Below are 143,199 nucleotides of genomic sequence, written 5' to 3' on the forward strand. Positions count from 1 at the left end.
GGCCTTGCTAAGTTGCTGAGGCTCACCTTGAACCTGCAGTCCTCCTGCCTCAGCCTCCCGAGTTGCTGGGATTACAGGGGTGGGCCACTGTCCCCAGCTGGAGGCTGAATTTTTAAGCGACAAACAGGAAATCATTTATGGAAGTTACCTTCTGTGTTCAATCCTCTGACATCCATCCATGGGACTGGCCATGCCACCGTGGCTCACTGTTTTGGGGATTTCTCTGACATCTTTCCCACTTTGGCCACCTCCTCTGAATGCTATTGCTCCCACAGCATCGGCTGAATCTCCTTTTGCAAATGTAACTGTTTGTACTTAGGCTTATGGCTTTTGTGCCCTGTTCCATCTCCTATACCAGATTTCAACCCCTTTCCAACAGCCAGGGTGCCTCATGGGATCCTGGATTCTCCAGCCCTGGCGCAGTTGATGCTCTATGAACACCGACCTGGTTGCTGAATCGTGTTGAGCTTGATTTGGGGATGTTACTTCAGAGCCCCTGAGGCCTTCTTCTGAACAACCCCAGAGTGGCCCATCTGTGTCCTTGGGGGATGGGTGTGATTCAGGAAAATACATAAAACAATTCTAAGCCAAATTTATTGAATGAATTGAGCAATGCCAACTCGGTCCTATAAATAAATTTGCAAGACTGGTTTCCTTGTGTGGCTCATAAGCCAGATCTAGCTGCAATCCTTCTAGAAGCTGTCCAAAAAGTATTTTGAGCCGGTTCTTCAGGCGCTGGAGTCCCAAGGCCAAAGCTGGCTTCTCAGCTGTGGTCGGCTGGCGCAGTCCTGTGAGGGGCTGTAATGTTGGGAGTGGCCACAAGAGGGGGTGCGTGTTCCAGATCCCGCCAGCAGAGCCTCCTTAGTTGCAGCAAAAACTTTTTATAAAGACGCGCGGCTGGAGCAGCTCAGTTCCCACTTGGTCAGTACCTAGCAGAGCTGCCGGTGCCTCCTCAGAACATCTCTGGATTGCTGCTTGAGGCTGACGCAGGCGACGCACCAAGACAGAGAGCCCCAGGTGCAGACCCCCTCTCCCTCCGCCACCAGGTTGAGTCTTGCCTCCTGACCTGGTGGTCCTGCAGAAGTGACCCTGTGGCCCTTGTCCTGAGACAAGTCACAGAAGTGACCCTGTGGCCTTGCACCCTCTTTCTATGACTCCGTCTGGATTTGGCTGGCTGCGGAGACAAGCTCGGAGGGGCTGCCTGGGTCTCAGTGGGGCGTCAGCCAGCTCTCTGACCACCAAGGTGAATGCCAGGAACTGAGAGGACAGGCTCTCCAGCCTCAGCAGGGGGACTCAGGTGAGTCTTGACACTAACCTGGTGCCTACCAGGGCATGGTGTCCCAAAGGCAGCTGGAGGAGACCCGATGAGCTGGATGGAGCAGAGCACTGTGTTTGGAAGTCTTTGGGAGGCAAAGCCCCGAGGTGCCTACCCCAGGTGGGAGGGTCCCAGCCAAGGAGCCTGTGGACATCCGCTGGGCCCTTATCCAGCTACCTGGGCTGGAGAGTATCAGCCCACATCGGGGTGTTAGAGGGAAGCTATTGCCTTGGTAGCAACTCTGCCTGGCTCATGTCACAGCTGGAGACCCCATTCAGGGAGCAGATGGATCGGTGGACAGCCCCTCTCCCTGTGCTCTGTTTGTGTATGTGTTCACGTGTGCCCAGTGAGGGGACATATGATACAACAGGCTATTTATCAAACATCTGCACCTCTCCAGCTGTGGGTTGTGCTTTGGGTTAGCTGAATACAGTTAAAGGAAGAAAGAGTTTAAAACCTATGTAGCATTTTTTTTTTCTCTAGGGCCACATTTAGAGTTTAAAATGAGACAGTCCTAAGCAAAGCTGTGAGCTCTGCAGGGTCAGAGGCTGGAAGCCACAGGAACCATCTTCAGAAGAGCAGGCAAAGCTCCCACCACCCCCTGCTCCTGATCTCAGCAGGAAGAGTTCATTCTGTCCTTCTGATGCCCAAAGAGGGGCTTTGAGAGTCAGTCCGTCTATGCTGCATCCCCGGCTAGAGGGTGTTTGTTCTCACCTGACTCTGCCACCAGCTGCCCTGGGTGACCTCGTTCACAGAGCCCTCCATGTTCGTTGTCTCCTATCAGTCTCACAGTTCCCCTGGTGGCAGCAGGACAGACCCCCATGGTAGAGGTGATGTTTCTGGGATCTGGGGCTGGATGAGGTCAAGTTCTCCAATTATAGATGAGAAGACTAGCCAGGACAGGATCCTCTGAACTCTCCATACACCGCCCACCTCTTGTCTGCATGGAGGGGTGCAGGTGGCCGAGGGCTTTCTCTGTTCTCAGATGCAGTTTGGAAGCAAATCCTTGGCCTCTAACCTGTGCTTTTAAGTGCCTTGGGTAAAACTGCCTGGGAGTAAATCCTCCCCTCCCTATTCACCGGGTGACCTCACTCTGACTTGAAATGCCGGAGTCCGGGCTCTACAGGGTTTGTCCACAGTCCCTGTGGCTTTGGCATCCTGCATGGGTGTCCCTCTCCGGCTTTGAGTCTCTCTCCACCCAGCCCCCACCTCCTGGGGCGCACTGACTCTGCGCTGCCTGGTCTGGGACCCTGAAGGCAGGCACCATGCATTCTGGACACAGCAACCCGGTGGCTGAGCCAGTGCCCTGTGTGGGAAGCCCCTGTCCAGCCGGCACCTCTTCCACTCTGACATATATCAGCTCTTGCCTCTGTGGTCTTGGTTGGCTTGTCTTTAAAATGGGAAAGATGGGATAAAAAGGCACAGTGCTCCCCAAAGGAGCTCACAGGGAGACCCTGGAGGGTCTGCGGTCTGCACCCTGTGGGGCGTGTTTGTGTGTGAGCCAGCACTTTGCACTGCCACACCTCACCAGTCAGCCCGTCCTGCCTGAGAGCACAAACAGCCCGAGGGTGATAAGACTCAAGATCTAAGGGTCCAAATGCCCCCACTCCCCAAGAACGAAAAAGCAGCCCCTAATAAAACCGGGGCCGGCAGAACGGGCGTGTGTTTCATTTCCAAGTAACGAACAGCTGAGGTTTCCAAACGCATCTCACTCACATCTGGCCCTAGCCCCTCTCCCAGAAGGGTCCCCTGGGCTGCTGCACTGACCAGCCGAGGGGCGGGGAGGAGGCAGAGGAGGGGCCGCCCGGCAGATACATTCCAGATAACGGGCCTCCGCTGGCGGGAGCTGACCAGGAGAGGAGGACAGTGGAATGAAGCTGGGGCTCTGCACCCCATCCGCAGGGGCCGTGTCCTGTCCACTCTGGCTGCGGGCTCTGTTGCCTTTGGCAGAGTGAGGGTTAGCGCGGCAGAGGAGATGCTGGCCCCTGCTTGCAGCTCCCCAGGAGCGGGGCCAGAGGGAGGGGTGCCGCACACTGAGCTCGTGAAACAAGGGAGGCTCCCCTGCAGCTGAGCAGTGACAGAGCACCCTGGCCCCACCTAGAGGCCCTCACTGGGTGGAGGCCTTGGACAGAGGGCGTGTACTAGGAGGCCAGCAGACTAGATACTCCGGAGGGAAGGCTCAGAGAAGCTGGGTGGGAGCCCGTTGGGCAGGAGGGATCCTGGTGGACGGTGGACCTCCCCCCCTCTTCTGTCCCTCCCACGGATTGCAGGGAAGGCTACAGAGACTGGGCGCACATGATTTTGTGTGTGCCTGTGTGTACACAGCGTGTGTGTGTGTGTGTGTGTGTGCGTGTGAGCCCACGTGCAAGGGTTGTGGAGTCTCATTACTTCTGAGATAAGAGCAGAAGGTCCCATCTTCCTGGGTCATCTGAAGGACAGTTGAGCAGTAAATGGTCAGTTCTGGCCTCTTCTCAATCTCAAAGGCAGAGGTCTCTGGAGTCCAAAACGCATTGGCGTTTTGCTTGAGGCCCACCTCCCCCTCATGACCCCTGATGATGGAGCTCGGACAATGCCTCCTTTGGCCTCTGCCTCTGAAGAGGAGCCCACTGGTCCTGTGATCAATGGCCTTGCTCCCTCTAACCCCCGACAGGCCCCCGCCTCTCCTGGCCCAGAGACGCTGCTCAGCTCCTCTGGCTTCCAGTTGAGTATGCTCCTTTCTAGAGCTGGGACCCCACACTCCTGGGGGCAGGTTAAATATCTAGAAGTCAAAAAGCCTCAGAAACAAGGTTGACGTAAACTTCTGACTGGCTGAAACTGTGATAAGAATGAAGCACAATTTGTTAGCTCAACTGAGCACATATGTGAGAAAAGGAATATGAAGTATTTTATGTAAATAATTTGTAAATTGGCTTTAAGAAAGGATTTTTTGCATTACACAAAGAATGTAAATGCATCATAGAAAACTCAGAAAATCTACAAACAAAAAGAAGTACCCGATCCCCACAGTCCCTCCCAAAGTCCTGCCACGCCAGAGCCCACCAGAGCCCACCAGCCGCCTCTGAGCACATCCGCTGTTGCCCAGGTGCATTACCAAATGCACACACTGTTGTGCAAATCGATTTGTTCACCATAAGTGACAGAGGATTTCCCAAGTCAGTGGGGACATCCCTGGAACACTATGGGATACATCCAAGGACATCGAGGCAGGAGCCCTGCCTTGGTCTAAGGCTGCTCCATCTCTATGCCTCTGGGGTCTCCAGTGAGGCCCTGACGTGCTCCCCCAGGGATTTGGAGTAGTTCTTTCTTCCTGTTGTGTTAGCTGATGGCCTTGTATCCTGGACACCCCTGTGTGTCCCTCATTCCCAACTCACAATCCAGCCCAGGTCTCTCTGACACACCCAGGCTTCCGGACGTCTCAGACCTGCTCCCTGGTCACCTTGTGGGTAGCCAGTTCAGCTCCCTCAGGGCTTACCAGGTGGCCAAGGTGCCCCCAGCCCAGGGCTCCAGCCCCACCGAGAGCTGTTGATGGAAGTGTCAGGCTCCACGAGCAGAAAGACCCAGTGCCTTGGTCTTCCCGAGCACCGAGCACTCCGGGAGTGGGGTTGGAGTCCCGAGGACCTGGGGGTGGCAGCTGGCTCCTATTGATTGGGAGATGGTCCCTGGGTTCTGGTCCAGGGCCACTTAGGTGGCCCCTTGGTCTGTCCCTTTGTTCCTGTTCCCACGTGTAGTTGACTGTGTCTCTCTCCCCTGCCCCCCCCCACCCTGCTCCGCCTGCCATCCCTGTGGCTGCAGGACGTGATGGAGAACAAGGCCATGTATCTGCACACCGTGAGCGACAGGGACACCGGCTCCATCTTTGAGGAGCCCTTCGATGGCAGGAGCCTGTCCAAGCTGAACCTGTGTGAGGATGGTAAGTGCTCCTAGCTGCGTCTTGGGGTGCATCGTCTTCTCTGGGTTGGGGAAGGAGCCCTGCCCCCCACCTGACCTTGGCATTGCCCAGGGCACTGGTGATCTCTGGTCTAATTCTGCTTACGTTGAGTTTCATGGGTTGAAAGATCTTTACATGTGTTTTCTCATTCATTCATCTCAGCAAACCTGTGTGCTTAGCAAGATGGGTACCCACTTTACAGATGGGCTAGCTGAGGCTGAGAACAACTTGATCCCACACTTGATGCCATCATGGAGAGGTTCCTCGCTCCCGGCCCAATCCTTCTGCCTCTCACAGAGTAAGGCTGGGGTCAGACCAGGATATCTGAGCCAGCCGGCCCTCACCCTTTCAGGATGAGGAGGAGCCTCCTTTCCATTTCCTGACACATTTGTGAAGGGAGAAGGCTCCGGTCATGCTGAAAGGCACTGCATCTTGAGGTTGGGTATTTGCTAAAATTCTGGAGGTTCAGTGGGTACAGCTTATCCAAGGGGGTCCCTGAGCTCCTTCCCAGCACCTGGTCCTGGTGCACCAGCATGGAGCTGGATACTAAAGGTGTTTAATAAATGCTGACTGCATGGGCGAATCCATCCTCACTAAAGCATGTGCAGGAGGACAGCATCCACTTCAAAGAGGATGGAGTGAGTGTTGCAGACCACCAGGGAGAGCCAGCCCTTCATGTGCAGGGTCTTCCTGAGACCCCCACGATTGCTCTTTGATTGGCATGACTCTGACAACTGCCTTTATCCTGAAATTACTCAAAAGAAATGACTTCCTCTTTGCTCCCGTAAGGTGGTGATGTGGGAGGGAAGTGGGGTGGCTCAGCGAGGCAGGGAGTGGGGACAGTCCCAGCAGGAAGAGGGGACAAGGACCCTGGGGCTTCTGATCAACCACTTTCTCAGCCTACCCTTGTGAAGAACTGTCCACTCTTGCACGTAGCTGTTCCTCTGGAATGCAGTGCTCACACATATTTTGAGGACCTTTGATGTGTCGGGTGATGTGCTAGGTATCAGGGAGGCTCCGAAGAGAAATCAGAGAAGCTGTCATGGGAACGATTCCCCCAAAGGTGAACTGGGTCGAAATATATGGACTTGAAGACGGAAAAAGATTTTATGAGACATTGGAAAAAGGCCTACCAGCTTGTTCCTGGGCTGAACTAGAGCTTCTAGAGTCCTTGTGCCTGGGAAGAGAGGAAAGGCCCTGGGGGCCTGGCCCTGCTCTGCACATCAGCAAAGGTGATGCTTGATCCTCCTCTGTCCCCACGGGCACCTAGGAAAGAGGCCTGGTTTAGCTGGAAGGAACTAGGGTACAGCACAGTGGGGTGATTGGAAGCAATGATCAGCGCCGGGTTGGGGTGCCTGGGGGCCACAGCAGTGTGAGAGGCATGGGGTGGGGCGATGTCACCAGGACCATCCTATCCTCTCTCCCTTACCTCTTCCCACCCTTGGCTTTTCTGGTCCAGATGAAGAAAGCTCATTTGGACCAGAAGGGGTGAATGTTGTGCTAGCTGTTGTGCTGGCCAGGTCCCCAGCTGTGGGCAGGTTTGTCAGAGGGCAGCTTTAGAGCCAAGCTGAGAGGGTCCTGTGCACACAGGGTCCCCAGAGGCCTGGCTCCTGGTGAGGTGCAGACAGTGGAGGCTGGAAGCTGTGAGGCCCAGACTGCCTCCATCACATCTGTGGAACTCAGTGCCCTCATCTGCCAATAGGGTTGCAGGGGATATTTCAGGTCCCCTCCAGTTCCAAAATTCCATGCCTAAAAACAGAGGTGGGTGGTGGGTGGTGGGTGGTGGTGTGAGAAGCCAAATAGAGCCATGTTGGGGTGAAACCAGCTTCTGAAAACTCCTGGGATCCTGGCTGATTCCTCCTCCCCTTCATCTCCCTAAGAGGAAGATGGAGAGCCTGAGGGAATTCAAGCCAGGTTGGGTCTGTTTCTGAAGAATTTCATTGCTTCTGGATCAACTCTGGAAAGCAGAACAGAGAGGGAGAGGAAGGGGTGGGGCCAGGCCGGGAAGAAAGGGAAGGTGGAAAGAGAAGGGAAACGGAAGGGAGGCCTGGGCCAGGGCCACCTCCATGGGCCTTCAGTGAATCAAAATGGTGTCTTTGAGAGGGAGGAGGAGTGGGCACTACTTCCTCCTGTTGGAAGCGGGCTCTGGGGTCTTGGCACCGGGAAAGAAGGTCCTCAAAGTGGGGGCCAGCTATTAGGTGTGACTCAGACCTCAGTGGCCACGGACCTTCAAGCTGGCCAGGTGTAAGCACATCCTGTCAGGTAGAGTTGCTCCCTGGTGGCCCCCTCTCTAACCAGCAAGGTTTCCAGGCTCTATCTTGGCCCCTTGGTCCCCAGGTCTGCTCTTCCCACTCGCAACATGTCACCCTCAATATGAATCTATGGGGTCTGTCTGTCCTTCCTGCTCTGGGCCTTGGTGCCATCCTGCTGGGAAGCCTGTTTCCCCACCCTGCTGGGAGCCATCAGCCAAGTGGGTATGACAAATTCCTTGCCAGCTTACTCCCATGCTGTCTAGTGGAAGGACTTCTGAAAGGTGACCTTGCTCAAGGACCAGGGCAGGATCCGTGTTTAGGGTGTTCCCCCTTTAGAATAGGGCGGTTTAGCATAATAGGAGATTAGGGTGTTCCCCCTTTAGAATAGGGCGTATCCTGCTGCTGAGTTCCTCTTGAGTGCTTAGGGTCAGACAGTATATTTTGGGAGACAGAAGCCCATGCGGTGTGGATTTGGGCAGAGAACGTGGATTCCCCCAGAGCGTGTTTGTAGATCGCCGGTGTGAGTTCGGGAATAAAGAATTGCTGTTTGAATCTACAAGCTGTGTGGAGACTTGTGATTTGTGCCCAGCCAGAGACTGCGGCACCACCCCATATTCTCTACCTGTTAGAACCCTCCCAAGTTTCACACCAGACCCTGTGGATCACAGTCCCCAGCACGTCCCTGCTCAGGGCCCAGAGTTCTAACATCCAAGATGCCTGAAACTCTGTGTTGCTGCTGTGTTTTGGGGAGCTTTCCTGCTCTGTGTGGTCCTACTGTAGGGGGTTGGTTGTTCATCCTCGATAGACTCTTGAATCCAGGGAAGGGGATTTTTGGCTGTCTCTGCAGTCTCTGCATCAGGAGATCTTGGAGACTAACTATAGGACTTGTCCAAGGTCACCAAGGGGTTAATGGCAGGGCTGAAACCTGACTGGGATTTTCTTTCCAGGAAAGGAATTCAGAGGCATGGGCTGATGCTCCTGAGAGGCAGCTCACTGCTGGGTTCAGACCCTGCCGGGGAGCAGACTTGGAGCCCAGGGCAATTAAAGCACTATCTGCCCATGCTCAGCTCCTAAGCTCAGGGGTGTGGCCGGGACCTGCAGCTGGCTAGCTCCCCTCTGTCCCTGTGAAGTCCTGGGCAGGAGTTCTCTGGAGGACACATTCCCAGGCAGGACCAGCCAGACCCCACTGATCCTTACCTGGTCACCTCACCAGGTGGCTCCCAAGGGAGGAGGCAGCACTTCCTGGGGAGCTGAAGGGCTGGGAAATGCTTGTTTTAGGATCTGGAGCAGAAACCCCAGAGAGTGAAAAAAGTTCCCCCAAGCAACCAGGAGTGGGGGCAGGAAAGAGGGGAGAGGAGGTCCTGGGGAGCAGCCTCCTGCTGCAGGCTGGGCTGGCTCCCTCAGGGCACAGGAAGGGGCCCTCCCCCAGGGAGTGGCTCCCGCTGTCACCCAGGGAGTGGCTCCTGCTGTCACCTGGACTTCTTCAGTGCGCTGACCTCTGCATTCCTCCCCCTCTTCCCGCCCCCCCCCCACCTCTTCCCCTCCTCTCTTCCGCCTCCCTGCCTTCATCCCATCCCTTTTGTTCACTAACCAGGTTAGAAGGGAAGGGAGGTCTGTGGCCTGTCAAGGGATGACCTCCATGAGGTCTCCATGCCCAGCTCTGGCTCCCTGGCCTCCTCCTTGGAGCCCACTGCTCATGCAGAGGCCTAACAGGCACAACCAACAATAAAAATTAAAAAAAAAAAAAAAAAAAAAAAAAGGCCTAACAGGCAAGGACAGTCCCTCTTACCTGGTAGCTCCCAGGCAATGCCAGAGGGCCACCTGTGGTGCCAGGCCTGCTTGGCAGGGCCAGTCCCAGAGGGTGTCTTGAAGGCGCTTCACCCCTGACCTCTCTGGCTGGAGCTCCTACCTCTCCCTCTGACCGGAAACCCAGCGGATGGACACGGGGGCCAGTGTGGCCTGCTTCCTCTCCCCTCTCTTCCTGCTCCTCCTCTCCCTCCCCTCACCTTCCCCTTCATGCCTCCGTGTCCCCCTCCCCCCTGCTGTAACAACTGGGGACTGGGGACCTCTTCAGTCTGGCGCCTTGAAGCAGAGGAAGCCTGGCCTGGGAGTGGGTGGTGCCTGGCTGGGCCTGGCTTCTCAGAGGCACTTTCCAAGGGCCAGAGAGAGGTGTTAGTGTCAGAAAAATATTGCAGTCCTGCTCGCCACGGCCTCTGCCCCTCCTCCACTCCCGTGGCGTCATCGCGGCCGCAGATGGGAAGCTGGCGGAGGTAATGAGTTGCACATGCTCCTGGCGGCGGCTGGACGCCTGCAGCCGGGCTGCTTGCTGGGCCCAGGGGCTCCCCGTTCCTGTGTTCCTTCCCCATAAAATTAAACTGTTCTCCTAGGGGAGCCCGGCGTCCACCTCCCCATCCATCAAATCTCCCTGCCTCATTTGGCCTGGCAGACGCTGCGGGCGGAGGCCCAAGGGTGGGAGTGGATTTCCTGGGAGGGTCTGCCTGGGGCCTCCTCAGAGGCCACCGCCCTCTGCAGGTTGGAGAATTGGGCCCTGGAGCAGGAGCAGGGGAGGGGGTTAACTTGTTGAGCACTGCAGCGCTCTCAGGACGGCTTTGCTAAGCACCAGCGGAGAGCCAATCCCTGGCAGAGGAGGCTGCAGGCTGCGGGTGAGCGGGTGGCCAGGCGGCCTCCTGGCCTCTGCTGCCTGATGGGCCACCCCCACACAATGGGAGCAGCATGGTGAGGAGAGAAGAGCCCGGCTTCCCATGAGGGCTTGTTGCTCAGGAAATTAAGCACATACTTTTGTCCTTTTTCCAATAAATACTAGTGTTTTAATCAGCTTTTTTATCGTTGTGACCAAACTACCGGACAACAACTTAAAGGAGGCAAGTTTACTGGGGGTTCCGGTTTCAGAGACTCGGTCCATAGACAGCTGACTATTGCTCTGGGCATTACATGAGGCAGAACATCATGGCAGAAGGGCCCGGTGGAAGGAAACTGCTCCCTCATGCCAGCCAGAAAGCAGGAGCCACAGGAGGAGGCACCCTTTCAGGGACAGTCACCCCCAGTGACCCATCTCTTCCAGCCATACCCTCCGCTACAGTTATCACCCCACAGTCCATTCAAACGACGATGGACTGATTGGGTTAGAGCTCTCATAATCTAGTTATTCCATCTCTGAATATTCCAGCATTAACGGCAGCCTTTGGGGACACCTCATATCCAGACCATAACGAGGAGGTTCTGGGTCCAGAGGGCTCCATGGTGTGGGTCTCTTCTCTGACTGGAGGTCATTTGCTATGAGGTTCCTTCTCAAGGTCTGCTCCCTGAAAGGCTGAGGGTTGGGTTTCATTGTCCCCACGTGGAGGCTGGGGTCTCCCAGAGGTGTCAGGGAAGAGGAGAGGATCGTAAGTCTCCCAGGGCCTTCTTCCCACAGATGGACACAGGCAGGAGCCTCTCCTCTCTGCCTTTGCCCGGACCTGGAGCCCCTAACCTACACCGTCCTCCGTGTGGTATTACCGGGCAGTGGGGGCAGCGGGGCTGGTGTGAGAGGATGCTCAGCTTGTCCCGTTAGCTTGGTGTGCTCTGGAGTGGGCAATCTTGGAGGACACCCAAGTGGGCCACAGGTGGGCGTTAGATGCCTGGGAAGAGGGGAGGTGGTTTGGGATCTTGGTTATTCTTGATCACATCACCATTTCTGCCCTAGTCTCTCTCTCATGCTTCCCACCCTCCATTCCCTTGCTTGTTCATTCATTCATTCATTTCTCCATCTTCATTTTTTCAACAGAATGTTTCCAGGTCCCAGGTGCCACCCACTGGCTATGTAGTCAGGGATGCCAGGTGGCCCAAGACAAGCTCCCGATGTCTATCATTTCACTAGGTCCTGCTCCTTCTCCTCCGTCCCGCTGCAGACCTACACAAAGTTGGCTTAGGTGCAAGGCTACTGACAGGTGACCCAGTGGGAAGGATTTCAGTGTGGTGCCGTGTCCTTGGTGCAGACCCCAGGCAGCCTCACTGGCCTCAAGCACCTGACTGCTATCGGTCTTGCTGTCTCCATTGCGGGTGATATCGCATGGGAGCAAAAAGCCCAGTCCTTGGAGATGGACAGCTGGGCTAGGCTCTGGTAAGCTGTGAAGCCTCGATGAAGCTCCCAGCCCCCGCTTCTGTAGATCAGGCTGTCAACGCACCAACTCTGGCTTATTGTGAGGACGACATGGATAATTCCACAGCAAGTCCTTCCAACGTGGAATACATGTGGCCCTTTGTCCAGGGAAGATCTCCCTTCAGTCTGTTTCCTTTTACTCCAGGGCCTGCCCATGGGGCCCCTGTTCCACCCTAGTCTCTGTTCTTGGTCCCTAGAACAGTGAGCTTTGTTCCTACCTCGTTCCCAGGTGTCTGTGTTGACCCCAGGTTTCAGATAATGAGCAGCATGGCTGATCCCCTCCTGGCTTCTCACTGCCTCTTTCCTGGGCCTGTGGCCTCTCCCATCCCATAATACCCACATTCACAGATTTGCTACTACTAGGTGCATCTTGGTTCCCCTCTGACTCCTTAATGGCAAGTACTTACTGACTGCCTTTGATTCATCTTAACGTGCCCAGGATCTAGCATTGTGACTCCCACATGGCAGGCACCTTAGATTCTTTTTTTTTTTTTTTTTTTTAAGAGAGAGAGAGAGAGGCAGAGAGAGAGAGGGAGAGAGAGAGAACTTTAACATTTATTTTTTAGTTATTGGCGGACACAACATCTTTGTTTTGTATGTGGTGCTGAGGATCGAACCCGGGCCGCATGCCTGCCGGGCGAGCGCGCTACCGCTTGAGCCACATCCCCAGCCCACACCTTAGATTCTGGATTGAATGAACACATCACCGAATCCATGAGGACCCAGACGAAGGAAGGTTGAGAAGAGAGTTTAAAAGGAAGAAAAGAAACTGAGACTTGGTTCATCCCACGCGTGGGTGTCATGTGCTGCCAGGAGGCAGAAAGGAAAGGTTGCTTCCTGCCCTCAGGGGGCTTAGCATCCCCCAGTGATACAGGCATGTGAATGGACCTGGCTTGTGATGTGACAGATACCCCAGTGGGAGTCCTGCACCCTGGAGTACAGCGGGGGGGACCATGTGTCTGGGGAGGAGGGCAGGCCTCCAGTGGGATAGACAGTGGAGGAAGATGGAAGGACCAGCAGGATGTGCTGTGGGAAGGGGCAGGGAAGAGCTTTCCAGGCGTTCGAGGGAAGTGGCACAGAGCTCAGCTGAGGAGGGGCCTCTCCTCGTTGCTTCTGTACGCTCAGTCAAGTAGACACCGAGATGCAGGAGGAGGCACCTCTGGGAAGCAGTGTCCAGGAGAGGGGGAACAAGAGGGGACAGCTGCGAGGACCCTCTTGGACATGGAGTTGAAGTCAGCCCAGTCGGTGTGGGGCATGGGCTCCTGTTGTCCAGCTTCGCTCAGTGTCTTAGTTCCTTTTCTGTTGTGACAACATTATACCCCAAACTGGGTGAAGAAGGCCTGGAGGTTGGGAAGTCCAAGGGCATGGAAGTCCAGGGATGGCACCTATCAAGGGCTTTCATGCCGCATCATAGCATTTCCTTGTGCATGTTGAGCCTGCGTCTGTGGGGCCAGCCCGTTTCCAGGGCTCATGGTGAATGGCTAAGGCTTGGGGAGGTGGACTGGGAGCAAGAAGAGTTTAACTGGAGACCCTGAGAGGGAGGACAAGGCCACTCTTAGTCATGAGAAGTGTGCAGTCTTGTGACAAGGAAGGAAGGAGAGAGAAAGTTCTGGAAGCAGTGACAGAGTGAAGAGAAATTCCTACCACACTCAGGTGGGTTGTATGTGGCGCTCAGGAAGGAAAAGTCCTCACCTGGCTTTGGCGGGAGGCGAGGGGAGCACAGAGGAGGGTAGGGTTTCGTTCAGAGGAAGAGTACCAGGAGCCCGGAGCAGAGACGGAGGGGATGTGCGATTACGTGGGTGCCTGGCTGGGAAGGTTTGAGAAGCTGGCCAGGAAGCTGGGGCCACAGGAGGAGGAACAGAGCTGTTGGTGATGATGGGGGGTGAGGGGCTTCTGGGAGTGGGATTAGGTCCTTGGTGAAAGGGCCCCCAGAGACCCCCTGGCTCTCTTTCTACCATGTGTGGACCCAGTGAGAGGCTGCAGTGTGGCCTGCAGGAGTCTCTCCAGAACCTCCCCTGATCTCCCAACTTCCAGCCTCCAGAGCTGTGAGAAGTCAATCTCAGGGGTCTCCAAGTCACCTCCTCTATAGCAGGTGGTCTCAGCAGCCCCGTCTAAGACAGTGGGGTTGAAGACTCAGTGAGGGCGGTGGTCCTGCTGGTTATCTCAGGGCAGAAACTGATGGTGGGGCTGGGAGGTCTGCAGGGGAGGAGTCTGCCCATGACCACCCAAGGTCCCGAGCCACCCTCCCCTGCCCTGCCACAGTGGTGTGTGGGTCAGGGTCAGGGTGGCCTTGTCCTGGAGCCCTGGGAGACCAGCTCATTTTGACTCTTAGGGAGGTGAGGAGGCCCGTAGAGGCTAGAGGAGGCCAGTGGAGGCTGGTGGAGGCCCAGAGAGACTGAAGAAGACCGAGGAAAGGGTGGGCAGGGGTCCATTAAGAAATGATAGTGCAGGGGGCCCCCCTCGACTGAGCACAACATAGGCAGGAGCTGTGCTCAGGGTGCTCCGAGCCAGAGGGTGGGGAGAGGCTGTGGGAGCTGGAGAGTCTCTGCGGTGGCCAGAGAACAGAGTCCCCCTACTCAGGGTTGAGGTGGAGCCCTTTGGGGCCCAGACGAGGCTGGAGCATAGTCATGGGAATAAATGGCGAGAGCAGGGAGCAGATGGGATGAGATATCCACGGGGGGCTGCTCCAGGAAAGAGAAATGCGAGTGGTTTTGATGGCGAACACCACGATGGGCCTGGGTGGCTTCTGAGGAAAGCCTGGATGCTGACTTTCTGGAGTCTCATGACCATGTGGGATGATTCCACTGAAGGTCTTGGAGAGATAAACGTATTTGTGAATGGGGCATGGCAGCCTGGGCTGGCCCAGCCCCATCCTGCAGACGTGGCACCTGGGTGACACTACAGCTTAGGTCCAGAGCTGCCTGGGGCCCAGGGAGCCTCAGGACCAGGGTGCTTCAGGAGATTCAGTTCAAGTCAAGATACCCAGGGGGTCCCAGTGGGCGGGGGCTTTGCCTGTACAGTGTGAGGACAAAAGGGGCTTGTTCCTGGCCTTCCCTCCTGACCCTGCATTCCCCCAAGGTGGCCTTGGCCTGCACAGGGAATCTCCCTGGTGGAGGAGGGACCGCGAAGGTAGGACATGCCAGAGTCCAGAAGGGGGCAGCACTCAGTTGGGGAGGGGAGTGACCTACTGAGGGTGGGGGGAACTGAGGACAACCTGCCTGATGACTGTCAGGCCTCCTGATTTGCAGGAGACACCCAGGTTTACCCCTGGCTCCCTCCTATGGATGGCCTACAATTCTCTGTTTGAGAGGGATGATGCGATTCGTCCTTAAGTGAGCTTGACCTTGGTCCCCGGGCCCATGGTTTTTCCCTGGCGTCTAGGTTCCCCAGTCCTGTTGGAGTCTCCGTGAACCCTGCCAAATGTAGGCAGGAATACCATAGTCCCGCCAAAGTTACCAGGACCCCCAGCCCAGATCTAAGGGTGTGTGTTACAATGTAAATGTGACCTCATGAGGATCTGAAGCGTTTCCAGGGTGCTCAAGGAGAGTGTCTTCAGTTTGTAGGATAGTATTAAGGATCCCAGAGGGCGGCTGATGGGCGGAAGGCTGGAGAGTCCTTTCTGGTCAGCCAGTGGTTGTGAGAAGAGTGTGCTGACCTCTGGATGCCCCTGGAGTCTCAGAGGCTGGTCTTCCTTTCCTTGGGCCCTTTCCTTGCCCTTCTTTGACTGTCTCTAGTAAAGGAGGTGCGCTTTGTGGTCAGGAATATAAAAATGGTTGTTCATGCTGCTGTTTCCAGATAGGTTTTCAAAGCTCCCAAGTCTTATTTGTAGCTGATGTAAGTCCTGTTTGGGGGAAGAGAACATCTCTAGTCCCAAAGGAAACTCAGAAACAGAACAGCCCCTGGATACCGGGGTAAATAAGTGATGGAGAGGAGGGCATTTCTAATCTCTTGACCCCTGTCTGGGGGTAGCCAGTACAGATCAAGCCAGCAGCCATGGAGCGCTCACCTGGGGGTGCCCAAAGTAGCATTCCCTCCAGAATTGGGGAGTCCATGGGTTTGAGACTGGCGGCCTGAAGGACCCAGAGCTCCTGTCTCCTGGCTGATCTAGGCAGTGGAGGTGGAGCCTGGGCTTAGAGGTCCTAGCCGCCACCCTTGACTCAAGAAAGCTCAAGTAATGGGTGCTGCAAGAATGAACAGGGGTGGGGATGCAGCTCAGTTGGTAGAGTGCTTACCTTGAATGCTCAAGGTCCTGGGTTCAATCCCCAGCACCACACACATACACACACACACACGAAAGAATAAACCAACTCTCCTTCCAGGTTCCTTGCCCTGACTCCCACTGCCACACCATGGTCCCTTCTCCGGGGTCTCATGTTTCCCCCTTTCTTCAGGGCTAAACCCTCCCAGCTCTGCCTCTTGCTTCGGGCAAGTCACCTAACCTCTGAGCTCAGTTTTCTCATCTGCAGAAGCAGAGCAATAATACCATCTCTGCGACTGTCGTTGTGTTTAGAATTAAAGTATCTAATGTTTGGCCCAGAGCCAGTGGTGGGGAACTGACAGCTATGACCCTGAGTGTCACCCCGTGGCAGGCTCCAAATCTGTTGTAAAATGCAGAGCTTATTGTTATCCAACATGGTGAGCCCAGCAGAGCAGGAGATGACTGCCACTGACAAGGCGACTGTTACTCACAGTTCACACCACTCCGTGAGGTCACATGGGCAGCACCAGGGCCGGTCAGGAGGCAGAGGGATCCAGCAGGGGAGGCTGGGAGCCTTTGCTGTGGTTTCTGTGTGACCGGAGGAGGCAGTCAGGTAGCTCCGCATTGACTGGTGTGAGTAATTCCAGTGGGCTTTGGGACATAGAGACCCTCGTTGTACGGCACCTGGCCGTGGGGTGATGGTGGCAGGTGGCTAGTGACCTGGAGGGTAAGACCCCAATCATGCAGTGGTTGAGGTTGGGCTCTGGACTGGTTGCTTTGCATCTGAAATGTCTGCTCACGGGTGAGTCCTTTATTATCTCTAACAATCCTCTCTCCAGGGTCAGGGTCAGCAAGGGCCCAGATGTCAAAGCATCAAATATGGAAACCAGGAACTATGATCACCACAAAAGCCAAAACAGAGTCCACACAGATAAACTCAATGGCTTGTGGCGCCCATTGAATTTGTCTAGTGCATTCGTCTCATTGACTAAGCGAAGACATGCTGACTGAGCACTTGCTGTATACCAGGACCTATGGGATGACAGGGATCAATCAAACACAGACTCTGCCCTCCTGGACTGAACCCTTGAAAGTCTCTATTATTTGTTAATTGGTTAATGGGCGTGGCTGTGTTTACCTGGGCCACCATTGGCTGTAATCTCCCAGCAGAATCTATATGGGATAGTTGCTGGTGCCAGGACTCCCGCAGTGACAAGGCCCACCTTGTCTGCCCACACCTGCTGCTTCCCTCTGTGGCACAGCCTGCCCTGCTTTTTGTGCAGAGGTGGCAGAGCTGCTGGCTTCAGAGACCTGGCTTACTGAGTCGCATACTGGTGGCCTGGGCTGAGATCTCAACTTTCCTGTCTTGAAAGCTGGACACTCACAAGAGCCTTCCAACATCATTGAGGTGGGAGTGGGAGAGTGAGACAGGTTCCATTCCTGCCCCAAGGGGAGATCTGTTCAAAAAACCAGCAGGGAAGGAGGTGCAAGGGCGGGTGCATTAGCAGTTAGCACCCCAGAAAGAGTAGTGCCCTAAACACGGAAGCGCAGAGCCCGACTTCCACCTTACAAACATCTTCCAGTGAACTACTGCCTTTGACAAAGGACCAGTAGAGGAGTTGGGGATCTTTTAGACTAGGGTCCAGGGCCTCTCTGCAGGGGGAGAGACTTACTATCTGAATTTGGGCAGAACCATGAGCCAGCAGCTCTTTGAGTCTCTCTGCATCAGGTAACATTTCTTCCATCCATGCACTGTCCATCTTGAGGAAGAACAGGGGCATCTTCCACCAGTCCCACCACCCGCTTGTTCTTCCTGGGGCTGCTCTCGGCTCTCTCCCTTCTGCCCAAGTCTCAGTGACCAGCCCGCTCACCTTGCCTGCCCTCCCCTCCCTGCCCTCTGGTTTTTTTCTCTCTCTCTTAGCCTCAGCTGCAAAGGGGACTGCATACCAGCCAGTGGCCCGTCCTCCTTGTGCTCGCTTTCTGTGAAAAAGAAGCACGATCCCTTGGTTGTTTTCAAGAATTTTTACTTGGAAAATAAGGAGTTGGAAAAAAATAGATTTCATGGGGAAGTGACAAAATTATAAGACGTCTCTGAAAGTACAAGGAGAAACTGTCTTCAGTTAGCATGAAACCTACATGGAATTAGCTTTGACTGTCCCTTCTTCTACCCACTCTCCCTTTCTTAGAAATGGATGTGAGAGACTCACTTGACCATGTAGAAAACCATATCTTCCCTGGTTCCTGCTCTAAGCTTTCTTCCCTGAGGTCTGGGGTTCCACCCATCAGAGATAATTGGTGCTCATTACATCCCAACTGGTTGTTCTGGAGACAGGAAAAAAGTTAAGCCCAGTGTTTTTTCCATTCTCTCACTTGACAATCAACAGAATATGTCATCTTGGGTGGCCAAAATGTGTGGGACTGCCTCCCACCAATTACCAACTCTGCAGCTGAGTCTCCAGTGGACACCAGCTGGTATCCTGTCTACCTGGCGGTGACATCAGATCCCACAGGTAGAGGGCTCCATCCCTCCACTGTAGATGTCAACTGTAAGTCCAATTTTGCAACCTGTGCTGACCAATTGGCTATAAATCAGGGTTCCCACAACCTCCGCCTTGGGTTCAGTTAATTTGCTGGAGTGGCTCATAAAGCTCAGGAAAGCACCTGACTTGCATTGGCCCCTTCATCCTAGAGGATATTAACAAAGTCTACGAATGAAGGGCCAGAGGGAGGAGAGGCATAGGGCATGGAGGAACGGGGGAGCTTCTGGGCCCTCTTGAGGCTCACCATCTCCAGAAACCTCCCGTCTTCAGCTCTCTGGAAGTCCCCTGAACCCGATCCCTCTGAGGTTTTGGGAAGCTTCTTTGTGCATCCATGGTTGAGTAAAGCACTGGCCACTGGTGATCAACTCAACCTCCGTCCCTTCCCCTTCCCAGTGGTTGAGGTGGGGCTCCAAGGGGCAGCCCTGTGATCATGCCTTCATCTTTCCAGTGACCTGCCTCATCCAGGGACCTTCAGCCACCAGCCACCTCATTAGCATACAAACCCCACCCAGCATTCCCAGCATTACTCCTGGCTTTTTAGGGGTGTGGGAGCTTTTCTGCCAGGACACAGGGTGAAGACCAAACACCTACATCACACCAGTTGTTCAGGGCCCTCCCAGGCTCAGGTGAGGCTTGTTACCTGGGTCCACTCTTTCTTCTGGTGGTGGCTTTCCTTGGCAGTGTCCCCGTCTCACGTCTTTCTCCCTCCCTCTTCTGGGGGAGGCAAAAGGAGGTCCCTATGAAAGCCGGAGATGGTGGCAATTCAAAGAGAGAGGTCAACCGGGGCTGCCTCCTACCAGGCGGACTGGACAAGGAAAACAATGTGTGAGTCAGCGCGGGGGATGGGCAGGCTGCTCCCGTGAAGTCAGACTTGGGCCGGTTGAATGGAGATCCTTCTGAGGTCCCTCCCAACAATAAAACCCGTCTCCACCTGCCTTTTACGAACAGCAGGACCAAAGAGAACAAAAAGAAATGACAGAGTGTGTGTTGTTAAAACTTAATTAGGTGATTAGTGAATCATTGCGGCCTGTTTTGGCTTTTATTTTTATTTTTATCATTTTTTTTTTTTAATGCTGTTTAGACCTAGTTTCTGTGGAGATAAAGAAACACCCACTTTTATCCGGTCCAATCTGTGAGTATTCTTGTAAATGGGAGGAAAATAAATTTAAACAGATAACTCCCCAAATGCTCTATGATTATGATGAAGAAGTTGAATATTATTTTTCAAGAAATTGAAAGTTGGGGCTGGGGTTGTGGCTCAGCGGTAGAGCGCTTGCCTAGCATGTGCAAGGCCCTGGGTTCGATCCTCGGCACCACATAAAAATAAATAAATAAAATAAAAGCATTGACAATTACAACTAAAAAATAAATATTAAAAAAAATAAATTGAAAGTTGAGTTTTTGAGGAACGGTTATGTAGATGAAGGGGGGCAGCTCAGAGTGCTTTCTCATGGCCCCCCAGTCACTAGGTGCCAGGGCAGGACTTAACTCTGCCTCCACGGAGCACCAAGCCCCTGTCTGTCCCTAGGGGTGCTAGGATGCCCACTTGCCTGACTCAGGGAGGCCGGGATCCCCAAGGCTCCCACTGCAGGGTGGCCTTGACACTGGGGGACCTCTCCCTACTCAGCTCAGCTCAGCTCCCTGAGACTGAGGGGGTTTTATAGAAAATTTCTTTTGTTTTCTTTAATCCCTATTACCAAACACCTCACCATCCTCAGCCTACAATATTTTAGCAAAAGCTCTTTGGGCATATTCTGGTTCCCATTATTTTGAGGAACCATTCACAGCTCTAACCTCTGGGAATAATAAAATAGTTTGATACAACCTCATTTTGAATGTGTCCCATTAAAAAAGAAGTCAATTTTTTTTTCCCAATAAATTGAGCTCTTATAATAGTAAGACTTTTCATTCACTTTCCAAGAATGTGTCTTCACATCTCTTTTGATATGATAAATGCTTTACTCTTGAACCAAGGGCCTTCATGCCCTGATCTCAGATGTCATCACCGAGTCAGAATGGGATTCAGGACCAGGGCTCAGGCCTCACAATGTCTAAGAAGCTCCACATGATTCCAATACCCTGCCATAGTGAGGTGTCCATTCGGCTCCAAGGAACTGTTCACACAGTTTACCTACCTGGGCCCTAAGTGGCAACTGGAAGTCCTGAATATGCAAGGGAAGCTGAGCTTTTGTTTATCTCTTAAAAAAAAAAAAAAGTTTTGCTCAAAATTATGTTTTTATATTCAACTAGAATTTGTCAAATTGTTTGCTTAAGACAAATGCTAAGAGATGATCTTTGTAGCAAAAATACATGTTGTGCACATTTGTTCTTGCAAAGAACCATATTAGGCTCTACTCTTCGTTGGGCAGTGCTGGTGATGGAGAGGTGATGGAGAGGCACGCAAGTGCCTCAGAAGACCTTGCAGAGGAGTGGGGAGATGGGGAGACAGAGACATAGACGATCACACCTGAGGAGGACGGTGCTAGAGAAGCATGCAAAGTTCTGACATGGTATTTTTGGCGATAGTTAGCAATCCATGATGTACTACCTTCCAGAACATTCTTAATCTTGAAGGTCTAAAACGTTTGGTTTTGCTTCTTTCTAAGTGAGACCTCTATGGTGTGCATCAGCTCTCTTCTTGCAACTTGTCATTGAACCATGACTGACTGACTTTTTACGGATGTCACCCTTCCCCAGAATGGGACAATATGCATGACCCAGTGGTTATGGAGACAACTTTGAGCCATATACCGGTGTGAATGTGCCATGTTAATAATGAGGTTTTTATCAATTTAGAATAGTAAGATACTAGTGTTTCACATGTGATGTTGTCTTTGTAAAATAAATTTAGCTTAAAAAAAACAACAATAGTGGGGTGATGTCAAAAAATCAATAGCCCAGGGATGCCCAACTGTGAGCAGGTGGGACAGTCTATGCAGATGAGATGCCTAGAGACCACTGCTGCCTCCCTGCAGCAGGCATCAGGAAGCCACATGCTCCTCGCCAGTATCATCACCCTCTCCCAGCCTAGCATTCCGGCATTCTGGGCTCGCTCTTCAAGTTGCTTAGCATTTATTTTTTAGGTTCTGTTTGCTCACTTAGAGCCACTGACCCTCTCCAGATCCGCCCCCCCCCCTCTCTTTTTGATACTATGGATGGAACCCAGGGCTTTGTTAGGCAAACGCTCTCCCCAGCCCGTCCCCACCCCTCTGGAGAGCCCTTCCTTTGGCCCCCTGATCTCCTACAGGCCACCCTCACTTCTGGAGGCCACAGCAAGATGGGAAAACTTCACCCGAGATCCTCCTAGAGCTTGGAAGCATTTTCCCCTGTCTTCTCCACCGCTCTGGTCTGGAGTGTGCCCGCGCCTGTGAACAACAAGGTTTAATCACTAGCAGCTCCGTCAGAATCTGCCCCCAGAACTGCTCTCACATGGAGGAACAAAGTTTTCCTCTTAAAGCCATAGTTCTAAAATTAATAACTGCACATGGGATGATAAGGCACAAGACGGAGAGGAAGGACTTCAGCTTCCCCAAAGGCCTGACCCTCAAGCCTCTGGCTTGTGGTTTCCTCTGCATGGACCCTGGGCTCCCCCCACAGATGCGATCCCCACCTCTGTACGTGGGAGGCACTTGCTCTGCCCATCTCTGCTGCTTCTTCCCTGGTCACACGCCTTCCTCCCCTCCCATGGGAGCTTCCAGAGGACAGCAACCACGGCTGAACCTCTCTTCAACAGACGCTCGCTGAGTGTCTGCAGGTGCCAGGCTCTGGCCTGGGAACTGGGAAGGAGGGGTGAAGGACTCCCTCAAGCAGCCTCCTGGGTTTGTATTCCCCAGTGTCTGTCTTAAGTGCCTTTTGATCTGCTGCCACACAACAAAATTACTCCCAAACTAACAGCATAAAACAGAAACTTACTCCTCACACGTCTTCTGCAGAATTCATGGGTATGCAAGGAAAGCCAAAATCGTGTTGATTTTTTTTCAGATAAAGTTTTTGCTCAAAAATATGCTTAGGTAGAATATGATGTGAGAGGAATCCCAGAGCAGCTTGGCTGGGTAGTTCCAGTTCAGGGTCCCTCATGAGGTTGAGCTGGGGCACAGTCACATGAGGGCCGGCCGGGCTGGAGCATCCAGGCTCACCCGCGTGGCTGTTGGCTGAAGGTCTCAGTTTCCATGACAGGGGCCTCTCCCTGGGGTGTTGGTGACATGGCAGCTGGCCTTCCCCCAAATGCATGTCCAGAGAGAGAGGAGTGAGCAAGAAGGAAGCAGCAGTCTCTTCTGTCTCATCTTGGAAGGGACACATCAAATTCTATTCTCTTGGTCACACAAACCAACCCTGGAGGTTACACAAGGGCAGGGACCCATCTTGAGGTCTGACCATCACGGTAGGGCAAGTGACAGTGGACACAGAATGGATGTCTTATTTTTACCTCTACAAAGCTAAGTCAAAACTTCTACTTTTATTTTTTAATAGACTTTTAAAATTTTTTTATTTTTAAATTTTATTTGTTCTAATTAGTTACGCATGACAGTAGAATGCATTTTGACACATCCTATATAAATGGAGTATAACTCCTCATTCAACTGGTTGTATATGATGTGGAGTTACAGGTCATGTAATCTTATATGCACATAGGGTAATAATGTCTGATTTATTCTACCGTCATTCCTACCCCCATGGCACCTCCCCCACTTCACTCCCCTCTGTCTAGTCCAAAGTACCTCTATTCTTCCCCTGCCCCTTATTGTGAATTAGTATCTGCATATCCAAGAAAACAGTCGGCCTTTGGTTCTTTGGGATTGGCTTATTTCGCTTAGAACAATATTCTCCAGTTCCACCCATTTACCGGCAAATGCCATAATTTTGTTTTTCTTTTAGTTGAGTAATATATACCACAATTTTTTTTTTATCCATTCATCTGTTGAAGGGCACCTAGGTCGGTTTCATAGTTTAGCAATTGTGGGATAAACCTTACTTATTTATTTTTTTTAGCAAACTGTATTTTATTTTAGGTTTACAGAAAAAAATAAATGAAAAGTGTAGAGAGTTCCCATACATCCCCTGCCTGTTCCTCATGCACGGTCTCCCTCAGTGCCAATTTCCCCACCAGAGTGGTACATTTGCTATGATTGAAAAACCTCCACCAACATATTATCACCCAATGTTCCTAGTTAACATTAGGGTTCACTGTTGGTGGTGGACATTCTGTGAGTTTCAACAGATGTATAATAATATATTTTAAAATTGTACACAGATGCAATCTGTATGTCAATATGGAAAGGCTGATGCCATTGAATGAAGAATCTACTCTTCAGATTTCTTGAGAGAGGAAGACACACATAGTGCATCATGTGTGGGCACAGAGGAAAAGCCAGGTTTGGGCAGGGGGAGGCGTAAGGCGAAGGCCAGAGGCTGTGTTGGGGTGTCCTGGGGATGTTGGCAGGGCTCAGCCAATATGTGAGGGTGGGCTAGTGTGAATGGTGCAGGCCAGCTCTGGGCTATCATGCTATTCTGGGCTGGCTTGTACCTGAACCTGGCTGAGCCTGGGTGATTTAGGGTAAAATATGTGCGTGGTGTGTCAGAGTCGGATACGCAGGTGAATGGACCCGCTCTTCTGGCCAGTAGTTTGGCCCTGTGATTCCTGGATGCTACACAGACACATGGAATCTAGGAAAACATGCTGAGAACATGTGCACCCACTGTGACAGTATCACACAGAGCAGGTCCACTGCCCGGCAGATCCCCATGCTCTGCCTCCTCACCCCTCCCCCAGCCCCTGCACTTGCCAATCTTCCATCACCTCCACACGAAAGCTGTGTGGTTGGAATTACAGGGTGCACAGCTTTTTTCAGATTGACTTCTTTTACTAAGTAATATGCATTTAAGGTTCCCGCGGGTCTTCTCATGACTTATAGCTCATTCATTTCACTTTTTTCAAAACAAAAAAGCATGATTTTTGCCCTGGCTTTGCTGATTGTATCAGTTTTGTGTTTTTAATCCCCCACTAAAGCTTAAATAATATGAATGGTTTACCCAGCTAACATTTTGCTGAAGGAAAAAAAAAAAATACAACTCCATAGCGTTTGGGGAAGAATAGGACTCATCTTGCTCTTAATTTCTATCTTTTTCCCCTTCAATCATGTTCTGGCATCTTGCCAGTACATGCTTGTTCAGCTTATCTATTTGTGGAAAGCCGCTCTCTGAAAGCCTTATTGTGTTCTATTTAAAATAGACTTTATTTAATATACAAAATAATCGAGTCTTACTGAAAGGACGAAGTTTTCTCCGAGGAAGGTCTGTGTTCTCTGCGTTGGTTGATGAAGGGACCCGTCCCAAGAGGCTATTCACCGTTAGAGAGCACAGGCAGAGGGCAAGAGCACTATTCTCTTTTCATGGGGGAAAAAATAGAGCAAGATCATTGCAGTATGACCCATTCCCCCAGTGAGCTAGCAACACACATGCAAATGACAAGGTTAACAGTATAGATGGCTGTGTGGCTTTCTTCCCCTCACTCCACAGTGAGGCTCAGTCACGGGAGGGTCCCAGGCAGGAGAGCTGAACTACCATTGGGATAACAAGAGCCAATATTCGTATAACACTGCACAACTCTGTGCCACCATTCTGGCTCTTGAGGGAGAAAGACTTTTCTCTGAGAAGGTGGGTGGCGGCTTTCACCCAAAGCAAAACACACAAGCAAAAACCAGGAAATGCTATCAGATGCCTGTGTACTTAGGAGAAAACCAGCCACGGGCCCCAGTGAATGGAGAGGGATAGAAAGCCCTAGGAAAGGAGATGTGGAATGAGTTAGAATGTTAGCTTGTTCAAGTCTTAGTGGACAATCAAGGGGACTCTTTAAAAATCTGTCAGCATTTAAGGATGATGAAAATGCTATTTGAATTTGTATCTATAGACTGTTTGCTCCGTGCTGCACCCAGTGCTCTGTGGATGTGTGAGGTCATTGTTCTGCTCGGTGGTTTTAACAGAAATATTTGTAACAAAATGTAGTAAACAAGTGAAAATGTTCCTCGGGCCACAGCACCTTTGGAGGTCCAGGGCTGTTTGGATCCTGAGGCATTGTGTTAGCCAGTTTTCCGTCACTGTGACGAATACCTAAGATAATCTACTCAAAAAGAGAAAAGGTTTATTTTGGCTCACAATTTTGAAAGTTCCAGCCCAATCAATCCACCCCGTTGGTTTTGGGGCCTGTGGCGAGGCAGCACGTCGTGGCAAGAAGCAGGAGGCAGAGCCAAAACAACTCACCTCGCGACCAGGGAGCAAAAGGCGGTGAGGAGGCTGCGGAGGGGGACCCACGTCTCCTCCAAGGCTTTCATCTAAAGACCTCTCAGTAGGGCCACCTCTTAAAGGATCTACCTGTTCCTAATAGCACTACCTTGGGGACCAAGCCTTAAGTGCATGGGCCTCTGGGTTATTTAAGATCCCTATGACAGCAGCCATCAATAGTCACCACCCTCTCCCTCATGGTAGCAAAACCTCCTGAGGCCAAAGAATACCTGGGAAGTAAAACATTCCTCCAAGAACCTCCTTAAAAATAGAACCCTACCAAGGGAGTGTAAACGCCACTCCATCTTTCAAGACTCTTCTCTTGTCTCCCGTCCTTCTTTTCTTTTCTCTTTCCTTCCGTCCTTCCAAATGGGGTCTTGATAGTTGCCCACACTGGCCTTGAACTTGCGATCCTCCCGTCTTAGCCTTTCTGAGAAGATGGGCTACGGGCATGTGCCGCTGCGCCTTGCTGAAGATGCTGTCTCCTAATCTGATGATGCTGGGATCAGACTTTTTTTTTTTTCCCCAGAGATGAGGTCTTGCTATGCTACCAGCCCAGCCTTGATGTCTCCTGCTTCAGTCTCCCAGTTAGCTGGGGTTCCAGGCATAGCCACCACCTGGCCTAAGACACATTCTAACTATCAATGACCTGTCAACACACGTCGGTTTCCTCACCTTCCTTACATGCAATGCGCCTTGGTTAGCAGCACTCCAGCGTGGGGACAGTCCCTCCACAGGGGCCGGTGGGAGTAGGTAATAGGGGGCATGTGTGCGTTGAGAAACGTCCTGCAGTGATTCTCACGAGCAAGGCAGGACTCAGGATGGGACGGCATCCCTTCCCTTCCAGTTTCAGTTGATGTAGCAGGAAGAGGTGAGTCCGTTTCCTGGCCTCTGCATGGGCCATCTGAGAAGCTCACCTCAAGGGACAAATTCAACTCAAAGATCTCCGGGATCCTGAAGTGGGGTTGCCAATAATTAACAGTTGACATTTTGCGGGGCTGGAGGCACTGAGGATTGAACTCAGGGGTCCTTTACCCCTGAGCCTCATTCCCAGCCCTTTTTCATATTTTATCTAGAGGCACGGTCTCACTAAGTTGCTCAGGGCCTCACTAAGTTGCTGAGGCTGGCTTTGAACTTGTGATCCTCCTGTCTCAGCCTCCCTTATCTACAGTTGACATTCTTCATCTGTGAGTCAAAGATCAGGGTTGGACACATGGTCTATAAGATCTACTACAGCAACGATATTTTACTGTTCCATTTGGGGAACAGGGTGAGGTTCCTAAGCTTTCCATCCAGTAAATCAAATCCAGTTGGTGGTGGTCAGGTCTGGCTTGCCAATGTGTTTATTTAACTTCCCAGTGTTATTGGCTTTTAATTAGTTGCCAATATTTTTTAAATATGGGGATGTCTCCTATTTGTTTCTAGCTCATCTTGGAAATTCTGGATCTGGCAACACGCAAGCCCTCAGTCCTGGACGACAACCTTTTACAGAGCGGGGCATGCTTGTTCACAGCCCCACTGGCCCGTTTTCCTCATTCTCATCCCTTCCTGGTCACTATGGAGTTGAGTTTGCGAGTCCTGTTTTAAATTCTCTCCATATTCCCTGGACCACAAGAGACAGTGACACTCGATAGAGGGTCCATATTCAAGCCTCTTTCCATGTTTTTCTGCTGCTTACAATGACTCAAGGGAGGTGTATTCTGTGAGCACATGGGCTGTGGCCATGCCTGACTGTTTGTCCGTGACCACAGAGGGTGGGAGGAGAGCTAGAAGCTGAACGTCTTGTGATGGTTCCAGAAAGCTCCCCACCAATGACGGCATGACAGATGGGCAGAAAGAGCAGAAGGGATGCTACGTAAACATCTGTTTGCATGGGTGAGAAATGAGATCCACAGAGAAAAAAACATATGGGGTTTTCACGTGTCTTTTCCCCTTCCTCCTCTTATCCTTATTGTCCAGGTCCATGCCATAAACGGCGGGCAGGAGGCTGCTGTACCCAGCTGGGCTCTCTGTCAGCCCTGAAGCATGCTGTCCTGGGGCTGTACCTGCTGGTCTTCCTGATTCTCGTGGGCATCTTTATCTTAGCAGGTAAGAGCAGCTATTTTCAATTCTGGACTTTAGGATGAGAAAGGGAGATGTGGAGCCTCTGTCCCTCATTCCTACAGTCATGAGCCCAAACGCTGTCCGTGTCACCCTAGAAACCACAGAGGGAGAAGCCAGCTGGTCTCTCCACCCAGGCAGAATCCTTCCATAACTTTGCTTGCTTCATGTGAGAGCAACTGGCGGGTGTCCCATGAGCTTGTGGAATCTCTGTGTCTAGCAGGGGAGGTCTGGTGGCTCAGTGTGGCTTCCGACACTTGCTGCACTGTCATGAGACCTTACTTTACACTGGGTCTCCTAGACCTCTGGAGTGTGGTCTGCACTGAGCAGGCTGAGCATCTTCTCAGCCCCTTGTCCTGGAGTGTCGTGGAAATAGTCACAAGCCCCTTGGGTGTTGAGGCTAATTGAGATCATGGTCAACCCACTGTTCTTTGCAGCTCCTGGGGGTGAGATAAGTTTGTCCCAATTCAGCCAGGCTCTCCTCCTCAATTTCTATTTGCAAGATGGGCAGCTGATGGGCTAGGGTTTGGAGCCATTCTCTAGCCAGGGAGAAGCAGAGCTCATGGACTTAGGAAGGGTCCACATGGTAGCGCTGGTGGTGGCACCGAGCAGGGTCTGTTGATCTTGTGCTGTGAGCAGCCAGGTTCATCACCTACAGGATGTCCCACCATGATGGAGACAGGAAAGCAGTAAAGCTGTGGTGGTCTCCTCTGGTTCCCTTCCAGAGAAGGGCTACTGAGTTCCCATCTTTCTCATTGGAGAAGCTTGATGAAGTAGAGACACAGAGCCACTTTATTTCAATCCAACCTGACTCTCATGGCTGTGCCAGGCTCTGTGCTAGGATTGGGGACACAGCTCAATAAGACCCAGAGGCTTCTCTCAAGGAGTTTCAAGTCTGGAGGCTGAGGCAGGGCAGATAGAGTCCTCTCTCGAGGTGGAACACAACAAACCCTCTGGTGGGGCATAAGTAGCACGAGGTGAAGCCAGGAGGCATGCACTCTGGGAAGGAGGCTGTTGCGTGGAGGAGGGTGGGGTTGGTCCCCGTGAGGCTCCTGGCCAGGAAGAGCTGACTTGCAGTGCCGAGGGTGGGGTCCTTGAGTTAACTCCAGGGCAGGAATCTGGAGGTCCAGCCCTTATAGGTCACCCTTTGTTGGAGAACTGAGGGTAGATGCCCAGGATCTCTCTGGTCTTGGCGCACTACCCAGCAAGCGGGACTACTCACTTGGGCTTGGTGACGGGATGCCCAGTGCTACCTGTGCCTTCAGACCTCCATGCTCAGGGCATCAGGGGTGATGTCTGTCTCACCAGCCAGTGACCTGGGGGGCAGCCAACAGCAACAACAAGAGAAACTCATGATTCATCCCAGGGACCAAAGGATGGTGTCCAGCAAGACCTCTCATGGGCCAAGCCAGCCAGAGGATGATTTGAACATGTTCTTGGGCTGCTCAGTGGGAGCTTGGGATCTGGGTTTTGTGGGTTTGGCTGCCAGGACCATAACAAATTTCTGGAATGTTTGGAGAGTGTTTCAACCCAGCAGGAAAGCCAGACTGTGGTGTTAGAACTGCCCTGCAGAACAGGAACTTTTAGGTGACAGCAGGGAATATAGAGGAAAGGCACAATGATGGTGGGGCCAGGGATGGGTCTTGGACGCCTGGAGGGCTCATAGGGAATCATCTCCTGGGGAGAAAAAGACTTGCAGGGGAGGAACGTTCCCTTCTGTTGCCTGAAGGGCTGCCATGTGGAAAAGGGTGGACACTGTTCTGTACGACCCAAGGGCAGAACTAGGACCAGTGGGTGGGTATGGTGAGCAGGCAGATTTCCATTCACAACAGAGGAACTTTGCTAAGCAGTTGTTCTGTCCAGCTTGACGCAGAAAGGCTTTCCCCTGGCTTGGAAGTCGAATGGGGTTTATGAGGACATCTTGGAATCTTCAGAAAGGAGGGTGGAATAGGTCTTCCTGGTCCCACGAAAATGTTGCCACGCTTCCTTAGTTGTTCCAGGTGGAAACCTGGGAGGATCTTCTGATCATCACGGTCACCTTTAAACCTGAAGATCTAGGGCTCCATGTGGCCCGTGTGGAATGAGAATGTTGAGGGGGTTGGACTGAAGAAGCAGAGTGTCACGCTTCATCTCCTTGCTCTGGGTGTGGGCCTCTGTCACCTCCCCAGGTTCCTGTCTGAAAAATCCTCTGGGAGAGGCCTGGGGAAGGTGCCAATGAAGAGTAAGGTCCATGGCTCCCTCTGTCATAGGGAGGGGAACGCAGTGGCCAAGTCTGTTCCTTCAGGAGGCTCTGCCTGATCTAGGGGGGCTTCTTCAGATGACCCGACTGAAGGCCTTCAGTGATACGCCCTTTCCAGCAAATGCTAATAGGGCGGAGAGGGTCACATGGGTCAGTGTGGATCAGAGCTTGCTTGGTCTTCTGTTGGGGTCTTGCTATGGGACTTCTGCTTCTTGGGTAAATCCTTGCCCAGGACATCTGTTTGAACCACTCTTAATCTTCAAAACCTCCTTGTCGACACAAATCTCATACACCCTCCAACCGGATGAAAGAATTATCCCCTGTAACAAGTGCCATGTTGGAATACCTGGCTGGCCGTACCTCACTGGAGTGCCAATACTTGTATTCAATATTACAAAACCATAATCTCATTATGCCAAAATATTACTCTTATGAACCCCCCATAGACTTCTCACAAGTCATACCCTTGCTCAAATATTCAAAATAAAAGGCAAATAGTATTCCTTGTGTTTATGCAACAGTCAGAGATTAATCCAGCCATCACCCAGGTGCGCTCCCAGTTGAATCTTCTGCTTTCTATCCAACCACCCATTCCTGACCAGCATCTTCCCAGGAATTACCCTCTGATATTCCCAAATACTGGGTGCCATTGCCTCAATTCACAGCCTTCCAGGATCTCTGAGGACACTACTGTGGTTGATTCTTCTACCTCCAAATTCCCTTTTTAAAGAAATCTCTGCAATGCATTTTGTCAAACATCTGGCTGGTAGTCCCCTATTGTGTTACTGTTCTGTTCCAGATTCACTGTAGACAAAGTAGACCATTGGGTTCAAGTTCCTGAACAAGAGAATCGAGACTGGCAGGTCAAGTGGTCAGGAGGTTCCCAATGAGCACCTCAGGCAAGACATTCTCAGTGAGAGAGTAAAGGGTTAGGGAAGACTCCGTCTCGCCCACAAACATTGTGGGACAACACTATGGTGACTAACTGTGGTCATCTGGAATCACCTCTTCCTCCTCTTCCCAGTGGCAACTCCATTGACAGATTTGGAGGCAGAAAGGGAAGGTGCCAACACCTGGGGAGCTGATTTGGGGGATGTTACAGCATCAGAGCAACAAAGAGGACCTGGTCCAGGGAGAGCTCCTGCTGAGACAGGGTCCTCTCCCACCTGAAGCCAACCTTCTGAACAGCAAGCACCCATCATTGCCATCTCCTTTTGTCAATGCTTTCTTCCTGTGCACTTGGTGGGTAAAGGGTGAGGGAAAACCCTAGGAATAAAAAGTCATGAGATACGATAGATGTACTGGGTGGGTTAAAATAATAAACACACACACACACACACACACACACACACACACACACACGGGTGATATGATGTCACTTGTGCTATGTGCTAAATTATGCCAAGGAGAGCCTGATTCCTGAGGTTGGCAGGTGGGGGAAGGCCTCAGCCTGGGGAAGACTTGCCCAGATATTTGAATTAAGTGACCTTTTTTTTTTTTTTTTTTTGGATCACCTTGTTTCAAGCAGGTGGGTCCCTGGACTCCACAGAGTGCTCTGAGCCCACTTTATTTATATGGTAGATCTGACTCCAGCGTGCATCTTAGGAATAAGAGCATGGTGCCCCCAGCCTATCGGGACACTCTGATCAGAAACAACCCCCTGAGGGTTCATCCCTGCTCGTCCTCAGGATGCTGCTGGGGATGTTGTCCATGACATCCCAGAATGTTGACTTCAGAGGACTCAGGAGGAACTATTTTCTGTCTCAGTTGCAGAAGGAGGAAGGCTTTCTTTAAGCAATTAGTTTGTTTTCACTTTGAGGAGGCTGCGACTCTGAAGTCATTAAAATTACTTCCAAGGGGACAATTAACACAGACGGAGGCAGCTGCCATCCCATCCTCACATTCAAAGATAATTAAAATGAGAACCAGGAGACGGATGGGTGGTCCACCTGTAGCCAGCGCCCGGACTGTAGGGAAAACATTTTTGCGAGAGGCTCATTGCTGGTGCCAGCAGTGTTTCCCGACTCGTCCCCCCTTGTCCCCCTCTGCTTCTACCTTGGTGTATGCGACATATCCTTATAAACCGCCTTGATCCCTTTTGGAACAAGGAAGGGTGTTGTGAAGTTTTGTCTTTAAAAAAAACAAAACAAAATAAAAAACAAAACAAAACAAAAAACAAAACAAAACAAAAAAACCCCTCCCTGTTCTATTTGATTCTTCAAGTGCTTGGTGTCTTTAAATATGTGAATGGATGAATAAATGAGTGATGGAGATGAGGAAGCTTGGAAAAGTACCTGGGATTATTTCAATTTAACCAGGCATCTCGAGGACATGAACAGTGAATCATCATGCTAGGACTTAAGTAGGCGTGCAATTAATTAAGTGAACACACTTACCATAGTGTGTGCCGGGCTGGCTCCAAAACCCGGATGGGTCCCAGTGGAAAGTACTACCTGATCCTCCCTGTCTCCATGTTCTGAGTGTTGTGGTGGCATTAAACCCTGGCTTCTCCGTTACCAGCTAGGTGACATTGGCCAGGTTACCTGACCTTTCTGGACCTGAGTCCCCCCATGCTGCAGCCCGGCTGGCTGGGCAAAATATCCGGGGGTGACGAATGACTTGTGTACCTTGATACAGCAGGAATGGAAGCCGTTTATTGTAGGATCTGAGTGATATTATACATTTTACACAGCTTATCTAATTAGCATAAAATAAATACAGCAGTCAACCAATAAGGAATCTCCACACTTAATGGCTTGCTTTTGTTACTTCACAAACCACTCCCTCTGGCATTTGGCCAGGCGCCATCCAGACTTGTTTACAGACTCTAACATTTCTCTGGCAAAATAACAGGTGCCAATCTGACTTGTTTACAGACCTTAACACCCCCATCTGAAAATGGAAGGAATTGGTGCTCCTACCCACCTCACTGGGTTGCTCTGAGGGTTAAAGGAGTTGGCATGTCTAAAGCAACCAGAGCAGCGGCTGCCCACAGTAGCCTGGAGGAAGCAGGAGCCTGTGAGTGCTGTCATTACCCCAGTCATGCCTATTATTGGTATTGATGCTCTTTCTTTTTCTTGGTTTCCTCTGCGGCCAGTTAAGCCTGATAATAAACTGAAATTCAATCCCAGCTCATCTGCTAATACTCTGTACTCTTGGGAACATCACTTTTTCCATCTGAATATTAGTACATTCGTTTGTAAAATAAGCAAGTTGACCAGGATCTAGACACATTTTACACCCTGAACAACACACACATGGAATCGTAACTCAAATAACTCAGTTACGATGACCACTGATGATTTTCTACTCTATTTTTTTTAAATGATCACAACCCATCCATTTATTTCACAATCCATGAATGGGTCACAAGTGGTAGTATACAAAACAACAGGCTAAATGATTGTTTTACTTTTCTCTGTGTCTTTCAAAAATTTTACGAGAATAGCTTTATTCCCTTCAGAATGTGGGCTTTGAGGTCAAATATCTGGGTTCAAACCCAGGCTGTGTCTCAGAGGCTCTATCATTTTGGGGCAAGTGAGGTAGCCTCTAAGACCTCTGGTTTGCTCATCTGTAACATGGGGGTGCACCCCAGAGCACTGATGTGAAGACTAAATGGATTAATCCGTGAAGACTCTAAGTCCTTGGCACACAAAAGGAGCTCAACATGTATGTTATTATTATTAACATGTTCAGAGGGATTTTGTTTCAGGTAGCTCTGTTTGGCCAGAGGACTGTGCCACTGTGACGGGTGACGAACTCATCTTCCTTATCCCCCTTCACTCCTGGCACAGCTTCCAGTTCCTGTTCCAGGAACAACTCAGCAAGGCCTTCCCCCAATCCTCACGGTGCTGGTCATTGAGTTGACATCCCCAGAGTCGGCCCTCCCCCCACAGTAGTCACCCCTGAGACCGGGTCTGGAGACCTCTGTGTGTGGAGGCCTTGCGTTTCACTTCCACATTGTATTGAAACAGCCAGTTTTGGTGGCCGCACTCCTTCCAGTCTGCTAGAGCTTTCATGATGAGGCATCCATCTCCTTCATCCTCATACCCCTCACTGTCCAGCACAATGCCTGCGTTGTGGGCTAAGCAATGGCCATCTTGTCCCCACCCTGTGACAGGTTTGAGTAGGAAACACAATTGGACATCACTCGTGGTGTGTCTAGATCCTGGTCAACCTGCTTATTTTACAAACAAATGAACTAATATTCAGAGGGCAGAGGGCAGAGGGCAGAGGGCTGTGGCCGAGTGGGATCTACCCATGTTGCTGCAGCCTAAATTAGCCTGAGGCCCTCCAGAGGTGATGCACAGTACTGCACTTCACCGCATCCACAGCAGGAATCCCACGCAACCCATAAAGGTCATATCCATCCCCTTCCTCCCCAGCCCCAGGTCTCTTTCTGAGGACACTGAGGGGTGCCCATTCCAGGCCAGTGCAATCAATCGGCTTTTTGGGTTTTATTGTTGCTTCAGCTTAAATGCAGATGTTGTCAGTCCTCCCAGCGGAATGTCATCACGCTGGCTCCTGCCAAATGTTGCAGGCGATTGGATCCACTTGATTCTGGAGGCTGACATTTGTCATTTAGTTTTCCCTTTCAGCCTGGTGCCATCAGCCATCAGTCATGTCTGAGCCAGAGCCTCAACCCAGTCCCCATCCCTAGCCTGCTGCCACGTGTCCAGTTCCCAGGAGGACGTGACCCGGGGTTCACGAATGCATGCTTGTCCTTTACCCTGCGAGGGCCAAGTCCTAGGAGGTGAGGCGGGGTCACATCTGGGATCCTTACAACCTCTTCCTTCAACTGAGACTCACTGCCTGTGTCCCCCTGACTCTACGGACTCCCTACACTGACTGAGCTCCTAGCAGAAGGTACCCCACTCTCACCTTAGGGCGTGGGAGAAGAAGGGCCAGGAGAACTCTGCCACCTTGGCTTTCCCCCCAAAAGATTCCTGCACCGGGTTGATGCTCCTGAAGTCCCCCACGGTGAGAAAAGCAGAGGATAGAGGCAGCCGACATGCTGCCTATGAATGTAGTTATTGAATTACCCTCTGGTCTCAGCCACATTGGTACTTACAGTCATTAGAGAGGAAAAGGCAGAGGACAGGTCTTAGCCACATCCTGCTGGAGTCCTTCTGCCAGACAAAGGGCCAACTTGGACCTCCACGTTTGTAAATAAAGTTTTATTGGAACACAGCCACACTCATTCATTTACATAGTCTCTACGGCTGCTTTCGAGCCACTGCGGTGCTCAGTGATGATAGTCAACAAGGCCTGCAGAACCTAAGATAGCGACCACCTGCCCCTTTACAGAAAAAGTTGGCCAACCCTGTGCTTGGCTCGGCTGATCCCTGCATTTTGAGCTTCATAGTGTGCAAAGATTTTTGACATTCTGCCATCTAATCCTTATAATAATCTAAGAAATTCAGAAAATAGTTCATTTTCTAAGGGAGGAAACAGACCCTTGAGGAGCTGGTGAGTTTTTGCCTGTGCTCCCACAGCTGCGGGTTGGGTCTTGTGGTTACATGAACGTGGATCTTCTCTCACCCGAATCTCCTGGTCTGAGGCCGGATCTGCTGCCCAGTGCTGAAGTGCACAGGTGCTGGAGTCAGACTACCAGGGTACAAACCTCGGCTTTGCCACTGACTGTGTGACCTTGGACAGGTTATTCTAGCTGTCTAATCCTCAATGTCCTCATCTACAAAGTGGATGGGATTGCCTACCCACTCGCAGGGGCGGGGCAGGATGCCACTGATCACCATGTAATTGCCTGGAATATGCTTGGTGTGCGCTGGTGTCTGTCGGGTGAGTATAGCCAGGGACAATCCAGCCCTCACTTCACCTTGCTCCACTGGACTGTCCAGGGAGACTTGTCAGTGCTCTGATTTCTGTCCCAGGAGCCCTGATAGGAACATGCTGGAGAGCCCTGCACAGCACACGGACCCGGCGAGGACGAGGAACCCTCCTCCCTAAGCAAAGGGAGAGGGTGGGGGGCTGGGGAGCACCTTCTCCTTTCCCAGCTTTGCCCTCCACCTTCATGGCGCAGCTTCTGTACCTTCTCAACCCACTTTCCTTCTACCGCCTTCTGCTGGGCATGCCCAGGGCTGTGAGGAGACTTTGCCAACCACCGTGGCTCTGCATTTGGACCTCAATGGAAGCAGATCAACCAGCATGCCCTTGTTTTCCACCCTTTCAGAGAGAAGGAGGAAGAAAGTCTTGGAATTTCTATGACAATCCTGCAGGCATCATGCCTGGCTGACCCCGCCCAAGGGCACGGAGCCCTCTCCCACCAAATTCAAAACATTACTGACAGAGCACCAATGATGTGCTTGGCACCGTGTGAGACACTAGGAGGTCTGAAGAGGAATAGGAGAGGCCCTGGCCATAAAGGTCAGGCCAACTGGTAGAGCAGATAGGCATGGAGTAAACAAGACACAGCAAGGGATGAACATTTGGAAACAGGAAAGCCTGAGTTCAGATCTCAGCTCAATCGTCTGTGAGCTGTGATTTGGGGAAATTACTTCAGCCTCTCTGAGCCTTATCTTTAAAGACTGTTAAAATGGGACTAAGAATAATCCCTTAAGGGTACTGAGACTCAGTGAGATGACTCGTAAAGTGTCTTTGCACACTGCCCACTTGCAACAAAGGGTCAATAAATGCTTCCCTGTAAACCTCAAGTTAGAGGTACTGAGGCCTCTGGGCAGCTCCCATCTAACTCCCTGGGTGTCCTTGGTTGCCCCACCTACCTCACTTGACATCTCAAGTGACTAGGAGCTCACCTTGTGCTGCACCCTCCTCACAGTCTCCAGCTGGTCTCTTCCCAGTGACCATCATGGAGTCCCATCTGTCTTATCCCTAAATTTTGCCCTGGATCCCAGACTAACACGTTCCATTACCTCCTGTGACATCCCCACTTGGCTATTTAGGAAGCGTCTCAAACTCAGCAGAGCTGTTGATGTTTCCTTCCAGACCCGTTTCTCCTCCATCTCTGTAAGTGACACTCTGATCTACCCAGTGGTATGAATCCAAAACCAAGCCATGCCTCTAGATTTTCCTCACCTCCTTTCCACGTCCACTGCACCAGCAAGCCCTGACGGCCCTCCTCATCTCTTGCCTGGGCTCCCTTGGTTATCTCCCATGTAGGTCGCCAGAATTAGCCAAGAAAAATATAGGAAGCCCAGTTACATTTGAGTTTCAGGTAATTCTAGTATAAATACGTCTTGGTATTTGGTGGGAGGACCCAGGAAAGAGGAGAGGGAAGCAGAAGATTTCTCATATAACCCATAGTCTCAGGCCTGAAGGGCTGTTTTTGTTATTGGTGTTGATAGCATTGGTGGTGGTAGTGATGATGGTGGTGATGGTGGTGGTGGTGGTGGTGGTGATGGCGGTGATGGCGTTGTTGTTATTGGTGGTGGTGGTGTCGAAAATGGTGGGATCGTGGTGGTGGTGATGATGCTTTTGTTGGTGGTGGTGTTTATGCTGTGGAATTGGTCATGCTGTCGGCACTGGTAGTGGTGGTGAGGGATGTGCTAGTGATGGTGTTGGTGTTGGTATTGTTAGTGTTGGTAGTGTTGTTGATGATGGTGTTGTTGCTGGTGTTGACATTGTTGTTGATGTTGTTGGTGATGCTGGTGTTGATGCTGGTGCTAATTGTGGTGGTGTTATTTGTGTTATTGTTGGTGGTGGTGGTATTTGTATTGTTGGTGGTGATGGAGTTAGTGGTTGTGTTAGTCGTGGTGATGACATGGTTGTTGTTGGTAGTGGTGGCATTAGTGGGTGGTGGTGTTAGTGTTGGTGGTGGTGGTTTTGGTAGTAGTGGTGGGCAGTAACTCTTCCTAGTCTCTCTCTGGTTCCAGAAGAGACTAGTGGCCCGTAGCTGTGGCCTCCAGGGAGATGGCATGTTTGGTTTTGTAAGGACAATGTCCAGATCCATCCCACACCTTCCATCTCTGAGAAGCCCTTGAGACAAGAGGGACTCTTCCTTTGCCCCAGTTGCCCTCTCAGTGGGCAGGCCAGCATGGTCTGAAGGCTCTTAGGCTTCCCTGGACTCCTGCTGCTGTCAAAACCCGTGAGAGCTGGCCAAACCGCTGCCCAACCTTTCCAGTACAGTGTCTGCCAGAGTTTTTTAAAGCTGCATCTTTCCTGGAGGGCTCAAGGAAAAGCCTTCTTATAAACCCATCAGCACCTGCTCCTGACCGCCCGCCACGGCCGGGGAGCAAGGACCAAAGGGCGATCCCCTGCAGGAGTCGGTGTGCTTTCAGGGTCTCTGGAAGCAGTTTATTCCCTTTGGCTGTGAAATCCCAGTCTACTTGTCTCAAGGAAACAATGACAAAGAAGGCCAATGGCATATGTACAGAGCTCTTTGGAACATTATTCATAATCACTGAAAACTGGAAAAACCCTAAATGTCCAGCCTTTGGGGATTTTAAAAACTAGATTAACACAAAAAGAATATTACACAGCCAGTTCAGATGATAAGTAGGAGCACCACAGGAGAGCTCATGTTAAGGGCAAAAGAGACCTCTTGGGTGCATACACCATGAGGCCATCATGCAGAAATGCATACAAAAGGCCAAAGAGGGGATGAGAACTTGGAGAAGTGAAAACAACCGTGGCCAGCTGGGTGGGAGGCTTGCGGGATATATTTTTCTCTTTCAAGTTCCTCTAATGTTGGTGTTATTAATAGCCACAGGACTCATTCTCCAACTCAGAGGAGTTTCCGCTGTCCTGGGGGAGGGCAGCCTGGCAGCCCCCGAGTGGGCAGGCGGGTCTCTTCTAGCCTCTGTCCAGGTGCTGCCCCCACCTGGCTAAAGGTCTTTGGCCAGCAGAGGCTCCTGGAAAGAGCCACAGCCTGAGAGGGCAGGGGAGGGCAGAGGCAAGGAAGAGGAGCAGTGTAAATAGAAGCCTGGTCCTGAGGGCTGTCGTCCCTCTGTACATGGGGCCGAGGCCAGGGGCATGGAGCTCCAGGCTCCAGGACCCCAGCAGCGCACCTCTTCCTCGAGGGTCCCCAGACACAGGCTTCCTGGAGCCCCGAGGTGCTAAAGTCTATGGCTTTGCTAATTTTTAAAAATCTCTCTATCTTCTCTGGGAGCCTGATTCCCAGGTCCCAGTTTCCCTCTCAGCTGCTTTTCTAAGGCGTCTCCTCCCACCTGAGAGGCACACCCCAGCGGTCTCCTAATGTGAATCTGCTGCCACAGTCTGACACCTCCCGCATTTTCTTTCTGTGCAGGCAACACCTTCTAAAGAGCTGCCCATGACGGCTCCAGGGACTTCCCTCCCCAGGCCCCAACCTAGACTCGCCGTCCCCATGCCCGCCTCCCTCATTCCTCATCGCAGCTGATGGCACGACCATCGAGAGCCTGGAATCGACCTCGTTTCTATTGTTGGGCTCTAAGTTTTCCAACTCAGCACCTGAGGGACAGGACAGAGCCGGGGTGAGGGGGGCGGGCAGTGAATGAGTTCTCCAGTGGCCAGGTCCAGGAGGAGGCCGCGTTGGGCCCAGGCTTTCATGGCAAGGTAGAGCAGAGGCTCCTGTAGCCTGCTCGCCCCCCCCCCCCCAGCTCTGGACTCTCCGACCCCACACAGGGCAGCCTTTCTTGACCCGAGGGAGGCTCCCAGCTGATCCTGGCCCCTGAGTACCTTTCCTCCCCCCTCCTACCTCTTCCTCTTAGCCTTTGGCCCCAGTTGTCAGCCTGGAGCCATTAGTCGCCCCCGGATTCCACTGTAGAGAGAGAAGGAGGTGAAGAAGATCAGTGCTGGTTCTGCTTCCGGGTCAGGCATCCAAGTACATCGGACTTCATCCTGCAAATGTGACCTGCTGCCACCCGAATGAGATGACATATTTAAGCCCCTGTGCTCTACTTACACTCTGTGTTGAAGGGTTCCTGTCCCCTTTCTTTCTCTTTATGGCTTATTACAGGGTCCCCACCTGTTATTCTAGCCGGGACTGTGTCTGGTCCCAAAAGGAGTCGGTGTGTGTCTTGCCTAAAAAAGGGCAAAGGGACAAGGAGGAAAAAAAATCCATTCCATTCCTCAGTGTTTTGCTGCACTTTATATGGAACAGCAGAATTTTTTTATTATTTTTTCTGAATATGTGCACATGGCCCATAAGAAAGGTCTTGTTCCCTGTGGGAAGTAGGGTAGGTAGCAGTATTTCTCAGGGACATGGGAAAAGATGCATCCTTGGCCTTAGACGGTGGCAGCAGAAGCAGAGAGGGCCCTGTCCATGACTTTTGCAGGGACCTGACCCACAGAAACGCACATCTCTACCCAAACGCTCGTGCTCCAAATGGGAGTTGATCAGAAACGACTCCCAGGCATGTCAGTCTCCAAGGGCTGCTATAATCGCGTGTCATGATCTGGGTGCTTTAACAAAAGTTCATTTTCTCATGGCTCTGAGGCCAAAAGTTCAAGATCGAGGTGCTGGGAAAGCCACCTTCCCTCTGGAGTTTCCAGGGAAGAATCCTTTGTGTTTTCCAGCTCCTGGTGGGACTGACTGTCCCCAACATGTCTTGGCTTGTAGCAGCCTCATCATAATCTCTACTTCCATATTCGTGTGGTCCTCTTCCTTGTCTGTGTCTCTGTCCACTTACCCTCTTCCTGTAAGGACACTGGTCACGTGGGATTTAGGGCCCACCCTAAGGTAGGACGATCTCATCTTGATCACATTCACAAAGACCCTATTTTCAAGTACCGTCGTGACATTCAGGGTTCTGGGTGGACATGAACTTGGAGGTGTGTCACCATTTGACCTGGCACACCAGGGCATGGAAGTCCACTTGAAGTCACTCCTCCTTGTCAAGAGCTGAAAGACCCCTTTCTTCCAGCTGAGTCTGGGGAGCCTCCCTGCTGTGAGAGAGAAGGACTCGGCTCCCTCCCATGGCTGCAGGGGACACTTCCCCAGCTCTGCCGACTTTCCAGCCCTCCAGGGGGTCTGGAGGGGCACCCTTCTGTTCTAGAGTGGGCTCCACCTTCTGCCTTCCCATGTGGCTGTGGGCAAATCCATGACTGCACCAGGGGGACAGGTCTCCAGGCTGGTGGACCAGGCTTTGCCCCTTTCCCACTGTTCCCCTTGGTGGACGTTCAGTGGCTCCTGCCCTGCATTGTGTGGAGGCCAGGTGTTCTAGGTCTGACCCCGCTAAGCTGGGACCCCACGAAGACCTCGTACCAGCCACATGAACTAGCTTTGGGAGTCCCGCCGACACGGGTTCTGATCCCATTCTGTTCCTATTTTACTGTGACTCTGGGCAAACGACCGAAGCTCTGGGAGCTTCAGTTTCCCTATCACAAAGGGGATCCTGATGCTCCTAGGAGTCCTGTGGCAATCCCTGAAGGAGACTCTGTATTTAAGCACCTTCCATCCCCCTCAGAAAGGAGTGAGTCCCAATATATTTAATGGCAATTCTTGGCGCGGTGTTTATAAAAAACTGCTGACTGCACAATCACCTATTTTTTTTATTTTTATTTTTTTTTGCTCATAGAGCTGATAGGCATTTTATAACAGCTTATGTGGATTGACTGAGAGGGCATAGACAATGTCTGTGAACACATATTCCAGGTGTAACATGGCATTGGGTTCCTGGGCATTGCTGAGGATGGACAAGGTCAGCATCACTCTGAGACCAGGCCCTTGGACTAGAGTCCCCCACCCTGGTCCCCCACACATTAGAGGGCCCTTTCTGTTTTTTATCTGGCCAAAGTCCAACTCACAAGGTGAGGCTAGAACATGCCTGCCTGGAGCCCATGTCCCCTTCTCCTAGAGCACGCTCCAGGGACCTGGGACGATGCAATTTCCTTCCCTGAAGGTCAGCTTTCTTCCAGGGCCTCTGGTCCGCTGAGGGTGAACCACATGGCCGGCTGGAGGGTGGTGAAGGGGGAGCCTTTTCAGTAGAACTTGGGGGTAGAAGTTGGACATGTAGGCGGGGATGTCCCTGGGCGTGAGTTTAGGGCCCACGGTGTTGCGGGTCTGCACAGGGGCAGGGAGGTACTCCCCACGAGGCAGGGCCTGGACCAGTTTCTGGGTAGGAGTCTGTGTTCCTGGCACCTATGAGGCCTGGCTCTGCTCCAAGCCCAGGCACGGGAGATTTAATGACGGTGAATATGCTGGTGTCACTGCCTCAGCCCCTGGGGCTGCTCTCCAGTTGGCAGAGAGGATGTGCTAAGCCCTTTCCTCTCGTTGGTTATTTTGGACCTCCGCTGGCCACAACATTCAGCTCCAAGGTGGCCACTGAGTGACACTGCTCTGGCTGCTTCAGGGCTCTCAGCTCAGTGCCCAAGGGAGGAATGATGATATCTGGAACACGTTCACCACCTCCCAGCCTCTCTGCTCAGGACCTGCGGGCACTGCCAGAGACCAGCCCGCCCGCGCTCTCCTGGTGCTTGCTCTCTCCTATGCTCCTGCTCCTGCAGCCCCCAGGCCCTCTTCAGAGCCAGACTCCAGGGCACGTTATTTCCACATGCAGACAGACTCTATGGGGGTCTCAGCCCCCAAACACTGTCAGGGTTTCCACCTGGCTCCAGTCGCCACGGTCATAATGGTTTCCACTGGAAAATCCCTGACATCTGGTTATGGGGGGAGGAGGTCGGGTGGAGGTGAAGGATGTGCTACTGCTAATCCCTACTCCTCTTGCCTTCCTTGGAGAAGCTATTTGGCAACGTTGGCCTGATGTCCAAGCTGCCCAATTTATAGCACCGCAAACACCCCGACCTTCCACATTTGGCAGCTGCCCAACCAGCACCAACTCTGCCACTGTGTCATGGTAGTAATTATATTTCACATAAAATAACTCACTTTGTCCTCCCAATACCATGAGACCTGCAACTATGAGGCCATTATCCCCATTTACAGATGAAAACACTGAGGTCCAGTGAGGTTTCTAGTTCTCAGAGTACAAAATATGTAGGTGCTTATGAAATTTAAATGGTAGTTAGGGTCAGGGCTGGGGTTCACTGTTTTCCTAGTCAAGAGCTTGTCCCACAAACCTTTGCCCCACATGATTTCCACCTGGCCCCCCAGAGGGAATGCAGGTCAGCTAACCTGGAGCCTGAGCCAGGCACACAATCACCCACTGGGCTGTCCACCACCCCACTGGCTTCTTGGCAAGAAGTAGACAGGGAAACTGAGGCACCCAGAAGTGAGGAACCAGAGGGCAATTTTCTCCAAGGAAGGTCAGTCCCAAGCCAATTCGTGTTCGATCCTTTAGGGCTCAGCTCACACAGCCTGGCTGGCAGGGTTTTTATAAGGTCTGCGTTAGGCACAGGCTGGGGCATCGCATTGCAAATCACGAAGCAAAATGCATGAACTCTCAAGGACGGATTTTTAAATTTCCTTGATAAAACGGGCTTATGGAAGAGTTCCCATCCCTCCTGTAGCCCATTGCTTTCAATTTAACTAGGCTTTGGGGGCTGGAATTGTTCTTTTCCCCCTTTCGGTCTTGGAAGGCATCCCACAGCTGCAGCGGCCTGCTCTCAGCTGTTTGTTTTTCTTCCTAGGAGAGGGATCGGGAATGTACCCACCAGGCCCCATGGGAATGGCCAGTCTGAGGCGCTCTCCAGTCCCCAGCCACACAAACCCCCAACACGTGGGGGCCGATGCTGTGCCCTTCATCCCATCCCTGTGGGCTAGTGGGCAGAGGCTAGCCCGCAGCCCAGACCTGCCCACAGAGCATGCCCAGCTCTCTCCCCTCCACCTTTTTATTTAATGGTAGAGAAGATGAGGGGGGAGGAGAAAGAAGACTCCAGTCCCCCGGGCTCCAGGCCAGGTCCTGAGACTTCAATTGTGAAAGTTGAGCTGGGGCTGCTCTGTCCCTCCCAGTTGGAGCAGCCATCCTCTAGGCCTGGGTGGGACTGGGCTGAGTCTGAGTAATTGCTTGCCTGGAGTGCTTGCCTGTTTGGATCCAGACAGACCCTCCCCTAAGTCGCCACCAACCCCCCTGGGGTGAAGCTGGAGACCCAGCCCAGGCTGAGTCCATCTTCCCACCCCCACCCCACCCACACTGCTGCCCTCTTAAATTACCCTTTGGAATGGTTTTATTGTGTTAAAATGCACAACATAAACTTTACCACTTTAACCACTGTCAGTGTGCAGTTCAGTAGCACTAAGCACATTCACACGGGGCTGCCAACATTGCCACCCCCAGCTCCCAACCCCGGCCATCTTCCCTAAGGTGAAGCTCTCACCCATTCAGCACAAAGTTCCCATTCCCCCCTTCTCCAGTCCCTGACTACCCCTATTCTACTTTCTGTTTCTTTGAGAAATGTGACCGTTTTAGGTACCTGATCATGAGTGGCATAGCACAGTATTTGTGCTTGTGTAACTGGCTGATTTCATTTGGAGTTTCAACTTTGGGGTCTGTGTTGTAGCATGTGCCAGAATGTCCTTCCCTGCATGTCGACTCATCTGTCCATGGACACTTGGGTTGCTTCTACCTTCTGGTTGCTGTGAGTAATGGCTACTGCTGTGAACATGGTTGAACAATGATCTGTTCAAGTTTCTGCTATTAATTCTCAGTATATGCCTAAAAGTGGAATTGCTAGTCCTGTGGATTTTTAAACTAGTTTGCCCTTGAAAGTCCAATAGGGCTTTCTGGCCACTAGGACCTCTGTCTGCTGGGAGAGACAGAATGTTATGCCAGATTCGTGGGACCCCCAGTAGAGCTCCAGGAGCCGAATCCGATGCAATCACACAAGAGTCTTTATTGCAAGCTGGAGCCTGGACTCACAACCCTTCCCGACGCGGTCCCAGGGAGTGAGTCCTGGTCCTTTGTTCAGTGAGATTTTATAGGTTTTGGGGGGATACTCTATGCGCCACAACATCACACCGCAAATCGTTCCATACCACGGGAAAATCAAACAACAACTCTTAACATTGATTAGCACATCACTGGTGGGAACAAGTTGGGTAGGGGTGATTGGTTAGTACCAGAGGGGGATTCCTTTGAATTGATTGGTTTAGGCCACGAGGGGTGTACATGCTAAACTACATGGTTTCCCAACATGTTATCAACCACCATAAACTACTGGGGGGTCATCTGGCATTCCAGGTATTTTTCCTGTCTAATGCTGATTGGAGATTGCTAGGGGGGTTGCTATGGGTCCTCACCAAGCCTAACTGAGTCAGGGACACCTGGCACCTCAGACCTCTCCTGTTATTTATTTATTTATTATTTATTTTTAAAAAGAGAGAATTTTTTAATATCTATTTTTTAGTTTTCGGCAGACACAACATCTTTCTTTGTATGTGGTGCTGAGGATCGAACCTGGGCCGCACGCATGCCAGGTGAGCATGCTACTGCTTGAGCCACATCCCCAGCCCCTCTCCTGTTGTTTATAGACAAACAACTCAGCAGGGTGGGTATGTGCTTAGGAGTGCTCTGTGGGTTTTTCCAAGGACAAGGGTCACGCCCCCTTCCTTGGACAGGCTTTGCTCTGAGGTAGAGTCTGGTTTCTCAAAAATGGAGTCACATTAGTTTCTCAAGAGGTTAAAGAAGATAGAGAAGAAAACCAAGAGCTATGAGGATACTGAATGTCAACCATCCTACAGGATCTCAGCCCAGCTAGGCCACTAAATGGGACAGGAAGGGGGTTGTTAATAGAAATGCAGATTCCACCCATTCCTGAGTCAGAAAGCTGGACATTCTACTTACCGGCTGAAGATGGGAAAAGGGGTCTTAATCAGAGTCTCTCTGACCTTCAGCACACATGGGGATATCAATAATGACCATGTAGCCACCATACCCATTCTTCTGATTGGACCCTTACACATGTATGGCAGTTAGCCACACCTGGCTGGCTTGTCTGTGATGGTCTGTATTAGTGTGTGAGAGCTGCCACAACAAAATACCACAGACTGGGTGGTTTAAGCAACAGACATTTATATTTCACTGTTCTGGAGGCTGGTAGTCCAAGATCAAGGTGTAGGCAGGTCTCTCTTCTTGGCCTACAGATGGCCACCTTCTCCCTGGTTGTCGCTCCCTACACATAGGCCCAGGCTCCCGGTGTTTCTTCCTCTTTTTATAAGGACATGAGTCAGATTGGATTTGTTATGCTCGAATTCGGGACCCCCAAAAGACCACCAGAGACCCAAGATCGGTGTAAGCAGCAAAGAGGCATTTATTGTGAGCTAGCTCGGTCCTCCGCACGCACACACAGCAACTGGTGACGCTGAGAGGCCCCGAGCCCAGGGTTTGCAGCAGTTTTATACATTTTTTGGAGAAGGCAGGGACCCCCACATTCATCATAGCATCTCTTAGCAAATCATCACACACCGCCTGAAAATCATACAACAACTCTAAAACATGATTAGCACATTCACTGGTGGGAACAAGTTGGGTAGGGGTGATTGGTCAGTACAAAAGGGGTATTTATTTGAACTGATTGGTTTAAGCCAAGAGGGGTGTAGTGCTGAACTACATGGTTTCCCAACATGTTATCAACCACCATAAACTACTGGGAGGGTCATCTGGCATCCCAGGTATTTCTCTGTCTCGTGCTGATTGGTGGCTGCTAGGGGGTTGCTATGGGGCCCACCTAGCCTGACTGAGTCAGGGACACCTGGTGCAGCAGATCTCTCCTGTTATTTGTAGATAAACCACTTAGCAGGGTGGGAATGTGCCTAGGAGTGCTCTGTGGGTTTTTCCAAGGACAAAGGTGATGTCCCTTCCTTGGACAGGCTTTGCTCTGAGGTAGAGGCTGTTTTTTTCAGATTGGGGTATACTCTACCAGCCTCATTTTACCTTAGTCACGTCTTTAAAATCTTTTCTCCAAATCTTTGCCTTTTGAGGTGTCAGGGCTGGGGATTTCAACATATGAATTTTAGAGAGGTACCGTTAAGCCCATGACATGCTTCTTGCCTCCATCAGTCAATGGATGATTATTTCAGATTCTTTATATTGCCCAACAGAAGAGTACCATCAGGATACTGGTGATTTACATTTTTTCCCATAATTCCATTGCTCTTAGGGCAGTTACCTTCAATAAGGCCAGTTTTCATTGAGTCCTTGTGTTTGTGCGTGTGTGAGCATTTGCTTCCTATTAAAGCATACACATTTCCTGCGTTGTTACCCAACAGGCCTCGTGGCTGTCATTTTGGGGGCTTTAATAAGTCCATCCAATTGATATGCCCTGATCTAATTGCTCATTCACGACTTCCCCAGGTTTTCACGCTACAAATCAGAGGGCAATGAATTTCTTTGCGCTATAGCATTTCCCATCTTTTGGATTATTCCTTAGGGTAAATTCCCAGGAATGGGATTATTTTACAAAGGATCCGAGTATTTTTATGGCTTTTGATACATTCTGCCAGAGTGCTCTCCAAAAGAATTTTGCGCAGTCATCAGCAATACATAAACACACTCCTGTTCCCCAGTCTCTCCAGCATGATGAAACATTGTCGCAGGATTTTTCAAGAGAATTACTTCCCCCCCCCACCCGCTTTCTTTCTTTTTAAAAACTTTTTGGAATTTTTTTTTTTGATAGCTGATGATCTCACAACGTTCTCCATCCATTTGATTATTAATTGCATCATCTCTTAAGGGGACTCACTTGTGAAGCCTTTCGCTTCTGGACTATGGAAGGTCCCAACGGGTATCTATGAAGTGTCTGCCGCATGCTGACCACTATGGGGTGCTGTGGGATGAACAAGGAGGCAGGAGGCCTCCTTCTTATCTTGCGGAAAGCTCTAATCAGCAATCACATCTTGTTTATTTGTTGTTGATTTCTCTGTACCCGACCCACTGCTTTGCACTTTGTGCATGCTGAGTGAATTTTTGTTGTATATAGTTCCATCCCAGATGGCATGTTTATCTTCTCTGTGGTTCGCAGGGATCTGCACAGAATTCAGAGGAATGCAGAATCAGAATCCAATCTGAGCCTGAAACCCGGAGACAGAGCTCAGATCTGGCAATTCCATATGATGAACATGCGGTCGTGCGTGACGGAACTGGAGAAGATGAGGCTCCACAATAACTTTATTTTTTACCTTAAGTTGACACATGATAATCGAACATTTTTATGGAGTACAGTGTGAAATTTCAACTCATGTTTGACAACAATTAAAGTAAGGTTTGGAGTTTGAGGTTGGCAGTCTGCTCCATATGAGTAAATGTGTGATAGAGCTGCCCTCCAAAAGCTATTGTGACCAGTTACATTGATAGAGATGGAGTGTGTAGAATAAGGGAGGTGATGGTCCTATTCAGCTTCATGAAGGTTAAAGAATTGCTTCATATTTGACTTTTTTTCTTTTCAATTGTTTTTTAATTTGAAAAACATTTGAACCTGTATAGAAGCTGGAAACTCTATTGAGCACCCCTATAACCTTCACTTTGGTCCATCAGTTGGGAACATTTTGCTATATTTGTGCTCTTTCTCGTCTTCTCTTTCTCTCTCTCTCTCTCTCTCTCTCTCTCTCTCTCTCTCCCCCTCTCTCTCTCTCCTTGTTATAGCCTTATAAAAAAAAATTTTGTGAAACCATTTGAGAGTAAGGCACAAAACTTACCCCTAAATACTTTAGTATGTATTTATAGGAACAAAGATGTTCCCTTATATCCCAACAATATTATTGAATGGGATTATCTAATTTAGGAAATTTAACATCCATATAATATGATTCTAAATATATAGTCCATATTTAACTTTCTCCAATTGCTCCAATAATGGCCTTTAGAGGGTTATTTTTACCCTGATCAGGATTCAGCCCAGAATCACACACGTAGTTGATACGTCTCTTTCACCATCCTCTGTCTTCTATATTTCATTTTATTTTTATGTTCGTTGGCACATTCTAGTTACACGTACTAGCTGCGGTCATTTGACATAATCATACTCTTTGGTCTTCTTTTATCTAGAATGGCTCCTAGCCTTTCTCTGCATTTTATGACACTGATATTTTTGAGAATACGGGCCAGTCAGTTGGTATATTGTCCCTCAAATTGGGTTTGTGTGATTGTTTCCCCATGACTGAATGATGTCGGTTACACATTCTTGGCGGTAACTATAAATCCTGCGTAGGAAGTAAATTGTGTCAGCTTGTTCCTCTTTGGTGGTGGTAAATGGCATCCTCCAGGTTTATCTACTGAGAGGCATCTTTTATTCTCTTCATAGTTTAGAAGTGATCTGTGGGAAACACTCTGAATCTGCACAGCTGTACTTCTCCCCTTCACTCAGTGATTTTAGCATCTACAGATAATTCTTGCCTTAATTAGTTACAGCTTGAGTATCCCTTAACCAAAGTGCTTAGGACCAGAGGTATTTTATATTTCAAGTTTTTCTGAATTGGGGGATATTTGCCTATACATAATCAGATATCTTGGGAATGGGGCCCACGTCTAGACACAAAATTCATTTGCTTCAACTACTCCTTATACACACAGACTGAAGGTAATTTCATGCAATATTTACAGTGTACTTGTGCTTTGACTGTGACCTGTCTCATGATGTCAGAGATCAAACTTTCCACTTGTAGCTTCAGGTTGGTACTCAAAAAGCTTCATATTTGAAAGCATTTTTGGACTCTGATCTAGAATCAGTGGAGTTCATGCAAAATGACTTTTATATTCTTAGTAAGGCCAGTACAGTGTTGCTTGAAAGAAAGAGACAGCAAGGCAGGCTTGAGCATTAGGGAACACGAAGGTGTTGGATAGCCTTGAGTCCAGGTTAGCTGGTCCTGCCTTTCTAATCTATGTCCAAGGATCACTCTAATGCTATGCAATTCTAAAATCCATTTCCTCTGTACAACTTTGTACACTTCACACAAAGCTGCCAGTTTTTTGAAAAATTGTAAAGAAGAGATGCATGTGGTGTTTTTTTATTACAAGATGTTAAACGTTGTCATCAAAATTTTTCTCTTTTGTAGAAAAGGCTCTGGATCTATCTAATGCCATGTTGTGATTGATGATTGTTGTCTGGAACAATTTCATATGACTCTTTTGCAATACTAAATGTTTTTACAATAGTGGAAATATCCAACCAACTTAACAATGCAAAGTACTCTGGGGACCAATCAATCCTCAGTAACTCTTACTCTTAGCATTAATAAGTTTTTAATTGAAAAAACTCTGCCTATTTGCGTAGAAATGCCTTTGCATTATTGTCAGAGATGATTCACATGGATGGATGGATGGATGGATGGATGGATGGATGGATGGAAGTGTGGATGGATGGGTGGGTGGATGAATGGATGGATGGGTGGGTGGATACCTAGTTCTGGTTTCCTCAACAGCAGTGAGGTATAGTAGAAAGAATATAAACAAGGTTTCAAGAAATATGAGTACTAGCCCTGGTTCTGCCTCCAATGGTCTAGGCAAATTGAGACTTTTCAGATCATTTTTTGTCCGCTTCTTCATCTGAAAATGAGAAGTAAGGGGTTACTGAGATCACTTTAGGCTTGAGGGTGTATGATCTTCCTGTTCTGTGACACTTCTCTTTGGAAAATAGTGATATGAGAAATTTGAGGCTCCAAACCCCATGTTCTGAGTGAGGAGACCCAATAGAGTCTGACCCAGATTCCTTACATACTATTAGTGAGAATAATTTCCAACCTCCTTAAAATACTTTATGACAAGCTCAACAAGTGGAGAAAGACTGATCTGAGAAAATCAGCCAACATTGCTCCAACCAAGGGCCGCGTGGAGCCCCTGGGGGAGCAACGTTGAGCTGTTGGAAAACAAGCACTTATGGAACAAATTGTCCAGAAAGATAGAAACAGAGAAACACGCTGGCCGCCCTCGCTGATTTCAGACTCCAGCCTCATGGGACTGTGGCCAGGAGGCAGCCTGGAGAAACTCGGGAGGGGCTCTGCCCAGCCTCGGTGGGCTCCTACTGGAACGAGAGGGTGAGATTGTGCTGGGTGGAGCAAAATTGAGGTGCAGAATCTGGGCTTCGATTTTGCATTTGCCATTCACAAGGGTGTTATCCTGAACGAGCCACTGGATCTCTCTAAGCCTCATGTGTAATCTGGGTATGTGAACAATGACCTCGGAGGATCACCTGAGATAGAAGACTTGCTGCCCCCGCCCACCACCTGGCACTAGGTAGAACTCCTTAGTATGACCTTCTTTTCTTCTTCTGTCCAATCAGGTGGATGGACTGTTGGGTTCCTTGTCCCCCGTACCTCTACTGAACTGCACGGTCTGGACTAAGAGGGTTCTTCTGTCCAGGGCTCCCTGTCCTTACCTGTAAAACAGGGAGGGACGTCCAGGTGGTCATAGGCAATCCTCAGGCCTGACAGTGCTGTTGTGTGGCCCGATTCCTGTAACACCAGCAGTGCACTGTCGTGGGCTGAATGGGCCGTGTGTCAGTCAGCTATTTCGTCACTATAACCAAAAGACCCAGTAAGAACACTGTTAGAGGAGGCAAAGTTTATTTGGCGCCACGGTTTCAGAGGTCTCAGTCCACAGATGGCTGACTCCATACCTCTGTGCGCGAGAGGAGGCAGACCATCAGGGCAGAAGCGCGTGCTGGAGGAAGGCAGCTCAGGATATGGTGATCAGGAAGCAGAGAGAGACTCCCTCCCACAGACAAAGTGTAAACCCCAAAGGCACATCCCTGTGACCCACCTCCTCCAGTCCCACCCCACCTGCCCACAGTTACTGCCCAGTTCATCCCTATCCGGGGATTAATGCACTGACTGGTTTAAGGCTCTCATGACCCAATCTCTTCACCTCTGGACTTTCTTGCATTGTCTCACGCATGGGCTCTTGGGGACACCTCATACACAAATCATAATAGGCAGGGATAAGAGGCCCTGTTGGGAGGCATGGGAAAGGCAGAGCACGTTTGTTGGCTTGGGATTGAAAGATGCTGGATGGACAGAGAGCTGTTCATGCCACAGATCCCAGCTCCGACACGGTCGCCTGCATGAGGGTCTCTAGGGCTGAGTGGTTCTCTCCCCTGTGCCTGACCTCACCCATCCTTTTGAGGGGTGGGAAGAAGGGATAGGGTATTTGAGCCAATGAAGCACAAAAAGTCTTTGTTCCACCACATTTAATTTAATTCTCCCCATCATTTGGATATCTTGCCTGCACATTCAAAATGCTAGGCTTCCCACAGCATCTATCTCTGAGAATGCTATAAAAATGAGCAGATCTGGGTGGGTCTGATATTCTATATACTTTAAAGCATCCAGCGTAGTGCCTGGCAATCGGTAAGTGCTGAAGTAATGAAAGTGTTCCCTCCAGGAAATATCAGAAACCCATCATCACATAAACAGAAAGAATATCTCTGCAATAAGTGTTGAAAGAATCCCATGTTTGTTTCTTAACAAAGTTTAAAGTACTCATTTATGTCTTCAAAATACGTGCTTGGTCAATTTGCTAGGTCAGTGATGCAATGGATTCCAGAAAAGAGTCTCTGTTTCATGACAAGCAGGTGCTCTGTGTGGGTAAAAAGCTGTGTATTAAGAAAGTCCAGTAAGTTAGGATTTTTCTTTTTTTCTTTTTTCTTTTCCTTTTCCAATGGAATGAAAACTTCTGGAGATAATATAACCCTGTGCTCTAAAAGCGCAGCGCTCATGTCCATCTTTCTTGACATTATTTCATTATAGGAGGAGGCTCTGTTTTATTGCAAATCAATGGGGATTTATGCTTAAATGCAGAGGAGTGCCTGGGAAAGTCAGGGAGCTGCTACTGTGGGACAGGTTCTCTTTCTCTGGTGGACTCCCCTTTCCATGTGGGTTTGAGAACACACTAAACGCGCCAGGAGAGGTTTGAATTTCTTTATGGTTTTAGTGCTCAGTTAGAAGGTTATTGAGGGTCCCTTTCTAGAAACAGCTTCAAGAAAGCACCAGCGGCTCCCAAGACAGTATAGAGAAGAGTCCCCAGAAGAGATTAAAAACATATGTGGTGCAAGCACACACTGTTAAGTTTACCTTCTTAAACATTTTACGTGGACAGTTCATTTGCGGTAAGTATATTTACATTGCTGTGTCCCACTAGAAGATCTGAAGTTTCTAAACTGTGAATAATCGGATTTCTGCAAGTCATTGTCCAAGGGCAGCCCCAGCGATTTGAAGACATGCTTGGTCCTGGGAGCACCAGATGGTCTGGCTCCATGGGATTCAGAATAGCCACCTCCTAGGCTCTTGTGAGTTGGCTGCATCCATTAGCCTGATGGTATGACCATAGCTTGCAAATTGGCACCCACCTTTACTGTGCACCCCAACTTCTTTCCAGTCCAATAAGAGCCATCATTAGCCACTTATTTTGGGCGGAATTTTGTCTCCCCAAAATTTATTTATTAAACTCCTAATTCTCAGTTGCACAGAATGTGATATATTTGGAGAAAGGGTCTTTGTTTTTGCCATACCAAGGATTGAACTCAGGGCCTGGCATATGATAGGCAAGTGCTCTACCACTAAGCTACATCCCCAGCCCTGGTGATAGGGTCTTTAAAAGGATGATTAGACTAAAATGAGGCCATTAAGGTGAGCCCTAATCCAATGTGACTGATGTCCTTATAAAAAGAGGAAGTTTGGACATACAGAGAGATCCTAGGCTCACAAGTGCGCAGAAGGAACACCACGTGAGGACCCAGAGAAGGCCATCTTTGAGCCACTGAGTGGAGCCCAGAAGAAGCAAGTCTAACAATACCTCGATCTTGACGTCTAGCCTTCAGCGCTGTGAGAACATAGATGTCTGCTGCTGAAACCACCCAGGCTGTGGCACCCTGTCGTGGTGGCTCTAGCAGACTAAAACCCCACTTACTTGGCATTTTAAAATATATACCCACGTGTAGGATGGTTTTAGACCTGCCTCTTCCTGAATAACTCATCTGAGGTGAATTCACTGTGCCACGGAGTACCCCGAGCAGTAATCTTGTGACAACTCCGGACCAGGACGTCACACCACTTGGTTTCTGTGATGTGGTTTTGGTTTCCCCAACCTCCACCCTGGGAAGCCACATGGGGGCCAGTGGGAAAGTTCTGGGGAAGCTGCATCAGACCTCCTGGCCCCGGAGCATCTAGGGCATATTTTGTCCCTTCCTAATTATAAAATCTGACATAACTTCATGGAATTTCCATTCTCCGCTCTTCAGAGTGGGGACAGTAATGCCTACCTCCTGGGCGTCTGAGGGTTTCAGGGGATGAAGTGTACAGAGTATCTGAGGAGCAGAAGGGAGTTCAATCAGTGGGAGCTGACGGAGGATGGACCCAGCACTCTCTTTCAGTCTGCTTATGTATGCAAAATGCCGCATTTGTCCCCTTTAGTTGAAGTGGCCCCCTACCTTCAGCCAGGACTTCGCATCTGCTAAGGACATGTTGATTTTTGATTTTGTCATGTACAGTGTTACTCTTGCCAGCTTTGCAGCTGCTGTTGGTCATCCATAGGCATAGTGACCCTGCAGAGCTGAGGAATGGCACAGGGTGCACTGTCATTCAATAGTCCTCAAGTCTTCCTCTTTCTCACCTCTAACGCCAAGAGGCCACTGAGTCCTGTCCATTTTATTTCTGTCCTGTCTTGTGTCCGAACACCCTCTTCATCTTAGGCCTGGGCACAGTTCAGGGCCCTCTCTCTCACTGGGACCATGGCCGCCTCACCCACTTCTCATCCCCAAGTTCTTGTTCCTTTCCAGTACATTCTCCACACCTCTGATGGAAGCATCTTATGAAAATGCAGAAAGCACCCACCCTCGCAGACCCATGAAGGTCTACTAACTGTGCCAGTAGTGTTCGACTTCTTTACGTCATCTCAAAGTTGGATCTTGCTTTTGCTTTTACCCAATGAACATTTTTAAACAAAATAATAGGGAAGCTACATGTGGTGGTGCACGCCTCTAATCCCTGCGGCTCAGGAAGCCAAGGCAGGAGGATCCCGAGTTCAAAGCCAGCCTTAGCGAGTGAGGCGCTAAGCAACTCAGTGAGACTCTGTCTCTAAATAAAATACAACCCAGGGCTGGGGATGGGGCTCGGTGGTTGAGTGCTCTTGAGTTCAATCCTGGTACCAAAAAAACAAAAACAAAACAATGGGTAGATTCTTTCTTTTGGCGTAAATTTCCCCCAAATAAACTACATGAATGAAAGAATTTGTATTTTGAACTTCTCCATATTCATCAACTGCCAGACCCGTAGAGTGAGTTGGGTCCCCACATACACAGATCAAATGCCTTAATGAGCAGCCCAAGTTCATACTCTCTGTGGTTTCTTGGGACAATGGGGAATCAAGACGTGAAGAAGCCAAGAGCAAGAAAGACAGGCAGCAGCCGGCCAGGTTCTGTGGAGGGAGGAAGGAAGGCCTCTCCTCTCAGCCTGGGAAGTCCGTGGACATCAGAGCCTGAGCCAGGGTGATTGTGGTAGGGAGCTGTAGGAGGTACCTGAGCCAGGCAGCTGATTGTGAGGAGATGGTGAGGAGCAGAACGAGGGATCCAAGGATCGGGAAATTGGGAAGGAGGAAGGCCAGGCAAACACGTGGCCTTGAGTTGGTCTCCGTTGAGTAAATGGGGCTCCCTCCCCTGCCAGCAAGGGAGCCGGTCAAGAGCCTCCATTGGTCTTCCAGGCAGTGCTTGTCCTCCAGCTCCTGCCTCCATTGGTCAGGGTTTCCCCAAGGGTCAAGACCACGCATGTGTGAGTCTCAGTTCATTCCTGTGACTCTGGGAGGTCGTGCGCCATATGCAGAAAGTAAGAAATGGCAGTGCGGCTGGGCTGATGCTGCCAGGTTGCTCCTATGGGTCGTGGTTGCCACGGCCACCAGCCACGGATGGAGCAAGAGGCAGCTGAGAGGACCCCAGGCACAGCCCAAGACCTGCCAACACACCTCCTGCAGCCCACCCCTGTCTTTTTCCAGGAGGAGACAAAGCTACTTCTGAGATTTGTGACACTGCATTTTCCCTCCCTTAGGCATTTGGCAACTATTTACTGAGGTCTGGGGTCGTGTGTCAGGCACTAGGTAATCTAGATAGAAAGCCCTATTGAATTGCACTTAGGAATTTGCAGAGAATCACTTGCTTTCCTATTGGATGCATGCATCTTCTGAAACCCTGGGTTTCTGGCCGTTGCTGGTCATGGTGTGAGACCTTAGAGCTGCCCACATGGGAATCTGGGGATAATCTCTTCGGGAGGGTTTTGATTTATAATTCATCTCAGATCCCACTTTCACAGTAATCAGCGGGAGGTTATCAGAGATTCTGTGTGCTTAGACCACCAGTGGGGAACCTTGGTGCCAAGTCACAGAGTGTCCAGCCCCACCCCAGGGACGGTAATAAACACACTGGTGGAGTTTTCCTCCTTTGAAGTTCTGACAGGCCATCCTCACGTGGGTATCTGTGACTGCCAGCATGTGTGTCGGGCTTCCTTCAGTTCCTGCTCATGCTCACCATTGTGCCAGGGACAGTCTCCATCTGTAGATGATGGCCGTCTGGAATGAGGCCAACCTACCACTCCAGTGAGGCAGATGCCTTCCTTCTTTGCTCATTTGTTGGACCTGAAATTGACCGTCTTTTCTTGCTCACTTAGAGCCCCACCAGTTTTTGAATGGACAAAGGCCAGCACAGGTAGGACACTGAGCCGACGCAGACTACCTGTGGCCATCCAGGTGCCACTGCATCAAAGTGCATGGGCCAACTGTGCAAAGACAGAGCCTGCCTGGCTTCTTTGCCAAAGGGGCTGCCTTAGCTCTGAGTGTAGCAGAAGCTCCACGCTCCATCCTATTTCATGCAGGGGCTGGTGGGGCCCAGGCAGGAAGGAGAATTTGACCTCTAGCTTGTAAATATTTACCCTGTGTATCCTGCTGAGCTAGAAACCAGGCATGTGGTAGTTAAAATAATAAAAATAGGTTCACCCCCAAATTACTAATCTGCTGCCTTTCTCCTGGGTCCTAATGACTGTAGACACTGCTGCTGAGCATGGGCCACCCACTGAGACCGTCATTCTCTTCTCTTAGTAAGCCTCCTCTTATCATTTCTCCATCACCACTGAGCAGCCTGGTTTGGGGTGCTGTGGCTTCTTCTACTTTAATGACACTAGTGTCCTCCTCAGGCCTGTGTTTGATGCCAAGGAAACTTCTAAGCCCTGGATATTGCATTGGTTTCCTGGGGGCTGTCACCAATAACTGTATACACTCCAATGGGTCACATGGTTCTGCCTGGACAAAAGGTGGTTCTCCAAGGTGTAGACAGACTGGCAGAAAGATCTTCCCCCTCCTTCTGTCAGGAGACTTCCATGAGATGCCCACTGGGCCCTGGTCAGCTTCATCAGGGCTTGCAGAGAAGCCATGGGGAGGGGCTATGCAGCCTCTAGTGAACTGGACATTTCAGAAGAACAGGTTGACTGAGGCCAGGAGGTGTGAGTGACCCACCTAAGGCACACCTCCTGGCCTTGCTCCTGGGGCTCACACCACTGCCTTCCTCCGGAAGTTTCACTAAGGAATTGCCAATTCAAGGAGAGCTTCCAGAGAAAATGAATCCATGACCCCACCACAGCCAGGTGACCTCAGGAATCCTCTGCTGAAGAATTCATCTCAGGCCAGGATTCCATTCTACAATCAGTGTGTCTCACCGTGTCCACCCACACCGGGGACACATACTGTGCAGGGCTGGTGGAGAGCAGACAACCTGCTCTCTACCTGCCAGTCCTGCTCAGGATGCCCCAGCGCTCAGAGGCACGGGGCAGCACATCACAAGTGGGGAAGAGGCTCTGAGTTGGGCCCATTCTGGTTCTGAACTGGCATTGTGAGTGGCTAAGAGAAGCAGAGCCAGCTCCCCTGGTGGAAACCAGAGCTCCCTGGGTGGACTTGGGCCACCTTTGCCTAGAGAACAGCCCATGAGGTGGGCTACTCCCTTCCCTCCTGCTGTGCCCCAGTCCCCCACTTACCCCTCCCTCCCCCTCAGGAGGTCCCTGGGCCACCTGGTCCTCTGAGCCCTTGGAGGCCCCAGGCCCTGCCCAGCAGCCAGCTCCTCTCAGCACCTGCAGCCCTGGGTCCTCCTCCCTGTCCAGGAGCCTGCACTCAGCCTGTCCATATGGGCACAGCTGAGGATCAGTGCCCCTGCCCAGAGAGCCCCTGAGGGTCCTCCATTGTTGGTTGTACATTCCACAACTGATATTAACATCAACTCAAACAAAAGAAAGGAAACTTCTCCAACAGCCCACATCCTCCAACAGAGCACACTGGTTTTCTTTCTCTAGCTCCATCCATTTGCAGGCTCCGGCTTTTCAGTTTGACTCTGGGTGTTTTTTTTCCCCACCTAATGTTATAATTATTTCACAAGTGTTTTCCACTCTTCTCTCTGTCTTTCATGTTAATTATGATTTTGCATAAGAGTCCCTGAAGGGAACACACTGTAATCTGCCCATTTTGTTTCTGGGTAATCTTTTTTTCAATCATGGTAAATAAATGCTGAATGTTTTCTGTTTTTTGTTTTTTTTTTTAATTTTCCTAGCAACAAATCCCCAGAAATTGGTCAAAAGGCATGGATATTTATTTTTATGACTTAAAAATCACAGCCAAATGACTTCCCCAAATTATACGAATTGATATGTATATTTTAGACTTTTAAGTGTGTCAACTTCACTGCACAGTGTATTACAATTTTCAAATTGTAAATTTCATAGATATAAAATGGGACCTTGTTGTTAGTACAAATTGAATTTTAGAAGTGATCTTGTCCAGGCGATGCCTTCCCTCCTAGGAAGGATGCACACAGTTCAGGGGCCAAGGCTAATGGGACATCCTGTAGGAGGTGAATACCCTTTGGGCATCTGCTCGTGCTGTCTAAGCCTGGCCTGGCCTCACACTCCAGAGTGAATTATCTCCTTCCAACAGTCTCCGAGTGTTCTCTGCTCACACTCCACCACCACCCACCCTCTTCCCCCCGTAATTCCTTCCAGATGTTTGCCGTCCTCAACAGAGAACAATTCTTACTTGAGTGTGACTCTTTTAATTCGTGTTTATGCAAACAGTTCATTTATCTCTGTGCCTGGTGTATCTACTTTTAATGTGTTTTAAATATTCTTCAACTTTTATACTTTCACAAATAGGAAAATCAATCATCGACTACAATAATAGCTGGCATTTCCAGATCATTTACTGTATGCCAAGCACTGTTCTCAGGGCTTTCCACATTAGCACACTACCTCTCCAAACAACCCTGTGAGATAAGTATGAAGCCTCCGAGTATGTTTAGCATCCTCTATTCCAAAGAAGGACATTGAAGCATGCAGAGGTTAAGTAACTCACTAAGCCACATGGCTAGGAGAGACAGGGGAGACTGACTTAGGGTCCTGGAAGTTCAGTTCCAGAATCCCCAGCCTGAAGGACTTTGCCATACTCCTGAAAACATGGAGAGTAGAGAAGACTTGGTACCAGTCAGAGACCCAGATGTGGAACATGTTTTGAAGGTAGTGAGCTCCCCCCTCATATGCCCAGGCTGGACTCTGGCTGCTTGATAGGAATCACATAGAGATTCAATTTCAGTTTCTGGCTCAGTTTTGATTGCTGGATCCTAATGATGTATGATCAGTGTCTGAATGACTACCTCAGGCCTCTGCCTGGGCTAGGTGGCTTGCGCATGCATGTCTCCTGCAGTCTTCTTGCTGGCTCTGCCTCGCTTTGCTGTCCACACCCCAACACTCTGCCCCCTCTTCACAATTGTCCTTCGTGTTCATAAAAAGTCATTTTCAGGCTAAGTCAGGGGGCTCCAGATGTGAGCTGACCAGCCCGCTGTTTTCCCCAAACTCACCAGGCACACCCTCATTCCAGCTAGGCACGTCTGTGTGTGGTGGGAAGAAGGCCAAGCTTTCTCTCTGATGTTTAGTGACTTAACCTTGGGCACTGGTGTTAACAACCATGGGTCACTGTATAGAACTCCACATCCATTTGATTCCAACCTAACTACTCTTGGAAAGTAGGGAGGGAGAAGATTCGTAATCTCATTGAAGGACCAGAAAATGGAGGCCCAGAACAATAAGAGGTTGCCTGAAGCGTAAAGTAAGGATGGATTCAGGCCATCTGTCCCATATTCTAGTGCTCTGTCCTTTGAACCTGCAGCAGAGGGAGTCAGTCACATGTATGCTGAACTCCAGCAGGGGAAGCCGGAAAGGAGATTCTATTAAACATCTACTGTATGCCAAACTGAGTCCCTATTTCTTAAAAGAAGTTGCTTCCTTTATCCTTCCTAGCAACCTCAGGAAGTAGAATTAGCACAGGAAGCAGCTCCCGAATAGCAGGGGCAGCTCAGCTACTGGGGCTCCACAGTCCCTGCTGCCCACGGCCTTCCTCCCTTGCTCACAACAGCATCAGATCTCCCCTTCTCAAGTGCACACTGCCAAATGCCCTGTGATCCTTCAGTGGCCTCCCACCCCTGGGACAGATAGTGTCACCATTTTACAGACAAAAACCCAAACTAGGGTGATTTGGTCACCCATTCAAGGCCATCCCACCAGTAGGAAGTGGCTCCAAGTCCATACATCCTCCAAGGCCCCAGGGCAAGTCCTGCTTCATCTTCAGGCCCATGACACAGAAGGAAGAAAGGAGGGTATCAAAATTCACAGAGCATTGTATTAAGGACCAGGGGCTGAAATGCATCTGCAAAGCCGGCCTGTCAATAGGAGGGTCAAGGAATGAAAAGGGACCTGCTTTCAAGATCTGCAAAACTGGGTTGAGTTACTTGAGGCCTGGATCCCTGAGACCTGAACGGAAAATTCATTTAAATGCAGAACATAATATTGTTTTAGACTTGGTAACAAAATGGTTATCAGTAGTACTCTGGCACCTAACATGATGAACATTTCAATTAGGACCCTCCTGATTCAAGAGGTAGGAGAAAACCCAGGCTAGCACTCCTGGTGTGTGTCCAGCCCCTCTCCCAGAACTGGTCATCGATTGATCTTTGAATTTGTGTTTTCCCAGGGGATGATAGATCCTTAGCTCATGAGCAGACCCCCGACCCCTCACCCTTGGGAATGGGTCTTGCCTTCCCACCTCCACCTGCTCCCTCCACTCTGCCTCCACTGGAGACAGTCACGTGATGAGGCACAGGTGGGGGCCCAGGTCCCACGAGGGTCTGCACTGGCTCACAAGTCCCTGTGTCTGTGGATGCCCAACACAAACAGCAAATAAAACCACTGTGACAGTGGAGAGAGCACAGCAGCACAGGACAGCTTTCTCTTGCTTTTTGGAGAAAGAACCCTGCATTTTTGTTATATATTGGGCCATGCAAATTATGAAGCTGGAAAACTAGCCAGTGTCACTCTGGGGCCCAGACTGCGGCTGTGACTAGGAGGATCCTGCAGGACTGTAGAAGTCAGCTCTGGCTGCGTAACAGAAGACCCCAGAATGGGCAGCCTAAACTGGTATCTGGACATCCAAGATCCAGGGTGCCATCAGGGTTGGTTTCTCTGAGGCCTCTCCTCTTGGCTTGCAGAAGGACATCATCTTGTTGTGTCCTCACATGGCCTTTTCTCTTGATGTCTCTTCCATATTTTTTTTTTTTTTTTGTAAGGACACTGATCCTATGGGACTGGGCCACCCTTATTAGTTCATTTAACCTTAAATATCTCCTTAAAGGCTCAGACTCCAAATATATTGCGTTAAGGGTTAGGGCTTCAACATTTGAATTTTCATGGGTGGTAGTGGGGCACAAACTTTCAGTCACAACAGGGTCCTTTAACATCCCCAGTTAGCTGGAGCTGTAGGAACATGGGTTTCTGCTGCCCACTGCGGGTACAGAGAACAATCCTTCCATCAGCAGATGTATTCCACCCTTCCAAGAGGGTAGGTGGTGAGAAGTGGTCAGAACAGGCAGATTCCTGAGTGTGGGAAACATCTTAAAATCCATAACGTAAATATAAATTAGTGTAACTTTGGAGAAGCAATTTGGCTGGAATTTTTAAGAGTCATAAAAAATGTCCACACCTTTTGACCTACTAATCCAACTTCTGGGAATTTATTGCTAGGAAAACTTTCAAAAGATGGGGAAAGCTTTGTGCATTTATTTACTATGGTTGAAAAGAGATTCACCAGCAAAAAGAATGGGTAAATTACAGTGTGTCCCTGTGGTATTGTGAAATACGTATTTGATCTTCACCCTGTTTCCTGGCATTGAACGGAGAAATCCTTGCAGTTTCCAAGGTGATAAACATCTTCTTGTGTGCTACCAAGATGGGCTTGGTCACTGGAAAGACCAAGACAGGGTTAGAGGTTTGTGACTTTCAGGCCCAGTCCCCAAACTCCCCCTTGGTGATCAACTGGAGGTTAAGTTGATCATCAATGGTCAATGACTTATTGATCATGCCTACATCATGAAGCTTTCCCAAGAACCCCAAAAGACCAGATTCGGGTTACCTCTGGAGAGCTGAACACATGGAGGCTCCAAGGGGAATGTACCCGAAGGCCTGTGAGCTCTGAGCCACCTGCCACCTTCGTCACCTTGAGCATCCCTCATCTCTACCTTGGTTATATTCCTCATAATAAACCAGCAAACTTAGTATTTCTCTGGTTTTATGAATGACTCCAGAAAATTCTTTGCACCAAAGGTGGGGGTTCATGGGAACCCTAACTTACTGCTGATTAGTTAGAAACAATGAAACCCACTAGGCCCTGAGGCTGACAAAGAATGTAGGGTTTTTCTGGAGGACTGAGCCCTCCACCTGTGTGGTCTCGGGCTCCAGGCTGATGGGGTCAGAATTGAAGTAGTGAGCACACCACTGCTGTCCACTGCAGAACTGACAGTTGTTTGGTCTGTGTGTGGAGGAGCCCCACTGCCGCCCATGGTCACATGAGTCTTCTGTATGGACTGCGGAGTGAAGTCAGAGGAAGAATTGTCTTTTCTCAGAGCTCCCCTGAGAAACTCTGATGCAGTCATCAAAATCATAATTACACAAAAGACAGGGAGAAGGGTGGAAAACACTTGTGAAATAATAACATTAGATGGGGAGATAAGACAGAATCAAACTGCAAAGCCTGGGCCTGCAAATGGATGGAGCTGGAGAGAGAAAATGAAAAGCAAACCAGTGTGCTCTGTTGGAGGTTGTGGGCTGTTGGAGAAGTTTCCTTTCTTTTGTTTGAGTTGATGTTAATATCAGTTGTGGAATGTACAACCAACAATGGAGGACCCTCAGGGGCTCTCTGGGCAGGGGCACTGATCCTCAGCTGTGCCCATATGGACAGGCTGAGTGCAGGCTCCTGGACAAGGAGGAGGACCCAGGGCTGCAGGTGCTGAGAGGAGCTGGCTGCTGGGCAGGGCCTGGGGCCTCCAAGGGCTCAGAGGACCAGGTGGCCCAGGGACCTCCTGAGGGGGAGGGAGGGGTAAGTGGGGGACTGGGGCACAGCAGGAGGGAAGGGAGTAGCCCACCTCATGGGCTGTTCTCTAGGCAAAGGTGGCCCAAGTCCACCCAGGGAGCTCTGGTTTCCACCAGGGGAGCTGGCTCTGCTTCTCTTAGCCACTCACAATGCCAGTTCAGAACCAGAATGGGCCCAACTCAGAGCCTCTTCCCCACTTGTGATGTGCTGCCCCGTGCCTCTGAGCGCTGGGGCATCCTGAGCAGGACTGGCAGGTAGAGAGCAGGTTGTCTGCTCTCCACCAGCCCTGCACAGTATGTGTCCCCGGTGTGGATGGACATGGTGAGACACACTGATTGTAGAATGGAATCCTGGCCTGAGATGAATTCTTCAGCAGAGGATTCCTGAGGTCACCTGGCTGTGGTGGGGTCATGGATTCATTTTCTCTGGAAGCTTTCCTTGAATTGGCAATTCCTTAGTGAAACTTCCGGAGGAGGGCAGTGGTGTGAGCCCCAGGAGCAAGGCCAGGAGGTGTGCCTTAGGTGGGTCACTCACACCTCCTGGCCTCAGTCAACCTGTTCTTCTGAAATGTCCAGTTCACTAGAGGCTGCATAGCCCCTCCCCATGGCTTCTCTGCAAACCCTGATGGAGCTGACCATGGCCCAGTGGGCATCTCATGGAAGTCTCCTGACAGAAGGAGGGGGAAGATCTTTCTGCCAGTCTGTCTACACCTTGGAGAACCACCTTTTGATCGAGCAGCACCTTCTAGGGGATGCTAACAAACTAAACTGTGTACAGAAGAGGGCAGCCCAGATGTTTGGAGGCTAGAACTAGACTTGAGCGAATAAAGAAACTGTGGACTTTAAACCAGAAAAGTTACCATGTAGCAAGGATACAAGTATCTTTGAAATCCTGAAGTGCTGTCTTGTGAGAAAATAAAAAAAAAATTTTCCCCAGTCCTATACTCCACCAAAGAGCAGGATCAGTGGATAGAAACTCCAGGGAGGCAAAAAATCAAGTCTGAACAGAATGCAAAATGTTCTAAGAGAACTAGCTGAAAGTCAAGAGACAAGTATAAGCAAAGGTTGGGTGACCACTTGGCTCTCTGACCTTCTTGGGTGAAAGTGCTGGGCTGGGGGAATTTGAGACAGACTCCAACTTCTCCAGCCTTCTGCACCTCTGAACTTAATCTGAGGTGACATACCTCCTCCAGGGTGGCCACCACACAGTGTGCTTCCAGAAGCATCACTGAAGGATTGCAGTAGCAGATGTTCACGTGGTTCAAGAACCCTCGCACATATTTCCCCCTTCCCAGTGTGAAGTTCTGGAAGGGAACTTACTTTGAATTTTCTCATTGTTTGAACAAGATTTGTATCAAGTTCAGGGTTCTCTCATTTCCAAGATTTACAAGGCAGAATTCTCCTTGTGCCTCATCTTCTCCCACCTCCTACTCTGTCTCTCCCTTGCTACTGGTTTCCTTTTCCTCCCGTGCAGAGCAGAGCGGGGAGACAAGCATCTCTAGACACCCCAGGCAGCAGCACACCTGGCTCAGTGCAGTCCATGGACCCCCAAGAGACACAAAGATGCCAGAGTCTAGCAATAAGGTCCCTTCTCTCCGTATCACCAAAGAGTTGTTTATAACCAAGAAAAGGGACCCCAAGGAAAGGATGAGGAGTTCCCAGGATGGCTTGTTTGCTAACAAGAGAAAGAGGACACCTACAGGAAGGACAGAGGAGGCAGAGAGGGACGGTATAGAGATGGAAGAGCAGGTTTCCCTGGCCCAGAGGGGCCATTGCTGCAGCAGGAGGAAATGGGACCTTGAACTAAGGAGGCCATAAAATAAACACTGTCCCTGTTGTCAGATGGTGTTCCTTTAGGCAGTTTGGGAGGCGACTTGGGGGAAAGCCCAGGCTCCAGAGAGACCCTCTTGGTTAGGATTTGCTTTACTTCCGCGGGCAGCCTTCACTGGTCTCACCGTGAAAGAGATAAGTGCACTGGTTGGGTCCACTTTAGGCTGCTGTCTTAGAGTGGGTACTTCACAAACAACAGAACTGTGGTGCTCACAGACCTGGAGGCTGGGAAGTACCAGATCAGGGCACCAGCAGATTCAGGGTCTGGTGAGGCCCTGTTTCACCAGGTGTCATAGATGACACCTCCCATGTGTCCTACATGACAGAAACAGCAAACCGTTCCCTTGCACCTCTTTTACAAGGTCGTCATCTCTTTCCTGAGGGCTCTGACCGCAGGGCTTAGCTGCCTGCTCAAGACCCCACCTCTTAATATTATCACTTTGGCAATTAAGTGATTTGGGGGCGGGGCAAAGTGGGGTTCACACCTTTGGAGATTTTTGCCTCCTAAAGTTAAGGGGATCACAACGCCCAATATTAAATGGAACTGCACAAAACTACTGGTACACAATCACTTTTCAATGCACAACAGCAGTTTCTTATGGGTCATCTTGACGCAGGATGTTTAGCTCAGCGGGACAGTTCACCTGCACCCCTAAGCTACTCAGGATCCTTTAAGTTGCAGAGCCCAGGTCATGTCCCAGACCAATTAAATTGCAGTCTCTTCAGTTGGGACACTTAGTTGGGTGAGTCTACAGTGTGAGCTCATTTGGGACCATTGAGCTTCGTTAGCCCAGTGCTCCGCTTTTCCTTCTCCTGTCTCTTACTGAGCATCTACGGTGGCATGCCAGGCTTGCCTCCTGTTGCCTGAACTTCCTCCCCAGCAGCGCTCACCTCTCCTCTCCTCCTCCGCAGTGTCCAGGCCCCGCAGCTCCCCGGACGACCTCAAGGCGCTGACTCGCAATGTGAACCGGCTGAATGAGACCTTCCGGGACTTGCAGTTGCGGCTGCTGCAGGCTCCGCTGCAAGCAGACCTGACGGAGCAGGTGTGGAAGGTGCAGGACGCGCTGCAGAACCACTCGGACTCGCTGCTGGCGCTGGCGGGCGCGGTGCAGAGGCTGGAGGGCGCGCTCTGGGGCCTGCACGCGCAGGCGGCTCAGACAGAGCAGGCGGTGGCCCTGCTGCGGGACCGCACGGGCCAGCAGAGCGACGCGGCGCAGCTGGAGCTGTACCAGCTGCAGGTGGAGAGCAACCGCAGCCAGCTGCTGCTGCGGCGCCACGCGGGCCTGCTGGACGGTCTGGCCCGAAGGGTGGGCGTCCTGGGCGAAGAGCTGGCCGACATGGGCGGCGCAGTGCGTGGCCTCAATCACAGCCTGTCCTATGACGTGGCCCTCCACCACACGCGGCTGCAGGACCTGCAGGTCCTGGTGAGCAACGCCAGCGAGGACACGCGCCGCATGAGGCTGGTGCACATGGACCTGGAGCTGCAGCTCAAACAGGAGCTGGCCACGCTCAACACGGTGACCGAGGACCTGCGCCTCAAGGACTGGGAGCACTCCATTGCGCTGAGAAACATCTCCCTCGCCAAAGGTACCCTCTGACCCCACCCCAGCCCACAGAGCCTCCTGGGGTCCCCCCTGCTCAGGCCTCCCTCCTGCATGTCGCTCCCCAAGGGCCCCCAGTGCATTCCTCAGTCCAAGCTCAACTCCTTCTTTTAAGTCTTGCCCTGTGAGACTCTGGAATTTTCTGTGGGAATGCTCTAACTATGCCTACTTCTAAGGACTTGCCCAGGTCTCTCCTCTGGGTAAACCTTCCTAGGACAGAGTGGACTCAGCCTCTACGTCTGTAGGCAGGAGAATGGCCACAGGGGACTAACGCGGGTCTGGGTAGCTAGAGCTTGGATGTGCTGGCTGTAGCTCCAGGTCTCGGGGCTGCCGGAAGAAGATCTGGCTGCAACCTCAGGTTCAAGTAGGGCAATGGTGAAGTTCCAAGGAATGGAAAATTCCAAACTAAGCTTTCTAGGCAGTTAGAAGGTGTATTCGTACAGAGGAAAACATATTTCATTTAACCATTAATTAGTTTCATTTGTAACTCAAATGCAACAGCAAAAATGTGTAGGGCCTCCATTAACCTCCTGCCCTGGGACCCAGAGCCCAGGGACCCGACTTCCCACTCTTCACTTCTGGCTAATCAGCCCCTCCCCAACCCTTCCTTCCCCAATTCCTTCCTGAAGCACATGCTGTCAGAGGTGCCTCTCATGCCACGTTGCCCGGTGCTCACACCCCACAGCTCCCCAGGGGCTGTCAGAGTCATTAGACTCCCCTCAGCCTGCCAGTCAGCTCCAACAATGCCATACTGACTACCTGCTGTCAGTTGGGTACTGCGCAAAGTGTATCTCATATCAGGCATCTTTCAAACCAGCACCTATCTGAAGAAGCACCATGGTCCCCACTGGATTGCTGAGGGAAGCTTAAATAGCTAGTCAGGGTTATAGGACAGGGAGGGAGAGGATGGAGTGGGATTTGAACCTGGCCATTCTGATTCTGGCACCAGTGTGTTCTCTGTCACATTCCCCTCTGTCCTGCCTGCCTTCCACCTCCATTAGGGGAGCACAAACAGCTATCTGCAGGCACCCAGGCACCTCCTCCTAGGACTACTCATGAGCTCTCCCTGCCTCTGAGCTTCCACACTCGGAACAGCGAGTTTCATCCTGGAGCCTTCCATTTGTAAAGTCCTTTGCTCTCGTGTGTGCATTTTAAAAACTTGAAATGACAAGTCAAACTGTGAGGCTGGTTTCAGGCGGGTGTCTTGATGAAGGAGGGGTAGGATTTGGGCTCAAAACAACCAAGGCTCAGGCAGAAGTGCCTGATTACTCAGGGCCACGTGGCTGGTAATGATCCAAACTAGGATTTTTTTTTTTTTTATTTCAACAGCTTTAATAAGATATAATTTACATGCCACAGAATTCACTCCTTGTAAATAAGTGTGCAATTCAATGTCCAAGAGTTTTAGTCCCAGCACCCAGAGTGCATTCTGCTGCCCTCAGTCCGTCGGTATGCTTCTGTGTTCCCAACCCTAACAATGCATACACAGAAGTGGGGCTCAGTGAACGCTCAACAACCGTTGGATCTCGAGGCCAGGCAATCAGAGACTCCCCTGCTCCATCTGTCATCTGTTCCTGATCACTTTGAGCTCAGGGTCAAAGGAAGGTAAGCTATAGAATTTCCTCTTTCAAATTCATGCCCCTGCTTTTCTGATCTTCTCTGTTTCTTGACCTCCCCTTTCTGTAGAAGTCCACGTAGGCACCTCCTAATAACAGTAGCCACACTGCATTATGATGTATGATGAACGAGGCACTTTACAGATGTTCATTCCCCTAATAGATGCTCAAGACCGCTAAGTCTCACATCCTGGGAGAAGTCTTATCTTCCTCCCTTTGTAGATAAGAAACCCAAATAACATTCCCACTGCTTCTTATGCAGTTGGCAAGTGGCAAAGACAAGGTCTAAATGTGGGTCGGTGGGGCTCAGAAACCCATCTGCTCCACAGCTGCAGGCAACAATGGCGGTTGGAGTGCTGAGGCCGCTCTCTGGGGCTTCTTTTACAATGTCACTCAGAAGAGCTTCACGTCATGACCTAGTCACTCCTGAGCCACCACCTCGGTGATTAGGGTTCAACATATGGATTGGGGAGGGGGCACATGACATTCAGACCACAGCCCTGGGATGCCTGGCTCTTCACCACTGGACACCACTGGGCCCCTCCAGCTCTCAGAGTCACCCTTCATCTGCTGTGTCCACCCTTTCCCATGTCCCTCTCTCACTGTTGCCAGGTACCCAGTCGTTTTTAGAAAGTCTTGTATTTGGTTTATCTGGTGTAATTTCCCTTCTGCTTTACTGAGTCAGAACTCCACGCTGGCTTTGGATGGTGGATGCTGTACCACCTAAGCTCCCCGGCATTTCCTACTTCTGTTTGGAGTGACCTCAGTTCCTCCTAAAGGTCTTTAAACGCACATACAAACACTCACACACACCTGTGTACACGAATCCTACACATACACCTATACACATGTACGTGTGACACATGGACACACATGTGCACGCCCACAGGTGTAATCACAGTGACACACATGTGCGCATGCACGCCATACCTATAGCTGCATTTTGCCCTTTTCTGGCTCAGATTCCACAAGTGACTCAGATATGTGCATTTTCAAATATATGAGCTTATTTTCATTATTCTTGAGTTCGGCTCAAATGTTTTTCATTCTCTCTCTTTGTTATGCGGTTTTCTATGAGTTTGGTCTGCAGTTTGTCTTTTGCAGATATTCACAGTGGGGCTTTATGTTTTCTGCTTTGCTTTGGCAGCATTGATTAGGTCTGTTGAAATCTGTGTGTGGATTTCAACGAATTAGAGAATTTAAGAATATCCGAGAGAAGAGGAATCAAGTAGGCAGAAAGATAACCAGAGGTGGGAGGACTGGGCACTGCCTGGAGGCAGACTTCCCAGGCTCCTTCAAATGGTTATTTGCTAGAATCAAAGTTTTCTAAAATCACAGAACTTCCCAGTGGAAACAGATCTCAGAAATGATATAGTCCTGTTTTACAGTGGAGGACTCTGAGGCCCCTTGAGGAAAAATCATTTGCCCAAGTCAAATGCCAAGCCTATGGTCCAGTTATGGCTAAAAATTACATCTCTTTATGTACAAAAACAAGTTTTTTAAGCAGAAATATCTGGGAGCTTCTTTTTCAAGAAAAAACACCATGTAGGAATCAGGGAGTCCAGCTGAACACAGATTTTTAAGGGATGCGGAAAGGAGTCCAGGCACTGAAGCTGGGACTTGGGCCTCTAGTTAATAGGGATCTGTTGGAGGGGTTGGCATCCCTGTGGACAGCGCCACATGTGAACTAGTGGTCCCACTCCATGGAGGCTCAGATGTGTGGATGGGGAGGAGATCCCCGGGCAGGGTGTGTGGCCCTGCTGCATCTGACTCTGCTGGAGGAGGGCACGCTGTGGAAATGACAGTTGCACCCAGCTGGTCCCCACCTGCTTTGCCCCTGAGACTCAGAAGACCACTGCCAGGGCGGCCCCTGCACCTTTTAGAGCTCAAGTCTCCCTGGCTCTGAATAGGACTGGTGGACCCTGTGCTGTAGAGAGATGCCTGAGTGACGAGGGCACAAGAACAAAGTGCACAGGGACAGGTGCCCCAGCTCCAGTGCTGGTGACTCCGGGAGCCCAGAGCAGAGCACTCAGTGGAAAGGCTCTGGGGTTGGTGTCCATCACTGTACTGCGGCTTCAGCCCAGGTCGTCTTGGTTCTGGGCAGGTTGTTCCCCCAATTCCAGCATTCACAGGTCCCCCCACAGGACTCAGGGAGTGGAGGAGGGTTTGCTTCCTTCTCTGTTGCCTGGCCCCCAGGACAACCCTGGTGCGTCTCCCGAAGGCTCAATCACTGGTCCTCATCTGGTGGGAAGATGCACTTAGGGAGTGTCTCCCGACAGCCAGGCAGGGCAGGACTGCAGAGGGACGTGTGGGCAGGCTGGTGGATAGGCCCCGAGCAGGGCGGGATCCTCCTCCCTGCCCAGCCTCCTCCTCAGTAAGGCCTGCCTGGCTGATGGAGAGGATACAGAGAGGATATAACAGGGGACAGCGTAAGCATTGAGAATTGACAGAGCCCATGTGGACACCACAGGGAGCAACTGATCCGCCAGGGCTTCTTACTGACCAGAAGGACTGTCATTCTTAGAATCCCAACCAGGGCTGCGTGAGGCACGAAGCCATAGAGAGAGGGAGCCCCGATCCACACATCACCTATCCATGTTGGGGACCACAGTCTGAGGGCGGTGACTGTACCCAGGGGGAAGGCAGGGGCTCAGGGACACTCCAACAAGGGCACTGCCATCTCCCTGCCCAAGGAGCCTGAGGGGTCAGAGCTGTGGGCATGAAGGTGACCTCAGGGCTCAGGGGTAAGGAATTCTGAGAAAGGAAAGGATTTAGCCACCGTCTGGGGACATCATGAGGAGCAGAACTTGCTGAGAAGGAGGGGAGTGTGTGTTTGAAACATCCCCCACCAGCTGGCGCAGAAGATTCAGATGCCAGTCTTGTGCGGAGTCTCCCACGGGCTGTGGCCCGGTGCTGCCGGGGGCTTCCACGGCCCCTGAGTGCACTTGGCTGTTTTCAGGAGAGACGAATCAGGCAGCAGCGTACACAGCAGGCTGGAGGCGGGGAGCAGAGACCAGGGAGACTTTAAAGAGGCCGGAGAGAAGCCAAGGACCCATGTAGGAGGTAGAGACATGGGGCCCTCCTCCAGGACAAGCCTGAATGATCCTGGGGGAGGGGACGGAAGGGACAAAGGAAAAGAGGACTGAAAGCGGGCCCCCGGTTCCTGAGAAGACAGCAGGTCCTGGGAAGGCATTGCTAGACAGCAGCTGTGGTCCAAAGAGCTCAGGGTACCAGAGGACCAAGCCCCAAGAGGCTCTGGCCAACTCTAGGCTCTTCTGGGTCAGGCTGGCCAGAGTGGCCTGAGGATGGGACCAGATATGGAAATGAGTGCCCACCTTCACTGACCAGCTTCTTCCAGTTAACCTCTGCCAAGGCCCTCACTAGCCCTACCTGTGTTTCCATCCGTCTCCATCTACATTCCTGTTTGGGCAGTTTGGGATCTACCTCCCCCCGGTGAGCTGCCCAAGGCTGTCGGGGTGATCTCAGGGGCACCTCAGAATAGCACGACGCAGTGATCTTGTAACAGAAGCACTATGAAAAGACATTTATTGGTCAGGGCTGGCCTGGCCCTTCAAGCTTCCGAAGCCTTCAACATCCGGCGTGTCATGGAGTCCGCACTCCTGCCACAACTGCATGAGAAAGGGCTTCTTACCCCCCCTGTAACAGAACCAGGACCTGGACCCATGTTCAACTGTCTCCATGTTCAACTCCCATTTTCCTGATTACCTCCACTCCCTGCTTCCCACCTTCTGGGTTTGTTCCAATGGGAAGTCCTTTCTCTCTTAGCCAGTGACGCTCTTGGGAAGTTCTGTGCCCTGTATTTGTGTTGGTCAGCTTTCTCTCCCCATGACAAAATGCCTGAAATATCACCTTATAAAGAGGAAAGGATTTCAGCTCACAGTCCATGGTCAAGTGGCCCAGTTGGTTTTAGGCCAGTGACAGGACAGTACATCATGGCAGGAAGTGCACGGTGGAGGAAGCCACTCACTTCATGGCAGCCAGGAAGCCAAGAAAGAGAAGAAGCCCAGGGTCCCAGTGTCTCCTTCAAGCCATGCTCCCGTGACACAACTTCCTCCTATTAAGCCCCACCTCTTAAAGGATCCACTGCCCAATAATGTCAGAGGCTGGATCTAGCCTTTAACACCTGGGCCTACAGGGGGCGTTTTAGACTCAAACTGTGGTAGGGTCACACCTGCACCAGCTCAATTCCTGAAGTCCTGGGCTCCTGAAGAGCAGAGAAGAGTGAGAGGACGTGAGTGTATGGGGTAGGGTCCAGCCTCAGAGATCCATCAGGTTAACTCTCTCTCCTCAACCTGGAGGGGAGGTTGTCGCATGGAGTCCGGAGCTCATGTGTCTCTTAGCTTCTCTTTTCAATGGCTGCATGATCTTAAACCTGTTCCAGATTGGTTCTGTGACTCAGTCCTGTGCTCTAAAAACTGGGATGGATATGGCCAGTATTATTTTGCTTTTCTTCACAGACAAGAGGACGATGGCTCAGACCCCAGCCCTCCTCAAATGTTTCGTACAACTCATGATTTTTTTTTTTTTTAATGTTGATTGCTTTTTCCCTGTGCATGTGCCATTGAACTATTAAACAGCTGTCGACTTTGGTTAGGGTCTGAGGATAGTGCCAACTTTTGGAATGTATCAGTACATCTCGATCTTGGCAGTCTGGTTGTTTTGTGTGTATTAACACCCTCTGATCTCATAGGCTCATTAATTCATCAAACATTTATTGTGCAAGACTTCACCGCTACACTGTGAGTGCGTGTGTTGTAGTTTCCTAGGGCTGCCATAACAAAGCCCCACAAACTGGGTGGCTTAGAATAATAGAAACGTATTCCCTTATAGCTCTGGAGGCTGGAGTCTGAAATCAAGATGTGCCCAGGGCTGTATCCCCTCTGAAAACTCTGAGGGAGGGTCCCCCTTTGCCTCTTCCTGTGTCCTGGTGGCAGGGGATCCTGGGTCCTTGGCTGGCAGACATGTCCCTCCAGGTCTATCTCTTATCACGTGGTATTCTCCTAATGTCTCTCTGTTTTCTTTTCTTATGAGGATGCTAGTGATTGGGCCCCACCCCACTTCAGTGTGACCTCATCTGGCTAATCCCATTCCTCACAAGGGTGAGGAGGTTCAGAGTGGGCATGGATTTGGAGGGGCACTACTCCACCCGGTTCAATAGGTGTGAGTTTTACTGGAGAGCCTGAAGGCTGGGCTTCCATAGCAGGGGTGGGATATAAAGGACAGAGTCCTGCCACAGGGGGGCTGGACTGTGCCCACAGGACAAGGCCATGTGAGGAGCATGTCAAATGACCCCAGGTTCTGTGCCAGGTGGGTTGTTCCCAGCAGGAATGATGGGTGAGGGATGGTTTCACCAGGAAGGTGGCAGCAAACAGCCACTGGGCTGGTGGCTCTCGGAGGTCAATAGGGAGTAGCCCGAGGCTGGGCACCTGGGAAAGGCAGGTGCAGCCGTGGGTGGCAGGGAGGTTCTAGGAAGGGAGAAGCGTCTGGCCCTGTGGGTGTGGCAGAATGGACAGTTGCCCTACAGACCTGGATTGAAACCACAGCTCTTCACTGGCCAGCTGGCTGGGTGGCCTCAGACCAGTAACTTCAACAGGCAGCAAGTTGGACTGAAGCCAACCACGTAGCCAGGATCCCTGCCATGCCAGAGCCTCGCCCCAGGAGGCAGCCCACTCAGGAGCAGTTAGAATCCCGGCTTCCACTGAGGGCCCAGCCAGAAACCCGAGCCTGCTCTCCATCCTCCTGTCCCCCTGCACCAGCCAGAGCCAGGGTCTGTCGCTCTATTCTAAACAGGGTCCCTCTGATGCCACTTCCCTACCTGGGCTCCAGCCCCCCACCCCAGGTGGATTGCAGCCTCCACATCTGCCTACCCCCGTCCCTTCCCCACACAGCAGCCTGAACCTTCCTCCTGTGCAGGTCCCACAGGGCTCTTCCCTCAGGCCCCTCCTGGGACTTCTGGGACACCCCATCAGGCTCCAGTCTGGCACTCACCTTCTGTGACCCCAGCTGCTTACCCCCCGCCCCACGGCTTACACAGCACTGTCCTCCCCACCCACAAAGTCCCAAGTTTTCAGTTCTGGGAGTATTTCAACAGAATTCACACGGGTGCATTCAAGTAGGTTAGAAACCACAACCAAGAGCTTATATATCCTTTATCATTGTTAAGAATGAAAATAGATTGTCTTATAAATAGGACATTAGGCCAGTGGAGTATCTTTTACATATATGAACCTGCATTCATAGGTCATTGGGTGAATATGATGTCTGGGACGCGGGGACAAATAGGCTAAGCCCCTGGAGGGACAGCCCCTCTGCCGGGACCTCTCCCTTTGCTGCCATCAGTCACCCCAGGTCACCATCAGGACACAGCACAGACTGGGGGCTCAGGCCACAGGCATTTCTGTCTCACAGCTGGAGGCTGGCAGTGGGTTCAGGTGAGGGCTGTCCTCCTGGCCTGCAGACAGCCACCTTCCTGCCGTAGTCTCCCCTGGCAGAGAGCACTTGTGTACGCCGGGGGCTGGGGAGGGGGGGAGCCTGCTGGGGGCTGGGGGGAAGCCTGCTGAGTGCTAGTGCTGGTGTCTCTTCTTATAAGGCCGCTAATCCCATCGTGAGGGCCCCACCCTCATGACCTCCTCTGATCCTGATCCCTTCCCCAAGGCCCACCTCCTAAAACCATCCGCTGTGGGGGGGACGCCAGCATACAGATCACCTCGCTGGCTCCTGTGAGGTGTCACTGTGGGTGCTGCTTCTGCCAGGGAGCCTTTCCTGATGTCCCCAGGACAGAGCTAGGTAGTGTCCCATGGGCCTCTAACACAACCCTCTCAGCCTTCGAGGTTCCCGCTTCCTCTGCAGACGTCCTGGCCCTGTTCCAAAAAGCACCTTCTCACCTAAGTGCTCTTTTCACCTTTCAGGGCCACCTGGACCCAAAGGTGACCAGGGGGATGCAGGACAGGAAGGCAAGCCTGGCAGCCCTGGACTACCTGGACTTCGAGGTAACAGGGTTGTCCTGGGAGGGACCTGGGTACCCACGAGTCCATCCTGCCTCTCCTTTCTCATTGAGGCAGATGATGGGGCTCCCTGGACGGTGCCCCTGGCGTGGCTTCCAGTGCTCTGTTCTGTCAGCGGAGGCTGTTGGTGTAGCCAGAGGATGGAGCAAACCCCTCTTCTTAGGAAGGGCCAGGACCTTGAGGGAAGGAGTACAGGAGAGGCCCATGGCTCCACCCAAGAGTCAGGGTCCACGTGGCCAGGGCCTCCAGACCAGCCCTCCCATATGCTCTGCCCCTCCACGTTCCCACTAGGCGCCAGCGGCCCCTGCCCCACCTTGCCTCCTGCTGAAACTGCCTAGGCTCACGGACGTGTCAGGAGCACCTGCCCCTCCATCTTGCTGCACTTAGGGACAGCCCTGCAGACCGCAGGTGGTGGGCAGGGTACTCTGAGGCCTTCCAGGAAGACTCTTCTTAGACTCATCCTCTCAAAAGTCTAAGAAGTTAGTTTCTCAAACTTCACAACAGTGTGTTCTTGAGCCATGCAGCACACAACGTTTTTCCAGGACAGGGTAAAGATTTCAAAATGATGGAAGGAAAGGAGGTATAGGGGAGAGGGGCCCGGTTATTTATTTTAGGAATTATATCTCTTAAATCTCCAAGCATGCTGCCAATGCAGCAGAGCCAGGGGTTGGAAGGAGGAAGCCCCAGCCGGGCCTCCATGCTGGCCTCTCCTCTCAACAGAGCTCTGGAAACCGAATCGAGGGTGCCGGGGCTCCCCAGGCTGTGCAGCCACCTTTTCTGCCTAATGAATCATAGGGTGGGGAGCTTTGGGCACAGCCTGCACTTAGAGTCAGAATTTTGTGGCCATCGGACTCTGGGAACAGATACGCGGTGTTAGGAGGGGAGAAAAGGAAATTCCATCAGCCCTCTCCGTGGTCCTCCCACCCTCTGGAGGCCACCCGTCCTCTTCCAGCCATTTGACACTAGTGCTGGAGGAGTAATTGCTGGGAGACAGGTTTCTTGTGAAACCAGCTAGCTTTCCAGGCAGGAAGGAACAATTAGTCAGTTAATTAAGGGTGCTCTGCTTTGCAGGGATTACTGTGGGCTTAGGTCAGGCCTCATGGGGGCCCTGGGCTCTCACTTGGTGAGAGCGTTTGTTGATTCTGGCTCTCCATGGTGCAATCAGTGCAGGCGGTGGCCATGGGGCCTCGTGGCCGGGAGCCCAGGGCTGACTGGGCGGCAGGCCGTGTGTCCCATTTATTGACCTTGCTGATCTCCTCCATCCTCAGCTCCAACGCCTTTCCTATACCGCCTGTATTTATGGAAAGGAAGGGATCTTCTGTTCTTTCTTTAAATAAGATGGGACACTGCTTCCTCTTCCTCCTAATGGCCAACGCCATACCCCTCCCTGAGTGCCAGTAAGCCCCTTGGATCCAGCCTGAGGTGAGGCTCACCAACCAGGAAGAGCCCAGCTCAGGTCTTGCCTCTGCCGTCTCCACGGAGTGCCCTTGGGTAGGTAGGTTACTTAACCTGCCAGGGCGGTCGCTCATCTGTAGTACAGGTGAGATAATGCCTCCCAATCTGTTATGAGGAGTGAGATACTTCATGCCCAGCACACAGAAAGTGTTCCCCAAAAGTATTTGCTGACTCTAAACCTCCAGCAAGCGTAAGTAGAGAGACTTGCTAAGTGGGGCTGGCACCACCAGCATTCACAGCAGAACTGGGCCTTTCAGTTGGGAGGCATCCAAGCCTAACTGGTAATAGGGCTCATGGGGAAGGTGCATGCTGACCTGTTAGACGCTGCTTTTGTAACTTCTCAGCTTCAGAGGATCGTGATTGTGTTAGACTGTTGAACCAGACAATGACCTCTAAGGGACTTCCAGTTCTGAAGCTTTGCCATTGTCTCTTCTCTCCCCAGGTCTTCCAGGGGAGAGAGGTACCCCAGGACTGCCTGGCCCCAAAGGCGATGATGGGAAGCTGGGGGCCACAGGCCCAATGGGCATGCGCGGGTTCAAAGGTAATAACGAATCTCAGCGCACTCTGGAGCTTCTCTCTCCGCCAGGCCCCAGGCAGCATGGGAGGTTGGAGGGGTGGACCAGGGGGTCTCATCCAGCCTCTGTCCAGCTGAACACTCTTGGGCAAGTGCCTCGATCTCATTAAGCCTCAGTTTTCATCTGAAAACCAGAAATTCTCATGCTGCCTGCCATCTCCGTAGGCCATGGTGCGAATAGAGCAGGTGTGGGTGTGGAAATGCTGCGGAGGTGTGAGGGGCCTTACTAAGGTGTCGCCCAGAGCTGCAAACAGAGGAGGCCAGTGGGGGCTGCAGGACAGACAGGCTGTAGGCCCGACAGCCGCTCCTGGCCAGTGCTGCGGGCTTCCCGTGTTCTGCAATGCTCTGTGTTTCCCAGTATTTTCAACTAAATTCCCTTCTCAGATTTACATGGCTGGTGTTTCCTCTAAGTGTTTTTTCTTCCTATGTCCAGTTCCCTTGTTCAGTGTTAGGGGAACGTCCTTGAGAGTCAGCCCATGTCTTTCCATTTGCTTTTGAGATTGCCAGACCTCTTGTCAGCGCTGCAAAAGATGAGGACGTCCGTTGCTCTTTTCCCAAGTTTTCTGTTCGTCACTGGTTGCAATAGCTCAGAACACAGTATTAAGAATCATTCCCACGCCCTCGTCTGGGATGGTCTCTTCATCTTGGAACACTGGCAGGTCTTAGTCTACTCTCCAGTTGGTGGTGAAACCGGCTGAGGGTTTTCCTTTCTTTTATGATCCCCATTTAAAAATTCATTTAAAAACAGATTATAAGACCGATATATCCTTGTTGAAAAAAAAAATTAGATAAGGCTGATGTGTTCCAAGGATAAAGAGCAAGAACCCCTCTTCCCACAATGACCACCGTGAACTCTTTGGAACACATCCTGCCCGACCTTTCTCTGAATACTTACATATATATCGTTGCCTTTGTTTTTTTTGTTTTTTTTTTTTTTTTAATAAAACTTGGACTTTGACTTGCTCTTTTCATTCACAGTAAGCTGTGAGCTTTGATTGGCAGATATTTTTCCAGAGAGCCTTGAAATAGGATCCCCTGGGTATTTTCATGCCCTTTGAGTGGTGCCAAGGCTTTCGAACTTCTCTGTAGAGTGAGGTGCCAGCTGGGAAAAGAACTCTTCTCTTTTAACCATATCCTGTGAAGGGAATTTCAAAATTCCCTGGAAACTCTTGCTCGTGTATTAATCTCTCCCACCGGAAAATCTGCCTGAGACACAAACGGTCTGTAGGTCCCTGAAGCCCACCTCTCCTCCTCCCCTGTGCTCATTAGAGGAGCTCAGATGTGAACTTGGGAACCCCTGACTGTTCCACAGATGCCTTGTGGCCTTCTCTGCGCAACACTGTGTGTTCTCTGAGTTTGTGTGCTGGATGCTCATCGTCTGTGCTGTACCTAGGAGGGAACGGGACACCCTCAGCCAGACCCACTCTTTCCTGGGGTGACCAGAGCAGGTGGCCTAGTCGCAGAGCTCCTGTCTCCCCTGCTGTGTTCTCTCGTTACTGGTGGCTCCTGCGGGGGGTTTTCTTCAGTATTGAGTTAATAACTCTGCAGATAATGTTTTCTTAGCAATCAGAGTTTGTTTCTATTCCTGATACCTGTCTTCCTCCTGTTTCAGGTGACCGAGGCCCGAAAGGAGAGAAGGGGGAGCAAGGAGACCGAGCCGGGGATGCCAGTAAGCAAGTCCTCCCAGGTCACTGGGTGCTGTGCCCACAGGGGTGGAGCTCTTGCCCGTCACCATGAGGTCGGGGTCCAGGGACTAGAACCACGTGCTGCGGTCAAGTGTCAAAGAGGCTCCCTCCCTTCTGGGGGCTCTGCTGGTCCAGCAAGATATTGCCAGAGCCCAGGGGCAGAGGCTGTTTCTGGGGGTGGTAACAACCTGTGCTTGTGTGGGTGAATCTGGAGGCTCCCCCTGGCGGCCTCTGCAGCTGGCTGTGTATGATCTCAGAGCCTCAGTATTCTCACTACAGAATGGGGACAAGAAGAGTCCTTGCCTCCTAGGGTCAAGGTGAGAGTTAAAGGAGTCGATCTATGTGAAGTTCCTCACCTGGTTAGGACCCGGGATGCGCCATTATCGTCATTCCTTCCCACGCACCAATTCAGACCTCCTTCCTAAAATCATCAGAGACGCTTGCCAAAACTCAGTCACTGACCTTACGGAAAATGGGGTGTTACATAGGGAAGAACACAGAAGCCAAGCGGAATCTCCTGTTTTCCTCCTTTGCCACTAAGAGGGTGGTGAGGTTGGAGACATTGTTATCTGGCCCACCACCCAGATGCTCCGGTCTCCCTGCAGCGGGCGGGCACAGGGGGTGCCACCTTATCTGGCTGTGCCGCTCTCTTCCAGGGTGTACGTGTAGAATCTCGGAAAGATTGCCAGACAAGAATGAAGAGAGTCTCCCGGCCAAGTTTTAAACAAAAACAAAGCAACCAGCACGTCGTACTGCTGGCTCCGAACCGCGGCCGCCCCGCGTGAGGGCATGAGCCCATTATCGCCTCCTTGGGCATCGCATTCCCGGCTTGGCCCTGGGAGGCCTGGGCCTGGGAGGGGTGCCTGCGGGCTCCGTTCTGTGGACCCAGGGAAAAGAGCCACTGCAGAGTTATAGGCTGGCCTAGACCGAGGGCCCCCCTAAGAGGCTGGGCATGAACGTGTTCTTGGGGTGCTGGGCTGTTTCGGACAGAACACTGCCAAGGTAGCTGCGGAGACGGTGGCATTTAGCTCTCAGAAATAAACAACTCTGACAGCTCGGGCAGGAAGGGAGGGGCTGTGGGGAAAGATGACCTTTGAGAGGGAGATCAGAAACGCCGCCACATACCGGAGGGTCTGGTCAGGGCCTCTCTGGCTGCTGTTCTTCCTGCTGACTAGAGAAGAGACGGGGGTCAGAGCGAGCCAGGGACCGTGGGTATGAAGCACGCTGCCGTCACTGTCTACCTGGCTTCTGTGGCTGAGCTGGCTGGGCTCGAGGCAGGGCACAGAGTGGGGAGGTGGGAGCCCAGGGCCCCCTGGGGATGGGTGGGAGGCCTGGGGAAGGGCCCCCATTCACTTGGCCCTGGGGCCTGCTGACCACACAGCCAGAGGCCGATGTCAATCTGGATGCCCCTCCCCGGGGACTGAGGCTTTCTTTCCTGCCTTGCAGAGACTACACCCCGACTGGAGTCCGGAGCTCAGACCCAAAGCTCCGAGCTCTCCCTTCCAAGTCCCCCAGATGGCCTCCTGGGGGGTGGAACAGGAGAGTGAGGGCCTCGGCAGAGGCAGTTCATTGACAGGAAGCTGTTCACAACACCCGGAGGGGCACGGAGACACACAGGAGTCACTGGCACCCAAACCGGAAGGCCATTACCTGTCTTCCCCTTATCAGGGGCTCGGAGAGGAGGCCTGGGTCCCACATCGGTAGGCAGGGACAGCCGGGAACCGAGGGCCTGGGTGTTCAGGGACGAGAGTGCAGGCCCTGGTCCTGGACAGTGGGTTCCTGGACAGCAGGCTCCTGGACAGTGGGGTCTTGGAGAGCGGGGTGAGCCCCAGAAAATCCCTAGTGATTCCCTCCCTCACTACTCGGTCTAGGTCTAGCGATGGCGGAAGCAGGCGACAGGAAGCCAACCTCGGGGCAGTGAGCTTCCTTTATTCTGCAGTGAAGTCAGCCCATCGGTCCGGGAGGATCATTTTCTGGGTATGGAGCTGGGCCTTTAGGTTACAGGAGTTTGCGATGAGGGCGAATCAATCACTGGAGACTGTGGACATGCGTCTGGACAGTCAGGGACCTGGTTGTGCAGGTTAAAGTTCTAACTCAGGAGGCAGTTGTAGAAAGTCTGAGACTCCTTGTTGCTGGGAAAAGCTCACACCTCGGTGTTCCCTGCTTATCATCTTCCCCTGGGACCCCCTCTGACCGAGAGCTTCACCATTTGCTTTTCTCCTTGCAGGACTCTTTTTCAACGGGAAAGGGTAAAAGTCCAGGGCCCAGGGTTTTGGTACTGGCCTCCTCCCTGCAGGACCCATTGTGGTCGGGAAGGGATGGAGTTTGCTTTTCCCCTCAGGGCCCGTCATTACTGGGAAAGGATGTTCTGGGAGAGGTTGAAAGTTTGGCTGATTTCCCCTCCCCCCCCCCCTGAGTCACACTGTCCCTCCGTTTTTCCTGGGGAGCTGTCTTGTGGGGATATTAGTTTCCATAACCCTTCACTGGGTGCCCTTGGAAGGGCCCCCGTTGGAGGGGGACGTGGCAGTGGTAGGTTCAGCACTGAGGCCTGTGCCTGTCCCCTGACCCGTGCCTTCCCACGGCCTCTACTTCCTACCCTGCCCCCGGCCACGCCAAAGCCAAGCTATACTCAGACTCCTGCTGACTCCCAGGCACTCGGGTCCTGTCCCAGAGGTGTTAACTATATCCCTGAGAGCCCGGCTCCGAGGAGAAGCCCAAGGCTCATCTTTCAGAGAAGTGCGGAAATTCTGACAAACCCCGTGCCCACTTCTGAGACTCGCTTAGTCATTCCCTGGGCCCTGGGCAGCCCCATGATAGAGCCTACAGGGTGGGAAGGATGCTGTCTGCAGCCGACAGACAGGCGCCTCCTCCAAGAGCCAGTGCTGTCCAGGAGCCGCTGTCCAGGCTGCCTGGAAACCCAGCCTTTGCCCAGAGATGGGGAACCTTCAGCAATGCCTCCGGTGACACTTTTAGCGCAAAACCCTCAAGCTCCAGCAGGTGGGGATGTGACTGTACTAAAGGTCCAGAGACAGGATGGACACCCCCAGGTGGGCCGTGGTCCAGGGGTGTGTTTGTTTGAGGAGGACATTACAGAGAAAACCTCTAGGGACCTGTGTTTTGAGTCAATACTGTAATATTTTTTCAGAACAAATGTCTTGCCATTGTTTACCCGTGTTTTGATCTGGAGTCATGGGATTTTAGGGTTTGGATGAGCTTCAGATCAGTTCTTCTCCCTCCAAGAGCCCCGCCCTCCAGTTCACCGAACAGAGACCAAGAACAGCGAGGTGGAGGGACCCAAGGTCACCCTACCAAATCAGGTCTAGAGTCCAGATTCTTGAGGTTGCTTGATGAGAAGCAAAATGATTTTGGTTGTTTTGTTGATGTGTTCTGGGTTTTTGTTTGTTTGTTTTCAGGCAAAGGCGACATATCAGTCATTGCGTTAAATGTTGAGCTGTTGGAAGTTTGGCCAGGAAAAAAAATAAAAGTTCCACGTTCGCATCTCAAGAGAGAAGGACATTTGTTTTATCCTAGTATACGGTCTGTTTGAAGGAAAAATAAACAGTGTTTTCATAGTGAGGGTGTAGGTAAAGGATTCAATTTTGTTTAAGTCTCATGGCATGAATTTAAAGCAGGATATAAGTTCAGATTGTTTAAAAACTTTTCTCCATTTGGTTTCACATGGAAAAAAAATATGCAGCATGACACGAGGTGAATTCTAAGCCAGTGTTTGTTGATAGTGATCATTGGAAGCTCAGAAAAACCTTAAAACTGTTAAACACTTTGTGTAGATTTTCCATATTTAGGGAAGTTTGGAGGCAGGATCCCAGTAGACAAGCAGAATACAACATGATTCAAAATAAATGATCAGGGGAGGGCTTTCTACACAATTTTCTGTCTCTGTTTTAGAGTAAAGGAGACAAAGAGAATCCTTGGAGTCTGGGAACTCCTTTCCTCCCATCCCTGTGCCCTGGGGAGTCCTTCAGGATGATGTCCCACCTACAGTTGGTCTTATCTCAAGCCTGGAGAGACAGGGCTATTGCATCTTTTATGGACAAATAATATCTCTTTATTAACCACACATACAATCTTAATTTCTTAAATACCGTGGAAATCCAAGCAGCAATGTGATTTAAGAGTAAATCAGGCTGTTTAAAAAAAATGAACTGCAGCTGGGTGCTGTGGCTCATGCCTGTAAACCCAGGGACTCAGGAGACTGAGGCAGGAGAATCACAGGTTCAAGGCCAGCCTCAGCAATTTAACAAGGCCCTGAGCAACTTAGTAAGACCTTGTCTCAAAAAGGGGAGGGGAGCTGGGGATGTGGCTCAGTGGTTAAGTGCCTCTGGGTTCAATGTGGTACCAATAAAAATGAAAGGAAAAAAGAAAAATAAACCACCCTCCTGCTCTCATATGCATTTGTACCTGGTAGGGTGAGAAGTAGTTCCTGCACCTTAGGCCACTTAGCTCTCGGGGATATAATACTCAGGAGGTATGTTATGCCCATCAAAGGAAACAGAAGCTGGGGGTAGAGAGGAAAAAGGACTTGCTGGTGGTCCCCGGAGTTCAAGGGACAGCCAGGACACCAATCCGATGTGTCTGGCCTGGAATCCACTGTTGCTCCTCCGCTACCCCTCTTTACTCACCTGTTATTCAGCCAGGGGTCCTCAGGGCCACTCTGTCCTGAGTGGGTTAGAATGAGGTGCTAATTTCCTCTTGGAAATTCTCTTAGTTGACTTTCCAGGCCACCTTCTCTGGGTTGAGTTTTCCCTTATTCACTCAGTCTTGGCCGCCCTGCTCCGCTGCGTAGCTCTGAGCTGGCCCAAGCCGACTCCTACAGAGTGGGCTCTGTCTCTCTCAGCAAAGGCTTCCCACCCCGTGAGCCTTCCAGGTGCTTCCTGGTGATGCTGAGGCACCTGCCCACAGCTGGTAGTGTTTGCTGGTGCCTTTGTTCAGTTTTTGCATTCATCCATCCATCCATCCCTCCATACATTGATTCATCCTCCTGGTCCTTATAATATCTGGCAATTGCTCAGTAAATGCAAACACAAAACTATACATGGAAATGTGAAAGGGTTTTTCAAATGACTCCTTCCCAAAGCTTGTGTCTGTCTAGTAACTGAAAATGTTAGGGGACACAAAATTCCCCCAGGAAAGTTGTCCTGAGGCAAAACCTGAAGCAGAACGGGAGACGCGGAGAGAAAAAGAAGCGCCAGGAAGTCGTCAATGTGGGGTTGAGATGAAGCTGAGCAGGGCCAGCTCCAGGGAGAGCAGGGCCAGAGCTGGCTGTGGAAAGGAGCAGAGTGGAGAGATTGATGCCCAGGAAGCAGGGCCTGGCCTCCCGTACTTCTGTCATAATGAAGATGGACGTGTGGACGAAGGCAAGCACCTGGGGAAAAAGCCTTGGTTTATTCATTTCCTGGTGAACTTTCGTGAGCAAGGGCTATATACCAGGGCCTCACTAAGGGCGGGTGACTCAGTGTAGCAAATGCAGTGCAGCCTGGGGAGGGCGAGGGTGGAGGAAGCGACAGTCAGGGAGGGGTCCTTGGCTCAAGACCAGAGGAGAACGTTGGTGTCCAACAGGTGACTGTGGAAGGTGAAGGAGTCCCAGGTGCAGAGAAGGTACGGGAAACAGGAAGTGTCCTCTGAGAAGCCTGCGTGGTTTGGCGTGGCAAGGGTTTGGAATGTAAGAACAAGATCTGGGGCGAGGGGCGCATGGGGAGCCCTGTGGGCCTGCCAGTGGTCAGGGGGTTGGGCGTGGCCTTCTGGGCCCTGGGAGGCCACCAGCAGGCTGAGCACGGGGAGGTGGCTGTGAGGAGCTTCCACACCCACCACAGCCTGGCCTGGTAGGCAGGCCCTTCCTCCCACAGACAGTCCCCACTCCAGTTCAGGTTGCCCCTGTGCTCCAGCCCCTTCTCCACCTTCAGCAAGGCCTGTTTGTCAGAACCGAATTTCTAGAAAACGAGACCCAACTCCATGGGCTGTGCAGGAGCAGCTTGCCCTGTAGAGCAGCTCAGAGGAGAATGCCCAAGCCCCTTCACATGATGCTGCCGCCTGTGCTTCTCCCCACCACCCACTCTCCGGCACCAGCTGGAAGCCCCGTGATTCAGCTCAGGTCCACTCTGTCCACCCAGAGGTAGCACAGACCCCATGGGTCGGGCGCTCACTCCCACAGGGCAGCCCCTACTTGCAAGTCTGAGCCTCCAGAACCCCTGACCATCCAGCTGCAAATTAGGGGTTCCCAATTATTTGCTAGAATGGCTCACTGAAGTCGGGGAAAGAGCCAGGGTTCCCAGGTTCTCATAAAGGTTACAACTCAGGAAGAGCCGGAGGGACGCGTTGTGGGGGATGTGGTGTGCTGGGCCACCCCCCCCCCCCAGCAGTTCCATGTGTTGGACAACCTGGAAGCTCTTATAACCTGTCTGTTGGCTTTTCTGGAGACTTTGTTACGTAGACATGACTGATTACATCACCGGCCCTTCTGTCCTTCTTGGAGGCTAGGGGACAGGGCAGGGCAGAGGAGTGGCTGAAAGTCCCAACCTCTCATTGGTTGGTTCCACTGGCAAACAGCACCCCCACATCCTCAGGAGCTTTCCAAAGTCACCTCATTACCACCATAGGAGTGGCTGAAGGGGGCTTGTCATGAGTAACAGGGACACTCCAGTGCTGTCTCAGAAGCCAGGGACAAAAGACAAACACAATCCATGACGTTTCTATCTCACCATGAGGTTGTCTCGAGAGTTTTAGGAGCATTTCCTATGATCACACTATCACGGTAGCAAGCTGAGCTCCAAGACCTTTTCTGACCCACTGGTGGGTGGCCCTGAGGCCAGTCCCTTAACCTCCCTGACCACAATTTCTTTTTTGTTTTTTCTTTTTCCTCTTGTTCTGTGCAGCTATGGGCCTGGCCTTGCAGATGTTCTGGATTGCCAAGATTCTCTCTTAAGCCTTCCCAAAACTAATCCAGTGCCTCTTCCTGAAAGCTTCTAGTCACCCCCTTCCAGGAGAGCTTTCAGACTGCTGGGTGCAGAAAATAGTTCAATCCTGATCAATCCGTGGTGTTCTTTGATTTGGTAGCTTCTCATAAACTCAAGCATTAAAGGGGCCAGGTGGACAAATGAGGGGGTGTGGGGGAAGCTTCCTGAGAGGCAGAAATTGCTGAGCTGGTCAAATTACATTCCTTTTTTTTCCCTTCTCCCATAATAGGGGTTGAACTCTCACATTTTTGGCAAGCGCTCTACCCCTGAGCTACATCCCAGTCCTCCATTCATCTCTTCTAAATGGTATTTTCAGCATCCCTGGCCAGGGGGAGAGAGACCAGGGCTGGGGCCGGGTGTCCAGGGAAGGAACCAACTAGGAGAAATGAAGCCCACGCTTGGGAACAGAGTGGTGTTAAGAGGTCATTAACCCGCTTGCTAATATTTGTCTTCTAAATATATGCTAAGTGAAAACAGGAACCAGGGGCCAAAGTCTGAGAAAGACTGCCAGTTGGAAAATAAATAAATAAACAAGCCAGCGTTTGGAACTTATGTTCCCAGTCAGCTGCCAGGTGGGGTTGGGGACTTGGGAGGGTTGCATGGTGACTTTCGCTTGCTGCTGACTGCTCCAGCCCCTGTTCTTTCTACGGGGTAAGCGAGACCACCTGGCCGCACGCTCCTCTCTTCTGTGCACCACCTTCCTTCACTGGGGCCCTGCAGGCAGCTCCCGGGGGCTGGCCTGCCTGCTTGGGAAACAGGCGGTGGTTTCTGGGACTTACCTATCAGAAAACTCTTAAGCAAAACAAACCTCAGGCTGAAGGTGAGCACAGAATTTTCTCTAAAAACAGTGCCTTGAGACCACCAAAGAACTGAACTTGGGGTCTTTGATGTGGGTTTTATACCAAGACGGTTTTAAGTTGAGATGAAGTTGAGACCTACATTAAAACCAGCCATGGTTGGGCTGTCTGTTTGGAAAGCATTTCAAACAAACTTGGGGAGTTATTCTTAGTGTCCGTGACCCTGAGCTTTCTCCCATGGTGTTAGGAGGGAAGGCATTTTTGAGCTGCAGATGAAGCCGGGGTGGCTGCCACTGCCTCGCCTTCACAGATTCATGTCCCCTCCTGTCCTTTGATGCAGAACACACCTTTAGAGGGTATCTGGGACCAGCTTGAGTGGACTTACCTACCTCAGGGTTGGATTTCAGCCTGTTTTCTTCAGGGAACTGTTTGTAGAATTTACATGGAAGAAAGAGAAATGAGAGACCAGGAAGCCAGGGCCTCCCGGGGAGGTCTCCCAGGGCTGTGGCAGGAGTGGTGGGAGGGATTCCCGGCTTCCTCGCTGACTCAGGAGCTGGGAGGGTCACCCGCCGCAGCGCCCCAAACCACCATGAGCCTCCCTCAGGATTGCATTGAGCTCAACAGCACCAAGACCCGACCACCCCAGTCACTGAGCTCCTGTGTATTTCAGAACAACTCTGCGTCTTGTGTCTCCTGTGACAGAGCAGGAAGCCACTGAGAGGTTAATCCTGGCCCAGGGTCATGGAGTTGGAAAGTTCCCAGCCTGGCTCTCCAGCAGTCTCTGCCCCTGCAGCTTTGCAGTAAGGGCTGGGGAGCATCCTAATAGGGGACACAGTTCTGGAGCCCAGAGGAGTAGAAGTGGGGGCGTCAGTGGGAGCCAAAGCCAGGAGAGGCCACTAGTCTGGGGCCTGGGGCCTGGAGGTTGGGGCAATGTGTCCATAAAGTCTTCGCCAGGAACCGGAGAGGCCTTATGCATGGCAGCTAGGACGGCTTCAGGCCAGCCTAAGTGAGCGGGGCAGCCCTCTTTTCCTGGCACCCTGGGGCTCCTTTCCAGTCCTAAATGCCCATTGACTCTCTGGCCCCTCGCTGCCCTTTAGGAGGCTCAGGAAAGAGGAGGGCTCACCAGTCTGCTCAGGGCACTGCGGAGAATTCCTACATTCCAGCTCCAAGCAGGGTGACTGGGCCTTGCTGTTGCCCTCCCCTGCTCCCAGTCCTGGGCTGGCAGGGATGGCTCCTCATTCAGTACTTGACGTGACACATTTTGAACACCCGCTAGGCACAGCAACAGGGGAGAGCCACTCTCCCAGTTTCCAGAGAGCACGCAACAGAGTTGGGAGACAGGACGAGTCCACCACGAGGCCTGTGGAGATGTTTCTGCAGCTCGTACCCAGCCAGGTCCCGAGCACTCCATGTGGCTGCGACAGAGACCCAGCACAATGGAGAGCCCGGTGTGGTCACTTTATCATGTGACTGGTAGAAAGTCACTAACTGTCTCTGAGCCTCAGCTTCCTCTCCTGTAAAATGGGACAGTAGTGACCACCGTAGAAGAAGGCTGCACTGATCAATTGAGGTGTCTAATAAAAACACTCTGAAGGGTCACCCGGTCCCACATTAAGTTCAGAGCAGATTACCGGGAAGAAACGGCGTTTTCTAAAGCACACCCACGGGCCGGGCCACAGTGGGAAAGCCGTGCCCTCCAGGAGAGCAGGGAGGATGAGCCGTGCCTCCTTTTGCTTTGCAGATGGCTCCTGTCCTCCCATATGGATCACATTTCCTGTGGAGAAGTGTCACCCCAGCCTGGGAGGTGGGGCTGCAGGCCCGTGCTGCAGGCCGACGGGGGCATGGGGAGTTCTTCCTTCACCAGAGAAGGAAAGTTCAACTTCCTTAGTGGCAGATGGTCCAAATTACCCCTGGGGCCCTGCTCTGCAGCTGCAGAAACGCAGAGCCTCTTTTCCCAGCCCCATGTTTATTTCTGTTCTCCACAAACTCCCTTCTCTCGTCTTGTTTTGCTTTGGCAGGGGGACTGCAGGGCAGGAAAAACAAACGGCCTCACTAGGCCCGACCAGCTCCGCTTTCCCTCCTCTCCTTCCTTAGACCCATGGGTTCCTGGGCTCCGGGGCCCTTCTGATGGCAGCTAGGCAGGTTCCAGGCTCCTTAGTGACCCTTCCGTCTTCGAGCCCCACAGGGCAGGGTCCATGATATTCCTATAGGCAGGACAACGGCAAGGCAAGCTTTCCCGGAGGGAGTGACGCCGCCATGCCTTATAAGACCTATAAGACCTGTCAACTGGTGAGTCACGGAGCTCCAGCTTAACCCAGGATCCATCCTCTCTGACGGGGCCCTTGCTGTGCGCACAATATCCCAAACTGTTCAAAGCCGTCCCTTGCACCTCCCAGGTGATTCCTATATGCAGTCAGGACTGAGAACCATAGCTTCAAGTCTAAGACGCATTCCCTTAGGCCCAAAGACAAGAAATACAGCGGACCCCACAGGGCTGTTGAGAGACAGATGGAAAGTGCTTTGCATTTGTGGAGGGCTCTCTCAATATTTGCCTTACGTGTTTATCCTGAGAGTCGGCCTCTGCTCTTCAGTCTGACTCTACCCTGTAGCAGCTCTGTGACCCTGGGCAAATCACTTGACTCTTCTGGGCCTGTTTCCTCTTCTGTTAAAGGAGAGCTTTAATAAGGCACTAATTTGTGGCACTGTTGAGAAGATTAGTTAGAAAATGCTCTGTGCAGTAGACATTGATTCCTTCACCCTTCAAGCTTGACTTGCAACCTCTCCTGAGAGTGCCTACCACCTGGCTTTACTGTAGTTGGGCTTGGGGGTGACTCTGAGCCAGGTGTGGACAGTTCTAAGGCCACCCCGGCCAGGTCTGAGAGATGTAGCCCTAGATCTGCTGAGGGGCTGCGCCGTGAGGCGCTCGTTCAGTTGTATTGAAGGAGAAAGATAGTTTACATCTTGCTCTGCAATCACAGCTGTAAAACCCAAAGCACAGAGTGTAAATAAGGTGAGAAATAATTGGATAAAAAACACCAGACACATCCAGAGATGCCAGTGCCTAGAAAATGAAACCAGATGCTCGGTTTAAATGAAATGAATCCCCAGAGATACTGCGGGTTCCCTTCCATTCCCAGGGGCAGGATGAGCAGCTGTCCGCAGTGATACAGAGAGGAGAGGTTCCTGTGTTGGAAGTGGGGCGGGGCCAAGGTCAGTCCCCAAGGCCACTTCACTCTGGCACTCAGGGTCTTAGAGCCGGGGATCTGGAGTGAGACCCAGCCTCCTTTGTCTGGACCCCCGTTTTCCTACCTGCGTATTTCACAAAGCAGCGAGAGCAAGGAAATGTTTGCTTGGGCGGAGAGTCTGCACACGTTAGGAGATTTATAAGGTTTGCGCTGGGAGTCCAAGAGTGGCCTGGGCCTTGTGTGGAATTCCTGGGCCATTCCAGAGCTGCTTTGCTTAACGAATCACATCCAGTTTGCATTAGTGTGCAGAAAGTTGCTGACAGCAGGAGCCAGGCTTCTGCCGGATGTCCTTGTCCCCCTTTCCCAAGTATGCTAAGGAGCCAGGAACTGGTGCCCTGGGGAGAAGAGAGGAAGTGAGGAGGAGACTGATCCAGTCGGAGGAGTGAGCCCCCTTGTTCCTGTTCCTAACACAGCACCGTTGCTCTGCAGAGAGCTTGTGGCGGATCTGATCCCTGTCCCTCCTGGGGCGCTGGGTCCAGGCTGTCCTGGGCAGCACAGGGAGATGGCTCAGAGCTGCTGGACAGACAGCTGGAGGCAGGTGGGAGCTCACAGTGACGGAGCCCACCATGTGCAAGATGCCGCACACCGTGCTCCTGCCACCGCTGCTCCATGCACGCTGAGAGGCTTGGTGTTGAGAGACGGCTTTGGGCAAGGCAGAGCTGGTATTCCAGCCCCCTCCTGAGTTCAGAGCAGCCTCCTTCCCGCTGCCCAAGTTCCCCCCCCCCCCCCCAGGAATCACCGCCACCCTGTCTGACTCCATGAAAACTCGCTGATTTCCCGGGGCCCACAGAGGCAGGCTGCCAGTCAGCCCTTAGATGGGCGTGTGGCATTCCCGGGTGCTCTCGGTGGGCTTCTGGGATCCGTCCTACAGGCGGGCCTTGTTGAGCCTGGAGTGAGACGGTCAGGCAGAGTCCAAGGCCATTCTGGAGGTCATCACCATGGGGGTCAGCTTGGCACTCTAGAGTCTCATCTCAGGCTAGCCTGCTGACTCCACATCCCTGACCATCAGCATTTAACTGCAGTGGGAAAGAATCTAGTGTGAACTGCACTCTACTCAGTTTACGCAGAAGTGTTGATTTTGAAAGGGGAAATGACAAACCCGGGGGGAGATCAGTAGAGTGGGGAAGTGAAGAGTTACAAAGAGCAGGAAGGGGATCGTCCCATGGGAAACACCTGGTTTGGTTACTGGAGCTTCCCAAGGTGTGTGGTTCCTGCCCTCCCCGGAGCCTGGGGCTAGGGGCCCTGGACTCAGGCGCTGGCTGGAGCCAACAGTACCTCTTGGGGCAGCCTTGACTTCTCCCAGGTGGGCACTTTGAGTGGGGCTGGGTGATCCTAGGATGAGTCTTGAGCTGTGGGAAAGGTCAGTGTCTCACTCAAGTCTTTATAGACCAAGGTCGAGGCCCAGATGAGAGGAGGACATGCAACTGGCTGGATCGGGGCCAAGGAGAGAACTTTTGCCATCGATCCCTCGAAACATGGAAAGTGTTTGGCAGTGAAGGAACGAGGATGAGATGGCATCTCCATGTCTCTGAGACTCCAGAGAACATGGTGGACCAGCCCTGCCCCTCTCCCTCCCTGGCTCTCTGCTTTCCTCTCCATCCCACGCTGCATTGTCTCACACATGAGCTTTTGGGGGATGCCTCACATACAAACCATAATAGATCTTGCTTAAGATGTCTTTACAAAGAGGTCCTCTGAGCAAACGTATCTTTGCCCTTTTGGTTCTTACCCCGAATTTGTCTGTCTTCCTCCTGTTATAGGAGGAATAGTTTATAGGGCTGAGATCCGGAAGGGGTCCTGAAATGGCCACCATGTCAGACCTTCCGGCACCACCGACACAGGCTATTGATGAACCGATTTGCCCTGTGCTAAGTATTTTCTTAAACTCCTGACCCGCTGCTCATGTCTAACTGCTACCTCACCCAGAGGCATTCGGGAGGGTGTTCCAAAGGAGCCGCTAACAGAGGCCGGCATCCATCCACCCAGCCGCCCTGGTCCCACCGCATCAGACACGTGTTGAGTGCTTTCAGCCAACTAGACATCATGTCAAGTGCTAAGGGCTGTGGGCAAGTAAGACATGCCCTCCCCTCCCAAGGGAAGAGGAGCTGTGGGCATGGACCCCTCCCAGAGCTTCCCTGGGGCTCCCTCCAGCAGGACTCTCTCCACTCTTGACCTCTTGGGTAAGCCACACACCCACTTCCCTTGGCATGATGGCATCAGGCCCAGAGTGGCTGAGCTGCTGCTCATGTTTAACTGCTACCTCAGCAGCAGGGTCTAGGAAGGGAGGGATCTGGCCTCTCAGTAAGAGCCGGTCACTGCCTTTCTCTCAGACTCAGTTTCCTTATCTCTAAATGAGAGGTTTGGCCTGGAAGCCCTTGAACTCTCTGCCAGCTTTGGCATTTTGTGGTCATCTCTTTCGTATGACTCCAGGGCAAAAAAACAATACTGACTTGTTGTCACATCCTTAGCACCCAGTGCAACCCTGGGATATGGTAGGGATTGCATAAGTGCGTCTGCATGGGTAAATACAGGAGCAATGGGAAAAAACACCTACACTGATAAAAGGTAGGTTAAAGAGTTAATATAGACGAGATTGCATTAGCACCCAATCTGTGTATAGGAATAGGTTCACCCTGGACTTTCCGCACAAGCCAAGCCTGCTTTATCCTTCCCCTGCCTGGAATCATCAATGTATTCATATTAAAGTGCAAGCTCAGAGACAGCCATGTTTCATGTCCTCCTGTGAGACATGGGAGAGGCCCAGGCATTTTTATGAATTTTGCATGGAAGCATTACTGCTCCAAGGTTGAAAAACATTTTTTTTCATGTAACTTCTTAATCAAAATTGTAAATCAAATCAAAGTCATGAATCTCAGTCAAAGTCGGGAACCAAATGTGTGGCCCCTGCTTAGAGAGCTCAGGAGGAATGGACGACTGTGGGAGAGAAGTGAGGGTGCAGAAGGAGAACTGGCCCAGGAGCTAAGTGTCAAGTTCAGGCCCCAGCTCTTCTACGCACTGCAGGATGACCTTGGGTGAGGCACGTCACCTCTCGGCCCCCTTGTATGTCACAGGAAGACTTTGGACTATGTCATCTCCAAGCCTCTGCCAGCTGGCAAGTTCTATGCTTCTTGGTCATTTGTAATGATTGGAAAAGCCCAAAGATTGTGTCATAATTAACTAAAATAGCTCCACACACTCAGCAGTGGACATCTGTAGCCTGCAACTAAGCTAATGCAAGTAGTTACCAGAGAGAACTCAGAAAAGGCAAAGCTTCCTAGTCCAGACCCTCCTGGTTCCTCTCCTTGACCTGCCTCTGTTGACCCTCCTCACCCTCTTTACTGGAGAACCAGGTCAGGATGTGGGAGACCTGGGCTCTGTGGCAGGAAGGTGGATGAGGGCCGTGGGGCTGGCCCGGGAGAAGCCTGGGTAACAGCAGGGTTCCTCAGCAGGTCGGGTAAAAGCAGGGTTCCTCAGCAGTTCCTCACCAGTTTTATGAGCTGGGCCCACAGCCAGGCACAGAGCCTCAAGCAGAGGTTAGAACCACCGATGCCCCAGAAAACATGTGGGGCGGGGGGTGACGATTGCTTTGATTCTCAAGGACAGGAGCGTGCCCCCTGTCCTGGAGTCCCCTCATCAGACCAAGCAGTGATGATTCTGGGCTGAGCCTGGAACTGAGAGCACTTTTCTCTGACTGCTCTGTATAAAAGGGGAGACTCTCTGCCCCAGGGTGTTGGTGGGGACCATGGGCCACCAGGACAGGAGGTACAAGAAGAAGAGAGACCCAGTCCTGTGGACATCTGGGTGTCTCTGCCAAGGATGGGGATGGGGGCAGGATGGATATTACAAGGAAAAACTCTTCTCAAGACTTGTGAGCTGAGGATTGGGACAAACTGTCAAGTTGGAACAACCTTCATTGTCCTCCATGTTTTGGGTAAGGAATAGCTATTCACATTTCCTCATAGCCTGGGTTTTCCAGCCAAGAGATGGAATGCTGATGATACCACTCCTGCACAGAGCTGGGCAGGGACCAGCCTTGTGGTCAATACTGTCTTCCCTACTTGGAAGTGGCAGACACGTGGACAGGTGGACCCCAGTCTGGGGTAAGGACCCAGAGTAAGAGGAATCGTGTTATGTTCTGATTTGGACTCACGACCCTCACCCATGAATCCAAATTAGATACCCACATGGAATGGAGGAGCAGTGCTTTCCTTGGGGTTGCTGATTCTCATTTTGTTCGGGAAGGATTTTCCAGGGCTCACCAAGGGGGGGTGCGAAGGAGGCAGAGGGCCTCTCCGTCAGCGGAGGGCAGGATTAGGGCGCCATCTCCGGCCCAGGGCTCCCATTGCTCATCACGGACGCTCTAGCCCTTTGCCCTCTCCCTGGACCATACCTTCCTGAGAAGTGCCTGAGTTTCACAGAGTGGGAATCCCTGCCTTCCATTCTTACCCACTGTCTTGAGCAAAAAGAGGCATCTCCCTGACCCCAAGTGGCCCACATGCTCAGGGACCAGGGTTGGGCATCTGAGGTGAGGAAGAAGCTCCCTGGACTAACAAGTGTCCTGGGAGGGTCACAACCAGGCCGAGGCCGCCCCTCAGGCGCCATGTCTGAGTAAGTGGGAGGTGACACATCAACTGTGGGGTGAGAGCATTTCCGGGCAGTGTTTGGTTGCTCAGTGGGAAAACTTTGCCCTGGGGCAGAAACTGCTGGGAAAAAGCCAACCTGACCCCCTCTGCCCACAGAAACCCAAACCTCTCAGCAGGTCATGACATGCTTCTCAGGCTAGAGCTGGGGTCGCTGCTGGAGTGTGTTTGGTGACTCCCCAAGTGCCCTGCTAGACGTGGCCTTGCTGCTGGCCTAGAAAAAGTGCCATTCACCTTGCAGGATGCCTCCCTATACCTCTTGTTCAAGGACCAGCCCCTTGGATTGTCCACGTCCTTAAATTGGGGCAGTCGGTATTATAAACAAACCAAACCTCAGAGAGAGAGTGACAGAGCTGAGATTCTGTTAGGGGAAGAAGGGACACAGAAAAATATAGCCTAGGATCATATTCCATAAGATAAAGCCAGAGCAACATCACATCCAGGGGAGGGGACACCTTTCTGGGGCATGCAGCATTTGTTGACCCAATGGGCTGGGGGGGTAGTCCACCATGGGGAGCAGCCTGGAGTCTGGGGGCCTGGAGACAAGTGATGAGGATCCGGCTCCAAGGCTTGATGAAGTGACACTGGGGTCTGGGGGGGGTGCTCTCTAGTTTACCCCCCACCCTGGGCACTCTTCCCTGTCTCAGCCCCCGAGGTCAAGTGGCACTAGTTGGAAGAGAGTGGCCCACTAGGGGGTCATAACTTTAATTGGTGCATGAGGAACATGGGCCAGGGGCCAGGGACATCCTCGAATGTGACGCTGTGAGTTCCGTGATTATGGTTACCACATGTTTCTAATTTTTTGAAATTGTCCTGCTTCCAAATATTCTTTGGCCACTTCCATATACATTGAAGTCTCCAGGGGATTTCAATATCTTCATCGTTCAAATGACATTTTCCTTCTCTTCCCATCTGTCACTGCTTGTGGACTCGGGATTCTGCCAGTCTCCCCGACTGGAGCACCAGGCCCACGAGGATGGGTCCTTCCTCATGGTCCTACCCACTGCTCTCCATCAGACGCTTAGTCCCTTATTTGCCCACGAGAGTAAAGGAATGGAGTGAGATCAGGCTGGCCAGAGCAGAGAGGCTGTCAGGCATCTAAATGTCAGCCCCGATACCTGTGTCACTTTTGGCCTCTTCCTGTTACTGTGACTCTGACTTGACACCCTGCATACCGCCTGCGCCAGAACCCACAGCATCCTCCTGCCAACCCACACTGACCTCACCCCGAGGCTTCTGTGTCAACCTCCTGATGTGGCACTGTCCCCTGCCGTGTGACGCACTGCTGACAGAGATGATTTCAGCCATCTACACAACACCCCTGAGAAGCAGGGGTTGTCCCCATCTCACAGTGGGGGGAATGCCCTCAGAGAGGCCAGAAGACATCCGTAAGGTCACTGGAGTAGGAAAAAAGAAGAGGCCTAGTGAGTCTGGCACCGTTCGGAGCTCTCCTTGCATATCACTAAATTTCACTGATTCTGTGACATACATTTCAGCATCTCTGAGGTCGGGAAGCATCCAGCAATTGATGTCATTTGCCACCATAGCTGGCAAGGTTCCCCCCCTCTTAATGGTATTTAAAATAGGGAGGTGCTTCATAACAAGGGGCGCCTAGGTTTGGTCGACCACTCGCTGTCTCTCTCAGAGCATCAGGGGCAGAGTCAGAATCCACACCCAGGCAGGTCTCTCTGGCTTCAAGCACTTTCGTGCCCACAGCCTTAACTGTCCCTTGCTGTGTTCCTCCTACATCCCTCTCCCTGACAAGTGTGGCTGCTGGTCACCAGGCCTCAAAAGATCAAGAGGAACCCAGCAGCCTCACTCCTTGGTATTTACCCAAATGAGTTCAGACTTCACATCGACACCAAAACCTGCACATGGATGTTTATAGCAGCTTCATTCATTCAGAAAAAACGAGATGCCCTTTGGTGGGTGAATGGACAGACACACTGCAGCCTCTCCAAACAATGTTGACCAGCCCTGGGGAGAATGGAACTAGCAAGCCGTGAGAAGACATGACGGAAAAGTGAACGAGTCTTGCTCAGGCAAAGAAGCTGGTCAGAAAAGGCGGCATGCGGCTTGATTCCAGTTGGAATTGAGAACTATGGGGGCAACCACAGAAGCAGGGCAAAGCTCCGTGGCTGCCGGGTTGAGGGTTCTCATGCAGTGGAGCTACAACGTGTGCCGCAGTGATGGTGGGCACGTCTCTTCATGCGTTTGTTCAAACCCACAGAATGTGCAAAATTAAGAATGAATCTAGGGGGAAGCTGTGGACTTCGGGTAATGACAAGGTGTCAATCAATGGAGGCTTGTCATTTGTAACAAATGTCCCATTCTGGCGGGGGATGTTGATCTCTGTACCTTCCAGCCAATTGAGAACCTGAAAGTCTTAGAAAAAAAAGAAAGAAAGAAAGAGAGAGAGAAAAGAAGGAAATGGGGGTGAAGGAGGCTGACCATGGGCAGCAGGGACACCCCGTTTCTGTGGCTGCAGCCCAGCCTGCTTTTTCCTGGAGGGAGGAGAGTCAGGAGGTGCAGGTGGGGGTCCAGACCCAGGTGGTGACTCAGTCTTCCGGCAGGTGGTGCTGATGTCACGATGATCCGCCTGGTGAATGGCTCCGGTCTGCACGAGGGCCGCGTGGAGGTGTACCACGACCGGCGCTGGGGCACCGTGTGCGATGACGGCTGGGACAAGAAGGACGGGGACGTGGTGTGCCGCATGCTGGGCTTCCGTGGCGCTGAGGAGGTGTACCGGACGGCTCGCTTCGGGCAAGGTAAGTCCTGCAGAGGAAAAAGACTGGGGAGAGGGCCCGCTCATCCTAGCCCTGGTCTCGCTCTCCTCTCTGAAGCCCCAGCCCCTCTGCTGCGATCCTGCCATCCCCCAGGCTCGCAGCCAACACTCAGGCTTGTCTCCTCTCTCCCCTGCTGGCCCTTGTTCTCCATTCTGTGTCTCAGGCGCATGACTAGTCCCTTCCCACTGGATAGCTCCTCGGATCTTTGCAGCTTGCTTTCTCACTCCTGCCACACCTTTGTGCATACTTGACAGCTATACAGCACTCAGCGATGGTGTTCCAAACCTGTTACACATATTCACTCACTGAGTCCCTACCGCAGTAAGGAGATAGAGATTTCATCCCCCTTTCCAAAGAGGAAACTGAGGTACAGACAGGGTGGGTAACTTGCCCAAGGTCCCACAGCTGGCAAGTGGCAGAACCTGTCATCAGACCAGGTAGGGGTCTCAGGAGTCCATGTCCTACCCTCTCTGTTTCTGCCTCTCTGACCCTTTTCTTCTCCAGATGAACACCCCCAGATGTTCCATCTTGCCCTCATATGACAAGAAGATGTCCTCCTTGGCCATTCTGTGGCTTTCCTTTTGACTTGCCTGGGCACATCCCCCTTCCTACAGATGGGACAAGAGGCTTGGGGCAAAGGGCCAAGACTCTAACCCTCGGCAGCAGCCGGCTGTAACCATTCTTTCTTTTCCTGTTACAAGGCCCCAGCTCCGGTCTCCAGTCACCTCACCACGTCTGTCTCTCAAACTCGGCCCTTTTCTGCCAGGACAGCTGTGGCAAGTACCACAGACTGGGTGCCTTGAGCATCCGGAATTTATTTCCTCTCCAATCCAGAGGGGAAGTCCAAGATCACCGTGTGGGCAGGGGGGTTCCTCTGGGTCCTCCCCCACTGGCTGCAGATGGCATCTCCGCCTTGGGTCCTCAGGTGGTCTTCCTTCTTTGTGTGTGTCCTAATCTCTCTGCTAAGGACACCAGTCCTACCAGATTAGGGCCCATTATAATGACCTCATTTTACCTTAATTGTCTGAAGTCTTCTCCAAATACCTTCTGAACTATGGAGAGTCAGGACTGCGTCATGTGACTTCTGGAAGGAGACAAAACAGCTGAAAGCCCTCGGCATGCTTTCTACAGTCACCGTCTTAATCCCATGTGGGTTGCTGTTGCAAACATCAGAAGCTGGGTAGCTCATCAATAACTGGACCAGGTGGCGCATGCCTGTGATCTTAACACCTTGGGAGGCTGAGGCTGGAGGATTGCAAGTTCAAGGCCAGCCTGGGCAACTTAGCAAGACCCTGTCTCAAGTAAAAAGGAAAGAGCTGGGAATGTAGCGTAGTGGTAGAGCACCCTGGACTCAATCCTCAGTGCCACACAAAACAGATAACACAGCAATTTATTTCTCACAGTTCTGGAGTCTGCAAAGCCCAGGATCAAAACACTAGTAGATCCACACTCGGGTGATGGGCCTCTTCCAGGCTCACAGAGAGCTCTGGCTGTGTCCCCAGAGATGGAAGGATCAAGGAAGCGCTCCAGAGTGTCCTTTTGAGGACACTAATCTTGTTCATGAGGGCTCCACCCACATGACCTAATCCCCTCCCGAAGGCCTCATAATACCCTCATCTTGGGGCTTAGATTTTTTAATATGTGAATTTGGGTGAACATAGCATTCAGTCTGCTCTGACCACCACCCACACACGGCCAACAAGGAGCATTCACTCCACACCTGCCAATGTGGCTGACTGCCCATAGTACCCACCTCCACGCACACTCAAGCCCATACATTCGCACTCACATGTGCTCTCTCTTCTGCAAGACCTTGAGTGTGAAGAAGCCTGGGTTGACTCAAAACCAATACCACGGTTCTGAAGAATCCTGCGCTCCCCACACCTGTTTAGTAGTGACCTGTCCCTTGGCTGTGTGGTCTTGGGCCTGCTATTTCTGCATTCTGGGTCTTATGTCCTCGTCTTTAAGTGAAGGGCTTGCAGGATCTGTGATTGCTGTCCAGTCTGGGCCCTGGGAATTAGGACACTGCAGCTCTCCTCTCAGGAACATCAGCACTGTGCTGAGGGGTGGGATTTGGCCTGGTCCTCCCACACTCGGGAGCCAGGTCTCTCTGCAGGTCTGTGGACGGCAGCAGCCCACCATGGCAGCTCTTTGTTAGTGGACTTGAGCTGGGCATGTCTGCCGTCTTGCCCCAGGCAGCAGCTGTCTGGCACTACCCCAACCCTGTGCTAAATGGCTACAGGGACTCTGTTCAGCATGAGAGGAGAGGGTGGCATGTCCTCTCTAGATGGGGAAATAGTCAGGTCACATCCAGACTGGCCCTGGAACCTCTATCCTCAACCCCAGGATGCAGTTCCTGCTTGGAAGCTCATCTTTGGGTGCCCTTTGCATCTGCTGAAACTGGGGGTGCCTGCTGAGACAGCTGGCAGGAAACACCTGGGCAACGCCACACGTTCTGGCCTCTCCACCGGAAGGCCAGAGCGCTCGGGGACTTCAGAGGCATCCAGTGCCATGGAGGGCAGCCCACAGAGCGCACCTCCCTCCCACACAGCTTTGAGCTGCATTCCAGTCTGTTTCTTTAAGGAATCCTGTCACAGCATCTCCCCGAGGAAGAAGAGGGAGTCCTTGCTCTTCAGTTTCAGGCTCCATCCAGTGAGGACTCCTTCCTAATAAGAGGAAGCGAAACCAGAGACTCTTTCCAAGATCTCCAAACAGACACTTTGAAGGTGGTGGCAGTCTTGGCCTTGAACTAGCAATCCTCCAAGTGAAGGTAGCCCAACCCCAGCACATGGCTCCCAGGCTGGACCAGCCATCCTGTAGACTGCGGCCTCCTTTTCCCGGATTTTTGTATGACATGACCCGTAGGAGGAAGCCCTAAACTCCCACTCCATCCCTCAAAGCAGTGTGAGGACCCAGGCCTGTGGATGCCTCAGCTCTGGACCACTGCTCCCCGCCCATCCACTCACCTGTCTCCCAAGCACCGGCCCCGGGAAAGTAGGTGGCCAGTGTCACTAAAGGGCACACGAGGGAAATAGAAGCCTGGGAAGGGAAGAACTGGAGGGGACGGCCACATCTGAAGCTCAGCCAGGGACCCGTTCTGCCAGCCCAGGCTGCGCTCCCACGCCTCTCCCTGTTCCCACGCCTCTCCCTGTTCCCACGCCTCTCCCTGTTCCCACGCCTCTCCCTGTTCCCACGCCTCTCCTGTTCCCACAGGCAGGTTCAGGACACTTTTGTGGGACAGGGTGCTAGGTACAGGCAGGGCACAGAGCCAAAGGAGCCTTGCCCTGACCACACATGTCCAGCTGGGGGGGGATTCTAAGCATGATAAGGGCTCTGGCGCCACAGAGTGCTGGGCAGAGGGGAGGGGAGGCCCCCTCTCCTGGCAGTGGGTGGGGCTGGTGAGGTCCCTGGCCCCAGCCTCCTACCCACCTGACCCCTGCCTCTCAGTCCAGGTTCGCCCACTCATCAGCTTTCCTCCATCGTCTGTGTTTCTCCACATCTTCAGGGTGCACGTCCTCTGCCAGCCACACACAGGCCCATCCCTCCTCCCTCGGCCTCCCAGAAAACTCTTTCTCTGTTCCAGGGCCGTCTTTGTACCCCTTTCCTTTTTAAAATTTCTTATCCATCAGCCTCCCTTCTCCACCTCTGTGTTCCTTGAATTCCGCACGCGGTCTCTGGAGGCCATTGCCATACCCGGGGACTCACCATCAACCCAGATCTCTCCCTGAGTCCAAGAGCGTTCTGTTGAGCTCCAGACTGGCATGTCCAGTTACCTCCCAGATGCCCACAGGTACCTCCAAGGACCTGCCCAAACTCCCAGCTCTTCCCTCTTGCCAGATCCTGAACTCCTCTCTTGGGCCCCCAGCACTGCCCTCCCACTCAGGCCCATCCAAGCCCGAACCCTGGGGCGCCTCCTCCCTGTCTCCTACCCAGTCCCTGAGTCCCGCAGCGTCTACCAGTGTCCACCGCTCTGGCCCCTCTTGAATCCGTCCTCACTGTCTTCACCTTAAGACCTCAGGCAGGGTAGACCGGTGATTAGGAGCTCCGACTCTGGGGTCAAACCCCCAAGTCGGAATCCTGTCTCTGCCACCTTCTAGGTGGTGGCCTTGAGCAGATTCTTAAGCTCTAGGTTTCAGTTCTCCTTTTTAAGTGAGATAGCAAATGCTAAATGCCACCAAGCTGTTAGAACATGGCCCAGGTCTCTCCGCTGTGCGTTGGGGGCAGGGGGCTGTCAGTCAGCGGGGCTTTGGTAGCAGTTCCAACCCTGCACATGCCACCTGCAGCTGGCCCTGGTGCCTTCCTCCTCGTGGCTGCCTGGGACCATTCTAAAACGAGCACCTACGCAGCTCGGCTCCTTCCTGGGTCCTCAGTGGGCCTTTATCTTGGGATCACTTTGGTTCCCTTCACTTAGCACCCAAAGCCTTCCTCATCTGCCCGCTGCCCACGCTGTCCTCTCCTGGCGGTGTCTGCTTTCTCAGAGGACGCCGGTGCTGTTTCCTGTCGCCTTGTCTCCTCACTTGCGGTTCTCTGCGAGGCCTTTCCCTCCTTCCTCTGCCAGGGAGTTCCTGCTCCGCTTGAAAGTCAGCTCAGTCACCGCCCCTTGAAAAAAGCTTCTCTGGCTCCTTCCATCTCTCACCTGCTCCATGCTCCGGTGGCAATCCGGGGCACGTCTCTGTCACGGCCTCTCACACTGGCCTGGCCTTGGAGAGACGCGAACATCTTGAGGGCTTCGCCTTTACAGTTCAAAACCCAGAACTGGGACCCACTAGGAGCTGGACGAATATAGGAGGGAAGAAAGGAGAGAAGGGGGGAGAGGGAGAGATGGATGGAAGGAAGGCGGTGAGGGAGGGAAGAGGGAGGAAGAGAGGAAGGAAGGGAGGAGAAAGGGAGAGAGGAGTCCAGTGCCTGCCTAACCTGAGCCCACCCCAGTGTAATTGGCAACATCTCCAATCCCTGACAGTCCTCCCTGTGGTCCGACACCATTAATTTTTTTCCCAGATAGAGCTTAGTCATCACATTATCTGTTTCCCTGGAGAAAAGCAAGGAGAGACCCAAATCAGAGAGAATTGAAGCTGTTTTACATTTTAAATTTGTCCAGGAGGAACTGGAGAGGGAGAGGTGTGGCTGGAGCAGGTCTGGGGAGGTGGAAGGGCTGGGATAAGCACAGCTGGAAGGATCCCAGAGCAGGGAGCATCGCATTGCCCGAGGCAGGTGCAGAGAGGGGACTGGGATGGGCACAGTCAGACAGCTTCCCAGGTGGCAGCAGGCGGATGGACTTGCGAGTGTTCACTTCTAATTATATCGTTATTACCATTTTGACCTTTTTTTTTTTTTTTTCCTAAAATAAGGTGCAAGTACTGGGACATTACTTAGTGAAAGAATCAGCCCACATTTTCTGCATAAAGTTGGACAGTAAATATTTTAAGCTTTGTGGGCTGGATGACCTCTGTCACAACTACTCAGAGAGGTGAGGCACGATAAGTAACCAAATGGACAGGGCCAGGTTCCAATAAATCTTTATTTATAAAAATAGGCATTGGGCCACATTTGCCCTGTGGTTTGCCACCCCTGGCTAGGTGTTGTGGGTTATGGACTGTGATTCTATAATAAGAAGCAAGTCCTGGACCTGTTAAGTGTCAGAGGCCAGCCGAGTCATGTTCCTTAGTAATTAGAGAAACACTAACAAGTCACTTCATCTTCTGGGGCCTCAGTTTTCCTCCCTCTTAAATATCTGTCAAATAGCTGAGAGGCTCAGATGGAAGCCTGTAGGATTCAGTGTAACCTAATCCCACTCTTCATGTTTCTTTAAATAAATATATAGAAGCTCCAATGTGAGCTGCACACGACAGATTTTTTGCTTTGCCTTTTGTTGTTTAGCGATGTATTCCAACACCTACAGTAGGGCTGAGTAGAGAGCGGGCCCTCCAACATTTGTTCAATGAATGGTCACCTTCAAACCTGGGGCTGTGCACATCAGGCCACCTGGGCTCTTTGCCTGGCCCCTTCAAAGTGGAAGAGTGCCTTGTGGCTTTCTTCTCTTATCTGTAAAATGGGAAGCATGGTGCCTGCCCTACTCACCCTAGAGGACTTTATCATGTCACTATAGAGCTGGGCCCTGTAGAGTACAGACCTGACCGAGCAGGGATCCTCAGACTGGACTGTGCACATGAATCTCCCCTCCCCCTGCCCCCCGTCCCCCGCCAGGGATTTCCCCCAACAAACTCACTGCCCTGGTTTTGGGACGGCATCTTGAGCACTCACATGTCACTTCTAAAGCTAAGGTAGGGATTGGCAGCTGGAACCCCCAGGTACTCATTTCTGTGACATCGCACAAGAGGTCAAGATGGTTTGCTGCTTCCTTCCCCCTTCAATGAGGTCCCGCATTGTTGTCAAAACCAAAGATGTTCCAGGCTGCTCGCTTAATGACCCTGTTCCCATTTTATGGCCTTTCCATGTCTGGATGCTGGCCAGGGCTCCCTGGCTGAACACCAACTAAGGATTGGAGTTTTGAGACCCTGTACGCACATTCGGGCCGGGTAACCTTGGGCCTGCTCTTTGTTAGTCTCCTTTATTTGCTTCTTTATTTGCTTTGGGTGTGACTAATCCCAGAGAGCTCTCGGGTCTGTGGCCTTTTGCTGGGTAGTTTGTAAACTGATGTGTTTTCCCGGAGATGTTTAATCTGCGAGCTGTTGCTGTGCTTGAAGGGCCTATTGTGCAAGAGCCACAGCCCAGCAGGCAGGGGAGGCCCTGGGGAAGGCATGGGGTCCAAGAGCCGGCCAGTAGGCCTCTCCTCCCTGATCTGCCACAGACGCCCTGCAGGGCCATGCCCACAATGGCAGATGGTGACAAGCTCTATATAACCAGAATATGTCCACACCACTTAGTTCACGTGGTAGATTCGGTCAGCAGGGTGGGTTTCGATGTTCCCTTGACATTCTTTGTAAGGGGATTTCACTGAGCAGCTCAGTGACAGAGTTTTGTCATTCATTTTGATAGTTGTCTATTTCACTAAAGAGGAGAGGGATTTCCTGACAGCTGAAATGAACCAGGGAGATGACTGTATGAGGGTGGAGTAATAGGACTAACCCAAGCTACCTTTTTCTTATGGGGCCACTGAGGTTTGAACCTGGGGATGCTCTACCACTGAGCTCCATCCCCAGCCCTTTTTTTAAATTTTGAGACGGGGTCTTGCCAAGTTATTGAGGCTGACCTTGACCTTGAGATCCTCCTGCCTCAGCATCTGGAGTGGTTGGCATTACAGGTGTGTACCACCGCACCCAGTCCTGAATTGCCTTTACTACGGGTTTTCTTAGATTCCACAGCTGCTTTCCACACAGGAACTACAACCTCATTGACTCGCTCAGAGTGACCCCACCAGTAGCATTATTAGGACCTATTTTATGACTCTTAACCCGGTTGTCATAGACCCAACAAGTGAGGGTGCTGGGGTGACCCACAGTGCTGGCTTGGCTTCAACTCGCCAGGTTTTAGCTCTGGAAGTACCACATCCTGGGAAGCCCCTTCTATTTGGAAACCCACCTGGTCACTCCGCATGGTGCTGAGACTTGAATTGAGGCGTGTCCCACGTCAGAGCCCGTCTTCTGCCTCTGCCAGTGCTTCTCAGTGCACACACAGCTCCTTGGTTCACTCGCAGACCCTGGCTCAGTAGGGCCTGGCCACCACTGAGGGGCTCCACTTCTAATAAGCTCCCAAGTCCAGAACCCCACTCTGAGTGACAAGGCTAACGCTTCCCTAGGAGCCCTGGAGCTCAGTCCCACCATCTGGGCCAGACATAACCATCAGCCCAGAGAGCCCAGAAGTTCCCGTCTGTTTGTCAGTGGTGGCACAGGGTGACTTCTGTGCAGCTTACTCCATTCTTCCCTCAACAAGCCCTGACCCTGGACAAGCACTGCCATTCACTCATGGAGACTCACCTGGCTTCCCTAGTTTAGCCCCTTTAAGTTCCTTGAGGTCCCACGGTGCCAAGTCTGCTATTCTGTGCCCCGACGCAATCCTGGGGGAGCTCATTAAGGCACCAGGCCCTCCACACTTGGGCACCTTCAGACTAGCAGGGTGACAGGGCTGGCTGGAGGTTGCCTCACCAACCTTGGATTTGGAGACCTTACCTGATTACTTAAGGTTTAAGGATGCTCTTGAATATCCTCCAATGTATATCTGGTGGAAATGTGAAACTCTGGGATCTGTTGTCCTTCCAGATTCTCTGCTTTGGGCCCACAGAATGGGGCCATCTGCCTTAATGCTCACAGGTTGGAAGGGATGTTGGTATTGACAAACTTGGCTCTGGGGCACTGGGGCAATCCAGGGTCTGGCTGATACTGTCCCCTGATTAGACCCTGCCTCACTATTTATCAACAAAGGCTTCATGTTGCTATAACCCCCAAGCTCTGCAGTGTGTCTTACAAAGCGTGATCCTGGAGGCAGCAAGACATGAATTTGAGGTTACACTGCCACTTATAAGCTGGGTGATTGAGTGACCTTGCACCAATTTTTCTCTGAGCTGAGTTTCCCTGCCTATAAAATGGGTGTTTGTTAATACCTACCTCAAAGCACTGTGGTGAGGACAGAGGAAGCTAATATGTATAAGATGCCTGACACATAGGAGATACGAATGTCGTCACCTCAATTATTATTATTCTCCTCCCAAGAAACTGAGCCTAGAAATAAGCATGAGTTTTTGGTGGGGTGGAAAGGGCAGAAGGAAGCCCCAGATCTGAGAAGTGCCTACAGGGTCGTCAGGGAAAGACTGTCAAGGGCAGGCGGAACCATGCCCCGTCTCCTCCCGCTTCCTGCACCCCTGCTAAGAAGCCATGTTGACCTGTCTCCACAGGCACAGGGAGGATTTGGATGGATGACGTCGCCTGCAAGGGCACAGAGGAAACCATCTTCCGCTGCAGCTTCTCCAAATGGGGGGTGACAAACTGTGGACATGCTGAGGATGCTGGGGTGACATGCTATAGACACTAAAAATGGGCACAGCCCAAGGTCAAGCCCTGTCACCAAGCCTTGCTCCTGCGTTTCTGGGGTAGGGACATCGCTTGGAGCTACCCTGGCTGTGCCTCTTCTCTGCCTGGTCCAGTATCCCCAGCCCCCATAGCCCTATCCCTGGACCTTGTGGCTTGCCACTCTCCTTCCTGACATCTGCTCAAGTGCTCTGTGGGATCTGTGGGATCTGTCTCCCTCCCCCCAGGGTTCCTGCTTGGGGAGCCCTGGTTGACTGGACCACCGGTTTGCTCAGCCGTCTGAGCCATCCACAGGGCCTCTTATCCACATTCCCTTCAGTCTCTTGGTTACATTTGAATGCTGAGAAGATATCGGAGACACATATGGCAGTGGAGATGGGCGGTATTACGGATCTCTGACTCTTCAGATAATTCCCAAGCCTCATTTAGGCCACAAGTTTCAACATCTGCCTCCCCAACAAGGGGCTATCCTGAATGACTTGGTTTCCCCTCTTTCCTCTGCCTCCACGCACTGGGGGTTAGTTTGGGAGGGAACACAGAGGAGAAGCCACCTGTAGGAGCAAGAGGGAATGCAAGACTCCTGCAGAAGCCCAGCTGGAGCTGGAGAAGGGGAGTGAAACCAGCATTTATTGAATGACTACCGTGGTGGGCTACATAGTACCTTGGGTGCTAAATTACTCCATTTTGCTACATTGGTACAAGGCATGTCAGTCCAGGTGAGGTACTACATCCAGGTAGCACTCACCTGACCCATTCTCCTGGCCTTCAAGTCAGAAACTGAGAGTGCTGAGGCCAAGTTCCCACTGGAAGCTTAGTGTGTCTTTGGGAGGCCTGAGCAAGAAGCTTGGGCCAGAGACACGGGTGCTTAGGAAGCCACACAGATGTGAAGGGCTGAGTGGGAGGGTGAGCGCCCATGTTAACTTGAGTCCACCGCTTGGTCATCGGGCAGTCAGGGTTAAGGGCAAGTCGAGTGTTAGGAGGTGGTGACATTGCACCCTCTAGGGTTCTTCAGGTGTGTTCCTGTGGTCAGGGGACACAAGTCCTGATGGGTTCTATAGGATGGAAGGAAGTGAGGACTCCCTATAATTTCCAGGGGAGTGAGAGGCCAGGGCCCTCCACTCATCTGCAATCTCTGTCCCCTCCTGGTGATCGGGAGGTCAGACCCGGAAGTGTACATGAGGAGGAGGTTGGGCTGGGCCATGTTCTGGGGCTGGGGGCTGCTACCTGGTAGCAAGTGCTTACAGCTCCACCTCTCCTTGGAGGAATCACAAACTCACGATCGCCTGTCACCTCAGGTGAGCATTATTATTGTGTGTTGGGAAACTGAGACCTGGATCCCTTCAAGCATAGGCCCAGCAAAGGCCTGGCTGAAAACTAAGCCAATATGGGCCCTTGGTCATTCCTTGCTTACAGCAGGCTTGTTATTCACCAGTGTCCTAACGATCAGAGACTCTCCTTCTGATCAGTTGCTATGTTTACATAACACGCATGTGCTCATGCATCTTTTCCCAGAGCCAATATATGTATGCGTATATAAACACAGCACTCCTTACTACATAGCTCAGCTCATTGCAAAGTTTGCATTTAAAACAAAATACTAAAGGTGGAAAGATGTCACTTTGAAAAGAATTCACAACTCAGTTCTAGCAAAGAAATTGTTACCCCACCAGTGAAGACTCAGATAAATTTTTTACTTGGTCTTTTCATTTGGGGAAACACACATCTTGTTTTAAATAAAATAAAAACAACGTTGAAAAGTGTTTGAACCTTAAACATAGAAGTCGGCTAGTTTACATATCTACCTAAGAGGACATGGAACTGACCATGGACCTGTATATTTCAGGGACTAAAGGAAACTAGGCCTGGCCTAAAATATATCAAACCTTTTGTAAAAAAGAATTTCAATAAAGTGAAAAACATGTCACCAATATCTTCTCCATCATGTTTTTTTTTTTTCTCATGAAAACCCAGGGAGTGTGGGGAGGGCTCTGAGGTTGATAGCCTGATCATTTTCCAGTAGGGCTTGGTAACAAGGGCTGTCTATGAAAAGCTGCTTGACTACTTCTGGAAGACAGAAGGATCCAGACCAAGAGCCTGATGGAACATGTCCTAGTCTGTTTTCTATTGTTATAACAGAACACCCGAGACTGGGGAATTTAGAAAAGAAAAGAGATTAATTTGGGATCACAGTTCTAGAGACTGGGAACTCTAAAACTAGACAGTCACACTTGGGAAAGACTTGAACTGCCTCCGCTCAGGGGTGAGCAGGTGCATGCAAAAGACAAAACACGAGAAATGGACTTGCTCTATAACAAACCAGTCTGGCAGTCACTACGCCAGTCCTATAAGGGAGAGAACTTGTGGGAGAAAGGCATCCATCCATCCATGAGGATTCTGACCCTATGACCCAAACTCTGCCAATGCTGCACTTTGAGGAATTGAAGTTCCAGCATCGAACTTCAGGGGAACACAGGCAAACCTCGCCAGAACTTGATGTCTGCAGACTTATTTGGGAATCCAAAGGAAACGGGCCTCAGGCAGAACATCACAAGTGATGGCCAGGAGAGAACTGCTTTTGAATTCAATAAAAAGAAGACCACCTGTCCACCGGCATTTCCTCCCACCTCCAGAGCTCTCACAGGAGAGCTGCATTCACCCTCAGAAGGTCACAGAGAGCTAGGCACCAGGTCCGTGACCCGAACCACGTGTGTGGAAGACTCTGGCCACAGGCTCGGAGCTGACACCTCTGGGAAAACCTCACATTAAGTGTGCTATGGGCCACGACCACTTGCTGAGCCAGCAGAAAGGCTGATTGTTCTAGAAATTCACCCAAGAGGTGCCCCCACCAGAGGCCTGGCAGTGCAGCCCTCGCTGGTGATTCTGGTTCTGTGCACAGCCCATGACGAAGGGCGGCAGTCCTCTTTTCCTCCCTCTCGGTTGTCTAGAAGGCGCCATGACGGTCGTCACGACCTGTGACCATGAGACCTTGCTCTGCGTCCCCCGAACCATCACTAAACACAGCCACTTCGTGGACGAGGTTTGACGTGAGGAGTGACAACTTTCTCAGCCACAGGTACCAACGCTAGTTTCTTCAGTGACTTTGGTGACAAAAAGATCCGTTATTCTAACATTTCAGTAAAGGCTGGGTGTGTAAATCGCCCACCTCCCGTCCTTAGAGTGGCCTTCCCCCACCTCCCATGGGCGACACCTCCCCAGGCCTCCGGCTCCCCTCCTGCCCCCACCTCTTGGAGCTGAGGGAGGCCCTGCCTGACTGAGCCTGGCTCCTCTCCCCTCTGCACCCCTCTGGACAAGGTGATGGAGCTTTCAGGAAAGACGTCCCACTCTGACTGGAGGCTGTGCAGGCTCTGGTGACAGTTCTTCTTAGAAGTTAAGCTTCCCAGCCCCGTGGGGTTCACACACGAGCAATGGATATTGAGCCCAAGACTGAAGGGGACCCCCAGGCACCTTTGTGGAACAACTCCTGTGCCATTCCCTTCTTGCAGGTCCTGAGAGATTGGGCGAATCATGGTGCCCTTGGCCCTCCCCTCACTCGTCTGCCTCCTCACTCAGTGGTTTGCTGGACCTGGGTCCCTCCCAGAGCTGCAGTGAGACAGAAAACCCAGACCAAGGTGGGGCTCCCCTCACTCGTCCGTCGTTTCTCAGGGACCACAGTCTTCTGCAGCATGTTGTCCAATGTCTGAAATGAGAGGTTTCAAGTAGTTCGTACAATTTGCAATTTCCTGGTTATGGAGAGGGAGGGTGATTCTGGGAAATTCTCTCTCAGGGCCAGAAGTAGAGGTCCTCCCAGTGGCTATTTTCTGGGCCAGGAGAATCATAAGAGAACACGCTTCGTTGTTCAAATATAACACAAGGATTTGGCAGAAACTAGCTCTGGAATGAGTCCCCAGGTGGGAAGAGGTGACAGAGCAGAACAAGCAGAGTCTTCCCACAACATTCTCTCCTGGTCCCCGTCACAGTGTCCCCCAACCCCGCGCCCCAGATTCCCTTCAAAGATCAGCCCCGAGACTCTTGGTTGGCTCTCCTTAGCACTGGCAGAGTTAAGCTATGGGTGAGCGATGAGGGAACAGCTTGAGAAAAATACAAACAGGCTTAAAACAGAAAAATGTTCAAAACAGAAGTCTCAGACTATTCAATAAGTATGTCTATTATGGCCCCAAAGAGTTGGGAACACTTTCCTGGCCCCTTGCCCGGCTCACTTGCCTCTTGGCTCCTGCTGATGTCCATACATTGGTGTTCGTCACTTACCATCCTGTCTTCTCCTCTGCAAATAGAAGGCAGCGTGTTCCCCATCACCACGTGGCCCCACTCCCTGAGACCTGGCCCTGGCTCCAAGGGACAACCTCATGGTTGTGCAATGGGTAGAGCCAGGTCCGTTTTCGGGGATACAGTGAAACGACTTTCTCTCTGGTGGAACCCACAGGAACTGTGTGGACAAAGCTCTCACCCTTGGTCATTTGTATGTTCACCTAATCCATATTTATTGAGTATCTACCATGGGCGAGGCCCTGTCCTATGTCCAGGAAACACAGGGTGGGCCGAGCGCTTCGTCCCTGTCCTCATGGAGGTTACACTCTAGCTCTTCACCTTTCCACAGGTTTTTGTGCCACATTAGCCCCCCAAGAGCAATACTATCCAAGAATAGGACATCCACAGGTGAAGGCAACGGTGGTTGCTTGCCAAGCCACTTACGCAAAAACAAAGAGCTAACCGTATTTTAAAAATTAAAAATGGCGTCTTCGTTGCTAATGAGTTAGCAATAGCACACATGGCTCTGTTTATATGAATAATCAACAACAGGGGATGCAAACGGTGAAAGAGTGAGAATGTAATCCCATCCTCTCACAGTAGTAGTAGATGAGCAGGGACGGAAGGCAGAAGCCATGGTCAGCACTCCTTGACTACTTTTCATGGGAAGCTCCGGGGGCTCAACACAACCCATCTCCCTGAATCTTTATACCCACTGGCTCTGTCCTAACCATCCCAGATCTCCACAGGAGGAAACTCAGGTATTGAGAGGATCGTGCAGGAATTGGAGAAGTAGAACCTGAATCCAGGAAATCATAAGCATTACTATTATATTAGTTTTGTAACCTATCAACAAGAAAACTTGACTCTAAAGAGGACAGAAGCAGAATCATAGACCAACTGTGTTAATAGAATAGAGTAGACTAGCCCTTGAGTCCTGTCCATGTGCCCACAGAGATAAACAGCTCTACATTCAATTAATTGCATCCAAATGACCCCAGTGCAGCACCTATGGAGAGCGAGCCCCCAGCAAACCAGGCAGAGAGATAGCAGGCTTCCTGTGATTCCCAACAGACTCTGAAAAGAAGCAGAAACTCCTCCTCCCTGGCCAGTCCCAGAGGATCTGGCTTTGCAAAATTTTGAAGGAGCCAAGGAAAGAAAGGGTTGGTGGATTGGATTTCAAACCAAACCATTTGGGCTTATAATTTCTTCCTTCTCTAAAATCATTTGAACTATTTATTTATTTGCTTTCAAATCACAGATTGGACTGAGGAGGAAATTTTGTTGACAAGGAGGGATGTATAACTCAATGCAAGGAATGTCAGAAGCCTCACCAGGCATATTATGGCCAATGGAATCATCTTTCCTGAATCAGAATTAAGAGCCATGTACTATTTATAGTGACCGTTCATTTCCTACTCATCTAGTTACAGTCAGACAAATGCCATGATTCTGCCGTGTGCTTCTGAGGTGTAGTTATGAATGAACTTGGAAAGGGTCAGTGCTCTGAGGTTCTTCTTGGGTGGGTTAGTATTGGTCAGGAGGGAGCAAAAGGCAGGCAGGTATTTCTCATTGACCCAGGTGGGGTGTGCCAGAGCGAGTTGGTTCAGCCTGGTTTATGAGGTCGAGGTGACTGACAGGAGGAAAGTCAAGGAGGAACTGGGTTGGTGAGCAATCTGGAGACTTCTATAAGGATTCAGAGCTTTGAGTTGAGACCCAGAAACTTCAGATTCTATAATATAAACAAACCCAGAGAAAGGCAATTAGATGGTGTGAACTCTCTCCTACTGTCACCTTCTTATCTGAAATTCCAGGTACTGGTGTCCTCTGATGGCAAGATTCCTCTGCCTGTGGCGAAGAAATTTTGAGGATGCCATTCTGGGGGTTGTTTCATGCATTGGATTGATCCATCCTCCTTGGAGGCTGTGCCTTCGCTGTGCCTTTGTTCAGGGCCATCTCTCGTCAGGTGCCGAGGGCTACTGCCTGAGCACCAGCCTTGGTTGGAATGGCCTTGGCTGTCAATAGAAAGTCTAGGACCATTCATTTCCTACTCATCTCAGAAAATTAAAATCAGAAGTTTTTATTAAAATTTACACATAATGACATTCACTTGTTTTACTAAAATGATGACCCTAATCGATCAGATTTAGTGAAATACCCAGCTAGGTACCTCCTCCTGCAAATGTTGTGATGCCCAAACTCTAACTTTGTGCAAGGGCTGGATCAGATCGTGACATGATCATTCCTTGCTTCTTTTAGAAGCCAAAGTTGTGTTCTGGGGCATCAGCCCAGCCTGGCACCCAAAGTCCCTTGCCACTTCCCAGGGACCATCCTGAACATCTACATCCATAATGAAGTGATTATCTTTCAGCCCCAACCACATCCTGAAACTCAGCTTTGCAGTACTGCCTGACATTGAAATGGCGCTTGGGTTCTGGGGACTCCCTGGTGGCTCTGCACATAGAGCGCACTAGAGGGAGAGTGTGAGGTTCGATCCTGTCCTGCTGTCCACTGCTACAGGAAGGAGGCTCTTCCTCCTTGACCCTTTCCCGATTGCTGGAGGTTTCTGTAAACATGGCCCCAGCAAGAAGTCCTCCTCCTGACAGCCGGAGGTTCCTTCCTGTAGCCTCAGCTGGATCCAGGCTGCGGGTTTCCCCACACTTTAGAACCCGCCCCAGACACAGAGTGGGATAGAAGGCGGAGCTGCAACTCTGCAGACCCTCCCCTCCAGTTTCTCCCTGAGTCGTCCTGGTGCCCTTGCACAAGGTTGCCATTGTCACCATCATGGTATTCATTTACCCTTCTGCACTTTCAATTAACCAGATAATGATTCTTTCCACTGCATTTCCTCTCAAATAACTGGTGCTACACAGTGAAATGTAGGAAGTAATTGCTGGTACTCCCTCCTTCAGAAATAGTCACCGAATGCCACCATTTCTTCTGTGTTTAAACACTCAAACAAAACATTGCTGGGCTGGGGTTGTGACTCAGTGGTAGAGTGCTCACCTAGCAAGTGTGAGGCACTGGGTTCGATCCTCAGCACCACATATAAATAAATAAATAAAACAAAGCTCCATCAACATCTAAAAAATTTACTAAAAAACATTGTTAATAAACATCAACAAAAACTTTGGCTCTCGCCTTATTTAAAATATGGGACAGAAATTTAAAATATGGGACAAAAATTTAGTAAATAACTTGGAAGACACTATACCTATGTCATAAACCCTAAAACAGTTTTGTAGGTTAGTTTTCCTACAAAAGTGACCCAGAGTCTACAGAACCCAATTCAGATGAGCATCCACAGCCTGAGGTTGGTGTGATGCTCAATGAGCCCCTCGCGGTCAGAAGGGGGAACACTGTGGTAGGCGCTGGAGATACAAGTCGCAAAAGACGCCCTCTGCTCCATCCAGTCAAGTCTGAGACGACAGCCGAAGAGGCTCACGGGATTGTGGGCAAGCTGCCTACTATGGCTCTGGAGGAGCCAGCGGGAGACCAGGGTCACATGGCAAATGAGATTGCTCCAAAACACTGATAAAGAGAAAACCAGAAAGGCCTCCAGGGGGCTTAGCATGTGTGAGGTCCTGGGTTCAAATCCCAGGACAAGAAAGAGAGGAAGGAAGGAGAGGAAGGAGAGGAAGGAGAGGAAAGAAAGGAAGGAGAGGAAGGAGAGGAAGGAAGGAAGGAAGGAAGGAAGGAGCCAGAGATGGGGAAACATTACAGAGAGAGGAACAACAGCAAGTGTCTGACAAGATAAAAACAGCAAGTGTCTCTTTAAATCACTCAAAGGAAAAAAAGGACGCTGCCAACCTAGAATTCTTAGCCCAGTGAATGTATCTTTCGAGCACAAAGGTGAAATGCTGATTATTTTCAAATATACAACAGTGGAAAAATTTGCCAGAATGTCTGAGCTGCCGGAAATGTTAAAGGAAGTCCTTCATGCCAAAGCGCCACGATAGGAGACAGGAACATGTAGCCACCCAAAGACCAGCATTCTGCAAATGTGTCACCACATGGGTAAATATAACCAATATCTTTCTTGGTGCTTAAGTTTCTGTGAAAAAATAATGAATTGCTCAAAACAAATAATAATAATAATAATAGCAATGTCTTGTCCTGGAAAGAACAAGGAAGAACTGGAACTTTCGTACCCTGCTAGTGGGGATGTAAAATGATACAACCACTCTGGAAAACAATTTGGCAGTTTCTTAAAGGCTGCAACACGTACCTACCACAAGATCCTGCCATTTCACTGATAGGCATTTGCCCAGGAGAAATGAAATCACAGGTTCACACAAAGACTTATACACAAATGTTCCAAGTAGCTTTGTCTGACAAGAATTGGAACAACTGAAATGTCCACCAGCAGATGAGTGGCTAGACAAATGTTGGAGCCATACGATGGACAGAACTGTGGATGAACAAAGCTGAAATCCTGAGCTTTAAAAGGCTGGGGATGTAGCTCAGTGGTAGAGCACTTGCCTAGCAGGTGCAAAGCCCTGGGTTCAACCCCAGCCACCCCCCCACCCCCACCCCCCACCACACACACACACACACACACACTTTGAGATAGAAAAAGACGGTATTAACAGATCTGAAGCAAAACTAATCAAGAAGAAAAAAAGAGAAGACACAAACAAAAAAACTATTGGCATGTAAATGAGGACAGAGTAGAGAGGCAGCACAGAATAAAATGAAAATAAGAGAATATTATTAAGAGCTTTATGCCCAGGTATTCTCCTAGAAAATTAGATGGAGCTGCAAAAAAAAAAAAAAAAAAAAAAGGTTTTACATAACAAAACAGAATCAAGATTTTAAAACTTGAATAGTGCAATAACATTTAAGGAAATAGAATCTGTGGTTGAAAATATTCCCACAAAGAAAACACCAGGCTCAGATGATTAAAAGGTAAACCTTACCGACATCCAAAGAACAGAGAATCTGAATCTTATACGGATAGTTCCAAACACTAAGCAAGAGAAAACACTCCATCCAATTCATTTCATGAAACTTGAATCACTTTCATAACAAAACAAGAGAGAAACATAAGAAAAGGGAAAGATGATAGGCAAATCTCATCCACCAACAGAGAGCCAAAACCATAAACATCATATTAACAAATAGAATCCAGCAAAAATGGTTGGGTGTGGTGGTACATGCCTGTAATCCCAGAAGCTCAGGAGGCTGAGGCGAGAGGATCATGAGTTCAAAGCCAGCCTCAGCAAAAGTGAGGCCCTAAGCAACTCAGTGAGACCCTGTCTCTAAATAAAATACAAAATAGGATTGGGATGTGACTCAGTGGTTGAGTGCCACTGAGTTCAATCCCAGTAACCTCCCCTGCTAAAAAACAATCCAGGAAAAAAAAAAAATCACACATTGTGCCAAGTTGGATTTATTCTAGGAATACAAACTTGATTAGAAAATCTGTTAATGTAATTCAACCTATTAACATATTAAAGGAGAAAAAGTTATCTAAGTAGATGTAGAAAAATCAATATTCATCAAAATAAACACCCTTTGTTAATTCACATGAGATGGGAACGTCTCATAAAGGTGTCTATGAACAATTTAGTCATAAGCAGACTCAAATGCACATATTACTAATATAAAGATTAGAATAAATGAGATAACAATGCCAGTGGTCTCTGCTGCCTTTCAGCAATGTGCTGGAGATCTTGAGATGCACAGTAAGAAAAGAAAAAGAAAAACTATGAGGACTGGAAAGGAAGAGTACTAAGTGTCTGCAGGTGATGTGCTGTGTACATAGATAGCCCAGAATAATCAGTGGACACATCATGGAACAAATACGAGAGCTCAGTACGTGAATGGGTGACCTAGATGTGAACACACACATCTCTTCACTTTTAGACAGGCTCTGAACTCAGAAATTAAAAAAAAAAAGAAAAGAAAAAATATATCTATGTGCTAATTTTTACGCCTCTTAAAAGATATGAATAGCAGCAAAATACTCCCATTGAAATAGTCACACAGATGAACTCGTCACCAAGGTCCTGTCTTGGGGTCCACGAAGCCCTTGGCCACCGCGTCCCAGGCCACCTCTCCAGCCCCATCTCGTCCTGCTGCCCACTCCCAGCTCCTCACTGCATCCCGCCCGACATCTGAACACGTCTGCTGTTTTCTGCAGGACTCCTTCCCTCTGCTGCCCCACTCCCGCCCCTCACCATGTCCTTTGATCTCAGCCTAAACATCACTGCTCCCTGAGGGAGCCTTCCCCGATCCCCACATGAGGGGACGTCCCTCGTTACCAGCTGCCAGGTACCCTGACCCCTCCCCTCCTTTATGTCTAGTGTCTGATTTCCTTGGTAAACTGTCAGCTCCATGACGGCAGGAGCTGGGCCTTCTTCTCCCTGTCACCAGCACCTAGTAAAGGGCCTGATAAACGTCGTTCTGTGGTCTGGATGTTTGTCTTCCTCCAAATTCTTAAGTTGAAAGAAAACCTAACCCCTGACCCAGGTGATGGTGTGAGGAGGTGGGGCCTTGGGAGGTGACCAGGTCAGGGGTGGAACCCACATGAATTGGGTTAAAGTCCTTGTAAAAGATCCCCAAGGAGAGCTCCTTTGCCCCTTCTGCCATATCCACAGGGAGAAGATGGCTTCTTATGAGCCAGGAAGCAGGCCCACACAGACACCAACCTGTTGGAGCCTTGTCTTGGACTTTCCAGCCTCCCCAACTGTGAGACATAAACTTCTGTTGTTTATAAAGTACCAGTCCATGATGGTTTGTTATAGCAGCCCAAATGGACAGAGGTACGAGGTATTTAATATGTGACAAAACAAGATGGGACGGGGGCGGGTGGGGTGGTGGAAAAATCCTTTCCTCTCTGCAATAGAGAGTGGAAAGAGGACTTACATGGAGGTGGAGTGAGGGGAATGGGGTTGTGACTTTGCTTTCTGGGGAACCATCCCCATCCGTGGTGGAATATTACTTTTTTTTTGGGGGGGGGGTACTAGGGATTGAACTCAGGGGCACTTGGCCACTGAGGCACATCCCCAGCCCTATTTTGTCTTTTATTTCTTTTAAAGTCCATTTTGCCCAGAGGCAGTTTCCCAACCACAGAAGGAAGGGGATCTTTCTTGGAAATCACAATATCTAATCAGTTATTACTGGTGAACTGCACTGCTGGGAAAAAATATCGATAAAAAATGCCAAGTCCCCAAACAGAACCTCTCACCTTGGTGACTCGTGGAGCAGACTTAGTCACGCTGTGGAGGCCATTCGGTGAAATAGATAGAAAGACTGTGGAATGCTAAGAGGAAAATTCCTTTGGCCAATTAGATTTAGTAGTTTATTTGAACAAGCAAAACAAAACAAAAGGAAGCAAAACAAAGTAAAGCAAAAAAAAAAAAGGGACTGGAGAATCATGTAGCCTCCGACCCAGAGCAGGTTGTGAGAACTCCAACCCACAGCGTGATCTGACATCTATGGGAAGTGGAAGTGGGGTACAGAGACAACTTAATTGGTTACAGCTTAATTAGTTAATTGTTTCCAGGGCCTCCTGCTTTAATTAAAGCTCAGCTACTGTGATTAAATTCCAAATTGGTTTGGTCTGTTGGTTAGCGCAGGAGCCTAGTTCAAATAGACCGCACCTACAAAACCTTATTTAACCAGAATATGGGATTAGGAGACCTGGATTCAAGCCTAATTCCAAAACATCCCAGAGAAACCGCTGGCTTCAGGCTCATCGTTGTTATAAGTGGGTGCATCCTATACACCTTGTGTTATGAGGATTAAAAAAAAAAAAAAAAAGTTAAATTGAAAGTGGTTTTTACAAACTCAAAAGAGTTATAAAAATGATGTAATTTGTAGAATAACAGGAGATTTTGGCCTTTGGTTTATTGGGGAGGGAGTAATTATAATTTAACATGGTAAGGAGTTGATGGATGATAAAATGCCGTGTAAATGCCTTAACAAACACATTCCAGGACCAGAATAAATTACACTGCATTAGCTTACCGTGTTAGAGTGGTCTGTGAACCAAGATTTGCCTAAATTTGCAAGGAAACATGGGATTTGGAGTTTTAAAAATCATTCCACATGATTTGTCTGCTCATGGACCCCGGCACTTTTAGAAGGGTAGGCGCTGAAGTGAGTGTGGTGTGGGAAACGCAAACACCCCTGGTGGCCCATTTCCCTGTCCTTGTACTGGGTATCAGGCCAAGAGCTGAAGGGAACTTCCAGGGCAGGAAGCAGGAGGGGAGGGGGGCGGAAGGAAAGCTTCCTGGGCTTCACAAGATCACTGTCAGCTCTCTGGTGACATCTGCAGACCAAGGAGAGACTGAAAGCGTCAGGGAAAAGTCACAAAATGCCTCAGGCCAATATCAGTGAGATTTCTAAAGCCCCCTGAGGCCCAGGCGGTCACCCGGAGGAGGCCTTCAGATGCAGATTCCCACTGGGGCCGGATCTGCCCTCTCCAGGAGCTCCAAGTGATGCTTTCTCCGGCTGCTTGTCCAGAGCAGGGACTGTCAGAGGTGGAAATGACGAAGCAGGCCCTCTTACAAATGGAGAGCATGCAAGAGGTTTCTTTCCCTAAGCCTGGTTTTCTTGTCTGTATTATCAAACAATGTGAGCTCAGAAAGTCTTTCAAAGACAGCAGAAAAAGCCACATTTGTCACTTTGGCATGAGGATTATTTTGAGCTGGAAGCAATTGAGAAGAAGCAGATACAAGAAAACCTCCCTACCCTCCCTCTGTATGTCTAAAAGTAGAACAAAACCTTGTCCCCCCTCCCCTCTCCATCAGGAAGGATTAAGATGGCTTGAGACCTGTATTAGCCAGGACTAGGCCAGGGGAATCTATGTGCCAATCTTGACTGTCAAGTCTCTACCTACCGTGAGTTCCACACACCTTTGCCTTCCCTCACTTTGCTGCTCATAGAGACTCACAGTCTGATTCCTTTGTTCATCACTTGTCTGAAAATGCATGGTCCGGTACATGTATGACTGAACATGTGGTGCCAGGCTGCGTCATGTACAACCAGATAAATGAAAAGTTGTGCTGCAATTTGTACAATGAATCAAAATGCATTCTGCTGCCATATATGCCTAATTAGAATAAATTAAAAAATAAATTTAAAATGCATCATTTACTGTTTAAAAGACTAATAAGCAAGAATTTGCAGATGACATCTTTGGCAGTTACTCTTTCCCTAGTTTTTCTCTCATGTATACATGAAACATACATTTTAATACACTTGATTTTCTCTTGTCAATCTGTATTTTGTTTAAGGGTCCCAGAAAAGAAGTTACAAGGGTAGAGGGAATATTATCTTTGCCTCCCCTGCACTTCTCAATTCTAATATTTGACAATGAGATCGCTTGCCCAGAGCCGGACTGCTAGACAGAGCGGTGCACCCCTCATCTTTGCCCCTCAAGAGATTAGACTTAGACTGATTAGACTGGATGGCAGAGGCCACCAAAGATCGATCTGATAGCCAAAAGCCATGCATGTAAGAATGGCTGTCTTATACAATGGATATTTTTATCCCTGTCTTTGATATGCTGCTTGGTGGGGAAAGTAACCAGTTTTAGATGCGGTAGAAGATGCTCCTAGTTTCCAAACAAAACTTATATTTTCCAGATGGTAGGAGCCCAATCTAGATTGCCTGGGGAGAGGGGAAGGGGAATCTCAGTGCTAGAAATAACATCAAGTCCTTCTTACTATTATTTATAGCCATAATAACTAGGAAAAGCAAACACCTCTAAACAGACTGCTCCAGACAGTCATCTTCCAGGTGACAGTGGTACTTCCAAGCTGACTTTCACGGATCCTCAGGGTATCTGCTTCCCCAGGTCCTGTGGGGAGAGGGGAAGGGGTCCTGGGGAATTCACAATTCCTCCTGGTAGCCATGCTAGGGGGGAAACAAATAGTACTATTGGTTTTTGATTTGAGGATGTTTAAAGACAAATTCAACTATATTAGCTATAATTGGTCCAAGCTTTGGAATGAATTACCTTCAAAAAATAGCTGACGCCACACTTTATAATCCAGGGATTTGGAACAGATCACCCCCAAACCACAATTAATTGGCAGAATATGGAAAATAAGCACTGACTCATGGAAGTCATAAACACAGCCATTTAAAGGAATGGTTAAGCTATATGAACTTGGAGACGCAGAGATCGGCACTCGTGTATGTAATCTGGCACGAGGTAGTGGAAAATTCCCTGAACCGGAAGCAGAAGGTAAGAGCTTTGCCCCTGAATCTTCCCCTTACTGGATGTGTGTCCTTGGGTCTCTCCAGGATTCAACTTTTTACATCTGTGAGGTGAAGGATGATCTCCCCGTTCCCTTCCAGGCCCAGGATTTTATTACCTCCAAATGAGGAGAGCCCAAAGTAAAATTTACAACTTCTACAGAAGAAAAATGTCCTAGCAAGACCCCCCGTGGACTCTGGGGTGGAAGGCAGCGCTCTCGGTTCTGTTCTGGTGGGTCCCGGGGAGCTGCAGACGGCAAGCTGCTTGTCAGCTGGGGCCTTGGTCACACTCAGGGCTTCTCCTCGCAGGCGGAGCGGTGCACACAGCAGGACCCTGTGCTTGTTGAGTGGAGGAGGGCCTGAAAAGAGTCATCTTAATTTAGAAATCCGCAGGTTCAGGCAAAGTTTCAGCGCAGTTTCCTTCCCTGTATTCCAATGATAGTCCTGTTTCCTCTTTAAGTCCATGTTCCAAACGGAGACAACTGCTGACTCCATTTCCTGACTTCCAGCCCCCACCCCCAGCATGTTCGGATCCATCTACCCATTTAGGGCCACTGACGAAGTCACAAGCTTACCCGTGACGATGACCTCCGTGTTGGTAAACCAAGCAGCCCTCTTACGGGACCTCTCACCAGTTACAGTTTTCTCTCTTAAAATCTCTTAAAGCTTAACCCTGCTGTCCGCCTTCTGTTTGGGAAATGCTCCTAGGGCTGGTGCCCTCCCCCCTTTGGGTTTCCCTCTGCCTCCCAGGATTGCTTGTCCCCAGCACCCTTCCCAGGCTCACCATTCCCCCTGGAGTGCTAGAGTGCCACAAGATCCAGCCCCCAGATTGAACCCAGGGCCTTCCTTGTGCATGCGAGGTAAGCACTCTACCAACTGAGCTATGTCCCACCCCCATTAACAATTAGGCAGACAAGTCGGGCAGATGCTTTGGCAAAGACGATCTGCCTGTCAAGTGGGTGCGTGAAAAGATGCTCAACAGTGTTAAAGTCGCACCACACACCTACCCCAACCACCAAAATTTAATAGACAACAACAACACCTGAAAACCCAACAACATATATTAGAAGTGAAGATGCAGGGCAACCGGAACCTCATACCTGCTGGCCGGTGTACAAAGTGACACAGACATTTTGGAAAATAGTTGAATTGTTCTATTTATCATTAACCATAAACTTTGACAAGCCAGTACCCTGATTCTAGGTATTTATGCTAAAGGTGTGAAAACCTGTATTCATATTAAAAGCCTGTACGTGGTCAGATGCAGTGGTGCACACCTGTAATCCCAGTAATTTGGGAGGCTGAGGAAAGAGAATCACAAGTTCAAGGCCAGCCCCGGCAACTTAGCAAGACCCTGTCTCAAAATAAAAAATAAAAAAGGGCTGGTAGATTACCAGTGGTAGATTACTCCTGGATCATACACGGTACTGTTTAAAAACAAACAAACAAACAACAAAAAAAGGCTACATGTAGAACTTTACAGCAGCATTATTCATCAATACTGAAAAGTGGAAGCAACCCAAGTGTCCTTGAGCGGCTGAGTGGCACACCCCAGGTGATGTCACATTACTCAGTAACAGTCAGAAAGGGCCACAGCACAGATGGCTCTCAGATGCACTCTGCTAAGTGAAAGAAGCAAGATCCCGAAGATTATATGCCATATGTTTTCACTTATAGAACATTCTTGAAAAGGTGAAAATATAAAGGCTGAGACTGCCGCAGTGATTGACAGTTTTAGGAATAAGGGGAAGATCTGACTACAGAGGAATTTGGGGCGAGATGAAATCATGATGTGTCCCCATTGTCGTGATGGTTATGAGAATCTATGCATTTGCCAAAATTCCTGAACTTTACTATATGTGAATTTTAAAAATGTAAGTACAATATGTCCCAGCCCAAGTCTGAAACCCCGTCCCTCCTCCAGGACACGCTGTGCTGCGTCCTCCTCCAGCTCAACAGGGCTGGGCTCTGTGGCAGCTGGGCACAGGTGGGGTGCCAAGAGCCCCCGCTGCCACTCCAAGTGCAGCCACTCCCTCCCTGGGCTCTCTGCCTCACGTAGACCTTCTCAGCCCTCGCCGCAGACTCTCTAGACACCTCCTCATCCTCCAACTAGTCTCCCCATTCTGCTCTTGCCTGCCGCCAATCAGTGCTCCAAAGAGCAGCCAGAACAGACTTTTAAAAAGTGCTCACTTGGTCCCTGTCCCCTTGCTGAAAACGTTCAGGGGTCCTCCCACGGGTCTTCAGAAGAAATTCAGAATCTACACCATCTGGTCGGGCTCCCGCGCTCTCCAGCTTCTCCCTTGCCCACCGCCAGGGCCCCTGCACTCCAGCAGGCTGCCCATGGCTTCCTCAGAAGCATCAGGTGGGCTCCATTGCCCTCAGGGGCTCTGCCATGCTCTTCTCTTGGCACAGCCATCGTTCCCTCTACCACCTGTCCTACTAACCACCACTCGTATTTACAAGATTGCTCAAATGTTCCCTCTTGAAGACTTCCGGGGTTCCCCAGACTCAGGTGGTATTATGGTTTGGATCTTGAATGCCCCCCAAAGGCCCACAGCCGGGAGTGGTGGTGTGTACCTGTAATTGCAGTGACTCAGGTGGCTGAGACAGGAGGATGGCAAGTTGGAGGCCAGCCTCAGCAACTTAAGGGAGGCCATAAGCAATTTAGTGAGATCCTATCTCACCGTAAAAAAATGTAAAAAAGGGTCCAGGAGGGGGTTCGGTGGTAAAAGTGCCTGTGGGCCAGATTCCCCAGTACTGGGAAAAACAAAAACATGGTAAATAAAGACTTGGTTTGCCCATGGTGCTGGGAAGAGGTGGGGGAACCTTTGGGGGGCGGCTAGGAAGTTAGGTCATTCGGGTTGTGCCCTTGAAGGGCGTCCTGGGACTCTGGGCCCTTCCTTTGTCTCTTCACTTCCTGGTCACCACAATATGAGCTGCTCTGTTCTGCTCCTGCCATGATGTTCTGTCTCACCTCAGACCCAAATCCAACAGAGCCAACTGACCATGGGTTGAAACCTCTGAAACTGTAAGCCAAAATAAACCTTTTCTTCTTTTAAGTTGGTTTTCTCAGGTATTCTGTCACAGTAGCACAAGCTGACTAACTTAGGCACGAAAATTTTTTAAAGGTTTTCATGTTATATTGGAATTGATCTTCAGGGCACTTACACCAATTGTAACAAGAATGAAAATTTTCTGTCTTCCTTGGATGTGCTTCTCAAATGGTGGTCTCTGGACTAAGAGCATCATTGTCTCCTAGGAACTTCTTAGAAAATGTGCTTTTTCAGATTCCAACTCAGACTTTCTGAATCAGAAACTCTGGGGAGAGGATCCTGAAGTCTTCCTTTCAACAAGCTCCCCAGGTTTCAGAATCATGGACTGATTGCTCCATGTCCATGAGTAACCCCAAGAACTGGTTGTACACATGTCTGACTAATCACGAATAATGAGTCAATAACCACGCTTCCCTGAGCCAGCCAACCACTGCCAGCCGACTGGTGATCAACCATCACCAATAATAAAAATAAACCCCTCATTTGCATAGGGTGACCTGATCTAAGGTGGTTTTTTCCTAAGTTTGGTCTTCACAAATGCCTTGTAAGGTAGCTCCAACAGTTATTGCTCTCTCCGTTGTGTAGACAAATTAATTGAGGCATGTGAAGCTTAGAAAACTTGCTTAAAATCACACAGTGGCTAAATGACAAAGTTATAATAAAAGCTTTCTGACTTCTAGTCTAATATCCCATTCCGCTTACCAGGCTGTCCGTGTACATAAGCAATCCTTACCATCAAAGTGAGCTTCATGGATACTATAATCGCCCGTGCAATAAAGATAGTTCAGATATGGCCCTTCCTCTTAGTGGAGACACAAAGCTGCCTCACCTCCTAGTTCACCCCAGCTTTTTGTCCTTCATGCTAGTGAGGGGTAGCCTTGTCCCTTGATGCAGGAACATTTGTCTGACCTACCTTATGCCATCATCTTGCCATCTATCCATTTCTACCTTCCTCAGCAGAGGCAGAGAGTCTGCGTCAGTCCCAGAGGCTGTCCCCCCATCAGTCTATGGGGATGCAGCTCCACAGTGCTCAGCCAGCGGCAGCCTGACCAGCTCAGAAAACAGTCTCTACTTTTTGGAAAGGCCTTATCTCAAACCTAATGTGTTTTTTGGTGTATGTGTCACTTGTGGTATATGGTATTGCACATTTCAACTACAAAGATCGAAAAATTCAATGCAATCACCAAGAAGTTTCAAAAGTGCTAAAAAGGAATTAGGAATTTTGAGAATTAATGGGCGTAATGGCACATGCCTGTAATCCAAGTGACTCAGGAGGCGGAGGCAGGAGGATGGCAAGTTCAAGGCTAGCCTCAGCAAATTAGCAAGGCCCTAAGAAATCTAGGGAGATCCTGACTCAAAATAAAATGGGCTGTGGATGTGGCTCAGTGGTTAAGCACATGTGGGTTTAATCCCCAATACCAAAAAGAAAAAGAATTGAGAGAACAGAAGATGTCAAAGCAAACAAAAGTGTATCTCTGGGTAAGAGTTTGAAAATTGGCTTGATTAATCCATAGTACCAAAAACTCACAAAACAGAATGTGTAGTATATAAAAATGTAATTTATATAAAAAATAAAAATGTAAAAATTCACACTTGGATGCAACTCTAGTTGGCAAATAGAACCTAAGGTGAAGGGCAAACATAGCAATCCAGGAGAGATGACGGTGGCACGGAAGTAGTAGGTGGCATTATAAGTGCACAATGAAGGCTGAATTCCAGATATACCAGGGCGGGAGAGTTGACCTGAGTTGGTCAGAGGTGGGAGGAAAGGCTTCCGGAAGCATGAACAAAAAGCTTCAGAGCAGGAGGGTTCTTTGGATGTGGCCCGTAACAGGAGTGGGAGGGAAACAGGCTCATTCCGAGGTGTGCTGAAGCTGCGTGCTCCTGAGACGTCCAGGTAGAGGAGTCAGGAAGACAATCCTGCTGGCCTCCGTACAGAGGTAGAAGTTGTCACCTACCATGTATCAGCTGAGACTAAGGCCACGGGGAAAGATAAGGCCGCCTTGGAAAATAGTACAGAGTGAAAAAATAAAATTATCTGAGACCTAAAGGCAAATATTTGACTTGAAATAACATTTTAGCTGTGTTGAAAAATCTTTCTATAGCCCCAGCTACTCAGGAGGCTGAGTGGGGATGATTGCTTGAGCCCTTAAACTTGAGACATGCCTTAGCAACCCAGAGAGACCCTGTCTTTAAAAATCTAAAGAGTATAAAAAGAGTATGAAAAAGAGTATAAAAATCTGTATGTAGATCATTACCTTTTTGTTGGTACTGGGGGTTGAACCCAGGAGTACCACACAGCCACATCCCTAGCCCTTTTTTATATTTTATTTAGTTGCTTAGGGCCTTGCTAAGTTGCTGAGCTGGCGTTGAACTCACGGTCCTCCTGCCTCAGCCTCCCAAGCTGTTGGGATTACAGGTGTGAGCCACTGCACCAGGTTCAGCTGATTACCACAAACTGTAAAGATATGTTTTATAAAACACTTTGGTAGCAACAGTGGAAATACGTTTTGATAACAGAGAAGTGAAAAACCATTAGGATGACTGAAAAACCTTGTCTCAGGATTATTCTATCAAGATAATTATACTGTTAAAATGTCTCTTTGCCTTCCTCATTATGCCACAGGAAAGAAAGTGAACTAAGAAGCTAGAGAAGAGATAATGTAATCCTCTTGGGGAAATTTTTTCTAGTGGCTTAAATAGGGAGCTGTGGGCTGGGGGTGTAGCTCCATGAGGCCCTGAGGTCAATCCTGAGCACTGAAAAAAATGAATAAAGAACTTAACTTATTGTATTAAGGAAACATGACAATAAAATCTGTTACGAACAAACCACTTTTCACATAAAATTGACCAGAAGTACATCTAAAATTGGCTCCAAGATAGTATTTATAACATTAGAATAATGTATATCAACATATTCAAAGTTCTGGTAAGTAATCTGTCTACTTAAGCCATTATTTCCCAAACTTAAAAACAAAATAAGACAAAAACATTAGCCAACCTTTGCCTCTCGATTGCACTGTTTAACCCATTTACATTTAATGTAATGGTATACATTAAATGTCATTCCACTGTTGCTTTCGATGGCTTAGTCCATTAGTGTTACTGAAACAAAATGCCTGAGACTGTGTAATTTACAAGCAACAGAAATTTACTTCTTACAGTGCTGGAGTCTGGAAAGGCCAAGATCAAGGCACTGGAAGGTTGGGTGCCTGGTGAGGGCTGTTTTTTGCTTCCAAGAAGGTGCCCTGCTACTGTGTCCTCTAGATGGAGGAGCACTGCATCCTCATATGGCAGAAGAGATGAAAAGACAAAAAGGGACAAATTATATATCCCCAAATGATAGAAGAAGTAGAAGATCTGACCTCGCCCCTGGAGCCCATTTAGAAGTCACTAATCCCATCCATGAAGGTGTAGCCCTTGGAGTTTAGTTGATTCTTAAAAGGCCCACCTCTTGCTGGTGTGGTGGCACATGCCCATAATCCCAGTGGCTCAGGAGACTGAGGCAGGAGGATTGCAGGTTCAAAGCCAGCCTCAGCAACTTAGTAAGGCTGTAAGCAACCTAGTGAGACACTGTCTCAAAAAATAAAATAAAATAAAAAGGGATGGGTATAGCTCAGTGATTGAACTTACCCTTGAGTTCAATCCCCAGTACAAGAAAATTAAATAAAATAAATTTAAAAATTAAAAGTTCTACCACTTAATACTGTCGACTGGGGATTTAAGTTTCAGCATGAATTTTAGAGGAGACAAAAAATTCAAATCATTGCAGGTCTCATGTATTTTGGCTTTTCTATTCTTCTATTTCTGCCTTCTTTGTTGTTGATCAGATATTTTCTAGTGTATCATATTGATTCCCTTTCTCTCCTTTTGCTCTATTTTAAAAGCAACAGAAATTCAATTTAATTTTTAGTGCTTGCCCTAAGAATTACAAATAACATCTTAATTTATAGCAATCTAGTCTGAATCAATACTAACTAAATTTCCATAATATAAAAATTCTTTGCTTCAGTATGACTCCATTTCTCCCTCCTTTGGGTGACTGCTATCATCATACAGAGTACATCCATATACATTATACGCCCATCAGCACAGATTGATAATTATCCTTTTATGCACTTGTCCTTTAGATCAAATAGAAGAAAATAAACTTACCAGCAACAGATATGTTTATACTGTCTCTTCTTTTACCCATGCGCTTACCTTTACGGTGCTCTTTATTTCTTCGTCACATTCAAGTTACTGTCCAGTGTCTTTTCATTTCAGCCTGAAAGATACACTTTGGTATTTCTTGAATGACAGTTTGTTAGTAATGAATCCTGTTTTTGTCTGGAGATGTATCGATTTCTTCTTTATTTTTGAAGGACAGTTTTGATGGATGCAGAATTCTTGTTGAAAGGGTTTTTTTTTTTTCCTTTCAGTATTTTGAATATGTTCTTCTGTGCTTTCTGGCCTTCCAGGTCTCTGATGAGAGGTCATTTGTTGATCTTATTGAGTGTCATTTGCAGGTGACGAGAACTTCTGGGACTGCTCATGGGATTCTCTCTTTGGCTTTATCTTTCAGCATGATGTGATTATGACATGTCTAGGTGTGGATTTCTGAGTTCCTCCTACCTGGGGCTCATCAAGCTATTGGGATGTGTATATTGATACTTTTCATCAACTTTGGAAAGTTTTCACCCGTTATTTCTTCATAATGTTCTTTCTGCTCCTTCCCTCCCCTTTCGGGAATCCCCGTATTACATGTTGGTATGCTTGATGGTGTTCCCTGGTCCACAGGCCTCTCTTTCTTCTCATACTTTTAAAAATATTTTCTATCTCTTTTTTGACATTCAGTACTTGGTGAGACATTCTGCTTCTACTTTCCTTCAGTTCCTTAAATATAGTTCTCTTTTGAAATAGTTTGAAAATATTCATAATTGCTGATTTGAATTCTTTGTCCAAAGTTCTGATATCTGGCTTTCCTCTGAGGTAGCTACTATCAACCACTATTTTTTTTCTGAGTCTAGGCTATGCTTTCCTGTTTCTCTGTGTGCTTTATATTTTTTTGTGGTCGTTAAAAACTAGGCATGTAAATAACATAATGCGGCAATTCTGGGACTCATATCCTTCTCCCACCACTCCTCAGGTTTGTTTGTGTGTGTGTGTTGTAGACGCTAGGTGTTATTGTTACTGTTTTTTAGTGACTTTTCTGGATGAATTATATAAAATCTGTAGTCCATGTGGGGTCATTGGAGTCTCTGCCTGGTTATCACATGGTGAGCCAATGCTTAGAGGAAGATTTCCTTCAATCGCTTCACCCCAAAAGTCGGAATTCCAGCTCCCTGCTAAAAGGCTCTGTGCATGCTGGGAAATGCTTGCAATGTTCCGGCAGGCTGCGTCCAACAAGGCCTTACCCTTGGCTTCCTGCTTACCAGAGCCTCAGGGTCTGCTGAGGTGAGAAATGGAGGGCCTTCCCAGGGCTTTCCTGAGCATGTTCACAGCTCTGCAGGTGTGTGTGACCTTCTAGAATTCCAGGAACATGCTAGAGCTTTGCAGATCTCCTGAGTGTGTCTTATTCCTCAGCTCCTCCTTCAAAGTTTTTGGGTCAGGTTCTTGTCTGCTCCAGTGGTTAGTTCTACTTCAGCCAGCCGCGGTGTTAAATAATTCCCACTGAGTGCTGTCAAGAAATGCACTGGGGCAAAGGCTGCGTACACCGAGCAAACTCAGTCGGGTCAGACAAAACAAGCCTGAAAGTACAAGTTCCAGGGAATGGCCAGTCGGCCCAGTGATGGCAATACTGAGAAGGGGGCATTTGCTGAGCACTCAAGCTTGTTTTCACCTCCAGTGGTAGGTAGGCTGCTGATTTTCATAGCCAGCGTAATCATGAGGCTGTTGGTTTTCAAGGCTACCATGGAACAGAGGAGAGGGGAGTGAGAACATGACAAGCTAAAATGCCACCTACATACAGGTGCTTTTGCTTTTTAAAAAATAAATGCTTCCCTTCATTGTTGCTGGCCCTTGTTTAATTTCTAGACTTCTTTGAAAATTCGATTTTGCCAGGAGAGGCAGCACACACCTGTAGTCCCGATGACTCAGGAGGTTGAGGCTGAGGAGGGTTGCAAGTTCGAGGCCAAGGTGGGCAACTTAGTAAGATCCTGATTCAAAATACATGAAAAGACTGGGGTTGTAACTCAGTGATAGAGTGCCCCTAGGTTCAATCCCCATGACCCCCCAAATAAAAGAAAATTGGATCTGGGCGATTTCTGCCAGTATTCTCATTGATTTTACTGGGAGCAGAGTTTTGGAGTCCCTGCTACCCTATTCTGGAAACAGTACCCTTCAAATCTCATTTTTAGACCATACCTTCCACAATTGTGTCTTCAAATATCCGCTCTGCTCCCTCTGTCCTCTCCGTCTGGTGCTCCCTCCCTGTGTGCTCCTGCTGATGTGCCGCTGTCCCCTGCTTCTCTGGGACTCTGTTCCTTCACTTCATTTTTTCTTCTCTGTTCTTTGTAGTTTACTTCCTATCAGTCCGTCTTTGAATTCTCTGATTCTTTCTTCTGCCAATTCAACTCTACTGTTCATTCCCGGGAGTGAAATTTTCATTTCAATTACTGTAACAACATTCAATTCCAGAATTTTCATTTGGTTCTTTCTCTTTAGTCATGTTTTTTTATTTAATAAAACATTTTCATTATTCCTTTACTTTGTGAGTATGACTTATTTTAGTTCTTTGAACATATTTAGGATAACTGCTTTGTTTGGTGGGTGAACCCTGGAGATGGAACTCCAGGGTTCAATCTCTACCCCTTTTTAATCTTATTTATTATTTATTTTATTATTTTATTTTATTTTGAGACATGAAATCACAAAATTGCTGAGGCTGGCCCCAAATTTGTGATCCTCCTGCCTCAGCCTCTCCAGTTATGGGAATTACAAGTGTGCACCACCACGGGTAGCTATAATGACTGCTTTGACATCTTTCTGAAATCTAACATTTGGATCCTTTTACACAATTTCTCTTGTTTACTACCTTCCCCTCCTCCCCTGTGTATGGAAAAACTTCTGATCTAAAGAAACCTTCCAGTTTCTTTGCATGCCTTGTAATATTTTTGTTGAAAACTGTATGTTTTAAATAACATATTGCAGCAAGTCAGGGTCCTGACACCCCCACTCCAAGCTTGTTATTGTTATTTACTTATTTGTTTACTAACTGATGGGGTTATTTTTAGCCAAGCCTATTTCTCTCTGGGATATGCAGATTCGCCGGCTCCTCAGGGCCTTGTGGCCTTGGGCACATATGCAGTCCCCTTGGGATGAGAGTTACTTATTTGTGCAGGGCTCTCTTTGGCTGCTCTTTCCCTGATCATACCCATTTGCTGGGCCCCACTAATCCCTGATTATAGCTCTGTGGTTCTCTATAATGCTCTAGGGCATAAACTACTCCTCAGTCATATCCGACTAAATGAGAGCCCTTTGCAAGGGTAAACCCTGATGCTAGTGTTTGAGACTTGTCCTGGTGACGGAAGTGCTCTTCTTAGCTTTCTTTTCCCTGCTGCTCTCTGGTCCACTGAAACCCCAACACTTAGCTTTTTGCTCCCATGAAGCTACCAGACTCCTCTTAATTGCTCACCACCAAAACTGCCACAGTTTTTGAGGCTTTCACATCATCATGAATAAAGTCAGTTCCTCAGGGAGAGCTTGGGAAGTTCCTGGCCTCTGGTCTCGCCTCTTCTGCTGAGAAACATCACCTAGTCCATCGGTGGCTCTGGAGATGGGGTGGGTAGCCTGCTTCTGAGTGACACCCTCCGTAGGAGCAGGGGGCTGTGCCGCAGTCTGGCTGGGCACAAAATAACCGGGAGGTAAGGAGCCACTTGTAGGTTCAAACAGGAACTACTTTATTGCCCAAACCCTATGGGAACTCTCTAGAACTCCCTGGAAACTCTGCGAGAACTCAACGGGAACTCAAAAGTAGCGGGCACCCGAGGTAGCAGGAGCCGCCTTATTGCCGGACAGCAGAGGTCTACATACACAACTGAATACACAGCTTGTTTCAATTTAGCATCATCCAGTTACATCAATCAGTCATTATCTTAATAATTATACACAGCTTAACTTAATTATCATCATCCCAATGGCTCGCTGGCGTTACTTCTCAACCACTCCTTCCGGCAAAATGCCAGGCGCCATCCCGACTTGGCGGTGGCTCTCAACAGGGCTGGGCCTTCTTGGTTTGCCTCTCCCATCATGGAGCCTCTGCCCTAAAGACAATCTGTGGCAAGGAGGACTGCAGCCCCTGTATTCTCAGGTGATGTACCTGCAGTACAGCAGCCACCCAGGAATGGGGGTTGGGTGCATGGAAAGAACATCCGACTCTCGGCCACACTCACCTGGGATTGGCCCCTGCAACATGCAGTTGGGGGCCATGAAAAATCTTGATGGCTTGCCCTTCCCAGGAAGGCACCAAAGCCCCCAAGTGGCCATCTGTGTGGAGTGTCTGTCACAGGTCACTGGGGGTACGGATGGAGGAAGTCCCAGTTCAAATGCCACACCCTCAGTGTTGTAACCAAGGTTTACTAGACTTTCTTGACTAAATGTTTCTTTATTTGCTCTAGGCCCTTAGGAAATTTTCCAGAGACTTTAAATTCTGGGATTTGAAAGATCATTGCACCAGTTACGATTGCTTTGCAGGTGTCTTGGTTGGTCTTCATGTTGTCACAAAGGAAGTAGAAATCTAAATGTCTGTCATTTTAAGCTGTTAAGACTGTGGTATAGAAGAAGAACATTGTGCAGGGGAGTAGTGCTCTATACAGTCTACTCTGAGAAACACTGATCTGAGCTAAGCAAGTGCCGGAATGAACTGAGCTGTAGGTTAAGTTGAAATGATAACATTTAGTGCTTAATGGAAAATAAACTGTGTCTATTTTAATGGTCAAATATTTTTAATCTGATTTCAGAGGAAGGGCGTGCTGATCTCAGTCAGGAGCCAAAGCACCGCCACCCTATGGTAGTGCCTGTTAATTACAGGTGAATACATTTGGGAAGGTTAAGTAAACCAGACTGGATGAAGCCGGGACTGAATTCCCGTAATATATAAAAATCAAAATACTGAGTGAATGTTTACTTTGTCAAAATATTTAATAAACCCTTCTTTAGATAGCTGTCCTAGTATATTTACATTTCTTGTATTAAGGGATTGTCCAAGAGATTTGGAGAAGAACTGAAAGATAAGAATCCACAGACTGACATTTAGCCATAAATGGAGCTTAAGCACTTTTGAAATCATAATATATTGAATGGGGAAGTGGGATTTATCCCAGAGTTTTCAGAACTACAGCTATTTCGTACATGAAGGAACACCTATGTTCATTATTAATGTAATTTAGGGCTGAACTCCCAGGACACTTTTCTGTTAGCATAATATATCTCTGAGAAATTCTGAACTTGAAGAGCCAAGCAGCTGCCCTGGCCCTCATCCAACTCAGGCTAATATCTCTACAATTCCTTATGCGACTAGTAAAGTCTCGGGAGCCTTCTTACTGTGATTAAATGCTAGCAGAGGCCTTGCCAGAGCCACTTAGCAGGGAACTGGCACATTAGGTTTCCAGTAACTGAGTGGCCACAGGCCGCCACAGCAAAGATGAGAATCAGGTTCTGTGGAAAGTATGTCGCATTTGAGAAAAGAGGCTGCACTCGTTGCTGGCACTGCAGATCCTGTGGTCGAGATGTCCCTCCGTGGCCTCTGCTGGAGGTAAATAAGACGTATCGCTGGTGTCTCCTTTCCCATGTTTAATTCCATGTTGCTGCTCCAGAGAATTCTAAGAGGTTTTATTTTTCTCTTCCTTTTTTCCTCTTTACAAGAGGAATCAAGAAATTCACTCTTCCCACAAATTATTTGGAATATGAGGATCAATAGGGCAAAGCAAAATATCTTCCAAAACAAATAGTATCCTTTTTTTGAGGTTTTTCTTTAGAATGTAAAGTGTTTAGAAATAAATCATAACTCTGGCAACGTCTCCTCATCTGGACTTTGGAGTGCGGAGTCCTGATCAGAGTCCATCAAGCCGAAAGGAGATGCAGGTTGATGATACTCCATGCTTCAGAGACGGGCTGGAATGGTCCTTTCCTGAAGTTTTCTTCCTGTTTGAAAAGGCCTTCCTGCCATAGAAGTCAGCATATTCTGGGTTTACTCAGTATGAGGATTTTAGTTGCTGCCTACAGCTGACCAGTAACAGTGCCTGGGAATCAGAGTTCTGGGTATAGTTTTGGTGACAGTCAGTCTGCAGCAAGGTTAATAACCAAGACAGGATTCCTGTTAGGCCGTTGTCTGTTGCTACAACAAAATACCTGAGGATGGAAAACCTACAAAGAAATGAGGTGTATTGAGCTCATAGTTTTGGAGATAGGAAAGTAGGGTACAGCTCTGGTGAGGGCCTCAAGGAGACAGCATCACAACGGTGGGAACTTCTGCAAGAGTAGCTAGTGGCACTTGCAGAAGAGGCCTTCAGGAGAGGTGCAAGGTTCCCTTATGACAACATAGTCTCAGGGAAACTAAACTAGTCCCAACGAGTCCTGCATCAGTTCCTGCTTAGGATGGTGTCCCATAACCTACTTACTTTCTACCAGGCCCCACGTCTGAAAGGTTCCGCCATCTTAACGCTGCCATATTGGAGATCAGCCTCCCAGTGCGTAAACCCTTGGGGGACACACTCAGACAATACCAACCCTTAGCAGGACTCTGGTGAAGTCAGAAAGCCCAGAGAGTCAAACAGGCTGTGTGTTGGTCAGCGTCTTGTCACTGACCAAAATACCCGACAAGAACACCTAACAGGCGGAAAAGTTTATTTTGGCTCACGGTTTCAGAGATCTCAGTCCTGGGTTGGCCCACTCCATTCCTCTGGGTCAAAGGAGAGACAGAACATGGTGGCAGGTGGGCAGGGCAGAGGAAAGTGGCTCAGCCCATGGCAGCTGGGGAGCAAGGAGAGGGCAGAGCAAAGCTAGGCCCTTCCAGGGCATTTCCCCAGTGGCCCACTTCCCCCAGCTAAGCTCCACGTGATGCCAGGGAACACCAGGCAGAGGCAGACCCTGAGGTGGAAAGAAACATGTCTAGGCCACAAGTCCTCCTGGGCTGACCATCTCATCACAAGCAAGTCCAGGAGAGGGTGACCCTCCTCCATCAGTCCTTACCATGGAGTAACGCAGCCTACACTTGGGCCACGAATAGCGTGACACATGAGAGACTGTCAGAACTAGGTAGGTTGAGCATACACCCATTTTTTACTACCTCCAAAACCCACAGTGGAACAAGAATATGGCAATGTCATATTTACAGGCATAAAAACATAAGAATGGGCCAATAGGAGGAGGGACAGAAGCATGACATTTTTGAAAGTTGTAAGCTGATGGACAGCAGTGACTGACCTGGCAACTATGAGAGGACTAAATTTTAAGCACGAAGAGGGAAGGCCACAGAATTCCTAAAATGTTGGGCACTACGGTAGTAGGTGAGTTTGGAAGTAGGATGAAGGTGTGGCCAACATCAGGAGATTGGCTGAAAGTCCATTAAAAATGATTAGATCTAGGATGGGAGGGAAAGGGAGGGGGCAGGGGATTAGCAAGGATGGTGGAATGTGATGGACATCATTATACAAAGTACATGTACGAAGACACAAATTGGGTATCAACGTACTTTATATACAAACAGAAATATGTAAGATCGTGGTATATATGTGTAATAAGAATTGTGATGCATTCCGCTGATATTTTTTTAAATCAATTTTTTAAAAAAATGATTAGATCTAGAACAGTGACCATACTCAAAGCAGTGATCACTCCTAGAATTCAGACTATGTTCTTTAAAGACCGTTTCCCACTTTAAAATGAAAAACATGGGAGCTTTTTGAAAAAATGTTTGATTCCAAGTCTGAAGTGAGAAACATACAAGATGAGCCAGAAAAGTGTTGTCAAATGAATTTAAAGGGAAGCTACAAAAACTGTTAAAGCTGTGTAAGGCGCTCCCACTAGCCAAAGATATTGCAGCACAAGGGTTCAGTAAAGATAATAATTGCAATATGTTCAAATCCATCAAAACTGTTGAAATCTTTGTATTCATAATGATATCTAAAAAAAATAAGTGAACTTCTTTGGAGGATGATTGGGAATCAATTCATTATCTTGAAAACTTAAATGAGAAAAATGAAGCATTTTTTTCTGCATTTTTTACATAAGTGGTATGATGAAGTCACAAAATGGTCATTGAAGTTAATAAATACAAAAGTACTGACATATTAAAATATCATCACTTCATAACCATCAGAATTAATGAATCTAGGGGCTGAACATCAAGAACCAATATCATAAAAAGGCAGACGTTCAGACATCATTTGTTTCCTTATGAAAAATATAACTCTTAACTATCATTTAATTCATGCATCCAGGTGAAGTGTGCAGCAGAGTTCACTGTACATTCAATTTTTCTGCATATTTACAGTTTTCAATTAGAAAGGTTTAACTCACTCCTAATATTATGTTGATAGTATTCAGAGGTGAAAAGAATCGCTTTTTATTTCCTGCACATTCTTTTACTCACTATTACGTTAATAATTGTCAAATTCTTCTGTTTAGTTCTGCACACTTACTATAATTAAACCCCAAACCCTTTACCATTACCTTAAACCTCCTTCAAGCATTCTAATACATCAAGAAATGTATCTACTTCATCTATTTGCTATTTACTGACTTTTTAGGCATTATCTACTATAATTCCCAGTAAGGTGGTATTAGTACCTAACACTCTCATCTTAACGTATTCATGTGCTCTTCCCATCCCCCATCTTCCAACTATTTTTAGTTAGGACAATGCCTGAAAGTAAGGGCAGCACCTTAAGAGCAAAACCAAACCGACCTGCCTTCACATAGCATGACTCCAAGTCTGACAGCACAAAGAGGATCCTCCAGTAATTGGAACTGCCTCCCAGAACAAAACTTAAAAGGAGGAAATACAATCCAGACTCACTAAAAGGTGTCTTCCAGGGTCAGTGGTCCAGAACTACTAAACATGTGAAGAGGCAGAGAAATGTGGTCTAAAATGAAGAGAAAAAGCAGTCGCTAGAAACAGTCCTGAGATGAACCTGATGTTGGAATTGGCAAACAAAGGCCTTAACCAGTTATTAAAACTGAGGGTTTGAGGGTGGGAGAGTGAATGAGGAAGAAAATGAAATTGCATCATTGATAAGTTCTTATATTTTATGTGACAACACAATATTAATTCTATAGTCAGCTCTGACAAGTTAGGGACACATGTTATAATTCCTCTACTGACCACTTTTTAAAAATAGCTGAAAATCCAATGGAGGATTTAAAATGGAATGCTAATAAGTATTTGATTAATGCAAAAAATGGGAAGGAGGAACAAAAAACATATGGGACAAAAATGGACACAGCCAGATGTTAGACTCCAATCTTAACTGAAGGGCTAGAGATGTAACTCAGTGTAGAGCACTTACCCAGCATGCACAGGTCTGACCTCTGGCACCACAAAAATAAATAATAATAACTGCAAATGGATCACACATTCTAATCCAAAAGATTAGAGTGCCAAACTGAATTAATGAAAGGACTTGCAAAATAAAGACATGTATAGCTTGGAAATTAGAGTAGCAAGCATGGTAAGACTGCTGTAGCCTTATTAATTCAATAGCAAACTTCAAAAAGGGATATCATTAGAGACAATGAGAACTATGTAATAATTCCTTAAAAATTAATTAATCAGAAAGTCCTAACATTCATAATTGTGTATATATTTAACAACATTATCTAAGAACATTAAAACACATAAAACTAACAGAACTATAAAAAGAAATAGACAAATATAGAATTGTAATAAGAGACTTTAACACTTTTCTCTAAGCAATTAAACAAGTAGAAAAATCAACAAGGACAAGGAAGACATTCTTTAAGCTAGTCTCTATATAGAATAATACTAACAATCAACTTAATCTGATTGACATTTATAGGGTAATCAACTTCAAATTGCAGAATATAACATTTCTAAGCTTGCACATGTTAGAAATTTCTCTAACATAGACCAAGTGTTGAAAGATAAAAATAAATCTCAATAAATTTTGAAATCAATGTTTAAAAATTTTAAAGAGTATGTTCTCTGACCAAATGAGATTAAATTAGAAATCGCCAATGCTGGGCTGGGGTTGTGCTCAATGGTAGAGCACTTGCTTAGCATGTTTGAGGCACTGGGTTCCATTCTCAGCATATAAATAAATGAATAAAATAAAGGTTCATCAATAACTTTAAAAATAAAAAGAAAAAAAGAAATTGCCAATACTAAGGCATCCAAAAACAAAAAAGCACCCCAAATATTTGAAAATTAAAAATCATACTTGTGAGTAGCCAGACCAAAACACAAGAGAAATAGAAAATAATCTGAATTAAAATATAACAAAAATTAAGTATGTCAAAATACGTGATGCAGCTAAGCTAATACATACAGGGAATATATAGGTTTGAATTTATAAGAAAAAAAAATGGTTTAAGCTGGGCACAGTGGCACATGCCTGCCATCCCAGTTACTTGAGAGACCCAGGCAGGAGCATGGCAGATTTAAAGCCAGCTGCAGCAACTTAATGAGACTCTGTCTTAAATTTTAAAAGGTCTGATGGTGTAGCTCAGTTGTAGAGCACCCCTGGGTTCAATCCCTAATACTGGTGGGGGGAGGAGAAAATGAAAAATATAGAAAGGTTTAAAATCAATGATCTAAATCTGCCTTAAGAAGCTAGTGGGAAGAAAGCAAATTAAAGCTAAACCAAGTAGAAGGAAAGATAATCAAGATAAGACTGTCTTTGTCACAGATGACATGACCAGTAAGGACGAAGTTGGAAGGCTGACTCTACCCAACTCCAAGATGTACTGTAAAACTGCAGTCATCCAGACAGTGTGGGATCCGTGCAAAACAAGAAACAGATCAAAGGAGCTGAACAGAGCGCAGAAGCAGACCAAATACATACGTCAACTGATCTTTGACAAAGGAGCAAATGAAATACAATGAAGAAAAGATGGGCTTTTCAACAGTGCTAGACCATCTGGGTATCCCATATGTGAACAAATAAAAGATTAACCTATGCAGATCTTATGCCCTTTACAAAAATTAACTCAGAATGGATCATAGACCTCAATGTCAAATGTGAAAACTATTAGACTCCTACAAGATAACATAGGAGGAAACTCAGATGACCTCTGGTATGGCAATGACTTTTTAGATCCCTAGATTTACACAAAGGAGTTAAAAACTTACGTCCATATAGAAACCTCCACATGAAATTTGCAGCTGCTCTATTCATACTTGCTAAAACATGGAAGCAATCAAGATGCCCTTCAAAAGGTGAATGAAAAAACAAACTGCAGTCCATTCAGAAAATGAATATTATTTAGGAGTAAAAAGAAATGCACTATCAAGCCATGAAAAGTCGTGGAGGAATCTCACAGCATATTACTATGAGAAAGAAGCCTATGTGAAAGGCTCCGCACTGGCATGATTCCATATGCTATTCTGGAAACGGCCAAACCATGGAGACAGGGAACGGATCAGTGGTTGCCCGCAATTAGGGATAAGGGAGGGAAGAATAGGTGCAACATGGAACATTTAGGGCAGTGAAAATACTCTGTATGACACTGTGATGGTGAATACACATCAGAGTTACATTGTTCAAGCTCATGGACTGTGGAAGACAGAGTGACCCCTGATGTAAACTAGGGCCTCTGGGTGATAACGAGGTGTCAACATAGGTTCGTCAGTTGTGACAACACATCACTCTGGTGGGGGATGTAGATAATGGGGGAGGCTATATATGTGTGGGGGCAGGAGTAGGTACAAACTACTTTCTTTTTTTTATTAGTTTAATTTTTAGTTATAGGTGAACTCAACGTCTTTATTTTACTTTATGTGGTGCTAAGGATTGAACCCAGTGCCTCATGCATGCTAGGCGAGTGCTCTACCACTGAGCCACAACCCCAGCCCGGAAACTACTTTCTGTGAACCCAAAACTGCTCTAAGAAAAAGTTTCTTTGGAAAAGCACTAACCAAGAAAAATTGTTAGATTAGATTTCATCAAAATTTAAAACTTATATTCGTCAAGAAAACTCACAGACTAGGAGAAAATATTTGCTGTACATACAAAGGGGCTATGTATATATGGGTATGTTATGCCTATAAATCAAACTTATCAATGGTACACACAAAATTCGTGCGTTCCATTGCATGTGAATTTTGGCTATGTTCAGATTAAATAAATATAGCACTTTTTTTTTTTTTTTTTTGGTACTGGGGATTGAACCCAGGGATTCTTGGCCCCTGAGACACATCCCCAGCCCTATTTTGTATTTTATTTAGAGACACGGTCTCACTGAGTTGCTTAGTGCCTCACTAAATTGCTGAGGCTGGCTTTGAATTCGCAATCCACCTGCCTCAGTCTCCCAAGCCACTAGGATTACAGTAGCACATGTTTTGAAATGGTCTTAAAAGAAAAAAAAAAATTTTTTTTCAGAAGATGCAAAAATGCATCCCCTGGGCCACGATCCAGCCTTGAATTTTAAACTGTGTCCCATTAGATTTTTAGGCTAAACCACAATGCTAACTCAGACCTATTCTCATTTGGCAAGTGCTTTTCCTAGCCTCCTTGCCTTCCAGGTCTCTGCCTGTCCCTGCTACAGGGAACAATGTCTCTTTGGGTCTTTCTATTTTGATCCTGTTCCAAGACTCTTGAGGCATCCACCTCCTTTTGTAATGTTGGGCCTTTAGACACCTCACCCTACAGTGGTGTCCACCCTATAAAAACTTCTCTGCTGAGTTGTATCCTTTCCAACCCATGCCACTGGCCAGCTCAAGGTCTCGTGATCACTCACCTGGATTATCACCATTTCCCACTGCCTGTTCTCTCCAACAATCCGGAGGAGACTTTTCCATCTAACACGTGGTTCGGATTGTGCCAGTCTCCTGGTTCATCCTTTGGCTTCCTAAGACCCAAAAAACAAAACCCGCTGGAGAAGTCCATGAGTTGGAGGCTCCCTATTTCCCAAGTCACTTTTCTCAGCTCTTGGCTGTTCTAAGCCTATGCATCCATTCTCACACCTCTACAGGTGTGTCCTCTTGCCTAGTGAGCTCGTCCCCTCCCACAATCAGGACTGTCACGAAACTTGTTTTCAGTTCCAAGACCCAACTTAATGAAATCTTCCTCCACCCCCAAGCTCTATCCTCCATTATGTACTTACCATGTTGTATTGTGCCTATTTGCTAACTAGTGTGTCTGTATATTCCTCAAAGACAGAGGTTTTTAAAAAAAAAAAAAAAAAATCTGCCTCTGCCCCCCCCCAATACTCCTGCACCTAGCTCGGAATTTTTTGTTTAATGAATAGTAAATGAATACGATATTGACAGAGGGAGCAAATGAGGTCACCCACTTTTGGAATTTTTACGAGCAATTCTGGAAATGCCATCCCTCCTCCCCCTCACAGGGAAGAGTCTCATCAAAGTCCACCTAGTTTGGGTTTGCAATTTAAAGAAAGAAAGAACTTGCTTTCACTATAGGAGGCATTTAATAAGCTATTCTTGTAACTTAGGTCTATTTTTGACTGAGGTTTACTGAATTTGTGCTGAGAATATTAAAGGTCCATGAAGGAGCATAAGCCCTGAGATTTGGGGAATTCCTCCCTTCTAATGCCCCACTGTTCTGTATTAATCTAGTTTTCATTGCTGATTTGGGCAGGCCCCAAATGGCTATAGTTAGGCTCCCTTAGGGAGGCATCTGGTGGGCTATTTCAGTCACCCTGATTCAGCGTAGGTACTGAAGGTCATGAACATTTGCTGGTAAGCATGCGCCTCTTATGTAACCTGTTGGTTTAATGTGCCTTCTTTGTTTAGCCTGCCTGGAAAAAAGGTCAATGGAAGGGTTCGGGAGTAAATGGCATTAACTGGGGGCTAAATGAAGCCGGAGCTGGAGGCTGGGGCTGCTGCCGCTCTGAATAAAGAATGTCTACTATCCCGAGTGTGTCTGCATCTTCTTCCACTTGCTGGGATCCCGAATCTGCTTCCCCTGGTCTGAGCCTGCACCTGACATCTGATAACACCACCACAGACTGGGGAAGTTATAAGGGAAAGAGACTGATTTTGGCTCAGGGTTCTGGCCCATGGTGGAGGGGCTGATCTGGTGATGGCCTTCTTGCTGGCAAAGTCTGGAGGTGGCACAAGCATCACCTGGTGGGACACAGTGAGTGTATGTGTGTTCTGGTCTCTCCCTTTCCTATGAAGCTACCAGCCCTCAATAATGGGAGCCCCACCTTATCTAATCCCAATCCCCCCCCACAAGGCCCTACTCTAAACACTAGGGTTGGACTGAGTGTCCACTCTCTTAATGTCTCACAGTGGGAATTAAATGTCACCAGGAATTTCAGTGAGGATAATTCAAAGCATAGCTTAGTCCTTCACAATGCCTGAGGAACTGTCATTTCAAAGGACTGGGTGCCTATTGCTGGAAGAGGTCTGGTGGCAACCAGCACTGGGTTGTTCATTTCTGGCTGTGCTTCATGGGTTCTATAGACAGTCAGCAGTGATGAGCAGGAAGGGGAGGAGCTGGGTGCTATGGCATATGCCTGTAAGATCCTGTCTCAAAATATTGAGGATGTAGCTTAGTGGTTAAGCATCCCTGGGTTCAAACCCCAGTGCTAAAAAAAAAAAAAAAAAAAAGGCAGGGGTGGGGCAGGGGGGCTCTGACCAGCAGTTGACCCAGGACTCAATACCCCACAGGCAACACTCTAAGAACATAAATTCCCCCCTCCCCTTGTGTGGGTTGACCTATGGAATAAATCCATTTTATGAAGGGAAGCAGTGTACTCAGAGCCACCAAGTGGCACACCTGTCCCTCCCAGCACATTCCACAAAGGGGGCCTAAAACTACCTTCTCTATAGATTAATGGGCACATGTCATATTCCCAAGGCCGCACATGTGCCTGTAAGTTCCTCAAAGGGTCAGCTGACCATTACGCCACCTTCTGCCTGTGGCACCAGCCCAGAAAATGCGAAGCCACCCATGCACACAGACACATACCCACAATTTTCACACAGGGCAGGGATATGGCTTCTGCAAAATGGGCAGCAGCTACATAAAAAGCCAGGCCCCAAAAGGAGCCAGTAAAATTGTGCCAATTCCCACTGGGGCATACCTCATCTTCTCTTGCCCCGAGATAAACCTG

General features: G+C 49.7%; 1 protein-coding gene across 1 annotated transcript; it reads left to right on the top strand.

The window, feature by feature from the left end:
- The first annotated feature begins 900 nt into the window (after positions 1-900).
- Positions 901-107,700, top strand: Scara5 (scavenger receptor class A member 5). Its single transcript, XM_076852272.1, has 9 exons — positions 901-1,297; positions 5,108-5,225; positions 27,630-27,758; positions 65,966-66,640; positions 75,200-75,280; positions 77,193-77,291; positions 78,937-78,993; positions 97,236-97,430; positions 106,297-107,700. The coding sequence occupies exons 2-9, from the start codon at positions 5,114-5,116 to the stop codon at positions 106,431-106,433; spliced, it is 1,485 nt and encodes a 494-aa protein (XP_076708387.1). The 5' UTR covers positions 901-1,297; positions 5,108-5,113; the 3' UTR covers positions 106,434-107,700.
- Positions 107,701-143,199: the final 35,499 nt, after the last annotated feature.

Source organism: Callospermophilus lateralis, chromosome 4, assembly GCF_048772815.1.
Source record: "Callospermophilus lateralis isolate mCalLat2 chromosome 4, mCalLat2.hap1, whole genome shotgun sequence".
NCBI classification, from domain to species: Eukaryota; Metazoa; Chordata; class Mammalia; order Rodentia; family Sciuridae; genus Callospermophilus; species Callospermophilus lateralis.

Bases quoted from the DNA above. Each gene is read 5' to 3' on its own strand.
- Scara5 (XM_076852272.1), top strand. From the start codon at position 5,114: ATGGAGAACAAGGCCATGTATCTGCACACCGTGAGCGACAGGGACACC. The intron at 27,759-65,965 runs GTAAGAGCAGCT...CCTCCTCCGCAG, and splicing joins GGGCATCTTTATCTTAGCAG to TGTCCAGGCCCCGCAGCTCC. The intron at 77,292-78,936 runs GTAATAACGAAT...CTCCTGTTTCAG, and splicing joins GGGCATGCGCGGGTTCAAAG to GTGACCGAGGCCCGAAAGGA.